The sequence below is a fragment of the Juglans microcarpa x Juglans regia genome, chromosome 5D (assembly GCF_004785595.1).
Source record: "Juglans microcarpa x Juglans regia isolate MS1-56 chromosome 5D, Jm3101_v1.0, whole genome shotgun sequence".
Classification (NCBI taxonomy): domain Eukaryota; kingdom Viridiplantae; phylum Streptophyta; class Magnoliopsida; order Fagales; family Juglandaceae; genus Juglans; species Juglans microcarpa x Juglans regia.
Genome location: NC_054602.1, coordinates 54,965 through 190,151, shown reverse-complemented (window position 1 = coordinate 190,151; position 135,187 = coordinate 54,965). Strand labels below are relative to the sequence as shown.

The 135,187-nt window shown below is 35.8% G+C and overlaps 5 protein-coding genes and 2 long non-coding RNA genes across 17 annotated transcripts; 3 read left to right on the top strand and 4 right to left on the bottom strand.

Annotated features, from left to right (window-relative positions):
- The first annotated feature begins 9,383 nt into the window (after nucleotides 1-9,383).
- On the top strand, nucleotides 9,384-17,501 carry LOC121265967. Of its 5 annotated transcripts, XR_005940716.1 has the most exons (9): nucleotides 9,385-9,960; nucleotides 11,634-11,688; nucleotides 13,558-13,632; nucleotides 13,826-13,917; nucleotides 14,454-14,535; nucleotides 15,830-15,913; nucleotides 16,622-16,748; nucleotides 17,132-17,190; nucleotides 17,289-17,501. XR_005940716.1 is itself a non-coding variant. In XM_041169650.1 (8 exons), the coding sequence occupies exons 1-7, from the start codon at nucleotides 9,620-9,622 to the stop codon at nucleotides 17,168-17,170; spliced, it is 768 nt and encodes a 255-aa protein (XP_041025584.1). In that variant the 5' UTR covers nucleotides 9,384-9,619; the 3' UTR covers nucleotides 17,171-17,190; nucleotides 17,289-17,501. The 5 variants fall into 5 exon arrangements, 4 of the variants coding, with proteins under 4 accessions (XP_041025584.1, XP_041025583.1, XP_041025582.1 ...); XM_041169650.1 differs by lacking the exon at nucleotides 16,622-16,748 and having other exon boundaries at nucleotides 9,384-9,960; XM_041169648.1 differs by having other exon boundaries at nucleotides 17,132-17,501.
- A 3,106-nt stretch (nucleotides 17,502-20,607) lies between these two features.
- Nucleotides 20,608-22,319, top strand: LOC121266537 (GATA transcription factor 7-like). The gene is made up of 2 exons (XM_041170393.1): nucleotides 20,608-21,100; nucleotides 21,487-22,319. The coding sequence occupies exons 1-2, from the start codon at nucleotides 20,978-20,980 to the stop codon at nucleotides 22,198-22,200; spliced, it is 837 nt and encodes a 278-aa protein (XP_041026327.1). The 5' UTR covers nucleotides 20,608-20,977; the 3' UTR covers nucleotides 22,201-22,319.
- A 2,093-nt stretch (nucleotides 22,320-24,412) lies between these two features.
- On the bottom strand, nucleotides 24,413-28,374 carry LOC121265322 (glucan endo-1,3-beta-glucosidase 8-like). The gene is made up of 2 exons (XM_041168907.1): nucleotides 27,610-28,374; nucleotides 24,413-25,552 (listed from the first exon to the last, which is right to left on the bottom strand). Exons 1-2 carry the CDS (start codon nucleotides 27,939-27,941, stop codon nucleotides 24,451-24,453), a joined length of 1,434 nt encoding a protein of 477 aa, XP_041024841.1. The 5' UTR covers nucleotides 27,942-28,374; the 3' UTR covers nucleotides 24,413-24,450.
- An 11,901-nt stretch (nucleotides 28,375-40,275) lies between these two features.
- On the bottom strand, nucleotides 40,276-74,700 carry LOC121264530 (general negative regulator of transcription subunit 3). Of its 5 annotated transcripts, none has more exons than XM_041167755.1 (17): nucleotides 74,402-74,700; nucleotides 74,132-74,263; nucleotides 67,037-67,153; nucleotides 65,203-65,253; nucleotides 58,039-58,128; nucleotides 57,758-57,904; nucleotides 57,426-57,536; nucleotides 56,645-56,704; nucleotides 55,009-55,728; nucleotides 49,577-49,747; nucleotides 48,050-48,215; nucleotides 44,050-44,201; nucleotides 42,464-42,742; nucleotides 42,241-42,375; nucleotides 41,964-42,145; nucleotides 41,112-41,218; nucleotides 40,276-40,499 (listed from the first exon to the last, which is right to left on the bottom strand). In XM_041167755.1, exons 1-16 carry the CDS (start codon nucleotides 74,492-74,494, stop codon nucleotides 41,152-41,154), a joined length of 2,673 nt encoding a protein of 890 aa, XP_041023689.1. In that variant the 5' UTR covers nucleotides 74,495-74,700; the 3' UTR covers nucleotides 40,276-40,499; nucleotides 41,112-41,151. The 5 variants fall into 5 exon arrangements, with proteins under 5 accessions (XP_041023689.1, XP_041023687.1, XP_041023688.1 ...); XM_041167753.1 differs by having other exon boundaries at nucleotides 67,037-67,174; nucleotides 74,402-74,699; XM_041167754.1 differs by having other exon boundaries at nucleotides 56,645-56,701; nucleotides 67,037-67,174; nucleotides 74,402-74,699.
- Nucleotides 74,701-83,559: 8,859 nt separating this feature from the next.
- LOC121266505 (myb-related protein 2-like) lies at nucleotides 83,560-88,271 on the bottom strand. Of its 3 annotated transcripts, none has more exons than XM_041170348.1 (7): nucleotides 87,610-88,271; nucleotides 87,304-87,522; nucleotides 87,138-87,214; nucleotides 85,055-85,112; nucleotides 84,838-84,922; nucleotides 84,655-84,724; nucleotides 83,560-84,558 (listed from the first exon to the last, which is right to left on the bottom strand). In XM_041170348.1, the coding sequence occupies exons 2-7, from the start codon at nucleotides 87,512-87,514 to the stop codon at nucleotides 83,800-83,802; spliced, it is 1,260 nt and encodes a 419-aa protein (XP_041026282.1). In that variant the 5' UTR covers nucleotides 87,515-87,522; nucleotides 87,610-88,271; the 3' UTR covers nucleotides 83,560-83,799. The 3 variants fall into 3 exon arrangements, with proteins under 3 accessions (XP_041026282.1, XP_041026281.1, XP_041026284.1); XM_041170347.1 differs by having other exon boundaries at nucleotides 87,304-87,517; XM_041170350.1 differs by having other exon boundaries at nucleotides 87,304-87,514.
- A 2,461-nt stretch (nucleotides 88,272-90,732) lies between these two features.
- On the top strand, nucleotides 90,733-105,977 carry LOC121264165. Its single transcript, XR_005940461.1, has 3 exons — nucleotides 90,733-90,743; nucleotides 99,575-99,586; nucleotides 105,853-105,977. It is a non-coding gene; the product is annotated as an uncharacterized LOC121264165 (long non-coding RNA).
- LOC121264166 lies at nucleotides 102,031-110,998 on the bottom strand. Its single transcript, XR_005940462.1, has 3 exons — nucleotides 110,939-110,998; nucleotides 110,408-110,466; nucleotides 102,031-102,076 (listed from the first exon to the last, which is right to left on the bottom strand). It is a non-coding gene; the product is annotated as an uncharacterized LOC121264166 (long non-coding RNA).
- Between the last annotated feature and the right edge of the window lie 24,189 nt (nucleotides 110,999-135,187).

The following is a 135,187-nucleotide window of genomic DNA, read 5'->3' as shown; positions in this document are numbered from 1 at the left end:
CATCCCCCGCCCCCTCTTTTAATCCCTTTCTTTTATCAGGATTGGACCATAAATAATACTGACTAAAAGCACTCTCATTGGTTTGGACAAAGTCTAATGATAGCTAAAATTTAGTTAATGTGTTAAAAAGACCCCACATTGAATTGGGTATTGCTAAAAAAATTTGGATATCAACTACAACGATTCACCAAATATGGAGTACTATAGTAATATAGACAAACATTAAAATATTATTTTTTTACTCTAAGAAAATAAGCAGGAACCTCTCACTAAAACCCTTTTAGTTTCTTTGCTCCATTCTCCCCCTCAACTCTCTTTCTCTCGATTCGTTCGAGCACCACGACTGAGCCACTCCACTCTCACTACCAATCACTCCCAATGAGCCCCTACGATCGACTGAATCCCCTCCCAACACCACTAAGCCCCCTCCCACCATAACTGAGCCCCTCTTAGCATTATCCATTTCCGTAACATTCACCTCACCCACCACGACTGAGCTCCCTCCCATAACATTCACGACCAACCACAACTAAGCCACCTCCTAGCGACGCGTGAAAAGTCTCCTCGTTGATGACAACCACAAAAACCCTCAATGATAGCACCTATTGTTAATTTTTGTGGTTTATCTCTTCTCCTAACTCTCTTATAATTTCGACTATTGTTTGCTCTTATTGTTGTGATTTGTAGAATTCCTCTTTAGCATGATTATTGTTGTGATTTGGGAGATTTTTCTTTACTATTGAGCAAGTTTTTTTTTTCAATTTTTTTTTCTAGTTTCTTTCCATATATGAGATCGATCAGTACTTTAATTTACATGTAATTGTAAGTTTATTTCCATATTTGAGATCAATCAATACCCTATGTGTGTGTGATACGTATAGAATATTGTGGTGGTGTAGGTTAGGGGCCACAGTAGCTAGTTTGGGAGGCCCTGTGTTGGAATTTTAGTCTCACAATTAAGTTTCATAATTCTCACAATTAAGTTTTGGTGGTTTTAAGTTTCAGAATTCTCACAAATAAGCTTAAGACGGAGTTAAAATTTAAGTCTCATAATTAAAATCTCATAAAGACTAAAGCCAGGACTGGAACTTGAAGCTCAGATTAAGACCTCATCTTTATAGGTATTTACGTGTATAACTCGGTTTAGAAGCCTCTAACTATAGGTTTGAGGAAATACCAACCAAAGTTGGTCTGCTTCATTGCTCTATAATAAAACTGCTTTGCTTCAGTTATATGTCTTATTTGCATTATACATGGTTGAAAGCTAAGGATGAAATCAGAGCAAATATTTTGGTCCTTGTACTTATAACAGAACCTATTTCACTAATTAGAAGCCTCTGGCAATGATTTAGTGCTTTAGCCTTTACAAATTCTCTTATAACAGAACCTATTTCACTAATTAGAAGCATTTGTCAAGGCAAATAGTTTGGGGTGTGAGATGAGAATTTTTTATTTCAGATGAAAGTTTAAAATATTATTTTTTAACATTATTATTATTTTGAGAATTAAAAAAGTTGAATTGAGATTTGAAAAAGTTGAATTGTTTATTATATTTTGTGTGAAAATTTGAAAAAGTTATAATGATGAGATGGGATAAAATGAAAATTATGTGTTTTGTCTTTGCCCCCAAACACGTTCGCAACACTATTTCACGTTCCAAGCAACTAAAATTGAATTTAAAAACTACACAATCACTATCAAGCACAAACAGATGTAAAGTAAAAAAAAATTACAAGTTTTAGCGTTGAAGTTAGAAGAGAGAATAAATCTTCTGGATACTAATCTTAAAGCATGATCTGGTTGATGTAGTGGCTACAGAAAATCATGCTCTATTTGTTGAAGTTTTCCAAGAAAATTTGTAATGATAGAAACTAAAATTCAAGCATACAACATCACAAAGTGGAACTATTGCCATGTATAGTACTTTTTTGCTTTGTTGTTTTATGGTTATATTATTATGCTTTTGAAAGTAATGTCTTTAATGAGGTTTGTGACTTTGTTGCTTGCTTACTATTTTATAAAGGATGGATTCGCAAATAATGGGCCATCCCTTTTTCACCATGCTCTTGCAAAGTGGGGGAAAAGGTATTAATAACCCCCATGGCTAGTGTCTTGCATGATAATGTTGAGGTCAAGGTTGAAATGACACAGCCAAAAGGAGAAGTAAGGACAAACTACAAAATCCCAACGGGGTGTGTCCTTCACCGTGGAGGAAGATAACCTCTTTGTATCAGGGTAGCTCAACATTAGCATAGACGTTATTAGGGAGACTAACCAAAAGTCCACCCAATTGTGGATAAGAATCCATGATTATTTCAATACTTTTAAAAAACCTAACTGGCTTGAACATTGTGTGGGCTATTTGACTAATTGATGGTCAACCATCCAAAAAGCCACAAATAAGTTTTGTGGTTGCTTGGCCCAAGTTGATCACATCCAAGCGATACCATCATACCAATGGCCGATCGACACAAAAACCCACCTATAATTTGGACCATTGTTGGAACCTATTGAGACACCAACCAAAGCGGCAAGTGCATATGGACATTTGTGAGAGCATGTCTGTCAATGTGGAGAGAGCACTAGGCAAGAAAGCTGAAAAAGAAAGGAAAAGAAAAAGGAAACGTAAAGAATCTTCACTTACTGAGTTTGATGAAAGGTTAAGTCACATTGAAAGTGATAGGAAGATAATGATGATTGGGCAACGGGAAGCGGTAAGCCGGGCTGATAGGGACAGTTTTGAGATGATAGAACTTAAGGAGAGGAAGATGGAGATAGAAATCATGAGTTTGAATGTTGATAACATGAATACGGTGCAATGATGATACTTTAGGTCACTTCAAATGGAAATCCTAGATAAACATATGAATGAATCACTTCAAATGTAGTAGTTGGAGGAGGGAGAAACGCACTAAAGAGTATCATAACTGGTAGAACCTAGTAATCCCTTGATTCTTTTTTGTTATTTGTGTAATCTAACATACTAAAACAACATTTGTTGCAAATTTGTAAAAAAGGTCAACGCTGACATAGGTGCAAAGTTCATAACTTCTGTTTTTGGTTAATACATTACACATTTTTGCACAGTTTTGTAATTATGTTTTTGGTCAACATTTTCTTGCACAATTTTGTAATTATGATCTTAATATTGCAGAGTTTGTATATGTGGCTATAAACAAATTAATAGTAGAAAACTATTAAAGTTTGTCTCATTTAGTTTATCTTATTAAAATCTGCATCCATTTATGTTGTGCCAACATTTATGGATGACTGTGTTTTCGCAGGTACTACCCACAATAGTTTTTTGCTACTAAAGCTCTTTGAATACTCAAAGAAGTTATGTGGATGGTTTTTGTAACAACTCATGTTGATAGTTTTTGTAACTTAGTATGACAGATTTATGGATTTTTTTGGTTTAGCATAGAAGATGTGTGTAACAACTCATGTGGATGTTTTTGGTTTTTTTGCAACTAATGTTATGCATTGTAATTTGAGGGTTTCTTTTTGTGCTGCTGTTAGACATGGTATGCATGGTATGTTGCTAGACATAGTGTTTGAAGTGCAGACATGGTGTTAGAAGTGAAGACTTTGTAATTAAGAAGGTGTTGGAAGTGCAGACATAGTAATTTTTGTAAGTGTAGGTGTTTTTTGTAATTAAGAATGTGTAGGTGAAGATTTATGTAGGTGTTGGAAGTGCAAACATAGTAATTTCTTGTAGGTGTTTATGTAGGTGCAAATTTCTTATTGACATGAACATGAGTATGTTGCTAGATATTTGGTTAGTAGTTAAGAAATTTATATAGAATTTTAGATGAGTTTAATAAAATATTTTTTGTTATTAGCATTAAATGACTTTTGAAAATATGATTTTTTAAATATTAATTTAATTAGAATGTAATTATTATTAACATTTAATTGGCAGAATTAAAATGTGATAAAAATAAATTCAATAAAAAATTATTAAATTAATAATATATTATTATTATATAGAGAGTAAATGGATAATCCAATGAAGGGATTTAATTTAAATAGAATATGCAAATATAAATTCATGTGATATTAGCTAAATTTTGAAGATGCATTTGGCCAAGTTAATGAGGATGCTCTAATACCATTGTTCAAGTGCCTTTAGAAACCCAATTCTTTTTAAACAAAAAGTTAAATGAATATGAAATCTAGAAGTCGTGGACAAATAAAAAAAAAAAAAAAAGAGCTAAAGCAAATCTAGCAGTTAAAATCTGAAATCTAGCAGTTGAAATCTAGCAGAAATTGCAGGGACAAAAAATAAAATAAAATAACTCGAATCTTTTCTAATAGAGCTAAAGCAAACACGACCATTTGAGGACTCAGAATTTGAAACTTCTCAGCTTTAATTTTTTCAGAGAGATTTCTCGAAAGCTAGATGGATCGACGTTGAAAGTAGTATAAATTGAACAAAAATAAATGAAGAAATCAAATAAAATCCCAAATCAGAAACCACAAGAGATAGAATAGTCCTAGAAAAAAGAAATGAAAATGAGAGGGAAAAAAAAGAAGAGAGAGAAAGAGAGAGGCGATGATGGCGTGGGCTTATCAAAAGGCGTTTGGCAGCAATGATGAGATTCTTGAACGGTGGTGGAAGGTTTGGTTTTGATCTTGCTGATGGCTGCGTCGAGGTGCTCTGATGAATTTATGGGAGACGTCGATGTACCCTGAGGAATGGTGTGGATTTTTCTGAAGTTTTTGTGTGCTACGCAATGAAGATAAAACGTAAATGAATATTTTATGTCCAAAATATAATTTGACCAGCAACTTGGGTTGGCCAAATTTGGCCAGTGAGTTTGGTGTTAATTAAAAATATTGTACATATATTGAGTTTGGTGTAGATATAATTTATGCAATTTAATTAAATTTTGGCCAAAATTTGACTACTAGTGCTCTACTGTTAGATAATACAGTTATAGATTATGTAAATGTCGTGTACTTTTTTTTTTTAAAGAATGAAGTTTATAAGTAAAAATTTAATTTATTATATAAATTTTATATTTATTCATTTTTTTAAAAATCAATGTACAACGCTTGTACGCTGTTATCATTTCTATCTATTCACTATTAACCCGAACTGGATCCAATCGAGCAAAAATCGACAAACAAATCTAATCGACAAAAAATAGTCCATTTCACTTGCAATAATTTTTTATTTTATTTTATAAAGCACTTAAAATATAATTGGATTAAAATATGGGTGAAAACCGAAGGTATCGGTGTGGTTTTGGTCCAAAACCGAATCCGCACTGATCTCTTAAAATGATGAAAATCTCGACCGAAACCGGCTAGTGAATGGGGAGAAAACCGTTAATATCGGTCTTAGCTTAACTATGGTCGGTTCGTCGGCGTCTTCGGTTGCGACGGAGGTGACCCTGCCTCTGCATGCGAACTGCGAAACCTCGGTGTGTGTGTGTGTGTGAGAGAGAGAGAGAGAGAGAGAGAGAGTGGGGCGGCGTGAGAACTGAGAAATGAAGAAGAAGAAGGAGAAACGAGGAAGAAGAAAGGGAGGTTGTGGGATTTAAAACCCCAGAGGGAAACAACGTAGTTAAAAGTCAAAAGGCACCGTTTGCTTTATATATTTTTTTTAAACATTGAGTCATAAAACGATGTCGTTTCACTTACTTAAGTGAAACAGCGTCGTTTCATATATGTATAATTTAAAAAAAAAATATTTTATCAGTTCAGTCGGTTCAGCGGTTCGGCCCAGGATCAAATCGGGACTGAACCGTTTGACATCGGTTTTTGGCAAATCCAACCACTCGCCGACAGGTTCTACGCCGGTTTGGCCGGTTCCGAGCTCCGGCGGTCGGTTCGAGTCGGTTCTCCGGTTTCTTGTACAACCCTAGATTGAAGTAATAAACAAAAAATGACAAACAAATCGAACCGACAATAAGAAAGGCAATTCCTACGCTAGTCCTGCTACCTGCACGCGTGAAAAATGCGTTGGCCTTTACATGTTGACGTGGCAGTGACGGTTGTAGTTGTCACATCATTTTTTATTTTCTTAAAAAAGCTAAAACTAAAACTAAGTTGTGATTTGGTTTGGTAGTGATCTTATCTATGATAAATAATTCAAAATTTTTAAATTTAAAAATAAAAATTATATTAAAAATTTATATTATAATAATATTTTATTCAAATTTCAACTTTATCATTTCATCTCACGTGTAACCAAACCAGACCTAAGACTCGACATAAAACCCTACTGTCTACCTGACCTGAAAATTTTATCTCCTGCTTCGACATTTCAACTCCTTCCTCCATTTGATCGTTCTCGGTGGTCTGATGCTCCCTGTTTTTGTGCTCCCTATTTCGGTGCTTTCTAGTGCTCTTTGTTTCAGATTCTTCTTTTGTTCTTGGTTTTCTCTATTTCATGTTTCCAACCATCAGGGTCTGCTCGTAATATTATTATTCCTTCTAAAAATGTGTAGCCTTGAAACTCCTTTACATGAGAGGATGGAAGAATACAGGAAGCGAAATGAGAGAAGACGGGAAGAGAAAACTGTTGGAAAAAGAAATGGGAGAAGAGAAGAAGACGACTATAGTGCACAGAGGAAGGAAAAGTAGAAGAAAAAGAAACAACTTTTGACTGAAAAAAAGCACTGGTTTGCTTTATGATTTTTATTTTTTATTTTTTTCGAAGTTAGGGGGCACATCCGTAGAGATAACATTTCTCTTCCTACATTGTACTGATAGTGTAAGTTACATTTTGTTTTTCAAATAATTTTTTAAATCCCTTTAAATATTAAAAAAAATCACAAACTTAATTAAATTTTTTTTATTAATCTAAGAGTTCGTTTGAATAGTGAGATGATATGAGATAATCTATAAATGATAGTGAAATGGTTTGTAAATAATAGTAAAATTGTTTGAGTTAAGATATACCTCGTAAATGAACTGGGTCTGATTATTAATTGTATCCAATTAGTCATTGAGTTGATCGGCAATAGTGCAAGATTTAATGGTCAGCTGCTTCATTGCCATATTATGACCACAGTAGGACATTGAACGAATAGATAAAGTAATGTTTATTCTTTCTCATTGAACAATGGATAGTTTTCATGTTGAATATTTGCGATGATATTGGTTAGTCTTGCCCTCGAAAGTAGCATATCTTGAATTTTTTGAAATTGGAAATTCGAGAATTTTGAGGAGGGGTGGTACCTGGGTCATTAGTTGCTAAGTGGTAAGTGGTTTTGATTGAGAATTTGCCATTCTGATTTGGGTGCCATATCACCAAATCATTTCTTTGACAGTTTTGAGGGAGATGGATTTTTGGGATTTGTGTAATGCTATCTTGTTCAAATAATGTTGGCATTCTATATTCTAAGAGCAAGGATTATTAGTAATGATGCCAAAAACTTTCAACAATGGGTGACATGGTGTACCTCATTCAATTGCTAAATCGACTTTGGCTTGAATGAACCCATAGTTGGGATCCATGGTTTATTCATACGTTTACTGATAATTCATTGAAGATTTGATAACATTTGCATTTTAACATCAATTATCTCATCTTTAAGATTCTTTTCCATATCCATAAGTTAAATGATTTAGGAGTTGCACTCGAAAAGTCTGTTGAGACCAAGTATTTGTTCAATTGATTTTGGTTAGTATCAATATTGATATGGTTTCACGTGATTCGTTAGATCTACTTTACAATAAAAGTAACTTTACAATTTGATAAACCATATGAAGCCACATCAGTTTGTGAGATTACTTTTGTATAATTCATTTGTGACTAAAATATTTCTCATATATGTATAATTATTTTAAAACCATTCTTATAAGAGGGATGTTACATGTTACACTTTTATCCTATTTGTACAGCACTTTGTTGCATTTATTAAATTAACTCTTTATTTAATAAAATAGCAAATTCAAATATTAATGGTCGATACCACATTACTATAATATGGTATAAATTGGATAGGAGTATACTAAGTATTTTAAAATAATTAGATTTAAAATTAAAATTTTTTTAATTTTTAAGTCGGTGTGAAAAACACACCACTTAAACGATAATATTTGTTTTTTACGATTCAAATTTTAAATCAAATTATGTCACATATGTCATGTGTGATATAGAAGTTTTAGAATAGCAGTACTATTAAATTTGAGGATAATTATAAAAATTTTAAAATTTAAACAAAAAGAAAAACTCAAAATTAGAAAAATTGTAATAAAAATTTATAATTAAAAACAATATTTGTAATAAAATGATAGTATTATCTAAAGTGCGGTTTGGATAGTTAGATGAGATGAGATGGTTTTAGATGAAAATTGAATAAAATATTATTGTTTTAAGATTTAAAAAAAGTTGAATTGTTTATTATATTTTGTATATGAATTTGAAAAAAATACAGTGATGAGATGAGATGAAACACTTTCGCTATCCAAACAGAGTCTAAATAAATTGTATAATGAATTATAAAATAATATTTAGGTCTCTTGTTTTCACAGATGAGATGAGATGAATTAAGATAAAAGTTGAAAATTGAATAAAATATTGTTAGAATATATTTTTTAAATATTATTTTTGTTTTGAGATTTGAAAATGTTGAATTATTTATTTTATTTTATGTGAAAATTTAAAAAAATTATAATAATTAAATAAGATAAGATAAATTGTGAAAATGAACGACGTCTTAGAGCATTCACATCCCATTTTTCATAAAATTCCTTATAATTTAGCTAAAAAGTACATTTTCTAAAATTTTTTCTTAAATTTTACTCATATTTCAAAAACCTCTTATATCCCATTTTCTATCATTTCTCTATTCTATTAAAATAATATTTTTCTATTATTTTTTTATTAATTTTTCTCTCACTTCCATTTACAAACTTAACTACTCAATATTTTTTCTTATATTTTGAACCATCACTCTAATGAATATTTTAAACATTTTTCTTTGTGGATATGATAATATTTTTACAATTAATTTTTTTTATATCCTAGTAATTAATTAAATTGTTTTTAAAATTATTATTTAAAACTATAACAAATATGAGTATGAGAGAAATTGTAGATAAATGGAAGAAGAATTTATTTTATGTATTAGAATAAAATATTGATAAAAAATAGTTTAGGAGATAAATAGTGATTCTTTATATTTAAAAAATTACTGTTTATCTCCTAAATTTTTTTCCTAAAATAGGAATTGGAATATGGAGAATATTTTGATCAAAATCTTAAAATAAACTTTAAATTCTAGGAAAAGTGGTGCTTTGAGACAGATGTGGATGCTATTGTAATATTATTCTCACAGCGCATGATAGAAAAAAGGGTGACTATGTCTATTCACCAATATTATCGCGGAAGATATTCGGAGTGGCTCTGAGGGAATATAATTTGAAAATATGTGGCAATGGTTTTTTTCCCCGTGGAGCGCCTGATTTTTTCTCTTCTTCCCTCTTACTGGCTTCCTCAAAAAACCATCTCTTCTTCAGTTTGAGCAACGATTGTATATCTGCCAATTGTACAACACTTGTTGTACGTAACCGAACATTCGAAACTAGAATCAAAGGCTAAAGAAAAGCCCCCTTTTCATCAATCATCACCCAAATACACAATAAATTGTAGTTTTGGTGAATGGCACAGTTCATAACACAGGGACGCTTGAAGTTGCTCTTCAGTGGCGACGGGATTTCACTTGGTTTCGAACCCAGAGACCCATTTCACTGTAAGCTCAGATCGGTTCCAGCCCACATGGACAGACTCAAGTTTCTTAGTTCTACAAGTAGATTTTTTTCTTCTTCTTCTTCTTCTTCCTCTTCATCCGTGAATAACAAGCTCGGCCATTTCAATGCGGATGCGCGTCTTGGTGATGACGAGGCTGTGCATGATGATGATGGTAATATTCATCATGATGATGCTTTTGAGAGAGATGATTTGGCTGGTTTTAGAGGGCTGGTCTTGGATATCTCCTACAGGTCAGCTACTATTATGGCCCGCCCTGTAGCTGATTGTTTTCTGTTTTAACAATTTTGTTAGTCTGTCTAGCAGCCTTTTTTTTTTTTTAATAATTATGAGCTGGTACTTTTTTAAGCACTATGAATTTACCGTTGATCTCTGCTAAAAATTTCATCAATCTGCATTTGGGTTGTTGCTGGTGTGTTAGGCTCTGATAGCTCTAGGTAGAACCTAAGCCAACACATACGTGATTTTGAGGATGTTGGATCATATTTTTAGCTTAGAAAAATATATTTGCCTTTTGTTGGTAACTCTCTGTACCAAAAAGCTATGGTCTTTAAGTGGGCCTTGCAATTTTACACTAATTTAAAGGGTGGGTCATTACTGCTCTCAAATGAAAGGAAGGAATCGTGGTCGTAATTTTAGTAGCTGGAAATATTCTAGTTTCGTTCCTATGGCATCGATCATCAACTTACTTGGCAGCAGCATGAACGTGAGTCCGATGTTTTTAATAAGTTAGTTAAACTGCATCGTGTTCAAAATCAAATAATTGTTCCTGAGTAGAAATTAACTACGGATGGTTGGAAAATGAGATGAGAGGAGAAATCTATGAATAGTAGTGAAATATTTTGAGTTATTATGTTTTATTGGGTTTTGGAAAAGGATAGAGAAAAAGTTGAATAGAAATATTATAAAGTTAAAATATTGTTAGAATATAATTTTTTAATATTACTTTTGTTTTGAGATTTGAAAAATTGAATTATTTTTTGTATTTTGTTTGGAAGTTTGAGAAAGTTGTAATGATTATGTAATGATTAGATGAAAAAATTGAATATTTGAAATTGAAAAATGTTTGTATTTGAGTGATGTTTGGGAATGAGTTGAGATGAGATGGAACGAGATGAAATCTCTTCCAATCAACCCTAAGTCTTGAAAATTTCATAAGAATTACGTGTTGATGCATTTTACAAATATGAAGAAATTGGATGCTATCAGCCATAACCGCGGAAAGTACAGTTTCAATCAGGCAATTATCACTGAGAAGCCCAATAGTTATAGACATCTAAGTTAATGGAAAATATCAGGCCAGCACCATATAAGAGAATGTAAGATCCTGTCAGCATGTTGCATTGAAGATCACAAGAAGAGGTACCATATCATTTTTTATTTTCTTTTTTGCAAATTTACAAAGAAAGAAGCCTAGTGATAGGACTACAGATCAAATACACGGAAAGAAATAGACACAAACTCAGTAATTAATGAAAAAATAGTTCCTAGTTTATCATTTTTAATGTTGAAGATATGATCAAGATAATGATAATTTTTTCGCACAGAATATGCTGACCTTAATCCAGCAGGCTATAACCTTGTTAGCTTCTTTAAGCAGTTTAATTTACCTCTTCTGTTGATTTCGATCTGTAAATATTGGGTGTTCAATACTTTATTTGCACTTGGTCATATCTGTGCCTTTTTCTTCAAATTGTTGTCTTGAGAAAGGCAGAAGGGAAAGAGCCATGAGAATTTAAGCTTGAGTTAATTTCCTGCTGTTCATATGGCTGCAAATATGTAAGCATCTATTGTTGGGTGCTTAAGTATTTGAGTTAACCCTTCTTTCTCTCTTTCCTTTCTACCATTCTAGATGGACTTGCAGGGTTGTTTGCTTATGGTTCTTATCACTGTTTTCCTGTGCCAGGCCAGTGAATGTTGTCTGCTGGAAGCGTGCTATTTGTTTGGAGTTCATGGAGAAGGTTTGATTGCCATGATCACTTATTCATGTCGGATTTTTGGACATTTTCTAGCAGTAGCTCTACATGCAATTACTTACCTCCATGGATACTCTTTTTTTTTTTTTTTTTTTTTTATAATAAATAAATAATCAAAAGAAGGTGAAATCTTGGCTATCATTAAAATATAAGAATCTTTTGGATCACCGAACATCACGTCTAGTCTATCAAATGACAGAAGAGTCAAATACTCAACAAGTAGCCTGCTATAGAGTGAAATTCTTTTATAAATAAGAGTTATCTTTGAAAAGTATCACATTTCACATGCACCGTGTGTATTTTTATTCATGCTTTTCAAAGATAAGGGATCACAATTCCATATGCGTGGCCACAAGTGGAGTTGTTACGCATTATAAAACATTTTTCTTTAAAACTTTTGGGTGGCCTTTGCACATTTATGCCTCGTGTCAAGGTTTGTGCTTGCAAGGATCCCAACTTCGTTCTTGTGGTGTCACATGTAAGGTATGACAACACTTGATAAACAATGGTGCATTTGAGTAGGTCAACCTACACAGACCATACACTGATGATTGCCTCCACCTTTTTGCTCCCGTACCATCACCTCAGTATACAGCCAAAACATTTTCAAAACATTAATGCATCATCATTCATTCTTTTCAGTATTTCCTTTATTATAACTTTCCATGAGCATATCTATATCATAAAAATAATAGACGCATGCATCATTAAACATTTAAATGAACTTGCAATTGATAACATATCATGTATGATACATAAAACGAAGTTTCCAAAGAAAAAGCTATAGCATATACATAACTCCAAAACGTTTTCGGAAAAATCATACAAAACTATGTAATCAAAATAATTATGCAATGTCCTAATCATGATCCTTTATCCTTATGCAAAACTTGAGATTTGACAATGCTAAACATGTGGATAGATTATAATTTTTTTTTTTTTTTTACATTTTCAGATCTGTTTCAACTCACAATTAGGCATGTGGCACTTCAAATCATTCATGCAGCATAAAATCAAATATAGAAGAAATAATCATGCTGCTTAAAGGATAAATCAGAGTCTAATCCTATTGGCAGATTTCTTGATAATTTACTGTGAAAGATTGGGTCTTGCATTGATTTTCATGGCAAAGACCATTCAAGAAAGATGTAGAAATCCATTAGTAAGTAATTTGAAATCTAAACCTTAATCTTGATGAAAATATAAAACTCATTTAAATCAGAAAATGTGGGGCCAGCTAGGGTTAATCTTAAGAAAGGAGAAGCACTATGACTTTTATGAAATATTTGATTTTGGGCTGAAAGGGGGCATTAGCATGTTGAGTAACGGCTGAGTTTTGTTGAAAAACACAACTAAAATCCACAATTAAAATCCACGCACAGCCAGTTTCGATCTAGTTTTGTTGAAAAAAAAGATTCTTGACAGCTTTAACCTTCCTTTAGGAAGCCTTCAGTCCCTTTTAACCCAAACCGTTTTCCTCCATTTTCTAACCAAAAAAAAACAATATTTTGACTTGTATACTCAAAAGAAGAGTGGAATGACCAACAGGGTATCTTTTGACATCCATATAAAAAATGTCCTTTCTAAACATAGAGACTTAGATTTAAAGAAAGTCCTAGTTTCCTAAAATAAAAACCCCACAATTTCGGGTGTGACATCTGTTTGAGGTTCTTTTTGTCAAAATTGTTTCTGGCAGTTGGAACATAATCTGCTTTTTCTTTCTCATTGTCTTTATATAGGCGTACTTTCAGGCAGAAATTTTTTTTTCTCTTTTGGCAAATTCTCAGCTACAAACATATGCATATGAGATGAGCCTGTTTTAACATTTTAGTATCAAAACTTGTTTTTATCCAGGCTGATGTGCTAGAATATTATGATCAGACAGTAAATTCCCCCAGTGGATCCTTCTACATACCAGCTGTCTTGAGGGTATGCAATCAAGGTGTACTTTTGGTTATTAATTTGTTTTGTATTTTATTTTTCCTTGGATGGCAGTGTTGCCGATGGTTCTTATGAGACCTTTTCTTTTGTTTTGAAATTTTATCTTTTGCAGGATTTCCTCTCTTTTATTTCCCAAGTCCTCCAGTCTGCTCAAACTGATCATATCTTGCTTTGCTTCCAGGTTCCCCATTTACTGCAGGTTATAAAGAGAAGAAGAATCAAGAGCAATCTTAGTCGTAAAAACATACTATATCGGGACAATTACACTTGTCAGTAAGTAATTTGCTCATGTACCCTTTTGCTTAAGTTAAATGAATTTAATTCAGCTAGTTAACAATAGTTTGCAAAACAAACACATTGTTATGCCCATTCTTGGCCTAAAAAAGGTCTCAGGCAATCCCATGCAGATTTAGGGTTATTTCTCTCTCTCCCTCTCTCTTTCTTACCAGTGGGTTCTCTATGATAATCTTTTCTCTGCTGCTGCAACGTTACATTTCCTTTTGTGATTAAAAACCCGCTTCAGAATAACCAGTGCTAAAGATAATTAAAGTATATTTTCTTGCTTATATATGAATACAGACCTAAACCTGGGAAGTTATAGGCTAAATCCAAACTTGGTGGTGCATCAAAAAGCATCAGAATCTCTTTTAGGTTTTCCTGTTTACTTTGCGCCGAAATAATTCGTTTCTTTCCAATAATGATTTTCAATGTATGGTTATTTGAGCTTTGCAATCTGATGGTAATTTGTTGCTGTTTAATTTGTTATGTCATTTAAATTGTATTACTAAGTAGCATCCCTTTCTCAACAGGTATTGTTCTTCACATGAAAATTTAACCATTGACCATGTTTTGCCGGCTGCACGTGGTGGACAATGGAAATGGGAAAATCTGGTAAGATCATATATGACATGTTTTTTACAAAACATTGCCTCAACTCTCATTTGGGTCATTCTTCTAAAACTCCGAGGTGGTGCTGTAATCAGACTGTTTTAGAGCAGTATTTATAGCTATAATCTATAGGGAAACAAAATTTTTAGGAGCTTGTGCAAAGGACGGGAGGAGGTTTTTCTGAGAACTTGAAAAGCAAAAGAGCTTATAATTGAAAACAGCACTGCAGAAGCCACACTGAGATGGTGTTGAGTCTCCAACAAAATATGCTTAGCAGACTATTACACCCTTATATTTTCCAACTGAAGAATTCCATGACATATTTAACAAGGGTGCTTACATTTCACTAGGTCCTATAAGAAATAGCCTTGACTCGGATAATTTCATTTTCAATTAGTTGTCAGCTTCTTCCCTACACTCTCAAATATTTACTTCAGCAGGGAGATGATATTTATTCTCTCATGTTACTCTATATAGATTAATAGGGTGCCGGTATACCCCTTTCTTTATAAAACTGAAAAACTTATCATTGAGGACAATTCTAAGGGGGAGAACATTGAGATAGATTTGGTAATAATTGACTGTGTTGTAACTATGGTTGACCAGATTGACAAAAGGTTCTAGACTAGGTGGAGGAACCCTGGACGACATTGTCAAATTTTTTGGCTTTTGATATTTGATTGAAGAAAGCTGGCTTATGAATGTGTATACAGAATATTGAAGTGAGTGTTTGCATTCTGGTAAGTTTCCTATTTTAGTAGCGCCTTTTACCACTTAAGCTAATGGCAGGTTAAGTGATAAAAAAATGTATCTTGGACCTTAATAAGAGGATACTCCTCTCGGTCAATTGTATGACCATTTCGCCTTAATATGTATGAATCAGAAGAACATCTTCTGGGTTCTATTTTTCATCTCTCTTAATTGATATTGTGAAAAAGAATGAATATGGAGTTGACTGAAAACACTAATGAAGAACTGTGCTAAAAGAGAGTAAGAAAAGTAGTTCTAAAATGATTAAAGAAATCTTCGATAGGAACTAACATAGCCTTCAAAGAATATGGGAACAAACATGTACCGGAAATCACGTTAGAAAAGCTATTGGTGATAGAAAATGGGTAATGAAACATGACATTTCACCGTGATGGAAACATCAAGGAGAAGTCTCTTTCTCTAAATGTTGGAGGTGGGAGAAGGAAACTGGGTCAAAGAAAGAGAGTTTCTGGTAATTATGGTTTACATGGATAACAGCTACTATCTAAAAACTAACTTTGTGGTTTGTGGTTCTTTTCAATAATAGGTTACTGCTTGTGCCAAATGCAACTCAAAGAAGGGTCAAAAGACTTCAGAGGAAGCAAATATGAAGCTGATTAACATTCCAAAGGTATTAATCCTTCTCTGTGTTAGTATTTGTAGAGAATAGTTAATTGCAAGCCTTCATGTTTTGTTGAAAATCATTTCCCTTGAAAAGGACGTTATGTGAGAGTCTGGCTACAAATACACAGCACTGCATTTATTTTTATTTGGGGGAAATTATGCTTTTTACCGCTAACACCTTGAAAAGACACGCAATACCATGACACCTAGTATCCCCATGACCTGCAAGGCTCATTAAACATTTAAAATTAATGATGCTCGCAAAATGACACAAGTGAGGACTCTGTAGATAAAAATGTTGGAAAAAGAGGGTCTACGTCTTCTTCATCTACTCCTTCTCCTTCATTTTGTGAATACCAAAGAGAGAAAAACGAAGGTTGTAATACTATTAGTAAATAGGGAGACACCATTATAGAGAGCTTGAGGTCTCCATCTTATAATCTCCATATTTTATAGTGGATTTACCCTCTCCGATTGCCTGTGAACAGAAGCCTTTGTACCGAACCATTTAAATATTCTCTTTTATTTCCTATTATTTTATGCAAATCCTGTTCTCCTGCCACCATCTGGCCAACGTTGATTGTCGCATCCAAAAATGGCATCGACGAAAGAATTTGCTAATTGAAACATTATATATTCAAAGTTATAGTTCAGAGATATATGTGGCCGTACTTTCCTTGTACTGTAACAAGACTCCATGCCCTGGATCTTTCAGGCGCCAAAAGACTATGACATACTTGCCATACCACTAACAAGCGCAGCGATAAAGATGCTGAAAATGAGAAAGGGGACGCCTGAAGAATGGCGTCAATATCTGTCACAGCCGTCTTCAGAGCCATGAGGTTATCCCTGGTGACCACTGTATATTCCGGTGTTATGTACATATTATTGACTTGTTCTCATTCTTAATGCTCAAGTCACCTAAAAGAACGTCAAATGTTTATGTATTCCATTGTGGTGTAAGCATTTCACTTCATTTTCCTCAGGAATTGTAAAAAAGCTTTGTTGTACTCTGTCTAACATGGTTTTGAATATCTTGCTTTCACCTAATTTTTCCCAAGTTTTTAAAACTCAGATACTGGGTCTACACTTGCAACTAGTTTCATCTTTTGTTCTGTGTTGATTCTCATGATGCTTGATACAGAATTTGGTCCTCAAGAGGTCGATTATATTCAGAATTATATGATATTTTTTTTAATGTAAGTTTTCTTTCTTCAACCTACAGGCATTTTTTTCAACTCAAAATATGTTTCATCTGGCATAATAGTTATGCGATCAAGGCTGGTGAGATAGGATATATCCATCAAATGCTTACGTTTGAGGTTAAATTACTTTGAATGAGGCCTGATGGTTAACAGTTGATATGGATATTTTTGGAGCAGTGAGGATTTATTCTCTGCTTCATAGAGAAGAATATCATTGAAAAGGATTTGTCTACCCGTTGAATGAGAGGGCTTGGGAATTCGAAACTTGCATACATGTCCTTGATGCTTTACATTGTAAACTGGCCCGGAGAGCATTGACTTCAATCTCTCCATGGTCAGTTGTTTTTACAACAGAAATACATGAGAAATTCCTCTTTACTTTTATGGAAATCTATTGACCATTTATTACCTATCATCCAAAAAGCTAATGGGAAGATAAAAAAAAAGGGTGCACTGAATTTTTCGTATGACAATGGAAATGGCTTCTTGGCTTAGAGAGGGAGAGGGTGGGAGGGGACCTGTGAGCTTTCAACCTGTGGGCGATCCTTATTTAATCCACATTAAACTGCGCGCTGGTTCTGACTCGCGGGTGGGTTTGGAAACATACTAAAGACGGCTCATTCAACCAGGCCGGAACTTGTTGAGAGATAAATCTCCCTGTTTTCCTTCCTTTTCAATCTTTCATTTGTAATGCTGTTATACCTATTAGAATTGCTGTTTTTGTGTGGAAGTTGCGGAACAATGGTATTCCATTGGAGAGCAATGTGGAATCTCCTTAGCCTCGATTTGTGCCTGCTATTTAAGTTGGTCTGAAACAGACCCTCATGTGTTTTTAGAGAATTGTTCGAAAACGAGTGTTTGGATCACTTGGGCATTGTTTCTCCTCACTTTTGGCTGCTCTCATATAATTTCTAATAGTTGGAAGAACAAGGCCACCTCATGTTGGATCTTCTTTCATCAAAGGTTGGCTAGGAATGCAGCAAAATCTGAAAATGGTTAAGAGAACTCAATTCTCTTGGTAAGCCATCTTTTCTTACCAATAAGCGAAACACCCTTGTTCTTGGCTCTCTTCACACTCCTCTAACAAAAGCAATGATATATATATATATATATATATATATATATATATATATATATATATATATATATATATAAAGAAAATTAGGGTCTCGTCTTTGTGCTCCTTTGAATTCAATTTATTATCAAATAAATACTCAACCAACAAGTGACCCAGGCGCACAATTTTTACAAGTTTGGAAATTAAAAGTTTTATCCACTGATCTTTTATGTTTTTTTCAGCCCTAGCCTCCCCCGCATCTATTTACTTTTGAAGAAACATCACTTTATCACAACAAAAACTCTACTTACAACCGGCTGGGGAAACCCCCGCATAACCGGGCCCACTTTTTATAAAAAAAAATTATTTTTTCCACTTCTCTCTCTTCGTTTCGTTCAGCTCCATGACTCTTCATCTCTATCTGTTCTTCAAAAATCTTTTAAGTCACGTAAAACTAGCAAAAGAGAGGAGCAAAACTGATGAGGCAGAAATCTTCGAGACGACCCACGAAGCCGAAATCTTCCCACTCCCTTCGAAGCTGAAATCTTTGCCTCTCCCTTCGATCCTTTGCCTACCCCATTTCGTAAGCCGTTTCATTCCCAAGGCAAGCCGCTAGCAGCGCTTCCTCTTCCCGCTGCTGCTCCAAGCCGCAGCACCCCAACCATCCCCTGTTTTCATAACTAAGAACAGAGCAAGCTGAATAGGTACAAAACACTTTCCCTCATGTTGAAGCATCGGGCATCATGAGAGACTTCTGATGCTCTTTATATATATATATATATAAAGAAAATCAAATGGAAAATTCGTTTGAACCCAAAAGAGAGAAACATATATAGATTTGCATTCTTAAAACATTTATATATAACAATTGTTTTATAACAATAGTCTTAAGGGTTCAAAGTATTCCATCATGAATTCTCCTGCTATTACATTAGCTAATGATGGCTGGTTAGAGCCTCCTGATCAAAATATACATATAAAGCAAAACATTTTGTAGTTGAAGTACTACGTGGTATAACGTGCAAGGCACCACATGCATTCTCGTAGGTCAACATTCTGAAAGGTTCAAAGTATTGGAGTGCTTCTCATGTTGAAGCATCGGGCATCATGAGAGACTTCTGGTGCGTCATTTCGTTTTTACTGTCGCGCCTCTCATCCTCTCTCAGTGAGTGGTATGTCTCCTTCCCGTTTACCTCTGGACGCATGCACTTGTGCAAAATCTTGAAGGAGATGAAGCTCGGGGGAGAAGATGAAGCTCCAGACAAGATATGATTTTCGGGACAAGACGAGTCGAAGACGAAGCTGGGTTTTGTCGAAGAAGAAGCTGCGAAGCTGGGTTTAGTCGAAGACAAAGCTCGGGAGAGAGAAGAAAACTCGAAGATCGATACTCATATTCATTTCGGTTCCCGCTTTTTGCATTTTTTTTTCTTCATTTTTCCTGCATATATCACTCACTCGGTTTTTTTTTTTGGAATTTTTAAAGTGCCACGTCAGCCGGTTCCCCGTCGGTTCTCCACCGGCGGTTACCTATAGAAGAATTGGAAAAGGTCTTTTTTATAAGGGAACACTAGAGCAATTTTTGTTTTTTTAATTATTTTTAATCACGGAGTGATTGAATGTGAGAAAATTTCTATGATAGGTTTGGCAAGTAGGATGAGACACAAAATTCTCATATCATTTCAGTTTATTTTTATAATTTTTTCAAATTTTTATATAAAATATAATAAACAATTCAACTTTTTCAAAATCAAAAGCAATAATAATATTAAAAAATAATATTTTAAACTTTCATCTAAAATAAAAAAATTATCATCTCACTATCCAAAAATTCTCGCTGACCAAAAGAAAAACGAAATGTGAATATTTAATAGTATCGTTAGCATAAAACATAGTTGATCGTTTCCTTTAAATGAAAGGATGCTAGTCATTAAACCTGTACATAATCCATCTCCACTTCCCCTTTTCCTGGACCAATTAAGCCGACCTGGTCAAATTTGTTTGAAATTTTCAAAGAATCCAGCACCCTGTAGTACACTGCTATTCAGCTAAGACCAAATCCGAGACCATCACAATGTATCTTTTGGAAGAAGGGGAGAGAGTTGCAGGCTTCACTTATCACCTAATTTCTGAGCTGCCCTGCCTATGATATTAACTTCTGCAAAGCTGCACTCGTAATTCAGAAAGAAAGCCCCTATTTTCTTAGGACCCTGCTACAGGGATCGGACTGATAGTGTATTTTATCTTTTTTTTTTTATAATATTTAATAAAAAGGCATAATGCATCGGTCATTTTCCATTTCCTTATCTTGTACCTGAATAAACCAAGTTTTAAAATAAAGGAACGGAAAAAGTACAAATAAAAACATGTAAGAGCTTTCATTTTTTAGCAACATAATATGATACTTCTCCTTTTCTTTTCTTATTACTTGAGAAATAAAACATTACAGAAAATATGTTTTGTTGATAAAATCATAAAACCAAGAAAAAGCAAGGTAAGGGAAAGAGGACATGTATAGATGGTATGTAAAACAGAATAAAACCGTGGTAAACAGGTCCTTATTAGATAGTTGCCGAGAGAGATGGGGAGGTGCCGATGTGGGCTTGCTCTCTTTGATTGCGTAAATTTGATTTGTTTCTTTAGCTTTATCTGCCGACAAATAAAAAAAAAAAAAAAAAAAAAAAACGAGGCCATAAAGAGGGCACTGAGATAACTTAGAAAGACTACATTTTTCTTCTCCTGTTTTTCTCTTTTTTCTTTCTTTCTTTCTTTTGGTGTGTTCAAAATCTTAAAGAGTATTTGCATTGTGGCCATGGATTTCTACCGGAATGTGACAGTTGCCAGTGATTACCAGCCAGAGCAGGTCCTCTCCCCTCACTCCAAGCTTGGTGGCCTCACTACCAGTCTTGACGAACTCTTCTCTGCTCAGAACACGGTTCGTCCTTTCCTTTATTGGTGTTCCTATTCATAGTTTTTCTTTGTACTTCTATCTCTCTCAGAGTGGAGTTGTGTTTGTGCTTTCGCAAATTTCTTTTGCTCGCTTCTACTTTTGAAGTTTTGCAACTTAGGTTTCTTAAATTGCATGCTTGTTTCAACTCCTTGGTTCTCCATTTTTTTTTATTTTTCTGTTCCTTCTCGTGCTTGTTAGGTTTTATCCTTAATTTTATGTCTAATCTCCTTCTGTGTTGTGTCCCTTCACACGCTATTTTGGTCAGGTTTTTCACACCTATATTAGGTATGAGATATCACATTTCACCAATACGTAGTACATGCTCTCATGGGTCTTACTAATTCTGGGTTTCTTTGTGACCAAACGTGCAGGAAGTGGATGTTAGCTTAGAATGGCTTTCAGTATTTGTGGAAGACTGTCTATCCAGCACTGGAAACTGCCTCCCAGTACCCACGGGTGTTCAAACCACAAGTACAACCCCAAAGCCCTCAAGACCCTTGCAGAAGGCCGAACAGAACCCAGCTTCCCTGCAAACTTTTGTAGTGCCAGGCAAGGCTAGAAGCAAAAGAAAAAGGGCTACAACTCTCAAAACCAAGAACCCTTTAACTTTAAGAAGCACCTGGTTGCATCACTTAAACCCAAAAATTCATGCCCTCAACGTAATCAGCTCGGACCCCCCTTTGCTCCAACAGGCTTACTGGTTGGCTGACAGTGAACTTATTGTGCCCAAAAATGAGGAAAACATTAACATACTAAGAGATGGTGAGCAGAAAGAAACGAGGGAAGAAGAGGAAGGACAGGACGAGAAGGGGATGGTGCGGAAGGGAAGCTTGGAGGGTAGCAATGAACAGCAGCCAATGCCAAGGAGGTGCACCCATTGCCTAGCACAACGGACCCCACAGTGGAGGGCTGGACCATTGGGTCCGAAAACACTGTGCAATGCATGTGGGGTAAGGTACAAGTCGGGTAGGTTGCTGCCAGAGTATAGGCCAGCAAAGAGTCCTACTTTTGTGAGCTATTTGCACTCAAACTCTCACAAGAAAGTCATGGAGATGAGAATGGCTTTTCCGCCTTCCATTCCCTAGTGGGCAGTGGCATGGGTTTTCCCTTGAAAAAAAAAGTTTAGACAGAACAATTCGTTGAAATTAAACTATTAGTGTAGTAACACCGAATTTGCTGTTGGCAGATGATCCATGGGATCCCGTGTAAAGCTCTGTGCAAGTAGATTTTCCTGTGTGTAAAGAGGACTAATATCATGTAGTCCTCTTTTTTTTTTTTCCTCTCTTTCCGAAGTACACCCGCAAGTAGATTTTGAAGTGTTCTTCAAATGTTCATTCCCCGATCACATCGATGTTCATTATTATTTTTTTCTTATATGTTGGAGCCCAAGAAAAATAGTAGTGTTAAGGGCATTCTCATGGCTGAATTCTGAACATACGAAAAATTATTTGTTTATATTTTTGGAAAGCTCTGTGCCTGCAAGGCAAAGCTCTGCAAAAGCAATGAAAACAACAAGACTTTAATGCGTTTGCGACTTTGTGCACAACTGGTTTTCCTCTGTTTGTAATGTCGCGAAGTCTTTTTTTTTTTTTTTTTTCAATAAAAAAAATGGAATCCAAGTATTAGTGTTGTCGTATATATTATTCAAGTTTTGCTATATATATAGCGCTACTGCCTCGTAGGAGATAAGATAATGGATTCCAAGAAGGGTATGCACGTGAGTTTTCATTGTTCATGTTTTATCGAGTGATTTGGTGGTTCTCAAGAAAATTTTGAAAAACAGACACGGAATATTTGCTTTTGCAATATATGCTGCTCAGGTGAGAGGGTTCGTAACTTGGTATAAACCCTGAGAAAAAATGCTGTGTCTAATCAGCCCTCTTTTTCCCTCTTGATCAGAAAATAGCCCTCAAATACCTTGTTTCCATGCATTAACCCTTCGGTTGCTTCCCAAATTTATTCACCAAGTTCTTTCTATCCGTTCATCATTCTCAAAGTCAAAACATTAGATTATGATTGCCGACAAACCGTTATTTGCATGCGTGCTTTTGTCATCAGAAAAATGATTTTCTTTTTATTACTATCATTATTTTTCGTGAGTGTGAAATCTAAATATTGATATATATATTAGTGATACCTGTTTAATGTGTTAAAATTAAATTGTGTCAACAAATCAAGAAGAATGACAATGGTAAATTAATTATATATTAGGGTCATTATTTTCCAAAAATAAAAACATGAACATATGACATACGTTTTGAATTTGAAATCAAAGATCCCAACTGCAGCTAAACAAACTGTTTTTTTTTTTTTTCCAAATAAAGTACCGACATTTGAAAAGATGGAATATGGATGATGATGATGGATGCTGCGAAGGAAGGTGAGTGGGTGGGTGAATTAACACTCATCACATCCATGACCATAAGAGATCTGGACTGAGGAGCACAAGTGCCATGTTGTGTTGTTGGGGGTTTTAGGGTGCATAATTGAGATGCTCATTTTCAAATGTTTGTTTGTGTGGATGGTGAAAAACTGGCCCCACCATTAACAAGAGCTCCATCAACCCTTTTGTGAGCTTGAAAAGGGAGAGATTTCTATTTGGTCAGCCTAATGCAACAGCCCAGCAGCTTATTAAAGCTGGGCTAGATATTAACAAGAGGCCCGCGCCCAAAGGAATCAATCTCCTATCCATTGGTGATTGGAGCAAAGGATCAAACACTGAATGGCCCATTGACTCTCGGATCAAACACTACGGGGCTTAAAAATTGCCATGAAATTGAAATAGAGAAATATTTGGTACGAATAACATTTTTTTTTAAATTATAAAATAATAGATCTAATAATTCCTCTATATCATATCAAACCAAATTATTAAAAATGATTATAACCAGTGACTTTAATTCTACATAGGCCTTGGCCGGACGACGAATTGTCAACTGATTCTCTTTCAATTCAATCTATCTGTCCCTTTATTTTCCGTTTTTTGTGCATAAAGGAAGATGTCCAGTCTCCTTTTGTCTTCCTACTACCAACACCCACATGCTGCTGCGCGATCTACCGCCCCATCGAAAAATAAAAAATAAAGGCCAAGTCGGATGAGTATTGTCACGAATCTCATCCCACAGGCCAACAAATCAATTAGATGCCTTATAAGCCATAGGATTTATGGTTCCTGTGGACTTTTTATTTATTTTTTTATTAACTAATTTTTATTGAACCAATCTGTGAAGTAAAAATATCCCCAAAGAGTTGTAACGTACAATTAAAGTAGCAAAAATAATAACAATATGCCTGATCTCCAAAAAAATTAAAATTCAAAATTAAAAATAAATCATCTATTGCAACAGAAACAGGAATAGAGTTACAATCACTGCAGTCACCGTTGAGCACCCCCCAGAAGAAGACGCAACTATCTGAATGGGAAAATTGCAGTTCCCTTGCGAGATATTCTGTGTAGTCACCATGGCCAAACCTTGAAAATTGCAAGCCAATGGGTTCTGATTCTGTACCTGGAAATACATATTAAATGCATAAGACGCATTCCCATTAGCATCCAAGCCGTTACAGGAGGAACCATATCCGAGTGATGTGCAGTCTGCGAAGGTGCAAGCAAAGTTTATGTTATCTGCAAGCTTGCTCAGATCCTTGGCATTGGGGTTAAACATACACCATTTGTTAGGGAGATATTCCACATTTTGTGCAGGCACAAGAAGTTTATTTTGATTCTGACCAGAAAGATCCATCGTAAATTTGGGCTGCCCATCATACCTATAAACTCCCCAGTGGCGCTCAAAATTTCCCGGAGCAATGCTCTTGGCATCCTCATCTATAAGACCAAACAAGTAAACTTCTATATATCCAGGCCGCAATGGGGTGCCCTTACTGGCTGCAAGTCTCGGTAAAAGCCCGTTATAAAATCTATAAGCATTGCCTATATTGGCGTTCTTGTCCCCCTCTGTAGGCCACCCCACCTCGCCTACAATAATGGTCATGTTCTCATATCCAACAGCTTTAAGAGCAGACGCCAAGGTGTCAAAGTTGGCATCAAAAACATTTGTGTACTGAATCCCATTACTATCAACGACGGGCTGGCTTACCCCATCAAAGAAGGCATAGTCAACAGGGAAGTCGTCATTGCCATAAAGACTTAGGAAAGGGTAAATGTTTACTGTGAAAGGGGCATTGTTCTTGCTTAGAAACTGGACAATCTGGGTCATTAGGTCACTAATATCATTCCGGAACCTCCCGGCAGATGGATAGGGACTGGTCTCTGGTGAATTGTACACATCGGCATTTAAAGGAACAGTGGCCTTTATGGAGTCTCCGACACCAGCTTCATTAAGGGCATTCTGAATGTTCTGAAGTGCTGGGAGGGTGACATTCAAGAATGAGCCATTGTAGGATGTCAGGAAAGGCTCATTGCCAACTGCTGCATATCTGTGCAAGTAGGTAGTAATAATCTGATAAGAAAGAGGAGCTAACTTGGAAGTGACAGCCTCTCAAATCTACAATGCCAAACGTATAAAGAGAATAGCAATAAAGACAAATCAAAATTGTATATCAAATAACAGAAGTAAGCTTCACAACCAGTTTTTACTTGAGAGCAAGAAGACCGGTTGAAATGTGATAAAATTATTCCTTACTTTTATAAACTACTATGAGGTGTTTGGTTTAAGGAATCTGGTATTTCCTTTGGCATCTACCGTTCTAGGAATGTGATGCCAGAATCTGGATTACCAATCTATTCTTTCAAAAAAATTACTTTATTTTTCTCCTAAAGTGCATAAAACTGTTTGCTACAAAATATATTTTTTTGATCGAAAACTCCATGGCTGTGTTTCAGATTTAGAAATGAAATAAACAATGACGGGGAGTAGAGGAACATGTCACCGTTTCATTTCATTTCATTTCCCAAATAAACTTGTTCATAGAATAAAAAAATAATTCCTCACTTTTTATACAAATTTTGCAAACGGTCACAATGAAACAAAATATAATTATTATTAAAAGATAACCCAGACAAAATTCGACATAGAGACGCAAATTTTCTTGTACAAATTTAACAATATTTCATAGAAGAAAATAGTTGCATAAAGCCACATTATTTTGAACAATTACAAAATATAACAAAAAATTAAAAAAAAAACCATGTAAGTGTATCAAAAGGGACAGATGCAAAATATAAAACAAGGAAAATTTTGTCCATATGATATAGATGAATATTCTTAGGATGATGGCACTACAAAGGAATCCACATTCCCATCTAAAGATGGTTGGGTGGAATCAAGATTCCCGTGCGCATCTGGATTCAACTTCACTTATATGCATTTAAACAGATTATTAAATCTTAAAAGAATATCCTCATTTAAACACCCCACTAATGTAAAAGGTTTATCTAATTGGTAAAGAGAAGGCCAAATTGTAAATCTGATAACCATCACTTCCTTTAAACTTTTCAATAAGCAAGCAACATTACAAAATTGAGATCCAACAGAGATAATGACGTAACAAGTTTATTAAATAACTTTGACAAATCTATATCTTTCTCATTTATATTTTGCTTACTAGTCTTACAGTCTGTTTCTAACAATTAGATTTAGTGTCCATATTCCAATAAACTTTCCAGAGAGATAAATTTTCCTCCTGGATCTTAATACTCATTCTTTTATATTTCCCATGCGAAATCCCCACAAAAAAGAACTATACAAAGAATCCAATGCTCCAAATGATCGCCAAGTAAATGTTGAAAATAAAAACAACAAACAACTTCCCTTTTCTAGGTAAACAAAAATTTTATTCGAATGAGAAGAAACTGGATCAAAAAATTAGTAAACAAGAGAATCCCAAAAATATGCAAGAAGTTGGAGTTAAGTTGGTAAGATACTAAGGCCCAAAGCTCGTATTTCCTTGTCTTACAACTTCTCAGTAATTAATTAAAGCACATTAAGTAGAAACAACGTTGAGGAAAGCATGTGGCATATTTTATAAAATATAAAGAAAATTTAATAGCAAATTAAATCAGGGCGTGCCAATGACCACAGCTGATTGGATTTCTAAAACACTATAGAACAGAAAATTCAAAGGCAAGGCATTGAATGCCACATGATAATGTGGAATCGAACATGTCCTAACTGCCCATGGCAGAGTCAAGAACCAACTCAAGTTATTCAACCAATTAACATCCCAAAATAGCATAAGTTGCCCAATACTTCATATCAATGTGATCAGAAAATATCTTGAATTTTCAAATAAGTGAAACAAAGAATATCCCAATAAATTTTCAAGTTAAAGCAAAAGATTATCAATAATTTTCAGTATAAATAACATCAGTTTATGTACTCAAGGTAATAACACACACATACATACATATACATATGAATATATATAAGGAGAATGACCATAGTTAATAAAATTGAGAATCCCATGGAAGTTGATAACAATAAATCAATCGGAAAAGGAATAATTAAACAAAAAGAAAAGAAAATTTGATGTACTTGATGTTAACTCCTCCATTGAACAGATAGCGGGTGACGTTTCTCTGGACCCATTGCTTAGCACGATTGTAGCTGTTCATCACCGCCAGCTGATCGTTGGGAATTGCGACCATGACCTCGATATCAGACCCAGCCAGAGCGCTCATTGTAGACTGCTCTGCATCAAACAGCTTCACCTTCTTAATCCCATTGTCTTTCAACATCTTAACCACTGTGTCTGGAGGCAACTTGTGGGTTGCCATGGTACCCCAATTCACACCAAGACCTTCAACACAAACACAACCGAGGAGCCACACAACAAAAGCCCAGTTAAGAAACCACAGCCTCTCCATGATCCCACCGTTTCCTAGGGGGAAAATCGCCACGAAAATTATGGGTTTTACAGGGCAAAGAGGGAGAAAGTCTTGTTTTTTTTGAAGCAGTACTAAAGCAATTGTTCGTTTTTCTTCACAGAGATTTAGGGGGAAAAGCAACGGTTTTTTGCAGATGGGTTCGAGGAATCAGAGAAAATGCAGCGATTTTCCAGCAAGTGAGAGAAAAGGAATCCAATATGTATCAAAAGCAGCACAAATATATTTCACAAAGAAAATAATTAAAATATCGAATAAAATTAAGGTTTTGCGAAAAGGATGAATGGGGCAGAGGTTTATCGGAAACCGGAGGAATCCAGAAAAGTGGGCTTTGACGTTATTCTTTGCTTTCTCTTATGTGCTGCTTTCTAATATCAGGGAGAGATTCGAGTGTTATTGCTGTTTTCGAAGAAGCATAAAATTTGGGTTAATAAAACAAGATGATTTTTTTTTTTTTTTTTTGTTTTAAAAAAAAAATTTCGGACTTTCAATTTTATTATTTTGCTTCTTAATTTTATAGCTTTTCAACAGTTATCCTCCATTTGATCTTTATCAGGTCATGACAAATAGACTTGCGTGTATAAAAATCATTTAAGAATAAAGTAAAACCTAGGGAGTTAAATCTTAAAAAGTGAACGTAAAAACCAGGCAAAACTTTGAAAAAGAGAAGAAAAATTCTTACGTAAACAAAAATTAGCTAGGGACAGCAACCTCTGACTGGTGTAATACAATTCATTTACTGCGGAGAAATACTTTAGACGAAAATTTTTTAATTTTAATTTATAAATTAATATAATTTAATGTGAGATTGTAAAATTATAATTATTATAAAAAAAATTTTGTATAACATTAAGTCATATCAGTTTGTAAGTTAATTTTTATAAGATCTGTTTGTGGTTGTAATATTTATTTTTATTAAAAACAGTAATTTATTTTTTTTCGGTTTTATATTTGTTTATATATTAAATTTATCTCTGGTTTATTTTTGTTTGTTTTATTTATTTGAATTATTCTAAGTATGTATGAAAATAGCGAAAGAGAAAAAGCAATGGCAAAGATACAGAGAGGTGAAGTAGAAGGAAGGCATTTCTTGCCAAAATGAGTCCCCGTGTCTTTTTATCCAATAAAAAAAAAAAAAAAAAAAAAGACAAGTGTTGAATTTATTATGAATGTGCAAAATTTAACCAGGAAAGGAAAGTAATAAAATTGGAGAAAAGGACGATTTGACAGGAGCAGTGGCACAGTACGTTTGATACCCCCAAGGCCAAAACGCGTAAAAGAAATTATAAATATATAATACAACGAAAAAAAATGAAAGGTAGGAATTTTTTTTTTTTTTTGGGGTAAATAAGGGAAAGAGATTTCTGTCTTTTGATTTGCTCCCTGTTTTGTTTTTCTTGAAAATCATACCGTTGCATGCTTTTCTTTGACTTTTGTTACATGTTTCTCTTAAGATTCTGCATATGACAAATATCTTCACTTCCTGAAAGGGGAGCCGGGAGGTAGAGAGAGACAGCATGATCGTTTGAAGGAAGGATACTGCAAAGGAGTAAAAAGATTGTGGGGGGTTGTATTGTAAATTGCAATTGTACCTGGGCTTTTGGGCAAACGTGCAGTGTCAGAAGCCGGAACGACGTGCATTAGTGGGCCACGTCATCACCGCACCAATCTCTTTGTCTTCTCTGCAGTGAACCGACCATAAAAAAAGAAAAGAAAGTTGAAGCTCATGAATAAACAGTGATTTACTTTTTTTTTTTTTATTGTGTTATTATTAATATAAAAAAATAATATTTATAATTTTAAGATGTAAAGTCTCGTACATTTAAAAAAATAATAATAATAAATTTAAAATTTACATAAAAGATAAATTTTATTTAATGATAGACGTAACTTTTTCAAACGAAATAAGATACTAGTATTACTCCTTGATTTATTAATGTATTTGTGATAACTACTGTATTATTTGTTGCTGCAACCAGCGCTCTCCTCTCCACTCAAGTCAATCTCCTTCCATTATAGCCGTTTGAATGGAGAGAGACCAGTCGGTCACTATTCAGATCCTCGGTTTAGTGACCAAAACAGAAAATCCATTTCTTTTGTCCCTTTCTTCTGAGGCTTTGTCCCTTGACGGTCGCTTGGTTCCCAGAAAGCTATTGTTTGGGAGCGAGATATTTCAATAACCAATTTTCAACCTTTTGTAAAATTTTGAAGATTCAAACTTGTTGTAATCATTTATCTTAATGTCAAAAATTGTACAAAAGATTGAAATGAAAGAAATAGTCATTCACGATCCATTAAGATAGTCTAAGATTAGATAAGACGGTTCGAAACCCATGATGACGGTCCAGAGCCACGATACAGTGCCAGTACGTACATTTATAACAGTGAATAGAAATTAAATACAATAAATATAAATAGAGATGAAGATACAAAAATTTACGTGATTCGGCACAGGGCCTATGTATACGAGTTGTTTGGAGGATAAATCCATTATAATATGATTATTTTATAATTTCTCATGGTATTCATTTCTCTATGTACAATGAAAGTCAAAGACCTATTTTCTGGAAAATCTAATATTCTAGAGCTCTCGTTCGGGGGTTGAAGATGACCTTTGTCTCCTCCTCCTCCTCCCTTTTTAGCCTTCTGGAAGAAGTCCTTTTAATTCCGGCCCTTGTCAATAGTAGGTGAGGCAGTTAGCTTTATCACACTCATTTCTCATTTTTCTCTCTTTTCTGTCACCTCATTCTTCTCCCTCTGACACTTACTTTTCCTTGTCCCTTCCTTGTATTTTTCTTCTTGCTTATTGATGGTTGCGCATTGGGCTGGGCCTGTGATGTATTTTGGGCCAGGAGAATTTTACTTCCTAACAGATACCTGCGATTCTTAAGGCCAGCTTGCTCAACAAGAATACTTTGAGAACCTTTAAGTTAAATTGCGACAGAGATAGCCTATGAAAATCTGTAGAAAAATAAATTTCGGGAGTAGGTCCCTGGTTTTCTATTTTGTTTGTGTTAAGTGATGAAGATTTTCGAGTGTGAAGCTAGGCGGTAAATGAACTCGACCGTGCTAAGTGCTAGCGCGAAGCTTGGCTTGGAGAGCTAGGCGAGAGATGTACTCGACTACATTAGGTGCGAGCGCAGAGTTTGGCTTGGTGAGGTAGGTGAGAGTGTGCTTGATCGCGCTAGGTGTGAGCGAGGAGCTCGACTTGGGCAAGAGACGTACTCGACCACACTAGGTGCAAGCATAGAGCTCGGCTTGGTGAGGTAGGTGAGAGATGTGCTCGATTGCGTTAGTTGCGAGCGCGGAACTCGGCTTGGGCACGAGGGTCAGGCAGGCAAGGGATTGTCACTGCTTGTAGTTTGTGGTGAGTTTAGAGATCCACTTTTGCTAAACTTGTGGGTGAGGGTCGAAATAGTCAACAGACTGTCATCGTCGCAAGTCAAGAGACGGCTTTGAGTTTGCTTGATAAGTTGCATGAGTATGTTTATCATTAGCAAATAGTGTATATTCTCCTGTCCATTTTTGTTTTCGATGGCGTTAGTAGATTTTTGCCCCTTGATGTGAATTGTTATCGGTGTTTCCATTTTGGTATTGATGCTAGAGTTTGTGTGTAGTAACCCGCACTAAGTGGCAGAGAGCTTGTCAACCCCTTGGGTTTATCTCAGACAGTTGCTGAACTCGTTGACTTGTTCCCAAAGGTAACTCGCGTAAGGCGATTTGTGGAGCTCGAAAGCTCGTTCCCAGAGGTAATCCGTTGGCAGCGGTTGCAACATGAGTGCATACACTCGGCATTTGTTAGAGAAGATGTTGAGCCGATGTTGTTGTTTAGGTGCGAGTCTCGTGACTCGGCTTTTATGTGAGTAAGAGAGGTCGGGCAGTTGAAGGACTTGTCCCACATGTCAAATGCGTGAGTGAGTTCGGGCAGGCTTATGACCTGTCCCGCCTATCGAATGCGTGTGTGAGGTCAGACAGGCGTATGACCTGTCCCGCTTGTGGAACACGTGAGTGAGGTTAGGCAGGCGTATGACCTGTCCTACCTGTGGAAAGCGTGAGTGAGGTCGGGTAGGTGCTTGACTTGTCTCCCTTGTAGAACACGTGTGTGAGGTCGGGCATGCGTATGACATGTCCTACTTGTTGAACACGTGAGTGAGGTCAAGCAAGTGTATGACCTGTCCCACCTGTTGAACACATGTGTGAGGATGGGCAGACGTATGACATGTCCTACCTGTGGAATGTGTGAGTGAGGTCGAGCATGCGTATGACCTATCCCATCTGTGGAAAGTGTGAGTGAACTCGGGCAAGCATTTGACTTGTCCCCCTTGTCGAACGCGTGTGTTAGGTTGGGTAGACGTATGACTTGTCCCACCTATGGAATGCGTGAGTGAGGTCAGGAAGGCATATGACCTGTCTCGCTTGTGGAACGCGTGAGTGAGGTCGGGCAGGCTTATGACCTCTCCCGCCTATGGAAAGCTTGAGTGACATCAGGCATGTGTTTGACTTATCCCCCATGTCGAACGCATGTGTGAGGTTAGGCAAGCATATGACCTATCCTGCCCGTTGAACGTGTGAGTTAGGGTGGGCAAGTAGGCATATGGCCTGTCCTGCCTGTTGAACGCGTGAGTGACTCGACTTTTGTTGAAGGAGATGCTTAATCGGGCTAAAAAAACCAAACCGATTAGTGTAGTTTATCCAAATCACAAATGTGAGATTTGCAAACCTGAATTGCTTTGATAGAGTGTGGCGAATGTTTATGGTGCGTCAACAAGGCTTGTGGCAGCCATGCTTTGGAAATGATGAAGATCCAGGGTGCCCATGATATGGAGTAATTTATTTTGATGAAGACAGATTAAGATGTCTGAGCGATGCTCGAGAGGAGCCATGTAGCCGGTGTTTCGTGCCCCATGCATGAACAAATTTTGTTTGTAAAAAAAAAAAAATTATGCAAATTTTGAGAGAGAAAAATCGAGGTGATTTAGCCACTGTAGCTAATTTTTGCTTCACTGAAATTGTCTACTGTTGGTTGCTATTTCTTTTATTTTAGACTGTTTCTTTAATCCGTGATTGATGGACTCATTGTGGTTGTGTAAAGCATTATGGCCAATGAACTCCTGTGGCCGTGTAAGGCACTATGGCCCATGAACTCCTATGGCCTTGCAGAGTACGTGGAAAAAGAGTTTCTCGATTGTGTGAAAAGGTCGTAGGGGTGTAACCAGTCCGGTTTGGTTTGGTTTTGAACAAATTTTGAGACTCACCGGTTTTGTATTTGCAAGAACCGATATCGCACCGATTACCCTCTTAGACTGGTACTTCCGGTTTTTCAAGTTCCTGTTCGGTTCGATCCGATTTTTTGATTTTAATCAAGTGCCAATTTGTCATTAAAAAATTGTTATAAAAAAATTGCTATAAAAAAATCTGTTGTATAAAAAAAATCAGCTATATAAAAAAATCTGCTATAAATAAAACTGCTATAAAAATAGAAAATGAAATTCTGAAAAAAAAATCTGCTCTAAAATAAAATCATCTATAAAATAAAACAAGTCTGGAAGTCCATATTACAATTTAAAATTTACAAGTCCATTTTAGAGACTACCACACAAGTCCAGATTACAAGTCCAAATTACAAGTCGCCACACAAAGTCCAGATTACAAAATAAAACTAAAAATAAAATAATAACAATCTCCTCAAGTGTCCACGTTACAAAATAAAAATACTACCAATATTAATTGCTTACACAATAAGAAAAATACAACCAGAACAAAGAGCTATGCACCAAGCTACCAACTCCAACAGTCCATTCAAACAAACCTTGCAATTGTATAAAAATAAATCAAGCAATTAATTCCAATTAAAAGTTATTAATTATTTTAAATGGAAAAAAAAACTTGAGGAAAGAAGTTTAAAAAGATGACCTACATTAATCATCTCCAATTGAAGAAATAAGTTTCAAAGAACTTTTAACTTCTTCCACGAACTCTACACAAGGAAAAAAATAATAAGTATAATAATTAAAACAATTTCAAAATATGATATACAATATAGAGACAGTAAAAGAAAAGGTGAATGAGGCTATATACCTGTATCAAAGTTCTCAAAATCCTCAACATTATCTCTTAAACTGCAAATGCTAATTGGGCCAGAAGAAGAATGAAGTCAATTTTGTGCACAAATAAGAGCTTGTACTATAAGTGGAGATAAGTTACTGCGAAAAGGATTAAGTACTAGACCTGCTATGTTAAAAGCCGACTCCGAGGCCATTGTAGATATCGGAACTGCAAGAACATCCCTGCAACTTTTGAAAGCACACGGTATCTAATAGAATTAACCTTCCACCAAGTCAACAAGTCAAATTTAGCAACATCTTCTTCACATTTTTCAGACAAATACCTCTCTACTTCAGATTTACTCTCCAAAGAGTTTTCTAACTCCAAACGCTTCTTAAATCGAGCCAATTTAAATGACCTCATATCTTTTACTCGACTAGTTGAACTTGTAGTACTAGTCTCTCATTCGCTTGATTGGATTATAGTTTGAACTTGTGCCCAACATCACCTCGGTTATTTTCACAATAACTATTGTATAAACGAGTCAATGCATCTTTAACTCGGACCACTAACATAACAACAATCGGAATATTATCAACATACATTTCTTCAAAACAAAATGCTAGATATTGCATTTTATATTGAGGATTAAGATCCAACCCAACATACAACAAGAGATTCATTTTTTCAAAACTTTCTAATACTTCTCAAATTTAGACTTCATATTACATGCCATTGACCTCAAATTATGTGGCCCTTCCACATACTCCAAATTAATTGCATATTGAATTATCGTTGGCTCTAGGACAAAAGAATTGCAAGTGACATAATTGGCCCTCGAGAAACGCAAGGTTGTATTGTAAAAAAGTTTAAGAAACTTTACAAACAATCTACTCTTAGCCCAATCATCCTTGATTGGAAGCCTTAACTTGGATGTCACTCCTTTACTCAACTCACTAATACCATCGTCATCTTCATTATCATCCTCCCCAACACTATTAACATATCCCGGATCTTCATCATCTAGCCGCTGAAATGCTTTTTGAAACTTTTCAACCCTATCTAACATCATATAGGTGAAGTTCTAACGAGTTGCTACATCTAAGCATACATGACTTTTACAAGTAATAACTTCACTATCACAACATTGCTTAAATGTAGTCTACCTTTGTGGAGAAGATCTCACATACTTCATAGCGCCTTTAATTCTTGCAATTGATTGATCAAATTCTTTCAACCCATCCCGAACAATCAAGTTCAAGATATGAGCATAACATTTCATATGCAAGAACTCATGTTCTAAAATCGTAACTTTTCTATTCTTTATCTTTCTTTTGATATAGGAAATTGTCTCATTATTTAAACTTGCATTATCGTGTGTAATAGTAAATTTTTGGGTCTCCCCCATTCAATCAAACACATTTCAATTTTCTTACCTAGTGTCTCACCCCTATGGTTTTTCACCTTACAAAAATTGATAATTATTTTGTGCATTTTCCAATCTTCATCAATAAAATGCGCGGTGAGACACATGCAGTTAAAATTTTACACAGATGTCCATGTATCCGTGGTTAGAAAAATTCGTTGCCCCTAGTACTTTTCAACATTTATTTCTCTCTAAAATAAATTCTAAAAAATCTTTTGCAATCGTTACACATGATGAAATCTCAATCCATCTAGGTTGCACAACAAGCAAAAATCTCTTAAGAAAAACTCTACGTGCAGTTATTTTTGCGTACTCTTTGTACACTCCACTAATAAGATTGGTTGCATCACTCTTTTTAATATAAAATAACTACTTTGGCCAATCACTTCAATGCAGTGCGCAAGGAGTACATAAAAGTGTATCTATGTAGTAGAACTCATCTCTTAAATCCCTCCCCTTCTACAATTCTAAAAGGTAGCTTATCAACAATCAACATTTCTTCTAAGGCTTCTCTACAAGCCTCAACATTGAAAGCAATAGGAACAAGTCCTCCACTGGTTTCTCTAGGCTTGAAACCTAATAAAGATTAGTCTCTATCCACTTGCCTAATTGGAGACTTCTTACACTGTTTTTCTAAGTGCTGCAACATTAATTTTGTGCCATTTATATTAGGATCACAAGCATAAGCAGTCTCGCAAAAGTTACATGCAGCCCTAGGTCTCGACTTATTCTCAATTTTAATCTTTATAAAATACTCCCAAACTACAGACCTTTTCCTACCACTACCAGTAAATGGATTGCTTATATTAGATTTGGGTGAAAGTGAATCATTAGTCGCTGTTGATTCTATGGTCCTTTTCGTTGAAGGTTGAACATCACCGGGTGTTTCTATTTCATTTGAAGGATCCATCTGTAACAACAAAATAAGAAGAAAGGGAGAGGATCAGTTTTGAAATCTGTAACATTTCAAAGCACATTAGATGTAAGTGGTCAAACTTAATCCAAGATAGTAATCTTACAGAAAAATTAAGAACTAGAAAAGGAAAATAGTAGCATGGTTTTTGTCAACATACTCCTAGAGAGTCTCAAACATTTTGAATTCGAAGGTAGTGATATTGGACATGAGTCATACATTATCTCTAATGGGCACATGTGAATCCGCATTTTATGCAAAATAAAACAACCAAATTCCTCGGATGTTTTTGTCTGCTTCATGGTTTTTTTTTTTTTTTTTTTTAAGAATTCCATGTCCATGGAATCTATGACCCTTGACTCCTCCACTATAGATTTTCATGAAACAAATTGAGAGATCGAAAGGGAACTTGAATGGATACCAAAAGCTCACAGAAGACTAGGGAAAAAAGATTGTCCACTTATAGATTAAGAGGTAATGAATGACTACAAGAGTACTACAGTTTGCTAAGTACTTGGAGTTGGAGATTGCATTAAAATGGAGTAACCAAAAATATAAGATGGGCGTATAGGCTCTCTGATCACTACCCAAAACCCTCTTTAATATCATAATTAGATAGCAAAATTCATCAGGATTCAAGACAGTGACTCTTATTAGCAAAATTGACTGAACTGAACTTATATATACATACTGAACTTAACAGAACTTATATATTAGCAAAACTCATCAGGATTCAAGACAAGTTGATTGAATTGAGCTTATATATACATATTGTCCAAACTATTAGCAAAATTCATGACCGATTCCAGATCCAAACATAAAAGTATTGAGTGTTAGAGGCTCAGTTAGATGGGTTTTCTATCGAGCCATCAATTACTTATATCTGATACAGTGAATCGTGATACCCAACATTTCCAATCTCAGTTGTTTCTAATACTTTCTCACCAACCAAATAGACAATAAAAAAAAAAAATCATTGAAAAAATGAACCAAGCAGACTACGAGCAAACATATATGTACAACAACACAAAAATCATACAAAAATATAAATACATCAAAAAAATCATTTCCAAAGCCAAATCATCACAGAGACTAAGTGCAACGGTGCGAGAGAGAAATTTTCTAAATTTAGAGCAGAAATAATCGTCCAAGATGAGGGAGAGAAATCCGGGAGAGACGATTCAGGAAGAGAAAATACTAGAGAGAGAGGGGCTACGTGGCTGTGCCTGCATGCGAGAGGGGCTGTGTGCGACGGTGCGAGAGGTGAGGGGACTCAGGGAGGGCATCGTTAGAGACTCAGAGTGACTCAGTGAGGGAAGGACTGCCGAGTCACCGACTGGGAGGGCTACGAAGCATCGAAGGTTGAGATATCCTAAGAACGTTGGAACGACGTCGTTTATTAACCTGAAAACGACGTCATTTCAACTAGCTGGGTATCTCTTTTGATGACCGATTCACTAAAAAGACGCCGTTAGTGTTTTGGGCAGCTGGGCTTTTTTATTTCACAGGGCTTTCTGGCCCGCTGGACTTTTTTTTAATACATATATAAATATATACATATAGGATATATATTTACTGTATACATACTAAAATTTATAGTATATTATGCTATGATATTTATACTTGATATATATATTAATATATATCTATATATATATATATAAAGATTAGTAATACACTAATACTATTAGTAGATAGTAATACTATTGGTATAGTACTATGTTAGTGATAATATAGCATTATTACTAATACTATAATCTATAGTGGTAACATATATGCTACTAATAATATAGTAAAAGATGGTTAGACACTTTTTTACATGAGTGTATATGATCAAATGTATAGAAATGTATTTATCAAAATTAATATATATTATAATACTAAATAACTATCGATTATACCAATACTAATAATAATAATACTAATACTAAATACTATATTATAGTGATATTAATATTCTATATAGTTATATTGATATTATCATATTAATACTAACATATTAAGTTAAACTATACTATTATACATATATTATACTATAACTCCTATAATATATTAATATATACTAGTACTATAAATTATACTATTATAGTGTTACTACTAGTACTATATATAGTATATATATTATAGTGATATAGTGATACACTAATACTAATACTATATATTATACATTATGGAATATAATAATACATTGATACTAAATTATTACTAATACTATATACTATACTATTACTAATAGTGATATTAATATTATATATAGTTATAGTAATTTAGTATAACTATATCACTGTTAATATTAGTATACTAATACTAATAGTATTAGTATTACTATAGTTATATAGCATTAGTAATAATATAACTAATACTATAGTGATTTATATAGTAATTTATATATAGACTTAAAAGTGGATTACTAATAGTATTAGTATTAGGCCATAAAATGTAATTAATATACTAATGTATATTAGTAATACAATATTACTAATGTATTTATCAAAAGGAATAAGTTGAGAATTTATTAGACCACAAAATGTAATTAATATATATATATATATTATATTTAAAACATATGATCAAATAAATTATGAGTTTTGCTACGCAACATCTACCACACTCCACACTCCACATTTTTTTAAATTTTTAAATTTTTTAATATTTTTTTTAAATTTTTGTTGAGTTTATTTTTTTAAAATTATTTCAAATTTTCTATTTATTATTCATATAATAAATATTTGATAAAAGAAAAAAATAATAAAAATTAAAAAAAATGTGGAGTGTGGAGTGTGGGGAGGATTTATTCCTAGCTAGAAAATGGGCAAGTATCTTGCTGACAATGGATGATACTACCCCATTGCACATGGAAGCTATAACGAGCCTAGATATTCCGCATTACTCTTCCAATTCCAATAAAGTTGTTTCCGAAATGCATTACATGTTACGCCTTTTCCCACATTGTAAAAAAGCCTGTATATATTCCATTACGCACGAACATCCAATTGCGAACTGTGCCCATTTTGCTTGAGCTGTACATTAATTCAAAAACAAGGATTAGCAATCTTGTTTTTATGTATTGACAGAAGACATGTAAAAGATATCAAAATTCTAGGGAGGATGAAAAAATGTCGGTGCAGTTGGAAGTAATCTCAATGTCTTCTTTTGGGGTTCTCCCATTCTCTATGAAACCAAACTAAAATCTAATATTGATTTTTCAGAGGTTTGGCTTTCCCATTTCTGTGTTATGGAAATGCTCAGTATGTTTCATTCTCCCATTCCAACACCGGCATGGAACAAGTACTGCAGAAAAGTACCATGTCACTTTTTTTCATAACGATAACACAGGTTGCATCATTCATCACCTTTGACTTTCTTTTCTTATATACTGTCTCCCCATCCCCCCCTGTACACTCTCATACAAGCGGCTAAACAATCCAATCCCCGGATAAGGATTAGGGCCGACTATAAACTTGTTCACTCTTAAAATTCATTCGTCCATAAGGTACTGGATGGATGAGACGCTTCTACACATCCGTCTAGGGGCAGGCGAAGATCTGATTAGATAATAAATCTTCAGAGAAGGAAAAAAAAAAAAAAGGATTGACTTAGCCGGGCGACATTGAAGTAGATGATCTCCTCCACCGTCTGCAGCAAGGCAAGGCCATCATCACAACGTAGATGCCGCATAATTAACAAAATGCGATAAGTCCAATTTCAAGCCCAAATTATTCTGTGGAAATGAAAATGCTACTTGTGCAACTCGGTGTCTATTTCTTCTCATCCTTCGATTATTTTTTTAACGGTTTAGACATCCGTGCAATCAAGAGGAAATCCATGCTCCTTTTCAAAAAGAACAAACAAGAAAAGAAAAAAAATGAAAAGCACAGGAGATTTTTTTCAACCTTTCATGTATCTCGCAACGGTCTAAACGAACTTCGAACTAAAAAAGTTCTACTCTGATGCAATTGAGTTCATTGAAATATCCAAATATCGAAACAAAAATCAATTCATGAACATGTTTAGTTATAAAAAATCTCCCCTTAATTATCAGGCTGAACCTGAATACGTAAAACATGGAGCCTAGTAACCTGTACCCCATCAAGAACCAGAGCATGATTTAAAATAACTTTGCACTTGACAGTTCCAAACCCGCTTTCTATCATACCTGCAAGAACAGAAGGCCAAAACCATTTGATAAAAAATTTCACGCCTCCTGATGTGAGCCATGTGAGTTCCACCAAATGTATGATAAAACAGAGCTAAGGAGATTTGAAATGCGAGATTAAATTTTGAGAGAGAGTTGACTTCATAGTTAAAGCAGAAAGAAAACAGATGCGAGAATATTCACCTAACTGTACGCATGGACAAAACAGGCATCGGCTGTAAATTTTAGTATATCATGTAAAAGAAATATTCCATTGCCATCAAGCAGAGTGTCAATTCTCATTAGTCCAACTTCGCAAGACATTTGCCACAATTGAACAAACACTGTCAGGCAAGCGGTGATGTGTTTGTCCATGCCCATATCATTCTTATTGGCTATAATAATAAAGGTAACTATCATGATTGCTTCTAATCTTGTGATACAAGTAAAATTTTGCACATAGTGATTCGGGGTGCATAAAGTTCTTGCTGAATCAACACAAAATAAAAATGATCCTGATGTGGTGATGGTTTATGAGCAAGATTCAGTTCACAGGAACAAAATAAGGTATCACCATAACCAATTGAAAGAATCATTTAAAAACTTCTGAAACATGGCTCGCATTATACTGACCTGGAAGTCATAATGACATTTTTTACATTCTTCAGATCCTCTATGCAACAAGTTCATCTTCAAGATAGTTGTACTCAAAAGTGAATTCTGTCTTGATCCTCTGACACCTGAATCACAACATCCATTTCAAGACACATCATGGAAATTGCAAGCACATTAAGAAAAAAGTGGGGGGAGAAAAAAGGACGAAAAGACAGTGAAACAGGACGACACATCAGGGAAGGCTAAAGGAATCGAAAGAAGTGAACCATAAGAATAAGGCAGCCCTAACACCATACAGTCAAGCAATGTAAAAATAGAACCACCGCCATCATTCATTCGTCTAGGGACTACACCTTGAATTTAATCCCCACCCTCTCCTTCCTTGCTATTCTATTTTTTCTACACCATCAAACTATCACAACAGGAACTGTCCTTACTCGTAGAGACCCTCTTTAAAAAATAAAATTGTATGGAAGATTTTTATTTTTTATTTTTTTATAGGTAAAATAAGATTTTATTCGAAGGAATTGCATAGAAGAAATGAGGGTGCCTGCTTACATTGCTGCTCTCAGAAACATTATTTGGGAACCAGAAAGCGACTCATGCTACCAAATAAAAAGAAAGAAAAGTCTCTCCACTTCTAAAATATTCCACAGTTAAGTGAACCTTGGGTAAGCAGTCTATGTTTTCCACGCAATGTGCAAAGTTTGACACACAGAGCACTACAAAAACTGCCTACATATATATATATATATATATATATATATCCACAAATACAATGTATCTCTAAAAGAATGGTTACAACTTAGATATAAATCAATGAGATATTGCAAGCAAAACATTTCCTTCGGGGAAAAAAAGTTTACATACCATCCATGCTGCAGGTCATCATTGGCAATATGAAAATCAAAGTATACATATGTTCCCTGTTCAAATTCATCTGTGGCGACTTTTGGCTCCTCGTGCCTTTGAAACCATGTGTTGTATTTTCTGTGGTATCTCCATGATTGCTTCTTCAACTCTTTTGCAGCCAAATATTGTTGATAAGTGTTCTGCAGACAATTATTGACTTAAGACCAGAGCTTAGGTTTGTTGCATCACAGGAAGTACATTGCATGAAAATGAAAACGTACAGTAAGCTATATACCTGCTGATAGTAAAATGCAAAGAACAGGGTATCAGTGCCATTAACCTCCAGACCGAGTCTTTCCCAGAAGGCTGGATTATTAACAATAGGCGCCTGTACTTGAGGATAGCTAGGAGGAGTAATTGCTGGATGCCTCTTTATAAGGCAAAATGATGGAAGTTTCAAAATCACAATCAAGTTATAGTCAACAGGATGCAAACAAATGAAGATTAAACATTCATACCGGAGTATAACTTCTTGCACGCTCAGAATCCTTGGGTTGAGGGAGTTTAAAATATGCAGCCTCAAGCATCTTCAAATTGTAAGACTGATCATGCATTCCCCCAGAATTCAGAGTTGATCCGCTGAGGTTATCACCAATGGCACCAAGGTCAGAAACACTTCTTCGGCCAATAACACCAAGGCTCCCAGAAGGTTGATTTGATTGTAAAGGTTGCCCAGGAGAGAGATCAATATCTCTAGGGACTAGAACAGGCTCAGTCAAAGAGTCAGATGCACCTGGCTGCAGCATACAGGGATTTAAAATTCAAGAGTAGAGCAATGGCAGAAACAAAGGAACATTGGCAACAGCACATCTGGCCTGGATATTCCCAACGAAACAGGCAAAAAAAGTTTAGGATCAGTTATCTCAAGTACCAAAGATGCCATGCTAGATTTTTTATTAAGTAAAAAGAAAACGTCAAGGTAATAAAGATACCTTACCAGTTAAATGATAATAAAGACACCATGTTAGTTAACTGTGACTCATACAAATCAGCCACTTGTACTCCAGTGATGGAACGGTAACACCATTATAGCCAAGATAATTCTTATCCAACAACAATTAAAATAAGTCACTCCTTGAATATCCATTCGTATACATATAATAAATTCTTACTTACTAAAAAATAATAATAATATTTTTTTAATTGTAAGAAAAGTCAATGTCACAAGATAAATGCCATATACATTTGTAACTCTCAAAACATGCATACTTTGCACCCTATATTTTTGCATCTATGTTAACCAAGATTCAAGCCAAGGCCTCCCCACAATCCATCCCTTTAGTGTTTGATACAGTCACTGACTTGCAAGTACCACCTTGACAATGTCCAATGTCCTTAGGAGGAGAGATATTTAACCAGGTCAACTCCCAACATAGAATCTATACCCATGATCCCCATTGCTTCTCACTCAACCGATTCCTTTTTTTTTTTCCTGCTTGCCAATACTTTTTTTTATTGGCATCGGGTGTCCGGGATTAGGTCCCGACTAATCCGAGGGGTGCACAACCTTTGGCAAGGAGTTTTCTGCAAACTCACCCCAGGAATTCAAAGGAAAATTTCCCCCAATGACCCTAGGAGTGAATGCGGAGCTTCGAACCGAGGACAATATATGGCTCGCCCCAGGACCACTACGCCACCCTTGGGGTTAGTATTGCCTTTCAGTCAGCATCATCTGGCTGGAAAACAAAATTATGTCTGTAACTAGACCAACCGAGACATCTCTCCAGCAATAGACCAACAGACGACTTCAAACCAAGAACCGTTCTTTTACGCAATACACATATTGCATGCATCCATATATACTAACATTTTGCCAACCACTAATCCCTCAAACCCCTGGTGACATAAAACAAGCAACTCTGTAAGGCCTTTCCCCATATATGCAATAACCAGCCAACCAAAAAACCATCACAATTTTCTTCTGCAGATTAATTTTACCATAAAAGAAGATAGACAATCAGAAAGTACACAGAAAATACATGGAAACAATGTTAAACAAAATATTGAAGCATCATACACAAAACTTAGATATGTTTCAACATACAGGAGTATCTAACGCATAAGAGACTTTCAAATCATCCTCATTCATGAGATTCTTTCCAAGCCCAGAACCAGTGGTAGTGTCAATAGTTGAATCATCAGGTAAATTTTGTTGCTGCTGCTGCTGCTGCTCCTCAACTTTTGCATGACCAACATCTGCATCATATATGAACGAGCATTAATCTAATCTAGTGTTATTGGATAGTGGTGATAATTATAGTCTTGCTGCAATACCCTGCAGTGCTTTACAATGTTGAAGTCTTTATACCATTCATATATTTTTTTACAAGTAAAAACCAGGTGAGCAATCCTAGTGCACTGACATGTACGGAAGAAACAGTTTACCATTCATATCTTTTTTTATTTTGATAAGATAAAGTAAAAAAGATCCAAAAAACATAAAAAGAAAACAGAAACAACTTGATGCACCGTCAACTCAAAAAGCAACAAAGGAATATAGCCGTCAATGTAAAGCTAAATAAAATAAAAATTTCTAACCTTCCTTTCTCTCTCTCTTTTATTTATTTGTTTTGCCATAAGGAAAAAACTTTAGAACAGTGGTAGCAGTTGCAATAGGTGCTGAATATGCTACCCACGTTCTCAAGCAATAGCAAAATAAAGAAGGTGGTCAAATGTCTTGGGGGTTGTTTGGGAAACATATCCCATCTCATTTCATCTCAAAATTTCCTTCCTAAACATCACTAAAAAACAAATACTTTTATATTTCAAATCTTCAACTTACCTAATCATTACAACTTTCCCAAACAAAACATAAAAAACAATTCAATTTTTTCAAGTCCCAAAACAAAAATAATATTAAAAAATTATATTCTAACAATATTTTAACTTTATAATGTTTTTATTCAGTTTTTTCTCTCGTTTCCCAATACCCAATAAAACATCTTAACTCAAACAATTTCACTATTATTCACAGATATTCTAAATGTCCAAAGGAGCCCTAAGTTTATGTCTTTTGTTTAGAGTGTGATGTGCTGTGCAATAAAGATGATGACTTTCACAACTCATCAAGGTGCAAACTTCAAGACAATGGCTTCAAACTTCAACAGCATTCTTGAGTTTCAAAGATGATAAGTGACTTTACATAAATGGCCATAGGAGGTTTGAACGGAGAACACATAACCCAAGGTTCTTCATAGAAGACCTGCTACAGCCAAAACGCTCCTTGCCAAAAGAGTTGCATTTACAAAAGTGAGCTTTTGTAATTTTTTTTAGAGGAATATAAAATATCAATTCAAGACTCAGAAAATGATGTCAGCAAATATTCTCAAGTATCAATTGATATCGTAGATCATTTACGTACCACGGTGCCACATGTTGTCATATGCAATATATATGCTTTGAACCCTATATAATAGTCCAAGTTGGCTTTCTAGATGAATTTATTGCTTGTGTCAACCTCATTCAACTAAGTGATTTCATGTCAATTTGGTTTGCTTCTTCTACTTAGTTGGGATGCCTTCTTTTGTACATACCATATGTTCTTAGGATGCACCCGTCAGCGCTTTTAATAAAATCAATTTTCTTATTAGAAAAAAATCCGTTTAAGTGCAAATAGATCTGGTTGACTGGGAACTTAGGTTTCAAAAAACTTTTGACTTTCTATGTCTAAAACCTATCTTACCCATGACTACAAATAGAGAAATGTTTTAGCCACGAAGAGATTTCACAAAAGTAAACATACAAATTGACATGCCTTCATATGATACACTAGATCTATAAAAGTAGCTTTACAATCTATTGTACCACATTAAGCCATGGCAGTTTATGGGTTTACTTTAGTGGGATCTCTTTGTAGGTAAAACATTTCTCTATTCGTAGTCATGGGAAAGATAGGTTTTGGACATAGAAAGTCAAAAGTTTCAAAAAACCTAAGTTCCGAGACAACCAGATGTATTTGCACTTAACAGATTTTTTTTAATAAGTAAATTGATTTTATTAAAAGCATTGACGGGTGCAATCCAAGAACATATGGTGTGTACAAGAGAAGCATCCCGACTAAGTAGAAGAAGCAAAACAAATTGACATGAAATCACTTAGTTGAACGAGGTTGACACAAGCAATCAATTATCAATTCATCTAGAAAGCCAACTTGGACTATTATATTGGGTTCAAAGCATATATATTAAATATGACAACATGTGGCACCATGGTACGTAAATGATCTTCGATATCAACTAATACTTGAGAATATTTGCTGACATCATTTTTTGAGTCTTGAATTGATATTTTATATTCCTATAAAAAAACAATTACAAAAGCGAGCTTTTGTAAATGCAATTCTCTTTTGGTAAGGAGCGTTTTGGCCTCCGTGCTTAAGCACACTTTTACTAAAACTGGAGAGCAAGCAAAACTCAAAATTCTTGAGGATCTCCTATTAAGAGGAATGAAGGACAAAAGCTTGTTATTGATTTAAGTCTCACGCGTGTGCAAATCCAAAAAAAGATTGTTATCTGTTTCCACACCATAGATTGAACGCTTGGAGTTATCCTGCAAGTCACTGAATTTAATTCATCTATACAAGCGGTGAGAGTCTGAATCATGCAAATTCCAAAGGTACAATCTCAGAGCATGAAGTTTATGTTGCAAAGAGTTGTGCAAACATCGATAAGCGAAAAAGGAACTCGTGAAGGTATTGATTGTTGAACAATACATTAAGACCCTTGAAGGGAGTCTAGTCGGTCTATAAGATTCTATGAAGTACCAATAATTCTTGTGTCAGTATTTTCTCTCATGGCTGTACCTTTTTCGTTGGACCATGTCTTGGGGGATTTTTTAAGAGCTGAAGTTTTCCTCAATATCAATCTCAAGATTTTGTGATGATACTTTGCATACTATTTTAGGCCGTCATTATCATGTTGAATTCTGATCTGCAAACTTGGTGTTTCAACACACCACTACTTTGAGACCCATTATAGCTATGAAAAAATTAAAATACCAATACTTTTCATCATAGTGAAACCTGCTTCAGTGGTGTGTTGAGGGTGTTAAAAAATAGGCTTGCAAATAGGTTTTTTTTTATCATGTTATGTGAGTATATATATATATATGATTTAGTCGTCTTGATAATTTTTTATGACATGGAACCTCGCCAAGGCATGACCCCTTGAACCCACCCCAAGGGAATAACCCCGGATACACGACCTTATTTGTCAGAACTGTGTATCAGGGGAAACCCATAGTGCATAATCAAACCCAGAATGTCTAAGACCATAGCTAATAGCGAATTCACCCTTTGACCCCCAGGCTGCACCCTAAAGGATATTTTCTTAATGATCACACTGTTGTAGCTATCATAAGGTTGAAGATGAAAAAAGGCACTACAGATATTTTGGCTAAGATAGGTGTGAATCTTTAATCAGTAGATTTAATTCCGTGAGACCTATTCACCTCCCTTTTGGGTTTAGATTTCCTTAGGTTTGTAACTTTCCATTATTTTGATACATAACGATCATTTTATTGATAAAAGAAGGGTATAGCCAAAGTACAAGGGTTGTATACAAGAGTAACACCTGGCTAGAATTAGAAATTCCATGAATCAACAATATAAATCTTTTACTGCTTTTAAAAATAAATCAGTCCTTTGGAGCATTCACCAAGCTGCTGTTCGAGGGGATAAAACCACTTATATAATTCACTCCAACTTCAGCCGTTTTGAAATGCCAAAAACATCTTAAAATCATTTAAAAAGCGGTGGGTAGATCCCCAGTACAACTAGGTAAGAAGGGTTAGCCTATCTGAATTGTAAGAATGAAAAATCCATGGGAGATTGAGATTAAGAAATTACTAAAAATAATCAGCATGTAACAGGTCTGTTTACAACCTAAGACTATCACCTTTGAGAAAATTAATTGAGCACATGTCAAACTTTCCAGATTCTAACTATAATTCACGGGGTGGTAATTAACACTAATCCATCCACCCAACCCCCTCTCCCCCACGCCACCATAACAATTAAAATGAAAGATGAGGAAAATGAAGGTTACCAGCATCTTTTGGACCACCTGACATCAATGGTTGTTGATTAGACTGTTGAAGGATGGAATTTGGCTGCTGCTGTAAGGCAGCAGATGTAACATTATTGAGACCCGGTGCCTGGACTCCAAGTGGCAGACCAGCTTGAGAAGAGACAGATGTGCTTTGAGAATTAAGCTGGGCAAATGATGCGGTGTCAAACATTATACTAATCATGCCAAAAAAATAAAAAAAATACAGCACAAAGAACATTTAAATTCAACAAATTCTCATACTACCATACAAAAAGAATAGGGAGTACCATAGGAAGATGGAGTGAAAAGAAGATTAAATAGAGAGAAGAAACAATAGCAATCACCATACACCGAAAGACCATTTTTATACAAAATTAATTCGATAAAGATGGTTACCCACTAATTTTTTTTCCTTTGATCCACCCTTGATATGAAGGAAGGAGTTGCCATTTTTACCTGAATACCATAAAAGACAGCAATCCACCTTTAAATGTTAATATCAACCTTATTTATATGGGAATGTGGATTCCCTCAAAGAAGATGGGTATCAACATCTTAGGGGCAGGGAAAGTTCCATATTTTTTAGATAAGTAAGGGAAAGTTCCATATTAGATAAAGAGTAAGAAAGGAATACTTGAACTCCATCACTAACTTTTCGCGATCCTCAAAGCTACGCTCATTTCTTTCCCTCCAAATGCACCACAATACACAAGACAGAATCATTCTCCACAGTAGTGCGCACTGATGGTTTACCAATCAACCATTTCCGGCATAACAGAAAACACCATGTTTAGTGAAACGTATACATGAAAAGGTCACGAACAGTTTCTGATTCCTTCAAATTATCTTTATGCCTTTATGTACCCATTGTGAATGTTTGACTTATGCGTTTAGATATTTTTGAAGCAGGGTGGGCGTCGAATATACCAACACTCTAAACTTCATGCCTAATCCAATAATGTCAAGTCCCACTATTCTTTCCCCAATCAACCAATTAGGAGAGAGGAAAAGGTGCCCTTCCCCTTAAGGTAAGTCTTTGGATATCTCAAGATGTGGGTGTTAATGAACAAGACTACTCGGCAGGTATCTTGAACTAGACTCTATTAAGCTCAAACTAGGCTCAATTGAATTATTAAATAGGCTGTTTGCAGACAAGAAAGTAGGCTCAATTATCAAATTATGCAAACTTGATTGACTCAAATAACGTTCAGGAACAAGCTCTCATAGAGATCAGCTGAACAAGTTAGCTTGTTCATATATATTACCATATATATACGTGTATATTAATAACATTTTTTTATAAGTAAATTGTATATCAATAAAATATAAAATCAAGTAATATATGTATACAGTTTATTAAAAATCAAAACATACACTTATATGTCTAACCATTTCAATGGTTATTTATATTCACACTAATACTCTTTTCTCAAAGCAAGATTTTCCCACGAGCAGTTGAAATTGATTCAGAAAAGAAAACCAATAAAAGCAATATTATTGAAGAAATCAAACAAGAAAGAGCACCTGCTGCAAGAGTGGGTTTTGCTGTTGTGCAGAAAACTGCTTATGACTTGCTCCAGCAAGGGGCGGCATACTAAGAAGGGTACTGTGACCTTGTTGCTGCACTTGTTGGAGCCGTTGCAAAAATTTCTCCCTCTGATCAGGAGCAATCTCAGTTCTCCCACGAAATTGTCCCTGAAAGGAAGGTAGCTTAGTTCCAATTAAACAATAAGCATAAATCCTATTCTAAACACTGAACACGAACTATGAACTATGAATACAACACTGATCTAGGAATTAGAATTTAGTAAAACCTATTCTGAATTCTACTGAACAGAATACATTAAGGCAACAGAGTATACCGAAAACCGACATAAAATTCACCTACTACTAAGCGCATGCTAGAAACTAAAATTATTTTGTGAAAATCAAAAGGCATGAAGACCTTTTTCTTCAGCCACCAAGAATGAATAGTGAACTGGCACTAAAAATGTATGTCTATCATGATGAAAAGTTCTACTAAAACAGAACTGGCAATCAGACATGCCTCTCCTGGTTAAACATAGGAAGAAAGTATTATCTGTAAATCAGAGATCGATACATAATGATGATCATATAAATGGCTAAGAAGATCTATTTCAGGATTACAGATATTCACCAAGCTCATTGAGGACAACCCCAATTAGCCTTCCATAAAAAATGAATGCAAAAACAATTACTGTAACACCCCTTCTCCTAGGTCAAGAATGTCATGTACCTTCGTAATATTATGCCCGGTAAAGAGATTCGACCTCAAAAAAATACCTCATTTATTGAATTATGATTAGATTATAGTAATAGTTAACTCCTACAGGTTGGCTCAAGTGGTAAATAAAGGCTTTGGGCTTGGGTGTATGCTCCCCCAGGTCTAAGGTTCAAATTCCTTTGAGTGCAAACAATTTCTAGGGGCCATCAGACTGGAGGATTTTCCCTTTGAATTATCCGAGGTGCACTTACACGAAACTCCTTGTCAAGGGCCTGTGCACCCCCAGGATTAGTTAGGGATGCTGTTCTTAGACACTCGGTGCCAATAAATAAATAAATAAAAAAAATAAGTTTAAAAGAATTTTAAGTGAAGCATAAATAAGTCTATTTTATGAACTGAATATTTCCACTGTTATTTATAAATTTAAATAAAATATATTCCCATTTAAATTATAATTTGAAAGTTAAGATATGATATTAGTATTCAAATAATTATATAATATTAGTATTCATTGATTAAGTACCTAACATAATAATTACTAAATTAATTTCCATAATACATATTTAATTAAGTTGGTATTACAACACGTTTTCCAAGAAAATTTAGTGACGTTTAATATTTCGCATAGGTGACAAGCTACAAAGTAAGATTCAGGAAGTAGTGCTATGAGGTAAGTAGCATGATCATAGCCTTCATGTCTACCTATGCTATGTAGCCACTTCAAGGTTAGCCCCTCTTTATGAACCCTCCAATGACTTACGATGATATGCTTATGAATGAAATTATGTATGCTATGATGATTTGGATTGTTTATTAGAATGGATGTTATGTCATGAAAATCACACGTATGTTATGTAATGCTTACGTTATGTTATGTTATGAAATGCTCATGTTAATATGCCATGTATAAATTAAAATGCTATGCCATGCATACGAGTATGACACGCCATGAAAGTCATGAAGTCAACATGTTCACAAGCATTATGATAAGATAAGTAAGAAGTCATGTGAACGATAAGTAAGCTTTAAAGATTGGCTTTATGTTATGGGTGGATGTGCAAACCCGTACCTAAACGCAAGCCACCATGTGCTATGCTATGATGTATGCGGTAACACGGACCTAAACGTGCTCTACCATATGCTATGCTATGATGCATGCGATGACACGAACCTAAACGTTCTTCACCATATGTTATGGTGCAGTGTCACAGGCCTAAGCGTGGTACACCATATGTTATGCTATGATTTACGCGGTCAACAACAATTGAACCGATGCACATATGTTATGATGGTCATTATAGAAAGTGAAAGACAAGATGAATAAGTCATGCATGAATCATATGAAATGCATAGACTCCATCATTCATTCATCCATGTTACTTGTATTGCCATGATTATTTCTTGAATTCCGCCTAAGTTACTAATGAATGATTTATATGCTATATGTATGTATGACTATGCATTAAAGTTTTCAAAGTCAAGCCTAATGTTAAGTTAAGTTTACAGTATGATGTGCTATTAGGTCTTCGAATCATTTGTTTGTTTGTTTTTATGATTTAGGCCCCGTTTGGATACAGAAACGGTTTCATCCCATCATTATAACTTTTCTAAATTTTCACACAAAATATTATAAATAATTTAACTTTTTCAAATCTCAAAATAATAATAATATTAAAAAATAACATTCTAACAATATTTTATTCAACTTTTAACTTTCATTTCAAACCATCTCATCTCATCTCACTATTCAAACAAGGCCTTAATGTCCCAAATGATGAAGACATAGACACCGAGCAGGAGTGCTACGTGTAGACTTAGGTTATGTTTGAATGTTGAGCTGAGTTAAGCTCTTTATGAATAGTAGTGAGTTGAGATGGTGGAGTGAATTCTGTGAGGACCACCTAAGATGAATTTAGATGTGTTTGGATGTTAAGATGAGTTTAAATGTATTTATGAAAAGTTAAAAAAGGTTGTGGGTTCCACGTATAAAGAGGTGTTGAGTTAAAAAAATTATGGGTCCCACGTGTAAAGAGGTTTTGAGTTGAGATGAGTTCAGTGATTTGAGAGTTGGGTGTTTGGATATTAGAAGAAGTCTAAATCTGAACCAAACTCAGTTGAGCCGAATGCAGTCAAGGAACCAAACGAGCCCTTCATTTCTAGAGACTAGACCTTGAATAAGTGCTATTGCCACATGGGAATAGTTATGCTTACGCATTTAAATAAGTGTTATTGAATAAGTAGTATTGTTTTTGTGTTTTGTTTGGAAGTTTGAAAAAATTGCAATGATTAGGTAATGATTAAATGAAAAAGTTGAAATTTTGAAATTTAAAGTGTTCTGTGTTTGAGTGATGTTTGAGAAGGAAATATATGAGAATACCTAAGTTAGACATTCCACTTCTAAGACATTCCCTCTCTCTAACTCACAACAGAGAAGATCAAGAGACCTCCCTCTGCTGCTCTCTTACACTTTCTCTAATTTCTCTCTCTTCACAAGTTCTCTTAGTAACTCACGATCTTCACTCCCTACAACCGCATGCTGAAGACACCAAGCTCAATTACACCTCCAGCTCACATGGAACCTATCGCCAACAACTCTCCATTGCATCAAACATCCATCCTATGCCAACAAGCCACTTCACGCCACATCTGGGCATTGCTCCTAGGCATTGCTCCTAGGCATTGCTCAAGCCGCTTAAGCCATCATAGTGTCTTCTCGAGGCATTGGACCAACACTAATAGTGGCAAACAGGCATGTTTACTTTCCTTCTTCCTTACATTTTCTCTCCATCACCGATTTCTCTTACAAAGAACGATTTTGATCCAGCCATCGCTATCCACCATGGCATCTCGTTCTCAACTTTTATCACATATGCCAAACAGTACAGCACACTTCCACTATTCCCCAAATTATTAAGAAGCTAGTCTTTACCTATTTTAAAGATGTGTTATGGATTCCATGTTTTGAGGTTAATTATGAGAAAGAGAATATGTTTGAAGTGTTATGAGTTGATTGTATTACAGGATTGCTGTTTTGATCACGAGGATAGAAAGTTGTTCAGGTTGCTTGGTTTTGAAGTTAAGCCATGGAGAGAAATTTTCAGGTGTCATGGGTAGTCCATTACATGAAATTCTATTCCTTCATTAGACAACCAGGCTTGATAAGAAAATTGACGTGGTAATGCGTGTGATTTTATAGGTGAAGTTGGCGCACTCAAAGAGGTAAGTAACCATAATCTCACCCTTATCATTTTCTCATATAAGAAACCATGATAACTCTTTTTTTATGCGGACTCTCTTTTGCAAAACAAATTGATCATCTTTTTCTAAGTAATATGCTATGTACATGTTTTGATCATAAACTATTATGGCTTGTTCCTAGGTAGCCCATGTTACATGTGCCACACTATTTTTTTATGAGAACCTTGTACACAAAGGAATTGTAAGTATGGGATGATCATGCATACTATGCCTCACTATTATTTTTTTTAGCATTGGGTATCCAGGAACAAAGTCCAGATAATCTCATGGGCGCACAAGCACTCGGAAGAAGTTTCCTGCAAATGCACATTGGGTAATTCAAGGAAAAAATCCTCCAGTCAAATGGCCCCAACAGTGTGAATGCACAGTTTCGAACCAGAGGCCTGATTTATATGACTCGCCCCAGGACCACTACACCACCACTTGGGGTTACTAAGCTTCATGCTATGTTATCCACCAATGAAAGACAAGAGCATGATATGATAACACAAGACAAGAAAGCAAGTTCATGAGTAAGGGCTTGTTTGGGAAGTGAGATGACCTCATCTAATCTAAAATTTTTTCATAATTTCCTTCCCAAACATCACTCAAACAAGCACTTTTCAATTTCAAATCTTCAAATTTTTCACCTAATCATTACAACTTTCTCAAACTTCCAAAGAGAACACAAGAAATAATATTACTTTTTCAAATTTCAAAACAATAATATTGAAAAATTATATTCTAACAATATTTTAATTTTATAATATTTTTATTCAACTTTTTCTCTCTCCTTTCCCAAAACCCAATAAAAACAACTTAACTCAAACCATTTTACTACTATTTACAAACCATTTCATTATTTATAGAATTCTCAAACATTGTGTTAACCGTCCCATGTGAAGAAAATTATGCCGACAAAGTTGTGGAACCAGGTGTAGCTTGTGGCGATGAGACTGGATCTTAGAACTTTATGGCTTTTAAGAGATTTTTATGTTTTTCATTAGATTTTGTGAAAAATCACAAAACTTGGAAAATTTTTCAACAAGTGCTACTATGACCGACCATCTATTCAATAAATTTTTTTTGTTACATATCAACCCAAAGGGCCCAACTAGGTTCGCTCAATAAAAATTTGAAGTGTTTTTGTTTATGGAATCTTTTCTAGCTGGCCCGTATAAAAATCTTTTAAATATTACTACCATTCGTAACCATGGAGGAAATGGGTGTTACATCCTTAGGACTTTATGTTAGGGTAATAATTTCCTTTTCTCTCAGCAGTGTTAATCAAGAACCCCTAAACTTTTAGGTCATTGGTTGTGTTCCTGCGTCCTCATTTCTAGCCAACCAAAAACAAGAAAGTGAACTCTGGAGATAAATTCAGCAAGCAATCATACATAAGGGGAGGGGGGTGCTCATTATGCAGACAGCCACCAAGAAAAGCATGTAAAAGGTACAGTGCAGTGTGACATACCGCTTCGTTCTGATTCTGAAAGCCACTTCCAGGCCTCCACTGCATACTGGGGACAATAGGAGGGGAAAAAACTCTGCCAGCCAAAGTTGTAGGCTCAACAACATTACTAGAATCTACTGCAGCAGTTCCATCATTTGCTTTGGCAACCTGAGGTAAAATCATTCTGTTACTTAGAGGGGAAACCAGAGGCTGGACCATACCACTACCAAGTCTATCATCAGCTCCTAAAACATTTCTCTTTGCCATTTCAGAGGTTGAAGGGACTGCACCAATAGTTCCATTGCTAGGAACTACATTGCTAGAACTAAGAGAGATGCTAGCTGATGGTTGGCTGGAGAGGCCACCTCTACCAATTCCCCTTACGAGTCCAGTATCAGAAAGTGATGGAGACGATCTACGGCCAGGCACACTATCTTCTTCCTTTGCAGAACTAGACAGACTCAAAGGAGAGGAAAAATGAACAGGAACGATGTTCTCCGGGACAGCTCGCACAGAACCTGAACCTGGAAGGCTAGTTGAAGAACCGGAGACCCCAGACAAATTGTGAGCAGAAACATTCGAGGTTGCAAGACTCCCGACTGGTGTGGCAGCAGACAAACCAATTACACTATTTTTGGGAGGTGGAGTTCTGGGAACAGTATCGGAATTACTATCCTGGGAAACTGTATCTTCAACTTGTTCCTGAACAGTGCTCTGCTGTTGATTAGAAGCAACAGTGGCCTGGAAAGCAACACATCACCCTTATTTCAGGACAAAAAGAATCTCGCACAAGGGAAGAAGGGGGACATCAAAAGCCATAAAATAAAACAAAACAAATCTCCTCCTGAAAATAGAACTAAATGGATGAAGTAGAGAGAACTATACACGACAACAAAAAGGTAGTTATATATCCAATCAAAAAACTTCCTAACATTGCAGTGGAAAGGGAGTGAGGATTTATCTACTAAATGCGCTTAACCCTACAACCATTTAACCCACATTTTGTCATACATCCAAAGGAAAGGAACAGAAAGAAAAGCTCTCTGCATGATATAAAATTTATAAATTGCTCACAAAAAAAAAAAAAAAAAAACGACTTTAATGTGCCACACATGAGAAACTAGAAGCTCAAGTGTAGTGGTCCAAGTAGAAATTAAAGCAACCTACAGCAAAAAGTGCCTCACGTCTTGCTTTTGACCAAACCCTGTAAGCTAAAGTCTTATACAAGAAGAGAAGAAAGCAGGTTTTACCCCAGAGACTGCTATTCTTGAGATGCCAAAAGACCCATCATCAAGGCTGCCTGCAGGAATGCTAAATTACATATATGCATATCATCTAATTAATTTTAATACCATTTGACCATTTGCTACCAGTTACTGATCCAGCCTGTGCAGACTAATATACAACATGGTGATAAAGCACCACATATATAACAGAAAAATATATAAAATGAAAAAAGACCTTCCACATCAGAATGCAATTAAAATAAAATTAAATGATAGTCCAAAGCCAGTCCTTCAACATCTTTATTAATAGCTTTCACAGTTTCAGAGCTTAAGTGCTTCACACATTCAGTTATATGGTTCAAGATTGATATCTTTGCCCAGAACTGGTTTTTTATAAGTATATCTTTGTCCAAAACCTTAAAATCACTTACAGGAATTTGAGATGCTGATGCCACCAAAGACGTCTTCAAGCTAAGAACAGGTGCCCCCTGCTGGAACATAATAAAATTAGTTTTACAGGGGTCAGACAAACCTAATAGCACATCAGTATGGATGAAAGCCTCAACCATATGCCTTCAAAGTCTTGATATCCCAAATGCATCATCTCATGTCCTAAAGGTAGCAACACTACCAAATTTTAAGATATTTTGTAAAAGGAAAAAAGAAAAGAAAAAACGGTTGGATACTCAGCAAGAGCTTCAACAAAATACTAACAATAGAGCATGCAAAGAATTCTTTTTTTAGTTACTAAAAAAAGTCCTTGACAGAAAAAGCTTAATAGAATCAACCACTTTCAAATCAATTTGCCCACAAATCACCCAAATACTTAATCTAATCTTGCACTTCACAGTTTTGGCAATCAAGAAAAATCTACTCTACTTGGCATCTACTAAAGCCTATGAACATATGACGCAGGACAGCTCTACTGTATAGACAATAAAATTTTCTTTTGAAAAGTTATTGACACATCGAGTGAGTTTTGAATCAACGAACTAACTCTCCACCTGTTCCTAGAGAGCCATTTGAACTAGTACTCATTGGCTCAGTCAAGATGCTGACTCTAAAAGATGTCTGCTTCTCCAATTCAACATATAAACCCGCCACAGTTGGAAAGAAATCTCACCTAAATTGTTTGTAAAATCCCCAATCATCTTTCAAACTTCAACAAATATGGATATCAGAAAATACACACCGCATTGCAGAAAGAATTACCTTCACAAGACTGGGAGGACCAATCGTAACCAAATCTTCAAGAGACTCCACCTTGTCTAATGGTAGTGTGTTGTAAAGGTCATCAACATCACTAAATTCATCAAAATCCTCCTACCAAAAAAAGAAAAATATATTGAAAAGTTCATAAATCTGATAGAGGTGATCTCAACAGATGGATCAATGGTAGTTTCTGATGGAATGGAATCGAGAAGAAAGAAATAAAATGTAAAAGACACTAGAGGTAGATACTGTTAACAATGTATCTTTCATAAAATAGCAAAGCTTACAAGAACAATAAGAAAGGAACAAAATTGAAGAATAAGCACACAGACCTGATTGCGGTCCACATAGTCTTCCAAAAAGTCTCTAACGTCATTAACCTGCTCGGGACTCAGTTCATCATTATCCAGCAGCCTCAAGATCAGTTCCAACTTCATAATATGAGCCTTGTGCCGGGCAATAGAGGTCTCTAAGTGTGTCTTCCAAACAAAATAAAAAGATTTAATGACTGCTGAGGCTCAAAACAAAAAACGAAAAGACATTTATAGACGTGATTGTTCTCAGACACCCGGTGCCAATCAAATGAAATAATTTATAGCTGTGATTGTCCTACCAGTCTTGGTGGTCTAGTCTTGCCCTTCTTAACAGATAGCCCCTCAATCTCAGCTTCAAAGTTATCGATCTGAGACTCCAACTCCCCAACCTACATAAGAAAAGAACACATCAAAAATATATTTTCCAGATGATGACATTCAGAAATTTTTAAGCATGTCCAAAGACGAATATATACAAGCAACATGGATAAAGAGAGAGAAGCACAAATGTGTAAAGTTATTAAAAAGTCAATAGATTCCACCAGGTGCAGGTTTCAGCCACCAACTTATTTAATGACTTCTTTGGCTTTGCGAACACTACAAGACATGGAGGAAACCATTCAGTTGCATACCACTTGCAGTATGCCCAAGTTTAAATTACCTTTTTCCAATTTAGCATACCTCTGGATTCCTTTTTGCAATGTCCCAAAATGCATGTCTACAAACTTAAAATAGTGTGCAATATTCTATGGCTTCTGTTTTACCCTTACTTTCTAACATAGAAGACAATCAAGTTCCATAAGGAAACCACTTAGTTGGAGAGACCTTTTGAAGCAGAGGAGGTTCTTTGGGTGATTCATGGGATGGCGAAGGATAAAGCCCCGGGTCCGGATGGGTTCTCAATGGCTTTTTATCATGATTGTTGGGATGTGGTGGGGGAGGATATTATGCAGGTTTTTCAGGAGTTATACACCTTTGGTAAATTCGAAAAAGCATTCATGCGCCTTTTATTGCTCTTATCCCTAAGAAAGTTGGGGCAATGGAGGTGAAAGATTTTCGGCCCGTTAGTCCCATTAATGGGGTGTATAAGATTATCTCAAAAGTGCTTGCCAATCACATAAGTAAGGTTATGAGTAGTATATTAAAATCTCAAAACACGTTTGTGAAGGGGAGACATATCTTGGATTCAGTGTTGATTGCCAATGAATGCCTAGATTGTAGAATCAAGGAGCGTACACCTAGGCTCTTGTGCAAGCTAGACATGGAAAAGGCCAATGACCACGTTAATTGGGATTTTCTGTTATTTACTTGGGAGGTGTGGCTTTGGGAATGGATTTCATGGATTAGGCATTGCATCACTACGGTTCATTATTCGGTTTTGGTGAATGGAGCACTAGAAGGATTCTTTAACAGCTCTAGGGCATTAAGACAAGGGGATCCCCTCTCCCCTTTGTTGTTTGTCATTATTATGGAAGCATTGAGTCATATGTTGAGAGCGGTTATTAATGAGGCTTTATTGCTGGATTTTATGTGGGAGGTGTTACTATATCTCACCTTCTATTTGTTGATGACACACTACTTTTTTGTGAGTCGGACAGTGATCATATGCAGTACTTGAGGGTTGTATTACTTTGCTTTGAAGCGGTTTCAGGCCTGAAGGTAAATCTCTCGAAGTCTAAGACGGTTCCTATGGGTGGTGTGACCAATATTCAGGGCTTGGCAAATATCTTGGGTTGTAAGGCTGCTTCACTGCCCCTGAAATACCTCGGCCTTCCATTGGGGGCTGCTTTAAGGCAAAATCTATTGGGATGGTGTGTTAGAAAAAATCGAAGGAAGATTGGCTGGGTAGAAACAGATATATTTGTCCACGGGTGGCAGATAACTGCACTTTATCTAACCTGCCGACTTATTTTCTATCTTTATTTCCGTTACCTGCAAGTGTGGCCTCTCATATTGAGAAAACTTTTCATAACTTTGTTAGGGGAGGCATTGGGGAGGAAACTAAGTTTCATCTTGCGGGTTGGGATAAAGTTTGCTCACCAATACCATGTGGTGGGTTGGGGGTGCGTAATGTAAGAGTTTTCAACAAAGCACTTTTGGGGAAATGGTTGTAGAGATATCATAGGGAAGGAGAGGGCTTATGGAGAGAAGTCTGTTTTTTTTTTTTTTTTTTTTTTTTGGAGGGGGGGGGGGGGGGGGGGGGGGGGATTGGTGCTCTAATGAAGTTAGGGAGACACATGGTGTGGGATTGTGGAAAAACATAAGAACTGGATGGGGAAGATTCTTCCAGATTTTCAGATTTGCATTTTTAGAAGAGGTATTGGCGTTTATTTTTTGCATGATATTTGGTGCGGTGAAAGGGCTCTAAAGCAGGTGTTTCCTATGCTCTACCAAATTTCTTGTGACAAGCAGGCTGCTTTGGCTGATTTATTGGTACTTTCTAATGGTGTTGAACATTGGAATGTGAGTTTTTCGAGAGCGGCTCAAGATTGGGAGTTGGATATGTTTGCTGATTTTTTTGACTCATTATATGCAATGTCAATTGGAAATAAGATGGAGGATAGGATGATGTGGAATCCAAATGGAAATAAAAAATTCTCGGTGTGCTCCTTTTATAAGGCTCTCTTGAGATTTTCTAACGATCATAGCTTTCCTTGGAAGGCTATCTGGAAGTGCAAGGCACCTCGCAAGATTGCTTTCTTTGTATGGATTCCATCTCTTGGGTGGATTATCACCCCAGGTAATCTGAGAAAACGTGATCTCATCATTTTAGATTGGTGTTTTATGTGCAAGAGTGATGGGGAATCAGTAAAACATCTTTTGTTACATTGTGAGGTGGCCCGGTGTTTATGGAACGAGATCTTTAATCGGACCGAGGTGGCATGGATTATGCCTGGAAGAGTTACGTGTGGTTTGGATAGTGAATTGAGATGAAAGTTAAAAGTTAAATAAAATATTGTAAGAATATTATTTTTTAATATTATTATTATTTTGAGATTTGAAAAAGTTGAATTATTATATATTAATCATTTATACTTTAAAAGAAAATGAAATGCAAGGCTAACCCCGTCGTCACCCTTCACCTAAGGCACTGGTTGACGTCACCCTTCACCTAAGACACCCCACCACCGCCACAGACAAGGCTGACAGACTCTGGCGTCACTGCATTTCTCGGAGACGTTGAGGAGATTTCTTGGAGGCATCGTAGACCATCGTACCTGAGCCTCCCCAATACAGACAAGACCGACAGGCTTCTGCGACTCCTCTAAGAGCACTCCGACGTCGGTCCTCCCTCCTGCGACGAGATTCAAAATCGCCAAGGAGATTTCTCGGACAGTCGTCAGTCAGATCTATGCCTCCACCACCACAGACAATACCGTCGACTCAGGCGACTACTCTAAGGGCACTTCGGCATCGGTCCGCAATCGGATTTTCTCAGGAAACCACTCCTTTGATTTCACCGACACAAACCTACATCAAATCTGCATGTTTTGGGAGATGATGCCTGAGATGACGAAGTGAGAGGAAGCTTGATGTTTTGGGAGATGATGTTGTGATTTGGGACAAGAGGATGATGACGTGCGACACGGATTCATTTCAGATGGAAGGTGAGAGGTGGTTGAAGGTGGGATAAAAAACTTTCGTTTTTACGAAAGAGGGAGGAAATAGTTTTCGCATCTCTGAACGTAGTAAAAGGATAGTTAAGTTCTTGTGCCTATGTGGGACGACAGCTTCATGGGTTGGTAAAGGGATAGAGGATTGTTTAGAACTCATCTGTCATGATAGATTCTTCCGGGAGATGAGGATGGGTAATGGAGTTCTCATCATTCAATATCATATTAACACAAGGGGAAGTTTCCTGCAACTTTCAGAATTCCGGAATGGGAGGAGGAAATGTTTGTTGGTGATCTCTGAAGGCGCAAATGGCATCGAATGGAAAGGTTTTCTGAATTCCATTCAAAGCGTCACTGGGTCCAAAGCCGTTGTTCTGAAGCATGCAAACAGAGGGGAGTTCGTTGATGGAAAGACAGTGGAAAGGCCTTCCTTGGTCAAAGGTGCCTCGTATGCCTCGATGTTAAGGTCACAAGCGAGTAGTCCGATCGAGAATAGCTTCGCAACAAAATGAAAGGTTAAGACACTTGTAGGGGACAAAGGCTGTTGAGTGAAATTGGGAGAAGTGGAGGGTAAGCACCATGTGGTGCAAAGTGGAATGGCTGCCTCGGTCAAGTGTTTGAGTGTGGGAGAAGTGGAGGGGGTCTCGTGGACTGTTAAAGCTCAATTGACGGGAGTTATGGAGTACGTGAGAGATCTTATGATTAATGTGGATAAGGGGTTGGACCTGGTCATGGGTTTGGGTGGTGGGTTGAAAACAGACGAGAGGGGTGGTGGGTAGATCCTACGGGTTTGAAGGCCTCAAGTGCGCTGGCAAAGGGCACTTCGATGTCGTCACAGATAGGGTCGTCAAATGCCAGCATCACTATTCTCGCCGGTTTGCCGTCTGACTACCCTTAGTCACTAGTTGCAATTGGGGTTGGTACCTTTTTCCAGGGTTCACTTTCAGTTGAAGATGGGGGTCCTTCCAGGGTTTTGAATACTTTGGAAGAAGCAGACGAGTTTCTTTCAGAATATGAAAATGGGGTAACAGAAGGTAGTGCTCCCCCTACCTATTTTATGCCTCCTGAGGGAGTAGTAGGGTCTGACAAAGTGGCACAAAAAGGGTCATCAGGGGGTGGAGCACCTACAAGCAATGTTCTCGTCGATGGAACGACAACACCTATGCCAGAGGTGAAGGAACCTCTAATGGTGATAGCAACAATGGACAATAATAATATAGCTGTTGAGGAGGAACGTCTAGGGTCGGGAGAGCAGTTGGGAACTATGTATGGGGATAATGTTGTTCCTCTGGTTTCTTTTCCTCCGACAAACAACATAGCGGGTTCACCATTAGTTTGGGTTCTTCATAAGGTTAACGAGATTCAACACATTGCGAGACTTTCTTACAAAGGATGTGAAGACCAATTTAAAGCACTACTCACTGCGATAGAGACGGGCCACTCGTTTGAAACCAAATCAAGTTTTAAGAAAAGCAGGGAGTTAAAGTGTCTTTCTTGGGCAATCAACTACGACGCTAAGGGAGGTAGCTCAAGTTGAGGGAAAACGAAAAGGAGGGCATTATGAAGACGTCCTTGTAGAGAGAGTTTCGGGTGGAGTATTAGTCTTACGAGGGGGGGGGTTGGGGGTTGGGGGTTGGGGAGGTGCATTCTATTCCAATTCAGGCTTGTTGTATTTTGGATAGATTTCTATTTTCATGGACTTTTTGGGTCATTTGGGGCTAGCTAGTATGGGCTAGGTGTTTTCTTGTATATGTCCAATGTATTTGGTTACTCCTATTGATATATATAATATTTTTACTCATAAAAAAAGTTGAATTATTTAATATAAAATTATTTATTATATTTTTTGTGAAAATTTAGAAAAGTTATAATAATGAGATGAGATTAAACATTTCTTGTATTCAAACAGGGCCTTAGGGATATTCTAAGCTGTTGGACAAAAATTAGGGGGAATGCCCACATTGCCGCTGTGTGAAGAATGATCCCTCATTACATTATGTGGTGCTTGTGGCTGGAGAGAAACAAGAGGTGCTTTGAAGACATGAAGCATTCTTTAGATGAGCTGAAGTGCTTTTTTTACACTACTTTACTCTCTTGGGCTTCGGCCATTATTTGTAATACGGACAATCTTCATGATTTGCTTATATCTCTCACTAGTGCTTAGATGTACTCGGGCATGTTCGTTGTATACTACCGGTGTACTTGGGCAATCCCTCTTATATCAATAAAACTTTACTTTTACCTATAAAAAAATACAAAACTAAATTGGGAAAATCTGAACTTCATCCAGCATGAAATGCGTTCATGCTCTGTTCCCTTGAAAGGATTGACTTACTGAGGACCAGAAAAGGGAACAAAATGACTAAAAGCTAGTAATAAACCAAGACATTACGGGGACCTTGTGGAAAAATGTCATAGAATCAAAGTACAGTGAAGTATGGGGAGGTTGGTGTTCAAATGAGGTAAGTGGGTCATATGGGGTGGGGCTGTGAAAGCACATAAGAAGAGGATGAGATATATACTTTAGAAAAACCACCTTTGAGTTGGGTGACAGATTCAAAATCAAATTTTGGCACAACATATAGGCCCCGTTTGAATAGTGAAAGTGTTTCATCTCATCTCATCATTACAACTTTTTCAAATTCTCACACAAAATATAGTAAATAATTCAACTTTTTCAAATTTCAAAACAATAATAATATTAAAAAATAATATTCTAACAATATTTTATTCAACTTTCAACTCTTATCTCATCTCAACTCACTATCCAAACAGTACCATAGTGTGGTGAAGGGGCACTCAAGGAAGCTTATCCATAAATCTATGGCATAGTAAGAATGAAAGAAGCCTCGATTGCGGACCTTTTGATTACATCAAATGGTGCTCCTCAATGTAAAGTAACTTTCATTATAAATGCACATGATTGGGAAGTCGACAACATCTGAGTTATAATCTCATATACTCGACTCGCATGAGGGGAAGTTGATGACAAGATTTTTTGGCGTCACTCCAAGAAAGGGAAGTTCACCGTCCGCTCCTTCTATAAAGTCATGAATATACATACAACAAACCCATTCCCCTGGAAGAGTAAAGTATTTGGAAGACAAAAGCCACCCTTAAAGGCACTCTTTTTTGTATGGACAGCTTCTTTGGGAAAGATACTCACACTTGATAATTTAAGGAAACGTCGATTTATTGTCATAGAGTGGTGTTGGATGTGCAAAAAGAGTGGGGAGCCTATTGATCATTTATTACTTCATTGTGAGATTGCCACGGCCATATGGAATGATCAATGATTTCTTCACTCGGGTAGCACTAACTTGGGTGATGTCGAGAAGCGTAATCGATTTCCTAGCTTCTTGGAGAGACCTTCAGCGCATTTCTCATATTGAAGCAATATGGAAAATGGTTCCAATATGTCTATGGTGGTGCATTTGGAGGGAAAGGAACGACAGAAGCTTCGAAGATTGAGTGCAATCAATGGAAGAGCTTCGGAACTTGTTTTTCAATACTTTATGTCATTGGTCAGTTTGGAACGAGTTTTCATGAATTTCTTGTATCACTGAACTAGCACACTCGGGCGATGCTCTTGTATATGTCCCGTATACTTGGGCTTATGCATATTTTTATGATTAATAAAATTTTGTTTACCGATTAAAAAAAAAAAACAAGACACTGATACGCACACGGTATTCATACACATATGCAAGATAGCGAATAGACAACTCATTTAAATGTGTGATGAGACAAACCAAAGAAGATGAATCTCAAATCATACAATTGTACCAAGTTGAAGCCCGTTAAGAAAGGAAAAAAAAATGGGAAATAAGGTAAAAAGCTTATTCATACCACGTTGTTCAACCAATCCCTTGTCTCTGATTTAGCCTTCTCCTTTGGGTCCTTTCACCAAAGAAAAAAGAAGAATGATAATTAAAGTGTTCTGCAATTAATTTTCTCATACATTATAAAGATACATAAATTTGCCTTTAATGGTTTCTATCTATTCATTCACTTCAAGTAAAGTACAAGATGCTTTTCATGCAGGAAACCATTAAGTAATTGCTGAAAGGGAAAGAAACAAACAAGAAAACATAGAGAATCTTCGGATTTTTTTTTTTTCCATAGGCACCAATAATTGCATTAATTGAATATGGCATGATATAATAACCCCAAGCAGAGATGACATGGGTCAGATACATCAAGCTACTTCACTTTGACATCCAAAGACTCTTTGGAATTCTATGGAAGTATCATCACCAGATGGGGAAGAAACAATAAAACTACTAGTTTACCAAAACGGGCCTTAAGGAATATGCTATGTACCAAACCCATATCCCAAAGAAAATCCATGCATGCAACCACTTCTACTTTTCTTCCAAAAAATCTAAAAAGATGCTTAATGAGGAGCAAAACTAACCCCCACATACCAGTGTTAGTTAAAGTGCGCTTAAGCGCAAATGTAAGGCACTAAGGCCACATGTTGTCATATGTGATGTGTATGCTCAGAACCCAATATAATAGTCGAATTTGGTTTTTTGTATACGTCATGTGTACTTGGGCTAGGCCAACTTATTGTTCATCAATAAAATTTTTGTTTACCTTAAAAAAAATCCAACTTGATTTTCCAGAAGGATTGATAGTTTTTTTTTTTTTTTTTTTTTTATCGGCAAACAAAATTTTATTGATCATAAGAATAGGCAAGAGCCAGTATACAGGACATATACAAGATTCCAGATGGATTAATATTGGCTCGTTTATGTAGAAGTCAATACCTACAATTTTAGAGCTTTTTTTGGTATATCTTGATTGAACCACATACATTAATTTGATTGTGGCTATCAAATATTACAGATTGTATATTTAGTAAAGTACAAGAGACTTATATAGTATTTAATGAGTAAATGTTATGTAAAAACTGATTACTTGACTTTCATGTTGCATAACACTAATAAATTGAGTTAATAGGCTAGACATATAACCATCTTTGCTTTTTAAACCTTTTTATTTTCTTTTATGGATTTTTTGTTATTATACAACAATTTTAAATACGTGCACTATACTTCAATCAAACACATACTTGCACTTCGCGCCTAGGCTCTACACAACGTGCTTAAGTGCGCCCAGCACTTTCACCAACATTGGCACATACATGAGAAAATTCTAAATTATCAGATAGGGCATGCTGCCAATAGTTGGAATGATCAACACAGCACTAAAAGCAAAACAGCTTCAGGAAAAGCATCATTAACTAGTTTGAACAGTGCCGCCTCATCAACCATTAAACTAACCAAGATTATTTCAGTGGAAAGCAAGTAATGGGTCAACTATCAAAGAGAGGAAAGGAGGACGTGGGAAAAGATGCACATGTGGGGTGTCATCCTCTAGGAAACGAGGGTAACTGTCATATATTTTATAAAATGTAAGCAATGATAGCAGTCAAAGGTGAATGTTTTTGTCATGCCACAAGATACAGGTAATTGCAGCATACATATCTGACATCACACTAACTAACCACAAGATGTGGATATGTTTTTTTTTATTCATCAAAGAGACATATCTGGCATCACACCAACCACAAAAACGTTTTCAAGCTATATGGCCGCCTAATGTTTTACAATCAGCACTTCTCCCATTTAATACAATATTCGGTCATGAAGCAAGCATCAAGAAACATAATGCTTACAGTTTTTGGTTGCTGGCCAAGTCCTTCTTTAGAGAATGCTTTTGTCTTAGTCTCCTTTTCACAGATCTTAAATCTTTCCATTTCACGCTCAATAAGTTTACGAGCATCCACCAGAGCCTGCTCATAAGAGGCACTAACCTACGTCAACATGTGCCAAGAGAAAAGAATTAATTGTCATCGCCAAAATCAAGAAAATCAATTTATCATAGTTTACCATAGAGACAAAAATAATTAAAGAATAAAATTTCAAAATAATTCCAACAAAAAAAGATATTGAGACGGGACAAAAAACAAAACAATGTTGGTCAAAGTTGATTATGGGAAGTAAAAAATCACATTATTTCTACTCAAATCTCCCCCATGTTACAAAGATTCATGGCCCCTCCATTACCATACGGCATAAAAAAAATGCAAGCTTAATTTTACCCGGCCCCCTTCCCCAACAATTCATTAAGTGCTTTGTAAAAATCAACTACCAGCCTTCTGTGGAATATGGAATTTGGCCTCTTTGGAATATGGAATTTATGCCTTATCATTTTTTTTTTATAAGTAAAATAAGTATTATTAACAAGAATGGGCAACACTGCCAATTACAAAGTATTATGCTCTATCTACAAAGGCACATTAGCATCTAAGAAAACATGAAGATCCATGCCGTTAAAGTCCACAGCAATGGCCCAAGTACATAGAGTCCTAAAAAAAAAAACTTTTAGCTCCGCCATAGATCTCTCCTTATCTTCAAACGTCCTCTAATTTCGCTCCTGCCACAAGCATCACATAATGCAAGTAGGAATCATCTTCCAAATCATTTTGATCTGATGTACACCTTGGATAGAGGTCCAACACGCCAATATATCCACCACGGATTCCGGCATAACCCATGCTAAATCCGTCCTTTTAAACACCTCATTCTAGAGAGTCCTGGCTACCTCACAATGCAAAAGCAAATGGTTCACCGACTCACCCCCTCCTTTACACGTACAACACCAATCTGCAATGATTATCCTCCTCTTTCTTAGATTATCTGTAGTAAGGATCTTGCCTAATGACGCTGTCCACACGAAGAAAGAAGCTTTGGGAGGAGCCTTGTTTCGCCAGAGCCTTTTCCATGGAAACTGTATCTCCGGCCCTTGTGTAAGGACCTTATAAAAGGAACGAATAGTGAAAACCCCTCTCCCTGCAGGAATCCACCACAAATCATCTTCATGCTGGATATTTGGACAACAAGAGTATAGGAGACTGTAAAAATCTGCTAAAATCTCCATCTCCCAATCCTGTGCCGCCCTATTGAAATTAATATTCCAGTGAATACCCCCTCCAGCGATTCCCATAACCTCCACCACTGTAGCATCTTTGGCACTTGCTATCAGGAAAAGCAGAGGAAACAAATCTTGGAGAGCACTGTCGCCGCACCAAGCATCCTTCCAAAATCTGATCTTGGCACCTGTACCCAATTGAAACCTAGTGTACCGCTGAAAGACCTCCCACCCTTGTCTAATATGCTTCCATAGCCCCCTTCCATGGGCCCCTCTAACTTCTCTAGTACACCAACCCTCCCTTACACCACCATATTTATTATCAATCACAGTTTTCCATAGGGCTTTGGGTTCCTTGATATATCGCCAAAACCATTTGCCAAGTAACGCCCGATTAAACAACCGTAAGTTTCTAATGCCCAAACCTCCACTAGAGATAGGACGGCACACCTTCTCCCATGACAAGATGAAATTTGAACTCTTCTCCTAATCCTCCCCACAGAAAGTCTCTTTGTAGCTTCTCAAGACGACCCGCCACACCTGCTGGTATAGGGAATAAGGATAAGAAATACGTGGGTAGATTAGAAAGTGTACTTTTGATCAAAGTAATCCAACCCCCTTTCGACAAGTACATTCTCTTCCATCTGCCAGTCTCCTCTCTATTTTTTCAATCACTATACCCCAGATCGAATGTGCCCTCGTAGCTATACCCAAAGGTAATCCCAAATAAGTCATAGGAAGATACGCTATCTTGCATCCTAACGTGTTAGCCAACTCCCTAATATTCTGAACCTCTTCAATCGGCATCAACTCAGATTTATCATAATTCACTTTTAAACTAGACACTACTTCAAAACAAAGCAAACATGCCTTCACAGCACACACCTGGTCTCGATCAGCTTTGCACATAATAAGCGTATCATCCGCGAACAACAAATGAGAGATAGTGGTGCTACCCCTGCTCGGAGAGCCAATTGGAAACCACTAACGAACCCATTATCCACCAACGCTGAAATTATTCTGCTTAGTGCCTCCATAACAATAACAAAAAGTAGGGGAGATAGTGGATCCCCTTGTCTCAAACCACGAGAACTTTGAAAGAAACCCTCTGGGCTGCCATTGATCAGAACAGAAAAACGTACCGTAGATATACACCAGCTAATCCAGCACCTCCACCTTTCACCAAAACCACACCTACCTAGTAAATATAAAAGGAAATCCCAATTAACATGGTCATACGCCTTTTCCATATCCAACTTACACATAATTCCTGGGCTGTCAGCCTTCAATCTACTATCCAAACATTCATTGGCAATTAGAACCACATCCAGGATCTGTCTACCTTTCACAAAAGCATTTTGAGGCTTAGACACAATCTTACCTAACACCTCCCTTAAGCGATTAGCAAGCACTTTTGAGATAATCTTGTATACTCCATTCACTAAGCTAATAGGTCGGAAATCTGTGATCTCAATAGCCCCGGCTTTTTTAAGAATTAAGGCAAGGAAAGTGGAGTTAAAGACTTTTTTCAAATTTCCCGAACGAGAACAACTCCTGAAACACCTTCAAAAGATCTTCTCTAATCACCTCCCAACATTCTTGAAAAAAGCCCATAGAAAAACCATCAGGTCTGGGAACCTTGTCTTTTACCATTTTCCTTACTACATCAAACACCTCCTCCTCCTCGAACGCCCTCTCCATCCTGGCAACATCCCCCGGTTCAATAAAATTAAACACCAACCCATCAAGAGTAGGCCTCCACTCCACCTGCTCAATAAGGATTTTCTCAAAGAAATTAACCACATGATCTTTGATGGCCACTTGTTCTCTACACTCCACCCCCTCAATTTTCAACACCTCAATGTGATTGTTCCCTGTTGTATACATTCAGTGTACTTGGTTTCTTCTTTTGATATATACAATATTTTTACTTATCAAAAAATGTAATTGTTCCTTCTATGAGAGTTTGCAATACTATGGAAAAACCTTGTGCTTCGATCCCCTTCCTTTAACCATAATGCTCTTGACTTCTAACGCCACGACATTTCCTCTTGCAAGATTATCCTCTCAAGATCAGCGACCAACACAATTTTCTGAGCTTGCTCTTCCTCAGTAAGTGGTCTCCCCTCTTGTAGTCTTTCTAACACCTGTATTTCCATCCACTTGGTATTTTTGTTTTCCTCAACATTGCCAAAAGACTGTATATTCCATTCTTTTAGATCTCTTTTTAAAGCTTTCAATTTATTTGCAAAAATTAAGCTGGGAGTACCCTCAAATTGATACGACATCCACCATTGGTTGACCCTCTCCACAAAACCTTCTGATTTCAACCACATATTCTCGAACTTGAAGTACCGTCTACCACTCTGAATACCTCCACAATCAAGTAGGATAGGCCAATGATCTGATGCTAAACGAGCCAACCCCTTTTGCCAAACGTCTGGAAAATAGCTTTCCCACTCTGGTGAAATTAGGAAACGATCCAAACGAGTCCATGTATGATTGTTAGACCAAGTGGCAGGGCCCCCTGCCAGTGGTAGGTCTATCAAGTTCATGTCAGAGATACACTCTGAGAACTCCAAGTTTGCTGGCCTCACTCTTCTATTTTCAAAACTTTCACTTTGGAATCGAGCAACATTGAAGTCACTCCCAATACACCACGGAAGCTCCCACCAACAATGAACTCCTACTAGCTCGTCCCACAATAATCTTTTTTCCGTGTCTAAGTTGGGCCCATAAACACCTGCAAATGCCCACAAGAAACCATCTGACACACTTCTAAAAGAGCACGCTACCATATATCTCCCTATGTAGTCCTCTACTTTCTCCACCACACCCGCCTATCCCACATCACCACAACTCCTCCCAATGCCCCTGACGCAGCCAGGTACGCCCAATCCACATAATTGCTGCTCCATATACTCCTCACAACCTTCCTATTAATTAACTTCAGTTTTGTCTCTTGTAAACAAACGATGTCCGCTTTCCACTCACGAAGCAGGTGTCGTATCCTAAGACACTTCTCTACCTCGTTAAGACCACGGACATTCCAAGATACAATCTTTGGCTTCATTTAAAAGAAGCCGGCCCCTTCCCTTTTCCACTACTCCTACTGGAACTACCCTCTGAATTCATCGACCACATCAACTTTTAAGCTCCCGATTCTTCTTCAAGTCCCCCTTCTTTTTTTGTTGATACCTAGCTTCCATAGCAGTTAACAGAGCAATGAACTGCTTTTCATACCCCTCACAATTAATCCCCACAAAATGTTGTATCACTTTCATTTTATGTATCACCCAATCTGAAGCTTGATCTGGAAAACAGTAATTCAATAGGATAGGATTTATCATCTTGTTACTCTGAAAGTTCTGAAAATCCTCCCCACAGAGAACTCCTCCAAACCCACCTGTTTGCACACCTCAGGGAGGAATAATTCATCCTCAACCGAGTGCATGAGGTCTTCGAACTCCTCATCTCCTTCCTCCAACTCAAACCCTTCAAGGGGGTTGACAAACAGTGCCGCCAGTGCCAAGCCCAGGTCTCCCACAGATATCTGGCGACATTTGGGTCTCCTTCGACGAAGAAACCCGTGATTCAAACTCCACAAGCACCTTCTGCGCACAGGACACCGGCAATACCGATCGGTGACCTCATCGGCAACTTCCTTTGTCTCCATCGGCGATGTCTGTGCTATCGCCGCCGTCGGTAGGCTTTCCGGCACGAAGCCGTGACTGGGCAGCTCGTCTATAGACCCCGAGTTGGGGTTCACGCTGCTGAGCTGATGTTGCCGTTGGGCTGGATCTCCAACGGGCTGAGAATCAAACCCATGCCCATGAGATTGGGCCCTGGGTTGAGACGGCCCAGCCCCTTCTGGGTTGAACGCGCATCCCGGCTGGGTTGAATCTCCACTGGTTTGAGAAACAGACCCACGCCCCAATGGCCTAGCTCCTTCTAAATGAAACAAGCCCTTCTGAGTCTTGGGCCGGGTTGGCCCACTCAACTTATGCCAAACAAACCTTCCATTTTCCTTCTTATTCTGTTGGGCCTCTTTCTTACTAGGCCCAACCCCCGTAAACTTCTTTTCTCCACCCGCTCCATCAAACCGTCCATTTTTCTTTTTTAAAACTCTCATAGCTTCATTTTCCTTAAACAGCCCCACAAACTCCACAATCTCAGCCATGCTTCTCTGCAGAAACCGCAGTTGGCCTTGCATCTCCATTAGCAATCTTCGTACCTCCCACGCCTCCTGACACGCCCCTGATTTCCTGCCATAGGGATGATTCGACGCAACATACTGGTTCGAAAACACCTCTCAACGCCACCTTCCTTGTCCCCTGTCAGACACTGTCGCACCTCCATCCCGATTCCTTGCTGTGTTTGGCAACGACGACGAGAGGGCCTCCTTATACGACCGTGACTGGAATCTCACCGCCCCCCCCCCCCCCCGGTGACTAGACTGACTGGAATCTCACCGCCCCCTTCCCGTGACTCGACTGACTGGAATCTCACCTCCTTGCCTCTTTCCAACAAAACCTCCCGCAATTTCCTCCAACCCCAACCATTCTCTCCTTTCGGAATGCATAGGACATTCCTCCTCCCCCTGATTGTATTCAGAAACTTCGAGATACCTCCCTTTAGTATTTACACAACGTTGTGCCGTGAGACTGCAATAACCTTCTCTAGTTGCTGAGTACACCTCCTTCTTCCCCCCTCTTAAGCATTCTTCTAACACCTTCCCAAGCCACTGAGTTGAAGATGAACCCAGTAACACAGCATGTTCCGACTTCCAGCTTCTCTCAGTGACTTGCAATAATCCACCACCCATTTTTGACAGAATAAAACACTTTGATTCAATCACCACCTCTTTGGGATAACCCATCTTGATCACCATAATACTTAAGAAGCAGTTAACGCATCAACATTACCGAGGAAAAACTTTCAAGAAGCAACGAGAAAAGGAAAATATGCATGTGTATGGAGCGAGAAATTTAGGAGAGGGACAACTACAGGGTGATATGCCTTATCATGTTGTGGATCTCTTAACATGTTGGAAATCGCTTTTCAGTAGCCATCAGTGAGCATTTTTGTGGAGGGTGACCTTATCATGCTTATTGTGGTGTCTTCCAAAAAAAAAAAATCATAGTTCAAGGATTGTGAGAAATCAGTGCTGGAGCTCAAGTCTTTCTTTCTTAATACCCTCTTTCAATGGATTGTAGCCCAAAATAATGCTACTTTTATAGTTATACTTTTCAATAACTTTTAGCACTTTTCCTTTTGCTAGTTAAGTAGATCTCTTTCATATTCCGTATGCTAGGGTAACACCATTTTTAATCTTAATACATACACCTCGTCAAAAATATAATTACTACACTAGGAACACCTAGGCAAGTGGAAACCCATCCGAGCACTCTGGAAAAAGAACTATAGCCACAGATATAAATGAAGAACCTTTGAACCCATTGGCAATCAATACCCAAAATCATAAGAACAATATGCCAATTCTACGATAGGAAAACAATTTTCCATGCTTGCCATCAACAACTCTAACGTCTCTCCTTCCAAATACACCAAATCACCACTAAAAAAGATCCATTTCAAATAACAGAGACAAAATTACAACTTTTGGGCTATACTTTTTTTTTTATTATTATTATTGGCACAGGGTGTCCGGGAACGGCGTCCCAACTAATCCCGGGGTGTTTTAGGCTATACATGTGAACAAATTATTAGAAGAAAGTAAATTTACAACAAAAATAGCAATATATACAACGCTTCGTCTCTTCGAAATACAAAAACCCGCGCCGTGTTTCGAATTAATTGCAAGCAAACAGATACTGACCTTCTTGTCCTTGATCTCGCTGGACTGAATCCAGGTCTTGATTTGGTCCCTGTACCTCTGGAGCTTCTTGATCTCCTTCTTCAAGTCCGCCTCGAACTTCTCCTTCTGATTCGCATTGTCCGTATCATAAACCTGAAAATGGAAAAAGAATGAACAGCATTAATTATTCAACAAAGTTGCCACCAAATTTCAAATTTAAATTCAAATTCTGATTTCCTCTGTAAAGGCAAAGAAGGCGTAGAGAAAACAATGAGTATCGAAGGAGACGACCTTGTTCCAGATACCGTCGAAAACATCAACGCCTTCTTGGACCTTCTTGAGAACCCGATCGATCTCTCCCTGAAGCTTACGGCTCGCTCCCATTGTGGAATCCAAGCCAACTTATCATTCAAAGGTTGTTATATCAAGGGAGAGGGAGAGAGACAGAGTAATTGGATTTTGCAGGTAGATTTTGGTCTTTTTTTTATAATCCTGATTAGGGTTTTCGTGCTTTGCTATGGAGAACAACGACGGAGATGGGACGGGAGAAAAGACGGAATTAGCTAAACTGGCCTGTCCTCTTGACGAATGCGCCACTATCGTTATATATTTATTAAAACAAAAATTTAACGCCTCGTCTATGGAATTGTTTAGATTCAGAAATTTTGATTTATAAATAATAAAATAAAAATTACATTATTTTTTTTATTTTGTATGAAAATTTAAAAAAAAATTTTAAAATTTAAAAAAATTAAATTATTTATTATATTTTATGTGAAAATTTAATAAAATTATAATGATCATATGAGATGAGTTAAGCTGAATTTTAAATGCAAACAAGGCCATTATATTACACATTATGCATAATTTTTTATTTTTATTTTTTTTCTTATCATATATATAATATATAAATAATTAGTAAAATAATTTAATTAATTTAGAAAAATATAAATAAATAATTTAAAATAAATGTGATGTATAATATATGAGAATTATGAATAAAAAAATTAATTGAGAATTATGCATATAAAAATTAATAGAAAAATTCTTTTATTACCATCCTTTTAATATCGATATTAAACGATAGATTTATAATAAAAATACAAAAATAATAAATAGCATTACACATACGAAATATATTTAATAACAACGTCTAAATTTGATAGTCAATCATATGAAACATATTTTAATCTCCTAATAATTATATAACAAACTCGACTACATAGAATTAGTTTTTTTAAAGATAAAAAAGTCTAATACTAATTATTTTTAGATGATCACCTAATACTATTTTGACTGTTGCTCTGCCATTTGGATAAATAGTTAAAATAATTATAAAAAAGTAATTTGATCTTTGTTCAAGATGGTAGTTGACCACCTGCCGGATTGGGGTGGTTCGTCACCACCTAGCATCAGCGGAGGATTCTTGATCCACTGGCATGAGAACATCAATGGCTCACAGGAGATGAAAACACTGCCTGAAAACCAAGCCGTATTAATAGCTCTACTACTGAGTTACACGCCACGTTGATAGTACTATCGCAGAACCACGCTGTATTAAAAGACTCTGACAACATGAATAATAGGAGGGGCACGAACTTCTTATAGATAATCACGATTTGCACATCCTTATACCCATGGTATAAATAGCAAGTCTCATGTACAAGAAAACTCTCTGATCTCTAGACATTTTCACTTATTTACAAACTTCTAAGAATATTTACTAATTTTGGTTAGGGCTGAGCACCGACCCTTTCGGAGTCAGAGGACCCAACCTCCAACTCTGACTCTGACTTTGTCGGAGGTCGAATCCGACCTCCAACTCCGACTCCGAGGCGTACAGAATCCGCTCCGACTCCAACTTCGACTTGTCGGAGTGGAGTCGGATTTTTTTATTTTTGTTTTTTTTAACTTCATATTTGACCCACTTTTAAAAAAAAAAAAAATTGTGGGCTTTCAAATTTCAATTTTCTCAACATTACAATCTAAACTAATTAAACTTTTGATTATAACAAAAAATACAACTAAAAAAAACAAATAACATACTAATATGCATTCAAAAATTAAAAAGAAAGTTCTATTTTTACATGTACTCTCATCATCCATATCCTGATATCCACATCCAACTAAATACTAATCACTACAATAAACATCCACATATCACACCTACCATCTATCATCCACACCTATTATAATAATATTTACTTATCACTAATACAATAACATGCCATCAAAAATTAAAAAGAAAGTCATATTTTTACATGTACTCCTATGATCCATATCCTGATATCCACATCATTCTAACAACAAAAGAAATCTAAAATGTTCTAACAGCCAACCAAAATAAATGTTCCCAACAACATTTAAATATTTAATTACAAACTTCCAAATGCACCAAAATAAAATAAATTACAAACTTCCAAATTACAATATTCTAAATGTCCAACAAATGAACCAAAATATATTAAATGTTACAAACTTTGAAATGTTCCAACTTTCAACTTCCAACTTTCAAGTTGTGCCTGAAAAAAAATATATATATATTAGTAAGGAAAACAACTCAACTTTAATATCATATGAAGCATTTAGTATTTTGGATAGTAACTCAAACCTCAAAGGCTCAATATGTCAAATTTTCAATCATCTTCACGAAGTAAGTTGGCCATACCAGTGATTAATTCTACATTAAGATGTTAAAGTATAGGAGGTTAGTATCACAAAATGTCAAAATCAACATATATAACAACTTAAAAAAAATCTCTAAATATATTACCTGAGTCTAACTTATAACCCTTCGCATCATTAATGGCATCCGTATAATTTTGACTCAAGCATATAGGAGTTGACTTCAACCAGTTTTGCGTGCACACAAGAGTTTCGACAGTTCTAGGAGCCAAAGAACTCCAAAATAGATCCAGGATACGGCCTCCTGTGCTAAATGCCGACTCAAATGGAACGGTGGTGATCGGAATGGCCAAGATATCTCTTGCCATTAGAGCAAGAACCGGATATTTGCTTGAGTTGATTTTCCACCATGCCAAAATTTCAAAATTCCCCGTAGGAACCTCAACATCTTCCAACAAATACCTCTCTAGTTCAGACTTACAATCCATCAAGGATGCTGATTTTCGATCTTTATGGAATCCCAACAAAAAGTCCATGGGATCATCATCATTACAGGCACTACTACTACTCCACATTGATGCACTAGCCTCACCACTCCGACTCTGAGTTGACTTAGACCCAGTTATGCGGCCACCACAAAACCCTACATATTGTTCATACAAATATTCCATATCCCTCTTGAGGAGTACAACAAATTCCTCACCCCTCTCATCGCCCAATGTTTTGTTGAACCAATATGCTTGAGCAACCAATTTGTACCGTGAATCAAGAATGGCAGCAACAAACAACAATCGATTTATTTTTTCAAGATCACCCCAATATTTATTATACTTTGTCTTCATTCTCAAAGCCATTGAACTCAAGCGTCGATTACTATTGTTACAAAAAGTATTCAAGTTTTTATGAATATTAATGAGCTCTTGGACATACAAATTTGATGTGACATATAGTGTACCAGAAATACATAGGGTGACATTATAAAATACACGAAGAAACTTCGAAAAGTTTCTTATGGTCTCCTAATCATCAACCCCAGGAGCTCCTAGACCCTTTTTCCCATGCTCATCCTCAGACAAATAAACTCGTGAGTAGGGATCCTCATCAAGCAAAAGTTGGAAGGCTTTTTTATACTTCTCAGCCACGTCCAACATAAGAAAAGTCGAGTTCCATCTAGTAGGCAAGTCAGGACACAAGAAACTAGAACATGACACTTTTGACCTATCAACACAAGACTTGAAAGTGACAAGTCTTTGGGGAGAAGACTTCACATACTTAATTAGATTTCTGACTCTTATGATCGAGTCATCAACATCTTTCAAACCTTCACTCACAACAAGATTTAAGATGTGTGCCGTACACCTCATGTGAATAAATTCGTGAGCTGCAACACAATCCTCACTTCCTATTTCTCTTGTTCTCAACCAATCAATAGCAGAGTCGTTAGATGTAGCATTGTCCACCGTAATTGTGAGGATTTTTTCAATGCCCCAATCAAGCATACACTCCTCCAACTCCCTCCCAATCGTTGCCCCCTTGTGGTCGCTAATCTGAACAAATGAAATGATCCGCTTCTGCAACTTCCAATCACTATCAATAAAGTGAGCGGTCACACACATGTAATTAATATTTTAGATAGAAATCCAAGTGTCAGTGGTCAGGCACACTTTTTGTTTTGTGGTCAAAAACATTTTCTTCAAGCTATCATTCTCTTTCAAAAATAGTCTCATACAATCACGCACTACGGTAAATCGAGAAGGAATTGGAAACCTAGGATCAAGGGATTTAGTGTATTCCCGAAACACTTGGCCCTCAACAACCCTAAAGGGTAACTCATCCACTATCACCATCCTAGCAAGGGCTGCCCGGATTTTTTTCTCATTGTACTTGGTCATCCCTAAGCTCTTCTCCCCTTGGCCTTCAATTCTTGCTTCCGGGTCCAAGAATGTTTGAGTCTTGTCCAACTTATTCTTACGGTTTTTGGGGCAAAGTTGGATGTATGTTTTCATGGCCGAAGTGCCTTACCTTTTGGGATGGCATTTCCATTGCCTCCCACAATAGTTACAAGTAGCTATAGGCTCTTTGGGATCACAATCGGGCACTCTTGTGGAGTGGACTCATACCAAAGACCTATTCTTAGGAACTCTACTACCAGGTGGAGGGCGATGGTTAGAACAGAAGGCACTAGGAGTGCCTACCGAAGATTCTATTGGTCCGCTAGACTTTTCAACTATGGGATATGGAGCATCAATAGGCTGTTATGGGATGCCAGGAGAAGATGCAGCTATGGATGTAGGAGTATTTATGCCTTCTATATTCATGATTTAAGAACTAAAACACAACAAACAAACAAAATAGTACGGTTAAGACAATCACTAAAACAGCCAAACACAGCACAAAAAACATAATACAAACTAATTAACTCAACTTGTGGATGTTTTATAATCACTAAAACATAAATATATTTGAGAAAATATATACTCATCTTAAATAGAAAAATAGAAAAAAAAAAATCAGACCCAACATTCAACAACATGAATGAAAACACCACTAAAACACAATCAACAAAATATTTTGTGGTGTGAATCAATACGGGACCCTCTCCTTTTAGATTAGAAAAAACCATTAGGAATCCCCAAGTTGTTAGGATCCCTTCCCTTGCTTATTAGAATTGTTTTTTTGTGGAAAGAGTGTTTCAAGTCAACGAAGAATTCCAAGGTAATGATTCAAGTTTTCTTGAAGTCAATCAATATCATAACAGACTACTTTTGCATTAATATTTGAGAAATTGGGGTATTTTGTTGAAAAGATTATTTGAAAATCAACAGCTAATCAATCAAAAAAATTCCTTATCTTGATATAACTACCGTCTAATTTTTGCCTAAGAATTGGTCAAATGGAATTAGCATACAAATTCTAATTGGAAAATCATACACCGTATGACTATTTCTACAATTCTTCACACAATTTTATTTTAAATAAAAGACATTTTTATAAAAATACCTAGACTTCGAATCTTTAATAGAAGAGAGGGGCTGCGCGAGAGAGGGCTGCGAGAGAGGGTTGTGCGAGAGGAGCTGCGAGAGAGAGGGCTACGCGAGAGAGGGCTGCCTGAGAGAGCTGTGCGAGAGGAGCTGCAAGAGAGGGGAGGGCTGTGAGATGGAGGGGAGGGCTGCGGGCCTGCGGCGCTGCGCGAGAGAGGGGAGGGCTGAGATTCTGAAGATTGAAGATGAAATTCAGAAATTGAAAGAGGGGGGGAACTAGGGTTTCCAGCGAGCAGCACCTATAAGTTAAACGATTAACTATTAAGTTAGTAACAAATAGAAACGGCGCCGTATTGTATAGTAGTATACTAATTAATATGAATCTATTTTATATATATATTATATATATATATGAAGATTCATAAAAAAATATATGATATATATTTGAAGGTGGGAATCTTATACTTGATATATATATTAATATATATAAATATTAGTAATACACTAATAGTATTAGTATATTAGTATTAGTAATAGTCTTAATATTAGTTATACTAATAGTTATATTAGTATTTGTTATTATTAATACTATATATTATACTAATAGTTATAATGATTATTATTAATACTATATATTAGTATTAGTTATAGTGATTTAGTATAACTATATTAGTATAAGTTCTAGTGATTTAGTATACTTATAATACTATAAGTTATAACTATAGTCTATATTAGTATTAGTATTAGTTATAGTGATTAGCATAATTATATATTAGTATTTGCTATAGTGATTTTAATTTAGTATAACTATGTAATAGTATTAGTATAAATATTATACTAACTATATCACTGATAGTATTAGTATACTAATGTCTAATACTAGTATATCACTATAGTTAATAGTATCATATAGTAATATGGTATTAGTAATTAATACTGTAGTGATTTATATAGTAATTTATATATAGGCTTAAAGTGGTTTACTAATAGTATTAGTATTAGGCCATAAATCTAATTATTATACTAATGTATATTAGAATTACAATATTACAATATTACAATGTATTAGTGTTTATCCATTAGTATTACAATATTACATGTTGATGTTATTATGCATCTTAGTGTTTATAGTATATTATATGTACATTAGTATTACATGCTATTATATTTATACATTAGTAATTTAGTGTTACATGGTAATAATATTGTAAAATGATATTTACATATAGTCATATACTAAACTATTATTAGTCAATTTAGTCTATATATTATAGTATAAATATATTAGTCAATTTAGTCTATATATTATAGTATAAATATAGTTGTATAAAATTTAAATAATTAATATATAGAAAAACACATTTTTTTATAAAATATGTATGAAATCGGAGGCGGAGGCAGAGGCGGAGTCGGAAGGCCACGTCGAAGGCGGAGGTTCGGAGTCGGATCGGAGTGGAGTCAGAGTCGGTTCATCAATGACTCCGACTCCAACTTTCAAGAAGAAAAAAACTCCGACTCCGGCTCCGACAAGTCGGAGTCGGATTCGGAGTCAGATTGTCGGATTTTTGCTCAGCCCTAATTTTGGCATTGGAGACTCCTCGGTTCCAAGGCCGCCCTCTCTTAATTGCCTCATTCCCTGTCTTTTGCAGGCTCGTTTCTAAAAACCTGAATTGTCGAAATCTACCCTAAATGTGTGCGAAATACACGACGTTAAAATATATTTATAAGTTGTTGTGTAAATTACTTCGTCTATATCGTTGACATAGCAGTACTTGATTTGTAATAAAAATTTATAATTCAAATCTCTTACAAATTAAATCATGTTATGTCAATAGTGTAAATAGTGCATTATCCATACCGACTTATAAGTAGTCTTTGAAATTAATAGGATTTCAATGCATTGTGAGTGAGGCTTCGTTTAGATATTGAGATAAGATAAGACATTTGTGAATAATAGTGAAATAGTTTGAATTAAAATGTTTTAAGAGATTTTGGAAAATGAGATAAAAAAATCGAATAAAAATATTATAAAATTAAAATGTTGTTAGAATATAATTTTTTAATATAATTTTTGTTTTAATATTTAAAAAAATTGAATTGTTTTTTGTATTTTTTTTAAATTTGATAAAGTTATAATGATTAGATAATGATTATGTGAAAAGTTAAAAATTTATAATTAAAAAGTATTATTTATGTTTATGGTATTTTAAATGTTAAAGGAAGACGTTATGATTGTAGATAAATCTATCTTGAAATGTAAAAGAAATAAGTAATAAATGAATTATAAAAATCTTCAGTAAAATTAGGTGCTCTCTTAACTTATTATTTTTTGATATTTTTCACGAGAAATTAATTACTTTTTGGTTGTTTAACGTGAGAAGTTTTCAATAATCTAGTGCTATTTATTCTTTCGTCTTTTCTCTGTTTTCTTGTTGCTATTTTGGATAAAATTTAGTTTACGATCTTACACCTTTTTTTCTTTTCCACTTTCGGTTTTTGTCGAGTTTTGGCAACATCAACGAGCATCAAGGAAGAAATAGATCGGTATTCAATGTACGGCATTTCGAATGAAGTGTTTTCTCCTACAACGCGATGGATCCGGATTTATAAATTGGAAAATGATAGTTGCACGTAAAAGTGAATGATGGATTGAATTTTTAATTTTTATTTAATAGTTAATAAAGTGGCTATTAATGAATTAATATTTTTTATTTTTTTAAAAAAATTTATAAAAAAAATAATTAAAAAAAAAAGGTAAAAGAGTGCATTTACAATTACCAGTCGTTTTTCTCGATTAAGATACGATTTAGATAGTGAGTTGAAAGTTGAATAAAATATTATTATAATATTATTTTTTTAATATTATTATTATTTTAGAATTTAAAAAAATTAAATTATTTATTATATTTTATATAAAAATTTAAAAAAATTATAATAATACGATAAGATCAAACATTTCTTATTGAATTATTCAATGGGTCTAAATCTCTCAGTTCAAGTAGCACGTCCATATAAATTATAGCAGTCTATGGCTGCAACCCGACCAACCAAGAACAACCCAACTCGATATGGGTTGACCCGACCCGAGATTGAAATAGGCAAACTATGAAACTGATCCAGAGAACAATGCAAAACCCAAATCTCTCTCGTTCTCCCATTCCATCTGCCTTGGGTTTCACTTCAAAAACCCAGTTCAAAAGCTCGATAACAATACACATGCAGCGAAAGATGTAAAGAAAACAAAGGAAAGAAATAAAGGAAGGAAAATAGTACTAAAAATCAACACTTTACATAGGAAATGGTGCATTATCGTTTTCATCATCACCAGTGGAGAAAATGTGAGAAAAATATTGAAGAAGATGAGGAGTAGATCTTAATCCAAAAGAAAAAAAGTCTGGGTCAAGCGAAAATGGCTGCAGCCGCCCAACCACCCCAGACTAAACCCTCTTCTTCCACTAGACCACTCTAGCTGCCTCCTCCTCCGCTTCAGTCCAGGGCTCCATTGCCACTTCCTGCTCACCCTTCAAACTAGTCGATGGTGAAAAGGCCTCATTATCTCTCACTCCCCTTCTTTGTCGGGCTTTGATTTGTTTACCACAGAAAATATCGTGCCTGTATGTACATACATACATACATATATATATATATATTTGGTAAATGAAGAATGATTATGGAAATTAATTCCTTTTTAAAGCGTCAGTAGTCAGTTTCAGCGGGTTCGACCCGCAAGTTGCTTCAACCTATTTTTTCGATCGGGTCGAGTCGGTTCATAGAGTTTTCTACACAGACCTAAATTATAGTGGTGAAGTTTGGAGCATCTTGAACACGAAAGATGAAGGCATGTTGCTTGTAATCGTTGAACTCTCTCTCATTCATGTACGAGATATTAGAAGTAAATTTTACAGGAGCTACTAAATTGGCAGTGTAACTTATTCCGATTTCTCCCATCGATTGCTCATGGCAATTTGGCAAGAATAGGAGACCGGCAGGTATCTTTCTGACCATTCCCTTCTGATACAAATCTAACGACCTAACCTTGCCTCTTTTACTTATCGCTTGGTTTAATCCCTCTGGCTCTCAGCTCTAGCTGAAACCATTCAAGTCGAATTGCTTGCAACTTCCAGCAGCAGCAGCATCATTCTCATCACGGGCATTTAGGTCCAGTTTGGCTGCGAAGCAAGGCACTCTGTATCCTTGGGAATTTTTCTCATTTTCTGGTTTACTTGATTCTGCCTTCTTGTTGATTCGGTCTAGAAAATTGTCTTCCAAGTCCCTTCCTTTAAATCTTCCTCCAAAACAGTTGTTGCTGCCATTCCCCTTTTCTCCTTGAAGTCCTATTCTCATGGACAAATCGTTGGTGCTTCTATCAATAGGGAACATTCTTCTTTCTGCATCTTTAACCATAGAGGAATGAAGCATGCTCTCTTTCAAGTCTTCAGACCACTTGAGTTCTGTCTTTTGTATCACGTGGCCCTCAGACATCTCTTTTTGCTCCAAGAATGCATTTACAGAACAAGGTCTCATCCCCATCCCCCTGTTGTGTATTTCTTGATCCTTTTGAGACCCTTCACAGGAAGTTAGACAGCTATCCATTGAACAATCAGTGGGCTGGGTTGCTAGGGCTTGCTGAGGGCACAACCCCTGCAGCTCTTTCAGCTCTGAAAATGCAGAATTTAGACATTGATTGGATACTTTGGACACCAGTTCAGAGAGTTGCATTTTGGCAGCTTCAAGTCCCACGGTACCTATGTTCTGTCTTCCGAGTGTCTCCTGGGCTTTTTCCAACACTGCCTGTAGGTATTTTCCTTGAGCCTCTATTCGGAGCTGCAAGTGTCGCTGCACCTGGTTTAATTCCAAACAGATGAATAGAATTCTGCTAAATAATCCTTAACAAAAAAAAAAATGTCCATATATATAGAAATTTCTGGTATCATATACCTCAAGCTGCTCGTGCAATCTTCTCTGCACTTCAATTTGCATCTGTAGTGCTTCACTTATATGTAAGTTTCTGGAATTCAAAGTTTTAGTTGTTAAGGTGAATTTGAATAGTCAAGTTGATTTAAAACATTAGATTTATAGATAACTGAACATAAAGAGCGTGAGATACTATTGTGTTCTTACTTGTTTGTATGGGGTCCAATACTTAAATTGTTCGAAGTTGTTCCGTTTGCTTCAGATACTCTGTCACACCCCAGTCCAGCCATGCCTACATGCAACGAGTCGGATTTTGTTCCACCTCAAATGCTTCGTAGGAAAGATGTCCGTTGTAATTCTAAAATTGCTTGTAAATAAATACTTGAAAATGTTTAGACAAAATCTTATGAGATCGTCCTCTTACCTGTTTTGTTGGCCCCACTATTAGCCTGCCCGTGCAAATTTTTACTGAGCCTGTACTTCTGCTAGCAACAAGGTAGAGTTAGCATTTATTATTATCTCGCCGATTTTTATAAAATTTTTTATCTAATCATTATAATTTTTTTAAATTTTTATATAAAATTAAATATATAATTTAATTTTTTTAAAATTTAAAATAAAAATAATATTAAAAAATATATATTAATAATATATTATTTAATTTTCAACTTTTATCTCGACTCATCTGAATATAAAACTCTATCCCTTAACCTTGGAAAATCTCAAATTGTAAACGAAATGTTTTGATTTCAGATTTGGCTAACGAGAGTAGTACTCTCAATCACTCTCAATCATACTTGACTCTTCTCCTATCCAGTCGAAGGATACGTGGTGGCTCGGAAGTAATACTATACACAATATTTTTATCACATTTTAATTATACTAAATTATATGTAATACATTTATTATTATTAGATGATAAATAAATATATAATAAATAATTATTTAATAGTAATAAATAAGTTACATCTTATTTAATAAGATAAAAATAAGATGATAATATAATGTATAGAATTTTCTATATATATATATAATATATTTGAGATAAAAATTTATGGGTCTTTTCAAAGTTGCGAGTCCTTGTTTCAAATTTGTTTGGATGGTGGCATATCTATGACCCACCGTAAATATATGACACCTCTCATCCAATCTCACGAATATTTAAAGATATGAAATAAGCTCTTGAAAACAAAAAGAAATATTAAAAAAAAACAAAATAAAATAGACCTAAAATATCACAAAAATGTAAAATAAATAAAAATGAAAAAAAAATGGAAAAAAACTTAACATGCTAATTTTTATAAACTCAATGGCTAAATAATAATAACAATAATAACCCTATCATTATCGGGAATTAATCCTACATAAAACACACAAAAAAATAATAATTTTTAAGACCCAATGTTTTTTTAAAATATTGAAGAAATATTAAAATATCTATAAATTATAAAACAAAAACAAAAGTAAAAACTCATCACATCCCATGGTGGCATTCATGGTAGCCACAGTAATAAAACCACCCAGAGTGCCTTATAAGGGCAACCTCGTGTGCAGTGGTGACTAAGATCTCGTTTGGATGTTAAAAATATTTTAAATTATTTGTCAATAATAATGAAATAATTTGTAAATAATTTAATAATAATAATAAATTGTTTAAAGATAATAGTGAATAAGTATGAAAGCACTCGTTTGTTTTCATAGATGAAATGAGATGAATTGATATTAAAGTTAAAAAGTTGAATAAAATATTGTTAGAATATATTTTTTAATATTATTTTTGTTTTGAGATTTGAAAAAATTGAATTGTTTATTTTATTTTATATTAAAAATTAAAAAAATTATAATAATGAGATGATATGTTTTCTAAAAACAAATAAAGCTATCTCCAAACATACCCAAACCACCGATAGAGTGGATGAGGGTGACCCACATTTGGCAAGTCCAACTTGGGCCTCCCAAGGGATGTGTCATTTTTTTTAAGTGTTTTAAAATCTATTCATTATTTTAATTCTCATAATTTTTTCATCATTCTATGATTTTGTATTAGATGATATATTTACAAATGAAATATAATAAATAATTTTTAATTATCTAATTCTATATTATGAGATGATATGAATTGAGATGATGAGAAAAATTTCTCTTTAAATAAATGTTTCTTTAAATAAATGTTGGGATTTAAAAATGATATTTTGTGTTTTGATTTTTATTTCGATGATATAGTTGAGGACAACGTCCATGTGTCAGCTTTTAATTGGCTAAGACTTATAATATTCACCGGATGATATCGTCGTGTTAAAATTTTAACGGGAGATAGATGGGAACTATTGTGAGTTTCTTAAAATCTAAAGATGACATGCGCCGGAAGTAATAACCTGGGAATTATTTTACAAAGCCGTAAAAATATCAGGATTGGTTCTACGAAAGATGAGACTAGGAAATTTCTGTTACTGTACTGGAATTCAAGAAAACTTTCATAAGTGACGTTGGCTAGTATTGATATTCACCTGAAGATGACTTTTGAGGTGGTATAAGGTGAGTCCTGGAATCCCCATAAGTTTCATCACTGTTTTTGGAGTAGCCTCTGCATTGAAAGAATGATATGCAAATTAGCTGAAGTTTGATCATCTGTAATTACTCTCTCATTCTCCGTAGGTTGTTATATACACTCACTGTCTGCTCCTCCTAGCTGATTTACTGCTTCTATGAAACGCTCGTGTAGATCTGGGGTCCATTTAAGTCTAGGCTTAGCATCAGTTGAGAGGACAAGTCCAGAATCTCCAGGACTGTTCCCACCTTGCAGAAATAAATGTCTCTCGGGAGGAGTGGACATTCTTGAAGAAGAGTGGATGTTCTTTCCTTGATGTTGGTGATGATGGTACATCTTCTGTCCTTAAAACAAAAACCTGACATAAGTTTATCTTGATGTAGAGGCTCTAACAACCGAAGTGTTGAGCTCAAGATCAGTACTAATTTTACCTTGTGCGTGCCTTCTTTTTTCTTCTCCTGATCCAAAATGATGGCCCTGAATTTTGGAGCTTGATGATACTCTATTCTTCAGGTACAAGACAACGTCTTGATTCTCAGATAAATAGAACTACGCACAATTGCTCTTGCTTGACTGCCTTCTCCTTCGCCCACTTCCCACAAACCAAAGGTGTTCTAAGGCGCAGGCTTTATAAAGCAAATTGGCCGGGTGTGGGGGGCCACGGGATGGAGGTTCCGAGGCATAGAATCTTTGTTAGAGCCAATGGAGTACCTGCCCCAATGCAATATTTACAGTGACTTGAAAAGAGATTTTGTCCTTCCTACTTTACCAACTGTGGGTCCTGTCCTCAAGCTCCACTTTCCATTCTCAGAATTGCTATCAATTTGAATTCTTCTGCAGTATAACTTTCTGTAACACCTCACACGTTGTATTAGGTACCAGAACTGATGCGCCACAAAGTCTTTCTGTTTTGCGTTCGTATTAGTCCGCCCGGCATAGGCAGGAATCTTATTCCAGGCATTAAGAGACGAATTTTATAGCAGCTTGGATTAGGAGAATCCACAATTGCTGTTGTCTTGAGACCTTCAAAGCTCACCCCTCACCCTCTCCTCAGGGAAGATTCTTTTAGTTGAGTGTTAAGGGTGCTTTTTGCACTCCGTTGTCGATGTTCATACTAATTGTAAAAAGGTTTTAGTTGAGTGTCATCTGTATTAAAGGATACAGATGGAGACACGAAAGGGAGTTTTATATGGTTATTTGGAGAATGTAGAAGAAGATTCTGTTGACTGGAGCACCTGCAAGCTATGGAATTATATAGTTAAGAAAGAAAAAAATGACGGAGGTGCTCCTTGGACATTTTTGGAGGCAAGGAATGGAATAAAGAATACATTCGATCTTGTCTCCTTCAGTAAGTTTGGTACTTATTCAGCCCACGCATATAAAATAGAAGAGGGCCCCAAAACTTTTGCATTCTTCAATTGGCATAAGACAGCCAGTCCCGCACCGACGAATCCTAATCAACTGGGACCCGGTAAAAATAAAAAAAAGGAAGAGTTGTACTTTCTTCCATACTTGCATTTGATGATAACCATAACAAGTCATGCCTTGAAGAGGATCACTTTCCTTGCCATCGACTCCTGCCTTAGCTTTGGAGATTCTCTTGTTTGAATCTATGAACTTTTCTCGCTCTATTTGATTACTGTTTTTCTGTTGCTGCATTTGTCAATATAAGCTTCTCTTTTTTTTTTTTTCTTTTTTTTTTTTATTTTAGAAAAGTCAATATAAGCTATTAAACATGTTTATTTTGTAAATGTTCAGTGACTGAAAAAACAAATAGATAAATTTCTGCATATTAAGTATGACATGAGGGATCCCGACAGTGCAATTTTTATTTTTTTAGTTTTTTTTGCTTTTTTCATATATTTTTTTAACACTTTTAAATATTTTAAAAAAATTCACAACATTATTAAAAAATATTTCTTTAATCATTAAGTAAAAAAAAGAATATTGTCAGGAGCCCCCATGTGTGGGTTTAGCATTTCGTATTACATTTTGTTAATACAAATATACATGATTAAATCTACTTCTTCCAATTAATTTAAATTTTTGGAATAGATGTTGACTTCACATAGTATCGGTGTAGTGAATTTGAGTTATAACTTTGACTTTACATTATATCTCATTTAATTAAATATTACAGTACGTATTGGACCAATTTATTAAAGGGGATGATAAAAATATAAATAATGAAATCTAGCTACGTCTTCCTATTCATCAACTTAAACTTTTAGAATAAGTGATAATTTCATACATTTTTGTCTAATGAGTGACTAAAATGCAGATTTAGATACATACAAAGATTCATATTTACGTGACATATATGCATTCACGCATGCTAAAATATGTTCGTTCCATGACGTATCCTTCCTCAGTACTGCATCTTGGTAAAAAAAATTTCTTGCATAGCAAACACTGTCAACGTACGTAATATCGAGCAAAATATAAACTAGGATTGTTCTTTTGGTTTTGCCCCAAGCAAGCTGTGCATGTGTGGCTTTTAGTGCATTTTGCTAATGCTGTTTTACCGGCTTGAAGGCTCTGGCGGCCCTACGGTGATTGTCAGGGATTATGCTAAATCAATTTAAAATTACAAGAATAATATCCATATGATCAACAGCTAATGCAGAATAAATTCGTATATAAGTTATGGAGATCAAATCTGCCAAATCTCCATCAAATTAAATGCGATACAAAAACAAATTAACTTGTTCATGAATGAGGACAGAGCTGATACGAAGATACCTACCTAACGAGCACTCTAGATACGTTTAAAACGAGCATTTGCTAAACTAATTAATGACTTTGTAAGAGGCTAATTAAGAGCTCGATCATTAAAATAAACAAATCAAAAAGAAAATAATTCGTATTCCTTGAATAATATCTGCAGATTACTTCAGACTGACCTTTCATAGAAAGATCGTTGATTCCGATTTGTGAGGATATTTAATGCAGTTTGAGAGAATCTATAAAACCGGCCTTTATGTAAAGCGCTAAAGCAAAATTCCTAATAAATAGTTTGCTGGCATGTGGATAGGAATAAATTGCACAAGAGGCAGGGATTTGGTACCATGCCAGATATAGCTCTAAATTGCTCTCGGTATTTGAACTCATGTCTTACCAACTTGGCGAATTCTCTTGGATTTTGATGATTCGCAACAAGGACCTTCAAAATTCTGGGACGTCATTTTATAGCATATTTGAATTAACAATCCATATATATAATATAATGTAAGGTAGCGTAGGAAATATGACAGATTTATGGATCAGAATCATTTAGAGTTGATTGTCCGAATTGTAAGGTAGATTTTGAGAGCGATAAACAAAATATGTGGATTTTATGTTATTCAAGTGGACGTCAGTACATGCATGCATGCATGATGTCTATTTCTCTATGTAATTTATTATGGATTTTAATTGGACAAAAAATTCTAGAGAACCGAATCCAAAATGATAGATTTAATTGTGTCCTGCCAAGAGTTAACAAGTATTTGACTGAAAAAAAAAAAGAAAAAAAAAAGGGGAAATTAAAAAGAGAGAGAGTGGCTAGCTGCAGGAAATGAAAAACGTTCTCGTTTGGAGAGGTTAGGGATCGATGGCTGTCTAATTATTAATGTGGTTGTGACCAGACGTAAATAGAGTAAACATGTTGCTGCAACTTTATTTCATGTCTCTCAACAGTGATCTTTCTGATAATGGTACATGTAAAGTACTTAGCTTTCCTTGATACTGCGGCCTTGCCCAAATGCCCTCACATACTTCAAATCTCTCTCTTTCTTTCATGCGCTTCTGTTTTGAACATAATCAGGGAATAGTACTTCGCTTTTACTGATCTTGTTAACTAATTGCTATTACCTTCGGCCTCTGATCTTTATGATGTTATTCTCTCCTCTTTGGAACAGAGAAGGATTTTTGTTCTCGAACTTACACTTCCTTTTGTGGATTTTATATCAATATAAATTTACTTTTGAGGACGAGAAGAAACTGCAAAAAATAGAAGCAAATCATATATATATATATATATATATGTATGAGAATCATGTTATGGACTAGTCAATCATAAGCAAAAACTTTGCTAAGGCGCCTATTGGCTGTGACTTGTTGACCACACATGCTGGCAGTGGCTCAATTAGAAAGTAAGAAATGACCGCGGAATGCTATTCCTTGTGGAGAAAAGTTGGGGGCCGAAAAAACGTCCAAAAGATTCCTATGGAATAGGAATTTTAGAATCCTAACTCAAACTAAAGCCAATAGGTCATATTCTCAAGTCAAGAATTTAGTTATTCTTCTCTACCCAAAGCCACAAAAAATGGGTTCTTAGTTCCCACCCAGCTTTTTCCACTTTATAAGCTAGTTTAGTTAGATGCCTTCCAACAACATTCAGGATGAGGCCGGCTGTGACCCTTGTATATATATATATATATATATATGTAATGTCACTCTACTCTAGTAGAATATTTCCGTGTTAATTTAGAGAGTACTGCTTGGTTTTACCCATTATCCTTCAGCTGATCGTGAGCTCATACGTACGTACCATATATATATATAGCTCATGACATGAATGTACGTATACGTAGCACGGCTAATATATATACATCCATTCGTGTCTAGTATATATAAATTTGTACTCGAGTTACTGTGGCATGCGCTATTAATACAGTGTGTGTGTGTCATTAAAAGGGAAGACAAAAATAAATAAAAAAATAAAATAAAAGAAGCTGATCGAATATCATACAGCTTGCTTTTGTAATAAAGTAATTATATTGTTATAAATGGTTATTAAGAACATTATATATATATATATATATATATATATATATATATATAGGAACATAAGTCTCTAGTCGCCAAATAAATTAATTTGTAAGAGGCGTTTTGTATACGGTGTACCGTCGACCAAATAATTAAACTTAATTAATCGTACGCAAAATGTAAATATTGGAGGTCCGTTACTGGCCGGCACTTTGGTTCCTACTTCCTAGCTAGGACATGCAACAAGGCGGCCTTCTACCAAAATCATCCTGTCCCATGTCTAGCTAGTTGTTTCATTCCTAAAATAGTTTATGATAAGTACTGGCGATAACGGTACATATTATATCTCCTTCTTCTTCTTTTTATTTTTTTTATTTTTATTTTTATGATTTTGTACAAAACCGATAACGGTACTTTATTCGACACATTCTTCTTCTATATATACTTTCTTAAAAGGAGCTAGGTGTCTATTTCATGCATATATGCTCTACCATATTCATTCGTTGGATAGTCCAGTTGTTAGCATGAGCAATATATGCTAGGTCCAGACTCCAGAGCACTAAACTTTCACTCTGGCCGGACTTCTTTTTCCGAACTGTCCCCTCCATCCATGCTTCTTTTTCATTTGACAAACAAAAAATTTATTCATCATCTCAATTCTCATCATCTTTTCATCATCCCATTATGTGTCATTATATAATAGGTTCACAAGTAAAATGTAATAAATAATTTTCAGTTATCTAATATCATATTATAGGATGATAAAATGATGATAAAAGTTAAGATGATGAGTAGCATTACTCATTGTCACTGAAGCGATCGAATGAACCTTTATTTATTTATTAAATCTAATTAATTATAGTTTTGGGCGCTGAGTTAATATTGAATAAAAGAGATATGATGTCATTATGATGCATGGGGAGCATAAGGAGGGAACAACTTTTTGGTCCAATTAAACTGGCTGCAGTAGTATTCGGAATATGTTATGTGTATTAAAAGTTAAAACCAAAAGAAAGAGGCCGTTGTATACTGCATCAATTATTCAGGGCTGGGAAGAGTGAATGTGATGCGACGAATTGTTTAATGGTTCGGATGCTTGGATTACACTTTTTACAGGAAGAGCCACACGTTTGAAGGCCACTACTTTGTGTGACCCTGGTCGTTATTCTTTCATTACATACACACATATATATATATATATATATATATATTATACTTCAGATTTTTCGAACTGAATAAACAAGAGTAATGCTACAGAGCAGTCACTGTAGCTGTGCACACATTGCACACACTACGTGGCTGTATGTCCAACCAAGAAATCTTTTTTTTTTCATCTCTCTCTCTCTCTCTCTCTCTCTCTCTCTCTCTCTCTCCTCTGGCCCAATTCTCCTCGAGCCCGATTCTCCTTCAGTCCAGCCTGGAGCCGCCGTGCGCCGCCCAGCCTCACCGTCACCACCAGCGACTCCCCCTCACGTTGACGACCAAGCCAGCTGCTATCGATCTCCCCCATGCGCAACTCTCTCTCTCCCTTGCGGTAACCCAACCGAAATGGGTTTCACCTATTTCTCTTCACTTGTGCCGCCGTACGCAGCCACCGCACCTCCACCACATCACACTGGTGACCACCTTTCGTAGACCTAGCCACCACGAACCTCCTTCTTTCTCTTCGTCGCACACACGCAAACGACCCATAAAATGAGTTTCACACAAGCTCGGGCTTGGGGCCACTGACGGCCCTATCACCGCCGTGCATCAGTTCTAGCCCCACTGAGCATCTCCCCTGACCACCGCGACTCCTCCGAGCCAGACAAGCCCTCCACCTCTCTCTCGCTCTCCACCTCTCATTCATCATCTCTCTCTCAGCCCGGTTTGGATGATGCCATATAGAGTGTGCAAAATGGCTTCTCCCAAACAGTGGCTGCTCCCCATATTAATTCAATAAAAAAATAGATTTTGGGATTCCAACTTTTGTATACGCCATCCAGCCCCCCGGGAAGGGAAGGACTGGGAAAATTTTGAAAAACAAAAGGAATGTTTTGTTTTAAAATCACTCACTCACTACCTTGTATATTTGTCAAATAGATTGCTAATTATGATGTTTTTCTTTTTCCTTTTCGCGTCTGCTCAATTGTTTGTTTATCTAAGAGCATCTTCAATGGATTAACTAAAACTAAATGACATTTTTTATGAATGTAAGAAAAATTTAACTTTTAGCTATTCCATTCACATAAATCTTCACATTGGAATAACTATTTTTTCATTATATAACAATAACATAATACAAGATGAATTTAGTTTTGATTATTCACATCAAATCTCTATATTGGATTATCCATTTATTCATTATACAATAATGAGTAACTAATAATTTCAAAAATATTTAATTTTTTTAATTATTGATTTAATTTATTTTATCATATTATACTATTCTACCTATTATATATTAATTAATAATCATATTCTAATTAAATTAATATATCACTAACTCAAATTAATATATCAATTGTGATAAAATATGTGATAGAAAGAAATGGAGAGAGAAATAATTGATAAAATATATATTTGATGTATGTACAGTAACTTTCAAATTTGAAAATGTTTTTGAAAGTCACTGTAACTAAATTAGCTAATCCATTGTGAGCATATTTTGCTCTCTAATAGCTAAATATTCAATGGATTTAACTTTTAGTTAATCCATTGAGGATGCTCTAAGGTCCATTTGATATTACAACTGTTTTCAAGTATTTTTAAATATTCTAAAATATTTCATTTTTAAATATCACTAAAATATTTCATTTTTAAATATCACTAAAATATAAAACACTTTTAATTTCAAGTCTTCAAATTTGTTATCTAATCATTACAACTTTCTCAAACTCTTAAAAAACACAAAGAATAATACTACTTTTTCAAATTTAAAAATAAAAGTAATATTAAAAATTATAATTAAACAATTTTTTAACTTTATAATATTTTTATTCACTTTTTTATCTCATTTTGCAAAACTCAATAAAACATTTTAAGTCAAACTATTTAATTATTATTCACAGAAGATAGTTTAAAGTATCCAAACCGTCCATTCATTTTCCTCCATATTTCTTTATTCAAATAAACCAAATAAGAGGATTTCAACGACAACGGTAATAATAATAATAATAATAACAACAACAATAATAATAATATGCTAATAATTATGTGGGCCCTTCCCATGGGCCGCCTTCACCCTTTAGTAGATTAGCAATAATTGCCCCGTTTGGTTGTTAGACTATACTGAGATCAACTCAGTTCAATCTAATTTTAAATTGAGTCTAACATTTAAACACCTAACTCTCAAACCACTAAACTCATCTCAACTCAAAACATGTACGTGGAACTCATCCATTTTTCAATTCAACACCTATTTATATGCGGGACCTACAACATTTTTCAAATTCTCATAAATATATATTGTAACAACCCGATCCTAAGATTAGGTTATAAGATAAGTTTTATGTATTTTTTTTCATATAACTATTATTATTATTATTATTATTATTATTATTATTATTTTATCAGATTTTACATTCGTTATCATATTGTTATTGGTATTTTATATGTATGACCCTTCAGATTTTTCAATAACTACTAGAGTTCTTTTGTTTCTTTAAGCCTTGTTTCTTCCTACCTCCACCCTTATCTCCTAATTGATCGTATCTCCTAATTGATCATCCTAATGGAAAACAAACTTAGAAATCCTATCAATCCTCATTTCTCCCTCTATAAAATCTCATGAAGCCTCTGTATTAAATACAACACAAAACAACAGACATTCTCCATGCACGTCTCAGCCCTTACTTCACAACAACCACCTCATCTGGAAGCAAAACAAACCCCCACGTTAAAGTCATCTACATTGCCCCCACCAGTAGTGCCGTCAACCTTGTTAGGCCAAGATGAAAGCCATCGTCGCATGGTACAGAGCACCATCAGTAGCAACTAAAAAAGGACTATGACTCGATGACGGAACCACCGCGCAACTCCATTGCCCAGACCATGCATGACCATGAAGACCACCAAGGCACGTCGCCAGACACCACAAAAGACATTGGAGCATTATCATGGCTGCCCATAAAATGCCGACCAGCCCACCCCTTCGTTTTCTCTATCCCTCTTCATCGACAGTGGCTCTTTGGCTGTGTACTTGTGCTGTCGTCGCCAACCACCTCAAGGGACGTCGAACCACCTCCCGGCCACCATAGAAAGAGCTGACCAGCCCAACCTTGTCGCACCCACTCCCTCCCGGTAAGCACACGATCATCAGCCACCCAGCTCAGCCACGTGCTCTTCCTCCCTCTTGGTAAGCTCTACCGCCAGCTCTCTCTCTCTCTCTCTCTCTCTCTCTCTGTGTTGCACCACCACAAGGACCCTCCAGTTGCACCACCGTGACTCTCGCCAGCCACCCAGAACCACCACACATCAACCTCCCTCTCAGTGAGCCCCTGCATTGCACCCTCTCTCCGTTACCCTTTGTTTCTCTTCACAATATTAGTTGCTTTAGGTTTTGTTTTTAGTTGCTTCATACAAATGTTATGAGTTTTATTAGGGGTATAATCGGTCTGGTCTAGTTCGGTTTTGGACAAAATTTAGGACTAAACCGGTATATACCGGTTTTGTATTTTCCAAAACCGATTACGCATCGGTTACCCTCCTAAACCGGTATCTCCAGTTTTACCGATTTCCGGTCCGATTTTTCGATTTTTTAAAATGTAAGTTTGTCATTAAAAAATAAAAATCTGTTAATAAAAAAAAAAAAAAAAAAACTGCTTCAAAAAATTTGTTCTAAAAATCTGTAATACAAAATCTGCACTACTAAAATCTGTAATACATTTAATAGACTATAGTGATTTAGTTATAGTGATTAGTATTAGTTATATATCAGTATAAGTATAACTATATTGTATATTAGACTATTAGTATTAGTTATAAACTTATATATTAATATAGCTATATAATATATTAGACTATATAATAATATTAATATTATACTATTAGTATAGTTATATATTAATATTAGTTATAAACTTATAGTGATTTAGTATAGCTATATTAGAATAAGTATAACTATAGTCTATATTAGACTATTAGTATTAGTTATAAACTTATATATTAGTATAGCTATATAATAAATTAGACTATAGATAATATAAATTAGTATATATATTTTATGTTTAAAGCATAAGATCAATTAAATTTTCATCTTTAAGATTAAACTTTTATTTTATAAATTATAATATGAAATTATTTCATATATGATATATAATTATATATATTATATATAAAAATTTCACATATAATTATATATTATATATAAAACTTATATATAAAATATTTTGTATAATATTAATTTTGTATAAAACTTATATATAAAATATTAATTTTTATTTTTTTTCCCCAATCGGTCCTGTCCGGTCCCAGAAATTGTAGAACCGGAACTAGACTGGTTCCAGCCGGTTTGCATAATTCAAGAACCGGTCCGGACCAATTTTCCGATTTAAATTTACACCTCTAAGTTTTACACAAATACCCTTTAGGCTTTAACACATTGCCTTGTAACTTTCCTATGCACTTTAGTGAAGATTATTTTAGTGATATTACGTTGCTGCCCTTCGGATGTAAGCCATGGCAGAATACTTGGACTTACGCACGACTTTTCCTTCTTTGTTCTATTCCGTGTGTTCTAAATCTCCAGAGCCTTTGATTCATAACTGGCCCTTGGGCCCTAAGCCCATACGACCAGTGTTTTTCCTAAGACAAAGAATGCTAGGCTTACTTTTAAAGGGTCTTGTAATTCTAATTGGGTTTGGACTCTTGTGGGCTTGAGTATTTTATTTGTTGTTAGGTTAGGCTTAATATTTTAAAGGTGAGTTTTTATTTAAATAAATATATTAATTAAAGACTCAAAATGTGTTAAAAGAATTTGAAATATATTTTAAAGTATACTATTGAGCCTAATATTTTAGTTAATATTTTATTTGTCTATTTAGTATGATTTTAATAAAATTATTATGTTATACTTTAAATAGAAAAATTAAGGAATATGTTATGAGTTTTGAATAATTATGTTCAGAAATGAAACCTATTTTAAGAATTGGGGTTTTTATGACTTATTTAAAATAGTCCAAGTATTCTACTAAATTATAATATGTTATTAGTATTTAAGTAATTTAAAATATCAAGATTTATTGATTATGGTGTTAAACAAAGATTTCTTTGACTATCTTCTAAATTATAAATTTAATTAAGTACAATATTACTACATGTTGTTCCTAGACAAATTTAGGTCTTGTTTGCATTCAAAATCCACCTCAACTTATCTCATCTCATCATTACAACTTTTTCAAATTTCCACACATAATATAATAAATAATTCAACTTTTTATTCTACTATTCACAAACCATCTCAACTCATCTCTGAATCCAAACCACTCGTAATAGTTAATATTGCGCATAAGTGATGAGATTCAAGAAGAAGCACAGCGAGGTAAGTAATTTGATCACAAATTAGGATTATCACTTTTTAGCTTATATAGATTATTATTAGCGCCGATTATTTGATAGCCATTTTTATGTACCACTCATGTCATATGCGAACATGTCATCCAACATAGCATACGATCATGTCATTTCACATCATGTTCAGATTAAAAAATTATAATTAAGTATGTATTGTGTCATGCATCTCATGTGCATAAAACACGTAAGCTATCTTAAGTTCAAGTGTAAGATAAGATAAGATCAGTTAACCAGAACCAAATGTCCATATAGGTGCATGGTACCAATGCAGTTTAGATTAGGGTGGATGTGCAAGCCACAAACTCAAGCGTGGTCCACCATAGTATGTCAGAATACTATCAACGACTCCCATTGCAGCCGCGAGACGTGGGCCGGTGCACAACCTCCCACATAGGGTTAAGTGTGTTGGCTAGTCAGATCAGTCAGTTAAGTCAGTTAATTCAAATAAATCAGTGATGTATAGTATAAACATCAGTATAAACAGTCATGAATTTTAAGCTCTCAGTATGAAAACTTTTATGAAAACCTTATGTTTATTATATTTACGCTGTGATTGATTTCTTACTGAGTTTTCGACTAATTTTAGTTAATTTTATATTTTTAAACTACCCTGGTGAGGATGATGAACACGAGCAGGCAGGCCAGGATTAGGAGCAGTTGATTTAGTTTTAGACATTCTAGAATAAAATTACTTTTATGACATAAATTTTATTCAATTTATTCATTTAATATTTTTGGAAGACATTTTATTATATTTTTTTTTTACAAAATAAATCCTAATTTCATTTATTAAATATGAGATCTCTGGCCGGGTTTATTTTATGAAAAACACGTAACACTCCTAACCTACGGGAATGGGATGTTACATATATAAACTCATTTTAACATCCAAACACATCTTAAGGGGGCCCTACAAAAGTTACTCCACCATCTCAACTCACTACTATTCATAAAGAATTCAATTCATTTTAACTCAGCTTAACATCTAAACGTAGCATTAAAAGTTCAGATTTGGAAGCCTAAAATTCAAATGGGATGGGAATTGGGTCCACAAGTATTGTGGCAAACACAAACACGTGAAACAATAGATGCCAGACGGAGAGAATGGTAGGGGGAAAATATCAAACGGGGTCCGGGGAGAGAGAGATTTCAGGATTAACATTTGAAATAGTGCTTCTTTTTCTGGAGTATAGAAGAATGGCTGTAAAATGTCTTGTGTATATTAAGTTAGATTTGAATAAAGCTTACAAGAAGTTGGAATGGAACGGTTAGACTTCCCACCAAAGAGGGATATATTTGATAATGGAATGTACGCTTCGCTTTCGGTTCTAAGAATGAGAACCCAATAGATTTTATTAAACAGGGAGATCATCTTTCATACTTGCTTGATGCATCTTTTATATGCTGAAGGATGGCAGCTTCTTTTATATGCCGAAGGATTGCCATCTTTGTTGAGTTTTTTTTCCCCTCATTTTAGTCGAGTCATCTACGTGGCTTATAATGCCATTCGGCCTATCACCAACAAAGTAGCTCACAAACTAGCTTAACATGCAAGAATAATGAAGGATATGGAAATTTATAGGTATTTTATGCCATATATAGTTGATGCAATGCATACTCTTCTTGACATTATATAAATGAAAAAACTTTCTATCTAAAACCTAAAAATATTAAATTTAAAGAAACTAAAGTTTAACAAAGCAAAGCACATTTATTTAAATTTAAAAATAAAAGAAAATAATTAGAAAACAATGACAAAACATTTATCTTTTATTTTATTTTATTTCAAGATTTTAAATTTTAATGATTTAATACATTGTTTTTCTTGTTTTACTGGTTTTTAATTTTAATTTTTAATTTAAAATGGAAATTTTTTAAAATGTTTGTGAATTTTTGATATTTTATACACGTGAAGCGTTAATGGCATGTTAAGTGAAATTTATCAAATTGTCTATGAGATAAGTTTTCCAATTGGCTGTAGTCTGTTACCTGTTTTCATATGCATGCGAGTTCTAAGGGAGCGTGCGAAATGTTTTCAACTCAATATTTACTCATTTAACGAGATGGGAGATGGGAGTGAACTCAGTGAAGCAAGGCAGAACCAGGAAGGATCGCAAACAGGCCGGAGGTAATCGCATGGCATTTCCTCGGGCGGAGCAATTCTTCTTCACTCTTCCTTTTCTCTTATTCACCCGCACTATAGAACTGGACTCAGGCATAGCATTTCCAATCGGCTGCACTGGGAGGTAATTGCAGCCTCTCTCTCTCTCTCTCTCTCCAAACTTTGTAATGCCGGAAGGGAATTTTTTTCCTTGGCTTTCTGAATTGAATCCAAAGTGTGACTGAGGCTTAAATTCCTTCCTCAAAAGTTTTTGTTAATCAAGAGTCTAGGATTTATATCGCAAATGCATCTGCAGAAGAAATCCTAAATTTCTCTGTGCAACAAAGAGTTTGGATTCAACGTGGTTTTGTTGGGTATTTGGATCTCCTAAATTCACCTAGTAAGATTAATCATTTGCAGGAATATTAAGAAAAATAAAGAAATAATAACAACACAAAATTTTTTTTCTCATCCCAAGGACATCTACATAACTTCCCCACTAATAAAATTTTAACCTTCACCTCTTTTCCTTTTATAAAAAAAAGCCAAATAGAGAAATTTTACTAAAATAAAAGTTATTAGTTAAACTTTGATTGATACACTTTGTCAAAGAACCTCCTTTTATAAGCCACTTTCTCATTTCTCACAATGTGAAATTAGCCTAGGAGCAAAAAACCCAACAGGTTTGCATTGATTAGTTGTTAAAAACGTTTCTCTTATTTATCGGTTAACTGCAAATTTATGTGGTGTTGTGTTCATTAAAGTCTTAAGATTAAGATTGGTTTGGTTATACAAAATCAAATTATCTCATCTCATATAATCTTTATAATTGTATCAAATTTTTTCACCAAATATAATAAATAATTCAATTTTTTTAAATCTCAAAATAAAAATAATATTAAAAATTTATATTACAATAATATTTTATTTAATTTTCAACAAAATATCTCATCTCATCTCATCTTAAATTCATAGAAAAATAATAAACACACAACACTTTATACAACACTTTTCACGACAATATTTTAAAGGAGGGGTATTTTTATAAAATATCTTATAAAATTAATATCATTTTACAAAAATATCTTTATTTTATAATATATGTTGTGAAATATATTGTAAAATATGTTGTGTAAATATCACTGCTCAAATTCATAAACCAACGAATCCTAAAGTTCTCCTGACTTGCTTCGGTTGTGTTATGTTGCGTTGTGCCGTGTCGAACGGCTGATATCTAAACGGGCCCTAAGAGGTCTCTGGCAGAAGAGTTTATTGGCATTGATGCACAAGGGTGTTTTTAGGTATGGTATAACAATTTTTTGAGCCATTAGTCATCAACGGAAAGAAGGAAAAAAAAAACGAGGTGAAAATTGTCACTTTGATGGTATTGAGATCATTAACATGTTAAACTAAGACTACAAAAATTGACGTATGAGAAAAATATCTTGACCTGAAAATCCTGCACAAGCGGAAGAGAATAGTATCACAGGTGGTGCCTGCAGTTGAACAATGAAGCTTTAGGTTCAGAACAAAGTATGCTTCGACAGGATCTAGCCAAAACACATGAAAAAATACAAAGAAAAAAATAGGAGCATCATAAGCATCCTGAATTCTGAAGTTGTGTGTGTGTGTGTGTGAAGAACTTCTATTAATAGAACCAACATAATCTACTCAACAACTCGGAAAATTGTTATCCCAATTAGGATGGCAGCAATTCCTTTATGCCACTCAACCCTATCTAAAGTCGTACCCCCATTTACCTCTCTAACAACCTACATGATATATCACTTCCCTAAAATATGAACAAAATTAATGAGCACCAACATGACACTAAGCCAAAACATAACTATCAAAAGATGTAACGACCCGATTTTTATATTTTATTTTTTTGAAATAAATTACGAATAATTTTGTTAAACTTAATAAATGAGTTAAAGCCCATTAGAGAATTTATCGGATAGATTATTATTTTTTTAAATTAAGGCTCCATTATTATTATTATTATTATTATTTTCTCTCCAAACTCATGAGTCATTTTCATAAAAAAACTCATCTCTATCATATTTTTCTTCTATGAATTTCAAACATTTCACTCATGCACATTCACGTCTCTTTTTATCTAGGGTTTTCTTTTAGGTTTTCAATCATATATGTATATATACACGTTTCACTCACCAAAAACTGCAAGCCACAAATCCTCCATCGTGAATCTTCCTCTCACGTATCAAACCTATGCATGCACGGCTTCATTGCACCCGTTTCCTCCGCATGCACGTCTAGTCATCTCACTCGTTGCACGTCTCTTTCCCTAGGTTTTATTTTGAATGTTCTCTATCACCATTCTCTATCACATATATATATATATATGTATATATGTATATACTTTGAATCTCCTCAACGCCGATGCCACCCCTCACCCCGTAAGTCACGAACACAACCTCCACCACCTCCCCTCAGTTCGTCCAGCAGACCACCCAAGACCTCCTCCATGACGCCCACCGAAAGCCACGGCCACAGCCCCATGTTTAGTCCCGCAGCGCAGCTACCCCAGTTCACCACCTGTCCACACTAACGTTCACCCTCCAACACCCCTAGCTCACGTCTCCTCTCTCAGCCACAGCACCAAGAACCACCAGTTTTCTCACATGCAGCAACCATCACACGGCAAATAAAGTTTTTCCGTAGCCCACGTAAACGGCAGCAACTACCGAAAGGTGTAGAGAGGGTGCTTTGTTTTCACCATCGAAAACAAGGGATTTTTATACCCCACCGTGAGCCAAAAACCACTGCACCTCGCCAGCCCTTCGCCTCATTGCCACCAGCACAGAAAGGGCCGCCGAGCACCTCAAGCCACCCCAGACCGTCGCACGCCTCCTATTCGTCTCACGGTAAGTTTCTGTTTTCCCCCACGCTGTGTCCTCCCTCTCTCGTTCATCTAGTCCCTCTCACTTGGTCTCTCTCTCTCTCTCAAGCTTTCGGTTTCTCTCTATCTCTCCAGCCTTGAGCCACTGAGGAACCACCCATCCCCGTCGTTCAGCACCACCAAGCTCGAAAGCCTCACGCCTAGCTCTCAGTAAGCCTCTACCCTTTGCTTCACGCGTAAAACCCAACCCGAATGCATGCAACCCACGTAAAAAAATTACAAAAAACTTATTTATAGCCTTAACCTGTCTCTGATATCAAATTGTAACACCCCCTTCTTGTAGGCTAAGAGTGTCACGTACTTTTCATAAAAATAAAATCTGGCAAGAGATCTTAAATTTCATAAATGAAATCAGCAATTTATTTTGTAGAAAAGGTATAATAAAAAGTCTTCTAAAAACATTAAATGAAATAAACTGAACAAAACTCATGTCATAAAAACATGTTTTATTTTAGAAAGTCTGAACAAAAATTTAATGCTCCTTCTACTCCTGGCCTGCCTGCTCGTAATCATCATCATCACCTGGGTGGTTTAAAACATGAAAATAAACAAAAATAAGTTGAAGACTCAGCAAGGAATCTATCACAACGTAAACATACTAAATATAAGATTTTCATAAAAACTTTCATGCTGAGAGTTTAAAATCATGACTATTCATACTGATACTTGTGCTATGCATGACTGTTTTAACTGAACTAACTGATTTATCTGACTGGCCAACACACTTAACCCTGTGTGTGAGGTTGTGCATCGGCCCCACATCCCGCGGTCGCAAGGGGAGCCGTTGATAGTATTCTGGCATACTACGGTGGACCACGACTGAGTTCGTGGCTTGCACATCCACCCTGAAACTGAGCTGCATTGGTACCATGCATCTGCATGACTATCTTATTAACTGATCTTATCTTATCTTTCACTTGGATTTAAGATGGCTTACGTGTCTTATACACATGAGATGCATGACATACTACATACATAATCATAATTTCTGAATTTAAACATGATGCGGAATGACATGATCGTATGCTATACTGGATGACATGTTTGCATATGACATGAGTGGTGCATAAATAATTGGCTGGAAATGAACTGGCTTGAATACTAATTATCTATAAACTGAACTGTGATAATCTTAAGCTTGTGATCAAATTACTTACCTCGCTGCGTTTCTTCTTGAATAACACTTCGTAACTTGAGACCTATATGAAATAATAACTATTACTAAATTGGTTTGGAATCACATAAGTACTAATATCTTACTTAATTAAATCTACAAATCTAAAAATAGTGTTAAACACTTCAATAAATCCTAATATCTAAATTACTTAAAATACTAATTTATAATTTAGAAGAATACTCGAACTATTTTAAAAAAATTCATAAACTTAAATTCTTAAACTAAGTTTTATTTAATTAAATTCACATCGTAGAACATAATCAAATAAATATTCTGTTTATCACTAAATCAATGAATACTGATATTTTAAATTATTTACGATACTAATAGCATATTCTCACTTTCAAAATATAAATTAGTGTAATACTTGAGATATAATCAATTCTATTATAAATAAGTCATAAAAACTTAAATTCTTAAAATAGGTTTCCTTTCTTATAATTAACATAATTAAACAAGAAATCAAATAAATAATAATATCATTTAAATATTCTTAACATATTTCTCTATTTCTATTTAAAATATAACTTAATAATTTTATTAAAATCTGGCTAAATAGACAAAGGAGAATATTAACTAAAATAATAGGCTCAATAGTACACTTTAAAATACATTTCAAATTCTTTAAGCATTTTCTAATAAAAATGAACTTGTGACTAATATATTTATTTAATAAAATTAAACTCAACTTAAAATATAAGTCCATTTAAACATAATTAAAATAGTTTCTGTAAAAGTGTAACCTGACCCGTAATACTATTTAAAACATAAAATCCACTTAAAAATAAGCCCAGCATACTAGTCTCAAGAAAAGCACTGGCCGAATGAGCTTAGGGCCCAAAGGCCCGTTATGAAACAAACAATCTAGAGATTTAGGACCCATGGAAACCAAACAAAAGAAACAGGCCGTGCGATAATAGAGGAGCTCACCGAGAGAGGGAGAAGGCCACTACGATGGTGGTTTGGGTGGCTAGCGGCGTGACTGGGTTCCTGGGCAGGGGCTTACCGTGATCAACAACTAGCGGCGGCTCGTGGCTGGGCGCGGTGGCGACTCCGGCCAGTGGGCCACTATGCAACTGTGAGAGAGAGAGAGAGAGAGAGAGAGAGAGAGAGAGAGAGAGAGAGAGAGAGACGGTAAATCGAAAACTATCGAAAATAACCGAGAAGGAGAGGAGACTGGCGGCGGTCGTGGGCTTACCGGAAGGGAGTGGGCTCGACGGGGCTGCGCTGGTCGGTGGTTCCTGAGTCATCGGAGAGGTGGTTCGGCACCTCTTGAAGTGGCTACCGTGGAGGAGGGCGACGACTCTGTTTTCAGACGTGGAAACAGAGGTTCACTAATATGGTTCCGTGAAGAAGGTGGCGCACGACGAGGCTCACTGTGTTTGGGGGCTCTTGGCCTTGCACGGTGGTTGAGAGTGGGGAAGGGCGGCTATTCTGGTGGCTGGTTACGTCTCACGGAGGCCTCGTCGAGGTGCTCATCTAAGGGTACTGCAAGAGGCCGCAGCGTGGTGTACATGACAGCGCTCGAAGGTCCTTCATGGTCATGCATGGTCTGCGCAGTGGGGTCGCCGCGGTGGTTTCGTCGTCGAGTCGTGGCCCTAACGGTGCTCTGTTCAATGGGTGCAAGACAGGACTGTGTTGGTCATCCCTTGAGGTGGTCAAAGGTGGCGTCAGCATACTCTGGGCAGGGGTCTGAGTGCGGCTGGGCAGAGGCTAGAAATAGTTCTCAATCTGCGGCGTGAGGTTTTCTTCATGCAAAAGATCTAGCGTATAAACATATAGGTGGTAGATAACACCATAAAAATAAACCCTAGGGAAAGAGACGTGCGAAGTGGAGAAACTGCTCGTCGACTGAGTAAGCAGCTATTGCACAAAATTGAGTGATACATAAAATATCATAACAATATAATAATAATCATATTAAAATTAATAAATGTAAAACCTAATAATAATAATAATAATAATAATAATAATAATAGCTATATAAAAAAAATTATAAAAAACTTATTTATAGCCTAAACTTAGGATCGAGTTGCATGTTTAAGGGGGTAGATTGTGATACCCCATATGATATGGATAAGAGTAGGTGGTGTATGGGATCCCACATTGCTTGGGAAAGAGAAGTTCTTGCTCTTTATAAGGTTCTAATGGGACTCCAATTGTATCATTGACTAGTCCTTTTGGAGTATAGGCCATGTGGTTTGGGCCTTCCATTGGAGCGTTGTAAATGGTATCAGAGCCCATCCTAATCAGAAATGTGGGACTTGAGCCATGCCACCTATAATGGACAGGCCTGACGAGGACGTCGAGAATTTACAGGGGGTAGATTGTGATACCCCATATGATATGGATAAGAGTATGTGGTGTATAAGATCCCACATTGCTTGAGAATGAGAAGTTCTTGCTCTTTATAAGGTTCTAATAGGGCTCCAATTGTATAATTGACTAGTTCTTTTAGAGTATAGGCCATGTGATTTGAGCCTTCCAACCTGAATGCATGCAACCCGCGTAAAACCCAATCCGAATGCATGCAACCCGTAAAATCAATTTTAGGTGGGTTAGTTAAATTACAAAAATGCCCTTTGTATTGTTTTCCAAAAATACCCATACCTATTTAGGATTAAAAGATGAGAATATTTTAGTGTTAGGAAGAATCTAAGTTTAGGAAATATAAACTATTTTAGTATTTTAGGTTTTAAATAAAATCACATGTTTAATTAGAAATTTATGAAAATTACGTGTTTATTTTTATAGGCAACCGACTACACGCTGAAAATAGTGGATTAGCGCTGCAAGGTAAGTAGCATGATCATATCCTTACACGTATCTACGGTAAACTGCTTGTCTTTTTATAAAAGATATTATGTATGTAAGCTCTTCATTGGAAGCCCCTTTTTACGTACCGAAATGCATGATTTTATGTGAAAGTTATTTCATAAAATATTTTATGAAATGCATGATTTTATGTGAGAGTTATTTCATAAAATTATTTATGAAATGCATGATTTTAAATGAGAGTTATGCATAAAATTATTTATGAAATGCATGATTTTATGTGAGTTATTTCATAAAATTATTTATGAAATGCATGATTTCATGTGGGAGTTATACATAAAATTATTTATGAAAATTCATGATTTTATGTGAGAGTTATGCATAAAATTATTTTATGTGAGAGTTATGTATAAAATTATCTATGAAAAGTCATGAATTTATGTGAGAGAACATGTATCACAATATTTATGAAAGAATGCGATTTCATTAGAAATCTATGATTCGATATGACAAGTATGTATGTGATTTCTTTTAAAATCTATGAAATGACAAGTATGCAAGTATGATTATGATAAAATATGTAACGACCTATGTTATGATACGAAGACAGTACCTATGTCATGGGCATATTGCATTGCCAGGTCGTGCATGCTGGTAGTGCACCCAGTATGTCTTCCTTATGTATGGATTCCACAACCCACAACCATGGGCGAAATCAGAATCTACTTAGATTCGCTAACCCTAACTCACGAGAATCAACAGTGGGTAACGGCCTGTGATAAGTAAAAGATAAGTCCATGTTAATTACATATGTATTTATGAGTATGCACGTTTTTCAAGAAACCTTATGTTTATTATGTTTACTGTATGATGTGTTACTTATTAAATATTCGACTCATTTTAGCTTGTTTTTATGTTTTTAAACTATCCCAGGTATGATATTTATGAAGATGAGACTGTAGGACAGGACTTAACCCCAGGAGGCGAGGTAGAGGCCTAGATAGATTATACTATGATTTTTTTTCTATGATTTATAGTTTAAATAAATAATTTTGATAAGCACATGAGACTTCCGTATTTTTTTTAAATAAGTGCTTCCGCAGAATTTATTTTGAATTTTCAGTATTTATTAAAGGTTGTTATTTATGGAAATCTTTCGCATCTAGCTCTTGTTAAAAAGATTTAAGTTTAAGTTTAGTAGTAGCACATTAGCTCCCAAAAATTCTAAAATGTCTTTTTGGGAAGCGGGGTGTTACAAAAGATTATAAACTTCACACCATGAGATATCATGCTCCTTTTTCTTCTTTTCCTTTTCCAAGATAATAAAGAATGTCACATAAACGATGTTGAAAAAATGCTTTTCTTTTTTTTTTGGATTTGGTATGAGTCCTATGACCCTTGGGTCAACAAATCACAAAATTCGCTTGTGCTAACGTATCATGATGCCAAAGTGATACACCCATGGTCGAGCCAAATGGATGTTGTGATCGGGGGGGGGGGGGGGGGGGGGGGGGGGGGGGGGGGGGGGGGGGGGGGGGTGGGGGAATCACAAGATCATAACAAATACATTAAACTTAATCATGTGATAGCCCCATGGGTCTTGATTCTAGAAATGCAGAGTAACAACCTTGACAAAGAGGCCACAATGAGACAATGACCAACAAAAATCAATGAGCTAGAGAGGACTTGTAAGTTATAACTTGAAAAGCAGAATATAGAGCAACAAACAAGCCCCTAGTGGCCCCAGGTGGTCAGATCAGTTGATGATTTCAAGGTTTTTTGAAATCCAACAAACATTATCCTACCGGAGAGATAGGGTTATCAGCATTTTATTTCTTATCTATGAATGCGCCATTGATCACAAGTACACAAATGCACAAAGAGGTGATCCATGCAAATCTATCCCGGATACATAATTGGAAGCAAATCTAAATAATTCCTTTGTTGTGCTGACCACCACAAGCAAGCACACATCCCTTCACCACTCTATCCTAGCCCTGATGTTTCATTCACCCCACCCCACCCCCCCAAAAAAAATTGTTCATGTGATCCCATTCCCTAGACCCCTTTTTGTGGTAATCCCCCAATTTGTGGTAACTTGTGGACCTGCCACAGGCATACCCTATGTTGCATAACAAGAAGCAAACCAAAGAGAAGCAGAAATTTAGTAGAGGTGTAAAAAGGCAAATAAGAGCATATGCACTTACCCATAGACGCCTCTACCAATAAACAAGCAATTTATTGTGTATATATTGTTGTCAAATTCAATTCCCCCATGTTGGCTAAATCGGTTAAAAAAAACTTATCAAAATATATATATATTTTTTTTATGTTGAAAAACCTCTCCAAGGCAGGGCCCTTCGGACCCACCCCTACAAAGTAAACCATGGTCTCGTGCACTACACCCTCAGAAGTTTCCCTACACGGAACTGGTTAAATCGTTGGCTTTTCACCAGGAGGTGTGACCCCAAAGGATTGTTAGCACCTATGAGGTGTTGAACCTTGGACCTTGAAGGGAGTGATACCCTAAGACCAAGACCTTCACCACTTGGGCCAACCCCTTGGGGTTCAAAAAAATATTAAATTAAAGACCCAAAAACACACTGCACACAGGCATCTCTACATGTATATTGTATATTGACATTATTTCAGGGACCCGTACACCATTATTTATTATTAAAGACTAGCATAGTTTGCTGGACACCTTGTTTCCTAAGAGGTCTATTATTCAAGACAAACATAGTTCATGGACCCCTTGTTTCCTAAGAGGTCTAGCGCTATTTTCATAAAACTCCTATGAAAAAAACACCTAGACAATTTCATGAAGATTTTAAGATTTTAACATACACCCTCAAAGCATAGGCCTGCAAGGACTTAACGAGAAACAAAACCACAAAAAGGAAAGAGACAATTAAGGAAAAGCACTCATTACAAAAGCATTGGGAAGCTTACACCAATGAGAAAATGCAACCACATAGGGCCTTTTACCCATCTCCGGACTATTGGCATAACTGAAATGGCAAATAAACGAATAAAGAAAATGAATCTAGCCTGGATCAATGTTCACGCCCCCAAAAATAATGCATTAACTTGCTCGCTAAGTCCATATATATGCACAAAAGCCAAATATTGCATAAGACAGAGATAATAGTTGATTTTCAAATCATAAATGCGTTCACATCAAATGAATATTTAAACATTAAGCTTTGTGGTTCATGTTCACGAATACATATAGATACAAGTGTGGGTTAAAATAGTGTTCAACTGCATACTTGTAAAACCCATTTACCTCTTGTATATCATCTTGTGTACTTGGGTTATGCATGTTCTTATTAATATGATCGTTTACTTATAAAAAAAATTACTCACCAGAGAAACAAAAATAATCATGTAGAGAAGAAAAACCGATATATCAAACATCTAATGAATAACAAGCTATATAAAGAATAAAAAAAAGTAAAAGAAAGGGTCGGGATACGGTACTGTGGTTGAATCCATAAAATGCACTAGTTGTACCACCAACAGCAGAGCCAATCTGCGTCACAAAAAAAAAACATTATTAAAAGCCAGCACTCAAAACTAAGAAGAGATAGTTGAAGAAGCTTATTGAAATATTTTATAATTGTGGCAAGTCACAAGTGGGTATGTGAAAATAGAAGATGATCTAAACAAACCTTTGACTAAGATCCTCAAATTGTCGAATTAGCATAATTTAGGCGAGAAAAACGACCAAATTGGTTATGAAGGAGAAAGGGAATGGGAAAAATAACATGGAAAAGCTATCCCTAATAAGAGGTGGAACAGTCCACTGACTAGTTTCCTGCAATCAAAAGGCCGCAGGAAATTGAATTTTGAAGCAGAAACAATGAAGAGATAAAAGAAAGTTAGAGGAAAAGGCACGAACCATCTCCTCGGAAAGGGGACCTGCGCAGTGATGGCATCTCATATTACCAACACGCTTCGAATCCCCACAATTCCCTTCTAAATACTCCCTCCCTCTCTCTCTCTCTCTCTCTCTCTCTCTCTCTCTAAACCCCTAGAGACCCCAAATAAAATTGAACGAGTTTTTCTACTAATTAGCCAGTGTTCATCAACAAACACCCCACACCTGACGTGGCTGTCTTTTTTTTTTTTTTTTTTTCAACTCAAAAACGAACGTTTTGAAGACCTACTTTTACAATTTCGAATTTCAACACATCTGAATCCCGCGTCGCCCCTTCTCTGCCCAGCACTCCTAGTCGCCGTCACGGCTCCCTCTGTCGTGTATGTACAAATGGGTATTAATTTTAACACTGTAAAAACACTATAATCTTGTTGTGGACTTCTTTTAGGGTATCACACCAAGAATAAATCAAAACATCCATCTCGGAGAAGAATGAATGGCACTTTGACAACTTCTCTATATGACTAACAGACGACACAAACCAATCGAGATCAAATGGACAATGAGAGACTACAAGCACTTGTCACAAAACCAAAAAAAAAAAAAAATCGTCCAGACTACAATCACCAGGTACTTTTCCATCACAAACCCAAACTAATCGAGCATTGGCATATTATTTTTAGGTTTACCCGAGTGAGGAAAAGTCCTCTGTGGCCGCAGATCTCTGGACTTTTGTTCTCTTCCGCATATCTCTGGATGCGGAGTGGTCGAGAGGGATGAAGCACGTTGCAGAAGAGGGAGGGTGGTCTCGTCGCTCGTTTCGGGGTTGTCTCGTCGCTGCAGAAGAGGGAGGGTGGACTCAGACCAGATGAAGAACCGGCTGATGGGGAGATGAAACCCAGGGAATGGAGGAGGGAGCTGCAGATTTCGAGGGGGAGATGACCTGCTGAAGAGAAGGGGGGGAGGATCGAGGCGTGAGTGGGGGTTTAGGTAAAACCGGGTTCACTAACTAGTGAACCCGATTTTGCCACGTGGTGTGTGATTGTGAACCGGCTGATGTGTAGTGTTTTTGTTTATATATTTACAATATATCAAAATATATATAAATAATAGTGAAATAGTTTGAGTTAAGATATTTTATTAGATTTTGAGAAATAAGAAAAAAAGTTAAAGAAAATATTATAAAGTGAAAACATTGTTTGAATATAATTTTGTAATATTATTTTTATTTTGAAATTTGAAAAAATTGTATTGTTTTTTGTATTTTGTTTGGAAATTTAAAAAATTTATAATGATTAGGTAATGATTAAATGACAAAGTTGCAGATTTGAAATTGAATTGTGTTTTGTGTTTAGTGATGTTTGGGAAAGAAATATATGAGAATACTTGAGAATAATTGTGTTGCCAAACGGACCCTTAGGGGATGATTGAATAATGAGATGATATGAAATGATAATTCTGTGAATAGTAGTAAAATAGTTTGTTAATAGTTGTGAAATAGTTTGTGAATAGAGTTTTTTTTTTAGATTTTCGAAAATGAGAGAAAAAATTGAATAAAAATATTATAAAGTTAAAATATTATTAGAATATAATTTAATTTGAAAAAGTAGTATTATTTTCTGGGGCATACCATGCAACTTAAGGATGTTATAAAAAAAATACTGATGCCACTTTTGTTGCTGTGAAGGGGCGTTTTAAGGGCATAAAATGTAAATACTTAGATAGTCTATCCACAACAACCATAACAACAGAATACCTTTTTGAAATTGGCAGGCCTTCCACAAAGTCCATGGACAAATCTGTCCAAATATTTTGGGGCAAAGGTAGTGGTTGTAGTAAACTAGCAGGATGTATGTTCTCCACCTTATTCCTTTGACATACTTCACATTCTTTAATGTAATTATTCACTTCATGCTACAAACTAGGCCAATAAAAATCATGTCTAGCCCTCTGATATGGCTTGTGAAAGCCAGAATGTCCAATAGATGGACTATTATGTATGAAATTCAACACTTTGAGCTTCAACTAATGACAATTTGGTATATAAATCCCCAATTTCTTAAACAACAATCCATGCTTAAGAGAAAAGGAAGAAGTGGAGGGAGAGCCTTCCTTCAGTAGAGATAATTATTGTTGAGCCAATACATCTATTCCATAAGCTTGTTTCAATTCTTCTAACCAAATTGGGGTGGGATATGAAATAGCAGATAATGAAGTTGAATCTTCTGGAGAGTCCCGTCTAGACAAGGCATTTGCTACCTTGTTCTCAACCCTTTTTTTATATTTAATGGAAAATTCATCGCCCAACAACTTTGAAATCCATTTTTGTTGTGCTGTTGTGCCCACCTTGTGCTCCAATAAGTACTTTAGACTAAGGTTGTCAGTTCTAATGACAAATGTAGACCCAAGCAAATAAGGCCTCCACTTTCTTATAGACAACACCAAGGTCAGTAATTCTTTCTCATAGATAGAAATCAGCAAATTCTTACCTCTGAGAGCTTGGTTAAGAAAAGCCAATGGTTTATGTTTTTGCATCAATACAGCTCCTATCCCTACTCCACAAGCATCACAATCAACCACAAACTTCTGAGTAAAATTTGGTAAAGCTAGAACTGAAGGACTAGTAACAGCCTTCTTCAACTGTTCAAATGCTACAATGGCTTCCTCTGACCAGTGGAAAGCATCCTTCTTTAGTGAAGTAGTAAGTGGAGCAGCTGTTTGGCCATAGTCACGAATGAACTTTCTATAATAATCTGCCAATCCCAAAACACCCATCAAAGCCTTAAGAGTTTTTGGAGCTGACCAGTTCACCATAGAATCTAACTTCCTTGGGTGAGCTCTCACACCATCTTTAGAAATCAAATGTCCCAAATACTCTATCTCTTGGCATGCAAAGTGGCACTTGGACTTTTTGGCCAACAACTGATTCTGCTGTAAGATCTCCAAAACAGTTGACAAATGTGACAAATGAGACTTAAGATCCTTGTTGTAAACCAAAATATAATCAAAGAACAAGATTACAAATTGCCTAAAAATGGTTTAAAAACATCATTCATAGAAAAGTTGAGAGAGCATTAGTGAGTCCAAAAGGCATAACAAAGAACTCATAATGTTCCTCATTTGTTCTAAATGCTATTTTGTGCACATCCTCAGTCCTCATTCTAATTTGATCATAACCAGATCTGAAATCTAGTTTAGTAAAAACAGTAGAGCCAAATTGCTCATCTAGCAACTCATTAACAACTGGTATAAGATACTTATCTTTAATTGTGGCTTTATTAAGTACCCTATAATCCACACACATTTTTCAAGTACCATCTGACTTCCTTACTAATAGAACATGAGAAGAGTATAGTGACTAACTTGACCTTATGACAGACTTCAACAACTCAGCAACAATATTTTCAATCTCTGTCTTCTGGTAATAAGGGTATCTATATGGTTTTAAACTCATAGGAAGTGCCTCATTCTTCAACACAATCTGGTGGTCTCGAGAGCTATGAGGAGGAAGGCCTTTAAGTTCATAAAAAAGGCCATTAAACTTCTGTAACAACTCAATGACTTCACTACAAGTAGTAGTCTGAACTTGAGGTCCTCCACTGTCCTCCACTGGAACCATTACCCTTTAGATCCCACCTTAGAAATGGTAGAGATTTCCTTATCATTCATCAACTCAGTGGTGGAAGATGTGATACCCTTAAGACATGCAACTTTGCCTTCATAACAAAACTCCATATGAAGTTCAGCAAAATCCCACAATATAGATCCTAGTGACAAGAGCTACTGAATTCCCATCACAATATCACAACCACCCAATGTGAGTGTAAGAAAATCAGCATCAAACTTAGTGCCTTGCATTTGAACTGCCACTGAAAGAGCTCTACCCATACTATTCAAAACTTCCCCATTAGTCACCTTTACTTGAATAGGCTGATCTTTTTGCACAACCAAACCAGATCTAGTAACAACTGAAGTATCCACAAAATTGTGGGTATTGCCAATATCAATTAAAAGCACCACTTTTTTTTTTTTTAATTAATTTGGCCAACAACCCTCATTGTCTTAGGATTTGGAGTGCCCACAATAGCTTGGAAAGACATAGAAGCAACATCCCCATACTTTTCACACTCTCTATTTAGTTCAACCTTATCTTGATCCTGTTCCCCCATAGGTTCAACAATAGGGACATCCATTCCCTCTAACAAATAAACCCCTGGTTTAACACACTTGTGGCCTTGATGCCACTTGTCATCACATAAGTAAAACAAGCCATTTTTTCTTCATTCCTGCATTTAAGCCTCAGACACCTTCTGATAAGGTAATTTAGCAGTAGACAATGTTTTTGGTGTACCCAATATAGAACCTCTTGAAGACTGACTACTAAAATCCATAGAACTACCCCTCCAAAACCTCCTAGTAGTCAAAACATACTGTTCTTGGATCTTTGCCAAACCAAAAGAATCATTCAAAATAGTGGGACTCATCATCCTCAATGGTAACCTTACTTCATTTTTCAGACTACTCAAAAAACAACTCAATTGATTTTTCTCAGAGATGCCTCTAATCCTATTAGAAAGTAATTCAAATTTTGCTTTATAGGAAGTAACAGAACTAACCTGCTTCAAACGTATTAGTGCTTCCATTAGATCATCATATGCTGATGAACCAAAATGTACTTGTACAACCTGTGTAAACTCCTCCCAAGAATGAAAAGTACCAGGTTCACTCACATCTTGGAACCAAATTAAAACTTCCTCATCTATATGAAATGAGGCCAAAAATATCCTTTGGCCAGGAGGCCCCTGATGATACAAGAAATACTAATTAGCTCTATAAATCCATGCCAAAGTATTCTTTCCCACAAATCTTGGAAAATCTACCTTAATTCCCTTAGCAAATGATCTGTAACCCATATCACGACCAAGTCCTTCACCCACTCCTTCATGGAAATCCCCATTTCTACCAACTTGCTGACTTTCTTGATGATTTCTCACATTATGTCCATTACCTTCAGACCCATTACAAGAAATTCTCGAAATATGTTGCAAGAGTTATGAGAATCTTTTATCTTGATTTTCCCTTTCCATTTTAGCAGCTTATAGTTGTTGAAGCAGAATTGTAATGGTTTCTTCAATCTGCTTTTGCTGCCTTTCTTGTTGTTGCCTAACTTGATTCACTGAATCCACGATCTGTGCATATGATCGAGTTCCTTCTACCATTGTTGCTGACTACTGATACCAACTGTGATGAATCCTTCTGGTGAATTCACTTCTAACTACAGATTGACTACTTTGAGGTAGTCACCATCCAAGAACACAATCAAGAACTAGAGAGAGAGAGAGAGAGAGAGTATTGCACTAAATTCCAGAGTTGGCCTCCATTCCAACTTGTGGCTGTATTTATACTGTGTAATCAAATGCAAACTAAAACGACCGTGTATCAAATGCATATTACAATTCCAACTATTAAGCCAAACGATGCACGCAACTCAGTTTTCATATTTCATTGCCAATTGGATCTAAACGGCCCCCTTTAGATCCAATTTCATTCTAAACGACGCCGCTTTCATTTGAGGTGGGAACATGTATTTTCTTGTTTACTTTTTTGGCAGAAAAATTAATAACAAAATTATTTAAAGTACTAAAATTAAAATTATGTGAGTCCTTAATGTGAATTGTGGATTGTATAACTAAGCCATTAAAAAATAATTAATTCTAATTATATTTATGATGTTAATTGTTAACATTTTGTATATGATTAACGAATAATTGTCATTGACCTTATATACTTCATACTTATTTACAACTTAGATATTTTATAAAAAATTTACCTAATTACTTTAATTAGATATAGATACTAGATAGTGATTAGTTAATGGTGATATGTTAGTTAATTGATATAATATATTAGTTAATTGATAGCATATTAGTAATTGTATATTTAACATTTTCTATTGTCAATGGTAATAGGTTAGATGAAAATTACATAATTTATTATATAGTTATAATATAAAATAATATATAAAAACATAATTTATTATACAATTATTATATAAAATAATATATAAAACAATATTTAAAAATATGTATATGTATATTTGGTCGGTTCGGTTCGGTCTGAGGTGGAAAAACCACACCACAAAACCGGACCAAAAACCTAAAATTTCCCTTTAGAAGGACCGAGACCGACCAATCTCAACTTCGGTCCAGTCCGGACTGATCGAAACCGTTTGGTCTGGTCGGTTTTTCAAGTCCAGATCAAATTCTTTATACCCATAAGCATGAGCGAAGAATGCTCTGAAATAATAGAAAAGGGTTGGCACATCACACTCAGGGTGCATAATAATTTAGAAGTAGTGACTGCAGGACTCAAAAGATGCAAAGGGAGACTTTGCCAATGGAGTAAGGAAACTGCTAGAGGGCAAGGGCAACTTTTGAATGACAAGATCACTCAACTCAAAAGGCTTTGATCTTTAAATGATGGCAGTAATAACAACAACATAAATAACTTGAAGCAAGAGATTGGTCGATTATTGGAAGAAGAGGGTACCAAATGGAAGCAAAAGGCAAAACAAACTTGGTTGAAAGGAGGAGACAGGAATACTAAATTTTTTCATTTGTGTGCAAATCAGAGGAAGAAAACAAACACTTCCAGCATCACAAACAGTAAGGGCCTTCTTATCAATGATCATAATGGAATAAGTCAGGTTTTTCAATCATGTTTTCAGGAGCTTTTTACTTCTTCATCACTAGTTGGTATTAATACCTACTTGCTTATTATTGTTGTGACTAATGAAATGAATCTAAAACTCACAAAAGAATTTTTTGAATTAGAGATGGAAAAGGCTATTTTTAATATGAACCCCTTAAGTTCACCTTGTACGGCTGTACCTGATGGTTTCCCTAGTGCATTCTTTCAAAACCATTGGGGTACAATGGGTTCTAATTTTACTGTTGCTGTGTTAGAAGTCCTTAATAATGGAGTATGGAATGAAAGTATAAATCAAACATACATAACCCTTATTCCAAAGACTAAGGGTCCTAAAAGGGTCATTGAATTTAGACCTATTAGTCTCTGTAATGTGATATACAAGACCATTGCCAAAGTTTTGTACAATAGGCTTCAACCTATTCTCAATTAAATTATTAATACCAAAAGTTCTTAACGCAATCGGTGTGCGTAACCGCAGGGGAACCGCTGCTGATATGGAAAATAAAGTGCACCATTTTGTGTCTGTAGCAAAACACAACATTCGAAGATTTTGACACCAACTGAAGACTCTCCATTAGACTTCCCTCCCTTCGATTTCTCCCTTTGTCTCCACCTTTCCCTCCCTTCGAAGACCAATACCCACGACAACCCTCCTTGTTAAGGTTTCGTCATGAAACTGGCTCCTGCATCTCAATAACTGTCCAATATGAACCCTTTCATCTCATCACAAGATATGTCAGAAGTAGAATGTAATCTAGGTTTTAGGCAAGCCAATTCTGAGATAGAGAAGAACCAGACTTGGTTAGCTTACCCATTTGTTCAGTCATGTTCTTCATTGCGAGAATCATCTCAAAGATCACATTTTTTTTTAACCTCAACTTGAATTTTTGCTTTTACAAATCCACTTCTTCCTAAGGAAATTATATAACAAATTCAAAATTTCAAGTTAAGAACTAGGAAGTGACTTCAATATACTTTTTTTTTTCTTTTTTAATCCAATTGATCATCTTTCTCTTCCTTTTCTTCCCCTTCTACTTCCTGATATCCTTTTGAATTAGCTTCAGGTCTTTTCCTTTGAGGAATCACTTGAAAAAAAGAAACTTTCCAATCCTTTGTTTCCATAACCTTGAGGAGTATCTCTATCACTTGGTTCACAGTTAGGACTTGGGAACTTGACATCTTCAAGTAACTCTCAATCGGGAGCTTCGCTATCTGGATTCCTTGCTCTTTTGCTTTTTCTTCATGGTTATCCCTTTCCACCGATTATGGTCCACTAACCCGTCAACAATATATATCTTATTGGGATCAAATTTCTCGAGAAAAATTTCTAAGTTTTTCATTGGCAGACGAAAAAATGAAGGGGAGAAAAAGAGGGAGGAAGAAAGACGAAAAAAAGAGAAAGTGGGACCTAGCTGTTTTAGTCGGTTTCATGACGGTTGCACATGCTGGTTGTACATAGTAAAATTCTTCTATGAAAGATAGATTGAAAGGCAAAGAGGGATATATGGCTTTAAAGCTTGACATGAGTAAAATCTATGATTGCATAGACTGAAGGTTCTTGAAGGTTGTTATGAGTTTTGCACAAAGGTGGGTTGAATTGATAATGCAATGCGTGACTTCAATTTCTTACTCCATCATCATTAATTGCTCTCCTCAGCATCAATTTTATCCAACTAGAGGTTTAAGGCAGGGTGATCCACTCTCACCTTACCTCTTTATAACCTGTTCAAAAGCATTAAGCAGCTTCCTCAACAAAACAACAGATTCTGGCATAATTTCTGGGTTACCTCTGGGCAATGGTTCTATAAACATTAATCATCTCTTTTTTGTAGATGCTTGTTTACTTTTTTGCAAGGCTAGCTTATTGGAATGGAGTAGATTATTTCATCTACTGGAATCCTATAAGAAAGCTTCAAGACAAAGACTAAACAAGTACAAGACTTCTATTTATTTCAACAACAATACCAGAGAAGATGCAAAGAGTTCTATAATGAGCATAAATGGAATAAGATCCTATGTGACATGAAAAATATCCGGGTTTAGCAGTTTTAGTTGGTAGATCTAGATACAATTCTTTCAAAGGAGTTTTAGAAAAGGTGAGATTAAAGATAAGCAGCTAGAAATCAAGATTTCTATCTCATGCAGGGAAAGAGGTATTGCTCAAGGCAGTTACTCAAGCCATACCTACATACTGTATGGGTGTTCTCAAACTTTCCAAGCTCCTGCTTAATGAAATAAACAGAATTATGAAGAAATATTGGTTGGGCTAGATAGCACAAGAAAGTAGATACATTGGGTGAGTTGGGATCAAATGAAGAAAGCAAAATCAGCTGGAGGACTCGAGTTTTGGGATTTTGAACATTTTAACATGGCTATTCTGTCAAAGAAATAATGGAGGCTTCCAATATCCTCAATCCCTTGCAGCTCAGATTCTTAAGGCTAAGTACTATTCAAGTACAGGTTTCTTCAAGGCTATATTAGGTAGGTATCCTTCCTACATTTGGTAAAATATATTGGTAGCAAAGCCCTTTCTGGAAGGACTTTTCTGGAGAGTGGAAAATGGAGATACAATTAGAACTTGGGATGACAAATGGATTCCTCAGCCCATCTCTTTTAAGCCTCAAAGTCATATCAGATTTCTTCATGCCGAAACCAAGGTCTCAAGCCTTACTGATTCAGACACCAAGTAGTGAAAACCGAATTTGTTAGAGAGGGTGTTTTCAAAGGAAGAAGCTGATCTCATAAAAACAATCCCCATTAGCATTTGTAACAATTCAAATAAATAGATATGGAGGTGTACCTAGAATGGAAAATTTATTGCTAGAAGTGCTTATCATTTACAGCTAGAAATGCAATACAGAATGGTCAATCTTCTAGCTGCAAGTCTAAGCAAGAAGTATGGACAAAGCTATGGCAACTGAAAATTCCAAATGGTTGCAAAACCTTCTTGTGGAGAGCTTGCTTAAAAGCTCTTCCCACCAAACTTAACCTGACAGTAGAAAGGTGATTGAGAATCCAAATTGTCCCATTTGTCTACAGGAGTTGGAGACAGTAGAGCATGCACTATGGGAGTGTCCTTCAGCTCAAGATGTATGGTGTCAAGTCCCAAAAGCTCAAAAAATGTAAAATTCAGAATTTAGCTTTCAAGGAATTATTGGAGGCTATGTTTAGTTTAGTTTAGTTTTTTTTTTTAATCAGAAGAAGAACTAGAAGAATTGGCAATAACGTCATGGTTGATATGGAAAAGAAGGAATGAAGTAATTTTCAGATATGGATTTACTCATCCAAGCTTGATGCAACAAGCCAAATAACTTATGCAAGGTATGAAGCAGATAGCCCAAATCAGTAACAAATCAGAGGGTGTTGATATTTTTAATAACATTTCTTTTTATCGTTGCTTTCCTTCACATAAATGGCAGCATTTATTATTAATACTTTACCGTTGGAGAGAGTTTAATGTTCAAACCGTTTTTGGAATGCAAGCGGTTTTATGCCTTAGATGTTGTAAAGTTAATTTCTTTAATGTTCTAAAGGTTTTAATTTCTTTATTGTTCAGTTGCTGTTTGTTTCTTTCGGAAGAATGTTGGGCTTTGAAGGGTTATTAAAGAGGGTTTTCTAAGTTGTAAACGTTGGCTTATTTAACTTGTCAACGTTGGCCATTTATTTCATAGTTGCTAGAATAAATGAATAGGAAGAAAGAGACATCATGAATTCCATTGTATTTCTTCAGTGTATTAAATTACATTGTATTGGCCTTGCTTTTATAGACAGATGCAGAGGTGTATATACACTCGAGAAGAGAATGTAGAGAATAAAAACTTTATTACACAATCTGTTGATAACAGAAAGCACTAGCTGTCACTAACAGAATGTGAATCTTCTATTGCTATGGTAGAGCGTTCCAGGTCACCAACTGAGCCATTGTGCTTGCGAGGAGAACTTGTGTGGGTCAGGTTGGTATGCCCCCGCAAGTCTACTGGGGTGCAACCACAGTGAGACTCGTTCGCAATGTATTGAACCTATCTGCTACTAAAGGCTTGGTAAATATATCTGCCAATTGGTCCTTATTGCTACAAAAAAAAAAAAAAAAAAAAAAAAAAACCTGAAGTGATTTGGTAGCAACTTTGTCCCTTACAAAATGAAAATCAATATCCATATGTTTGGTCCGAGAATGATAGACTGGATTCTCAATTAAGTATGTGGCTCTTAAGTTATCGCACCATAAAATAGTTGCTTGAGAAAGAGAAAAACCAAGTTCTTTTATAAGAGTTTGTAACCAGATCAATTCAGCGGCAGGATTAGCCAAGGCTTTATACTCTGCCTTAGTGCTCGACCGAGCCACTATCTGTTGTTTCCTGAGCTCCATGAGATGAGATGAGTTCTTAGGAAGATGCAGAACCCTCCCGTAGATCTTCTATCATCTGGGCACCCAGCCCAGTATGCATCAGAATAGGCATGAAGGGAGAAATTTGATTTGTAAGGGAAGAACAGACCATGGTTTAGAGACTATTTGAGGTACCGAAGGATGCATTTTACTACTGTCCAGGGGCTGAGTTTAGGATCATGCATGAATTGACAGACTCTATTTACAGAGTAAGATATGTCTGGTTTGGTTAAGGAGAGGTATTGCAGATTTCCTACTACACTTCGGAATAAGGTAACATCATCAAATGAGAGGGAATCAAATTTGGATAATTTTGAAGATGCTGACATAGGGGATGAAATGGGATTTGCCTCAAGCATGTGAGTTTTTTTTTTTTTTTTAAATATCAATGATGTATTTCTTTTGAGAGAGACAAATTCCACTTGACAAGTAGTTGAGTTCCAGACCCAAAAAATATGCTAATCGACCTAAGTTAGAAATTGGAAAAGCAGTTTGAAGTGCAGTTATAAGACTATCAATGGCAGAGGGGGAGGAAGAGGTGATTACCATATCGTCTACATAGACAAGGACGAAAATGCACAAACCATTTCTATTTAGGATGAACAAAGAACAATCACCATGTGAAGCAGAGAAGCTGTAATGGAGGAGCCATGAACTCAGTCTAGCAAACCAGGCACAGGGTGACTACTTTAGTCTATAGATTGCTTTGTTGAGCTTGCAAATGTAATCAGGTCTTTGAGAATCAATAAATCCGAGAGGTTGTTGCATGAACACCGTTTCAGTCAGATTGCCATGGAGGAAGGCGTTTTGGATATCCATTTGCCGAAGAGGCCATGCCTGTGAGATTGTGATGGAAAGCACAAGTCGGATTGTTGACGGCTTGAAAATGGGACTGAATGTTTCGGCGTAGTCAATTCCAGGTTATTGGTGGAACCCTTTGGCTACGAGACGTGCTTTTCTTTGTTCGATTGAGCCGTCGACGCGTAACTTTGTTCTATAGACCCACCTGCATCCAACAATGTTAGTAGCACTAGATGATGGAACCAGAGTCCATGTATGGGTCTGAACGAGAGCCTGGAATTCACGGGACATGACTTCACGCCATTCAGGAAATTTTGAGGCTGAAGAGAAAGTGGAAGGTTCATTGGGAATGATGGTGGTGGAGATGAGGCATTGCCGAGTAGGATAAACAACTATTCCATCAGTGAAATGACAAGGTTTAGAGGAATTCGTGTGGGATCTTGTTATGATTTGAGAACGAGGGGGATGAGGGGAGGATTCGGGATTTGAGTGAGGGTATGGTTTGGGGAAGATGACGCCTCTGGTTCAAGGGAAATTACTTGAGTAGGGCTGAGAGTATGGGTTGGGCGCTGAGAGTGAGTTGGGCTGAGAGTGTGAGTTGGGCTAAGGGAATGAGTTAAGGAGGGTAGTGTGATAGGAGCGGGGCTAAAGGAAGTTTGTGGGCTTTGACTGAGAATGGAGGGATTGGAATCATAGGTAGTGATAGGTGGATTGAGAGTTGGGCCTGGGCCAAGGATTGATTGGGAAAACAGTGGAAGAGATGTAGTAGATGGAGTGGGCAGAGTGACTGAAGGTGAAGGTGAAAAAGGAAATTTTTTTTTTTTTTTTTTTTTTTTTTTTTTTTTTTCTTCTGAAAAGGTGACATCTCGTGAGATGTATAGCCGATGGTTTTTGATATCAAGACATTTCTATCCTTTGTGGGATGGGCTATAACCAAGGAATAGACAAGGAGTGGAATGGAAACTTAGTTTATGATGATTGTAGGGTCGAAGGTTTGGCCAACACAGGCATCCAAAGATTTTTAGAAATTTATAATCAGGTGGTTTGTGATAGACCATAAAATATGGAGATTTATTTTTGAGGACGGGTGTAGGGAGAAGGTTAATGAGATATGTTGCAGTTTCAAAGGCGTCACTCCAAAAGGATAATGGGAGTGATGCTTGAGCGAGGAGTGTGAGACCGGTTTCAACGATATGCCTGTGTTTGCGTTCTACGAGTCCATTTTGTTGGTGGGTGTGAGGACAAGAGAAGCGATGAGAAATGCTAAGTGTTTTGCATAGTTTAGTGAGGGGGCGAAATTTCCCCCCAGCATCGGTTTGAATAGAGATAATTTTAGAGTTAAAAAATCTCTCGGCAAATTTAATGAAATTAGAGAAAGTATGCAACACATCAGATTTGAGTTTAATAGGAAAGCACCAAGTAAATCGGGTAAAATGATCTACAATGGATAAGTAATATGAAAAGCCATTTCTTGAAAGTAAAGGGGTTGGACCCCATACATCAGCTCATAGTAATTGTAAAAGTCCAATTGTCCGAGTTGTGCTTGTCGGGAAGGGGAGTTGTCGAGCTTTGGCTAAGGGACAATATGGACAAGAGAAGGTGGAGTCGCTTGGGAAAAAAGGCAAACGGTTGTTGCGCACAATGCTTGAGACGAGGTCGAGTGAAGGATGTCCCATGCGTTTGTGCCATTGACTAAGAGAGACTTTTTCGCCTATGTGAGTGGAAGGAGCGGAAGAAAATGATGCTGAAGGAAACTGATAAAGTCCATCACGAAGAGGACTGCTGATGAGAAGCATTTTGGTCACTTTGTCCTTCACCAGAAAAAATCAGAGTGAAGTTCAAAGAAACAGGAGTTATCAATGCAGAATTGAGAAACAGAAATCAATTTTTTTGTAATTGAAGGGACATGCACTAAGTTATGAAGACAAAAATGAGAGACAAAGGTTTGAAAAGAAGAATCACCAATATTACTGATGGGTAACCCATTTCCATTTCCCACTCGAATTTGTTCAGATCCACCATAAGGTTCCGATGAGATGTTGAGGTTGGACAGGTCATGTGTAATATGATGAGTGGCTTCAGAGTCGGGGTACCATGAGGAGTCGGAGAAGGTTGAGGGATTGGTGTAGTTCACAGAGAAGGAACATGGAGGCTCATATTGGTAGGCATGATCAAAACGGCAGTGACATTGAAGGGCAACATGACCAGGTTTGTTGCATACCTGGCATGTGGGTCGATTTGAGTTGTAATTTTGTGGGTTTGGATGGGTGGAGAAGTGACCTCTGTTTGATGGAAAACGGCCTCTTCCTCTGTTGAAATGACCTCCACGATATGGAGGCCTTCCTTTTTGGTCTCGAGGAGTGCCAGAGGTAAGATTGGCAGAAGGTTCGAATGGGTTATTAGAGCTGCTACAGGAGAGGTGGGACATGCGGTTCTTGTGAATGAGAAGGAGATGGTATAATTCATGTGAAGTGATGGGGTCAGCTCTGGTTGTTATAGACGTGATGAATGATTCATAGGAGGGGCCAAGTCCATTGAGAAGGTAAGTGACGAATTCTTTGTCAGAGATTGGATTTTCAGTTGAGGTTAGAGTGTCTGCAAGCATGCGAACTTTACTATAGAAATCAGATATGGGTTGGTCACCTCGAGACAGATTTGTGAGTTGGAAGCGTATTTGGAATTCCTTTGCTTGCGAAAGGGAGTTGAACATGGACTCAAGAGTGAGCCATAGTTCACGGGATGTTTTGGAAGTGACGACATGGTTGACGATGGGATCGGTGAGGAAGGAGAATAAGACACTGAGTATTAATTGGTCAGTCCTATTCCAGGAAAGGTAAGTCGGGTTGGGTGACTGGGTAGATGTAGATGTGGCAGGAAGGGTGGCGAGAGGTAGAGGTTGTGTGCCATCAATAAAAGAAAAAAGGTATTGACGTCGAAGATAGGCGGAGATTTGAACTCGCCATGATAAATAATTATCCGGATTAAGTTGTATGGCAACCACATGAGAGAAGGAGGAGATGGAGGTAGGAGGCAGAAGGGAAGGGGATTTTTCAGACTCTTTGTCCATTAAAAAAAAATACGTGATGGATCAAGAGACTGCTAGTCGGCAGCTTTGATACCATGCTAGAATAAATGAATAGGAAGAAGGAGACATCATGAATTCCATTGTATTTCTTCAGTGTATTAAATTACATTGTATTGGCCTTGCTTTTATAGACAGACGCAAAGGTGTATATACACTCGAGAAGAGAATGCAGAGAATAAAAACTTTATTACACAATCTGTTGATAACAGAAAGCACTAGCTGTCACTAACAGATTGTGAATCTTCTATTGCTGTGGTAGAGCATTCCAGGTCACCAACTGAGCCATTGTGCTTGCGAGAAGAATTTGTGTGGGTCAGGTTGATAATAGTTATTCTTTTCCGTTTACATCTCTGTAAATCCTGGGTCCTTTCTTAGTCTTATATAGATATATTCATATTGTTTAGTTTTTTGTACGGGACTATTGTTGTATATATTTTAAAGAAAGCGAGATAAAAAAAATAAGTTTAGTGAGTATATATTTTTTGAGAGTATTTCCAGATAAAAGAAAGGTGTTCTTTTGATGGAGTTTTGAGTTCAACCACTTGTGCAGAGTTGATTCGGGCTATATGACGATCAGTTGGGCTGCTATATACTGAAAGAGTCAAGTCAAGACACATTATAAGGTTGGAATTGGAGCAATTGTTAGAGACTGGGAATGAGTTGTTTTGGCTACACTAAGATTGAACAAAGACCTATATCCAAACCCCTTTTTTAGCATAAGCAATGGCAACTCAACATGCAACCTTTTTTTGTCAAAACTTGGGGCTTATGCACAGAATTTTAGAAGGTGATTCTTTTTAAGTCGCGAAAGCTTTGCAGCAAAAACAAGAACATTGGAAAGGCTCTGGGATGATATTAGCAGATTCAAAGTTATTACTAGCCACTTTTAAAAACTGGTTTTTTAAGCATATAAGGAAAGATGTGAATAAAGCAGCACATATTTTAGCAAAAAATGAAATAGGCGTATCTGATTTCATTGTTGACGTAGAGGATATTACTTAATGTATTTTTTTCCTTGTCTAGTGAATCATAATAAAGTTTGCTTTTCTTTAAAAAAAAAGTAGATAATTTCAGTATCCTCAATTTTCTTTAGCATTCCTAATAAACATAAAGATGAAAAAACAATATGTATTTATTTTTCTCATAATTTTTTTTATTATTCTCATAACCTTTTTTCATAAAGAAAGTTTATTTCTTAATAAAAAAATATTACAAATTTAAATAAAATCAACTTAAAAATTGAAACTCATTCGGTGGTTGAATGATAGAAGATTACTACTACATTTATAAAAGAATTATATAAATTGATTTTTTATTTAATTATTTATTTTATAATAAAAATAATTTTATAACATGACGAATTACATAAAATTACGTTAATTTGTAAAATTAATTTTACATAGAGTATTTATCGTTTAAAAATACACTGAAATTTGGACCCGTTCAGGGTGATGCTGGGGTGGTTTGGGAATTTCGGAGTCCGTGAGATGGGCAAGTTTGGGAACAGAGGGGTATAAAATGAAAGAGCTGAAACCCTAGAAGAGAAATCATCAACTACTTGATCTTATCTGAGCAGAGTGTGAGAGCAAGGACTGGGTGGTATGCGGGGGTCTCAAATCGAAAAGTCCCCTTCTTGGATGTCTTTGAATATCGGTCTGAAGCTACCCTCTCCCCTGAATTTTGTAACGAAGATCATGGGGGGCTGCTGGCGGCTCAACCATAGAAAGATATGCGGGCTTTTCTTTGACTCCATTTGCCAGAAAGTCTTTAAATTTCACCCTCTTGCGATGAAGACTGCCTGCGCGCTGAGCCCTTTTCTTTACTTTAAATCGAACGGGCAGTGATGGCCTTGCGGGCTTTCCGGTTCCGAATTCGTTTCTTTGGCTGTTACTTATTTGTTGAACTGAATGGTTTTGTTTTTGTTTTCTTCATATATTTACGTGTCTCTATGAATGCGTGTGTATTTCTATGTATGTAGAATGCCCGTTTCTCAAGCAGAGTGGTGCTTGTTAGCTGCTGGTAATTCTTTTTATTTTTTGCATTTGATGGTGATGGGGTAGGTATTGGACGATTTAATGTTAAATACAATCTTATTCACACAAGAAATAATGTTAACGACAATCTTGACATGGTTAATGTTTCATTGTTTCTTTATTATGAGAAGGCAGGAATGAAGATAGACAGAAGGGGTGCGGGGGTCAAGATGAGAACGCAGACGATGCTTCCTTCTACAATGGAGTGTGTTGGGGTACAATTGATGCATTGCTGCTCTGTTTGTCGAGTGGGAACCTATTTTTGCCTGTATTCCCTCCTCCCTCCGCATCTGGCTTGTGTTCGAAAAATATTTCCACCACCAGTTTATTTTTTTATTATGTAAAAATGTGGCATTTTCCCTCTGATGTGTTATTAACTTTCTTCATCGAGTTATATAAGATTTTGTTCCGAGTAACTGTACATACAGCGTGCTCAAATGCGATGCAATTTTTTTTATTTTTTTTTAAAGTGAGATTTATTATTAAAATATTAATATTTTTTCACGTGTATCTTTTATTTACTCATTATTTCTAAAAGAGATTGAACAGCAGTTACGGATTGTATTATGAAGTGTTGGCAGGGAATAAGAAAAGGAAAAAAATAGTAATGGGATTGTATTATGAGTTGAACCATTATACACGTAAGCTTTCTTTCGAGCATCTCGTTGGATTATGTAAATGTGAATGTAAAATTTATATAATATTACATAATTTTATATTTGGTTATTTTATTTAAAACTTGTTCTCATGTTAGATTATTCATCTATTAGTTAAAATAATAATAAAATATTATCAATTTAATAATTATTTTTTTTAATTTTTTTTATTAATTTTTTTTTTCTAAATTAAGAGTTGTATGGAAATATTAATATTATACAATAGGAAACCTGAATAAAGAGAAGAAATTAATAAACTTGGAGTATACATCATAAATTGAGAAATTGGAAACTCATGTCTACAAACATTCATGATACAACCATTAATTGGAAAAGAACACATATAACCTACACCAATTCCACAAAACCAATTTTGTGACATTCCACAATTTCAGATCTACTCGAGTAATTGGGAACACTGTGTACCAACATTTATTGAAAAAAACACATATAACCTACACCAATTCCATAAGACCAATTGTGGGACATTCCACAACTCCAAATCTGGTAAAAAACTATCATCACAAAACCAATTCCACATCACAAAACTATTATCACTAATGTTCAGCACATTTGGTTTTACATAATCAACACATGGTGATATATTTTCACCACAAAATCAAACTAAACTTTGGGCAATTACAAATGTAACATTTTGTTCATAACATTTGAGCCCATCACAAAAAAAATAAAAACAATGCCCAATCACAAAATTAAAAGTGGGTAACCACATCTGGTCACATAGTTACTACCCAACCACATTTATTTCCATCACATGTGGCTGGACGACTACTAAAATTAGACAAAGTATACGTTAAACATATACTACAGTTAATTACAACGTCGAAATAGGCTAGACAAATGCTTACACATCTCCAAAAGTTGTGGATGGGTCCTCAAATGTAGATGTGATTGTATTCTTTAAAGTTTTGTACATTTCATCCTAAATACGTTGGAAATAATCTTGCTGCTTTGCATTCATGCTAGCAAGATCTAATTGTATTATTTTAGCTTCAAACTTCTTCTCAAGTTCAAGTTGTCTACTTCTATCCCGCTCTGCCTTATTGACAGCTTCTCTTCTCTCTACCATGCATATATTTCTGTCATTTGTCATACGAGCTAAATCATGGTTAAATTTAGCATCTGATACTTTTCTAGACTTCCTATTTATTTCATTTTCTTTTTCAACCTTCTTGCCTGGAGGTATCTCATGGATGACTTTGACGTTGTCATCCAAAATATCGTCTCCATCTGGAGTTAAGCTAGCACTAGTCGGACGTTTTCCAAATGGTTTTCTCCTCATTGACAATGTTGACTAATGTTGTTGCCATTTTGGTTAGTGTCTCAATAGACACCAACAATGCTCCATGATAAAACTTGCCTTCTCAACCTCTTTGTACATAATTTTCGCATTATCAATCTTAAATGAATAAAATAATAAAGTTAGTATATAAATAAACCCAAGCATATAAAAAAAACTAAAGGAGAAATAAATTAATATCTTATCCAGCTTTGTGGCACCACTCGGATGCAAGGACTCTACTTTTACTACAGCAACACAAAACTTGTTTGTGCATTTTTGGATAGATTGCTATCGATTGATCAATGACGCAATTGAACGTTCAATAGTGTTTGGTTTTTTTTATACTCATTATAATATTCATAAATTCTTACCCACCTTTGTGTGGATTTGGATTTTTGGTCAGTCCCCCGTATAGAATCAATACTAATATTTAGCCAAGCTGAAATAAAGAGATTATCCTCATCTGTAGCGAAAGACACACCTCGTTGAGATTTTTTTAATGTGTGGCCTTTGCACATCTTCAACTTGTGTTGGTTGGACCACCATATTATCATGTATGCTATTGAACGGGGGTGCTGCCTTTCCCTTATCAACCACTTTGCAAGAGAGTGGTGAAGAAGAGATTCACATCAAATGAAAGCTCCATCTTTAAATAATTTAAAGTTCATCATAAAACTTCAATAAAAATTTTAAACAACACTAAAATAATTAAGAATTTCAAGTAAAAATTTATACAACACCAAAATAATTTTAAACAATACCAATACAAACTTGAATGCAGATGTAGAAATGCCATTTTAGATTCTGAAGTACCCAAATAATTTAGAAGTGCCATCATCTATTAAGAAATTATATTTATTTTCAGTGCTACTGACAATTAACAAAGTCATCATGGCGACACCAAAGGAGAAGTCATAAGCCTCTTCCAGATTGTTTTGAATTCAGAATCAAGATATGTTAATTATGCCCATATACAAGCTATTTTACTAATGCAAGAGTGTTCAAATCAAATTAGAGACATCCCAAGATTTTCATGATTCAAGTTACTTTTTCCATAGCAATAAATAACCACTAAACTACACAAGATTTCAGTTTTAATCGTGTCATATCTTTGTCAAATATTCAAACACAATATTTACCTTGATCAGTAACGAGTATTTATCAGTATCATGCCACTGTACTCAAACTCATAAATCAGTAACGAGTCTATATTCACCTTGATCTTCACCATTAATACTATTCTAAATATATAACGAGAGTTCCTTAGTCTTAGGTAGACAACATGTCAAGAATCATTACAGACTACGGAGATAAGAAAGAGGGCATCAGTCCCAAGAGTGTACTCATACTTACTACTCCCACACATCAATAATCAAGTGCAGAGCTACATTAACTAACCGAGAGAGAGAGGCAGCAACATCTATACAAGTCATTGAAATTTTTCATTAAAAAAACAAAAAGCATAGCCACAAACACACAGGACCTATACAAGTCATTCTAAATATTTAACTTTTTAAGAAAATCTATGCTGCTATGTTTGATGACATCTAGGACTCAAGTCTCGTTATCTGAAAGAAAGTGAAAAGATGACCAAATTAAAGGAGGAAGGCAGTTATAATCCGCAAGCAATAATGATTTAAAAAACATAGCCGTGCCAAAAACTCTCAATCCGAAACTGTACAAGAAAATTCCAAATAACAAAACCCTAAACCTTCAATTCACAATAATAGGGCTACTATGCTGTCCCACTCTTACCGCTGGCGTACTGTCCAGTTTTTTTTTCTACATTTTTTAAATACATTTAAATATTTTTAAAAAATAAAAAAAATAGACCAATATACTTAAAATCACTTCCTTAATCACTAAGTAAAAAAAAAAAAATTTTTTTTGCCAAGTGGTCAAATGGAGCGATAAGAGTGGGACGGCATAGTAGTATTTCTTTTCACAATAAAATCATCACACTACTTCTAAATCAACATCACAATAAAAAAATTTCAAACATATTTACCTATTTCTTGTAACTCACGGCAAGATGTGCTGGTGTTGCTGAAAGCCCTGAAAGCGAAGTGCCTTGACTGGTGTTGCTGTGACGAACTGGAGTTGTTGCGACGGACTGGTGCTGCTGCGAGGGACTGGTGCTACTGCAACGGACAGAACCTGTTGCGACAAAACACAAGGTCTTGGACGAAGGTTTGTGTAGGAGGGGGATCGAAAAAAAAAGTGATTTCGTAGACACCAAGTGGGGATCAAAAAGCTGTGATATTACAAAGATGGAGAAATGGAAGAAACCCTAGCAGAAAGGAAGAAAGAAAGAAATGAGAAATGGAGGGGAAGTAATGTGGGAGGAAGACATGAGAAATCAGTTCAAGAGAGGGAGAATTGAGGAAGAGAGTGTTCACAGATAGTATTTTTTTTTTCACTTTGGTCTAGCTACAGTAAAAATAAATATGACCTTCAATCCTAAATTATTGTAGCAAAAAGACATTTTCTTTTAAAGTTACATAATCTAATGCAGATTATTTTTGGACTCTATTAGCCAAACTACTCTTGAATTTGGATTTGCATAATTCAATAATGGTACTCTAACTCATAAATTAGGTGAGTTCGCTATTAAAAAGAAAAAAAATTAATTCGTAAGCTTACTTTACTTTACACCATCCAATGGAACATAACATCCAAGCTTCCCACTATTATGAGAAAAAAATGAGTTGCACTGAATCGATTCCTAATTTCAAATAAATTCCATTTTGAGAGATATTTTTCAATTGAGAAATGATATTTTTAGTAGTGGAGTGTGCAAGCGTCGCATAATTTATTTAAAAAATATGAGTAAATATGAAACTCACATAAAAAAATTTAGTTTTTTAATAATAAGTCCCACTTCTTTTCAAAAGAATTATATGGTACTTGTACACTCATGATATTTTCTCATAACTCATTTTGTTGGAGTACATCTTTAAAGTTCATCTTGCCTCAATCTTTCAGAATTTGCAGTGTAATCTCCATAAAATTGCTCTCTCCTATTATCATCTGTTGCTTTGGAAAGGATATATTAAACATTGCAACAAAGTATGCCCATCAATCACCGCAACACTTACTACCATTCCCTTCTTGAGTTTCTACCACAAAATTACAAAAGAGAGCTTCTACCTACCAGGGTGTACAAAATTCGGTCCGGACCTGACCGAATATTGGAGGGGTTGGTCTCGGTCTCAAAAATTGTAGACCGAAGAAGTTCGGTCTGGTCCACAGGTCTATAAATTTTAGACCGGACCGGAGTGAACTATAAGCTAATGATGTAATTTTCATTTAACTTATTATCATTGACCATATAAAATATAAAATAATATATACTATCAATTAATCATGTAATAATTTTTGTCATTATATGTAAATAGACAATAATAATAAAGAAATATTAGTTCCATAAAATATTTTTCCTAAATTTTAGGCCTCGTTTAGATAGTGAAAGTGTTTCATCTCATCTCATCTCATAATTACAACTTTTTCAAATTTTCACACAAAATATAATAAACAATTCAACTTTTTTAAATTTCAAAACAATAATAATATTAAAAAATAATATTCTAACAATATTTTATTCAGTTTTCAACTTTTATTTCAACTCAGCTCTTCTCAATTCACAATTCAAACATCACCTTAATTATTCACTGCTAATTTTTATTTTCTTCGCCTTGTACACATTCATACCTATGAAGAGTCCCATAGGGACATTCACTTTTATTTCTCTCCCTTTCTCTCTCATTTTTTCTTCTTCTTGGCTCGAGCGAATATTAAGGTTAGTGATTCGCTCGAGTGGTGTGTCGAGCACCTATCGAGCGAACTCACGGGTTGATCTTTGCTCGAGTAGAAATTGAGCGAACTCACAGATTGCTATGGACGTTTAGAGTGAAGTAGGATCTAAAGGACGCCTATGGATTGAACGGACCTAACTGAATGGACTGAAGGGATTTGGTCCGGTCCAAAAAATAGCTTTCGAATTTGACCGAATTTACCCCTACTACCGTTCCCTTCCTGATGTTTATACCATAAATAGAGCATCAATGACGACCTTGAGGGAGAGAGAGAGAGAGAGACTCGGGGAGAGAGAGCCTTTCGAGCTTGAGCCTTGAGGACACAAGGCTTTTTCAGCTCAAACCGGTTCTATATCATATAGCTTATGTGTCTCCCTCTTATTGGAGGGTGTAAATTTGAATTTATCACTGCATCCAGTCTGGAGTTTTTCTCTGACTTTAGTCATTGAATTATATAAGATTTTGTTTAGGAAAAAAAAATAGTAACGGCATTGTATAATGCTAGATATAATTTAGGTGAGTTTGTTATTAAAAAATTAATTTTTTAAATTTTGGATTTATTCAATTTTTTCAAAGGAGTGCTGAGTTTGCAATTGGGCTCGAATATCATTTCGCATACTGCATTAACAAAGGGAAATCTAACAACCAATCCCGGACACATCCAATACAAAAGCAGGGAAATAACGGCAGATACGATCGAAAGGCCCACTGGACTTAAACAAGATAAAGTAAATGGGCGAACTAACTATTAGAACTACTCAGTCTGGAATGATTCCATGATGGACCGACCATCACATAAAGATCTTGGCCTGACTAACCCAATGGGCTCTAATGAGTCTAAGCTAACGACAGCTGCAAATTAAAAACATAGGACGATCTTCTTCACTTCTGCGAGTCTCCAGATTATCTTCTTCACTATACATATATATATATTTTATTTTTTTCTCCTCCCAATTATGTGGTATATGAATGATGAATAGAAGAACTCAATTAATTTAAAAAGAATAAAACAAAAAAAAAAAAAATTAAAAATCATAAAAATAAGTGGTGTGTGTATAATA

Coding starts and splice junctions, on each gene's coding strand:
- LOC121265967 (XM_041169648.1), top strand. CDS start 9,620: ATGGCACAGTTCATAACACAGGGACGCTTGAAGTTGCTCTTCAGTGGC. Junction 11,689..13,557: donor GTTTGGAGTTCATGGAGAAG/GTTTGATTGCCA, acceptor GTTTTTATCCAG/GCTGATGTGCTAGAATATTA. Junction 13,918..14,453: donor CGGGACAATTACACTTGTCA/GTAAGTAATTTG, acceptor CTTTCTCAACAG/GTATTGTTCTTCACATGAAA.
- LOC121266537 (XM_041170393.1), top strand. CDS start 20,978: ATGGATTTCTACCGGAATGTGACAGTTGCCAGTGATTACCAGCCAGAG. Junction 21,101..21,486: donor TCTTCTCTGCTCAGAACACG/GTTCGTCCTTTC, acceptor CCAAACGTGCAG/GAAGTGGATGTTAGCTTAGA.
- LOC121265322 (XM_041168907.1), bottom strand. CDS start 27,941: ATGGAGAGGCTGTGGTTTCTTAACTGGGCTTTTGTTGTGTGGCTCCTC. Junction 25,553..27,609: donor AATGGAGGAGTTAACATCAA/GTACATCAAATT, acceptor CTACTTGCACAG/ATATGCAGCAGTTGGCAATG.
- LOC121264530 (XM_041167753.1), bottom strand. CDS start 74,494: ATGGGAGCGAGCCGTAAGCTTCAGGGAGAGATCGATCGGGTTCTCAAG. Junction 74,264..74,401: donor TCGACGGTATCTGGAACAAG/GTCGTCTCCTTC, acceptor TTCCATTTTCAG/GTTTATGATACGGACAATGC. Junction 65,254..67,036: donor TTGGCCAGCAACCAAAAACT/GTAAGCATTATG, acceptor CTTTGGTGAAAG/GACCCAAAGGAGAAGGCTAA.
- LOC121266505 (XM_041170348.1), bottom strand. CDS start 87,514: ATGTACCATCATCACCAACATCAAGGAAAGAACATCCACTCTTCTTCA. Junction 87,215..87,303: donor TCAGCTAGGAGGAGCAGACA/GTGAGTGTATAT, acceptor CTTTCAATGCAG/AGGCTACTCCAAAAACAGTG. Junction 85,113..87,137: donor ACCTCAAAAGTCATCTTCAG/GTGAATATCAAT, acceptor TGTTGCTAGCAG/AAGTACAGGCTCAGTAAAAA.